The sequence below is a fragment of the Erinaceus europaeus genome, chromosome 4 (genome assembly GCF_950295315.1).
Source record: "Erinaceus europaeus chromosome 4, mEriEur2.1, whole genome shotgun sequence".
In the NCBI taxonomy this organism is placed as follows: domain Eukaryota; kingdom Metazoa; phylum Chordata; class Mammalia; order Eulipotyphla; family Erinaceidae; genus Erinaceus; species Erinaceus europaeus.
In genome coordinates, this window is record NC_080165.1 from 24,536,334 (window position 1) to 24,680,512 (window position 144,179).

The 144,179-nt window shown below is 42.1% G+C and overlaps 2 protein-coding genes across 2 annotated transcripts in view; both read left to right on the top strand.

Moving 5' to 3' along the window:
- Positions 1 to 8,019: 8,019 nt before the first annotated feature.
- EP300 (E1A binding protein p300) lies at positions 8,020 to 116,785 on the top strand. The gene is made up of 31 exons (XM_007523412.3): positions 8,020 to 9,344; positions 30,050 to 30,687; positions 41,475 to 41,651; positions 44,843 to 45,104; positions 45,847 to 45,960; positions 48,787 to 49,032; positions 55,588 to 55,681; positions 56,342 to 56,479; positions 59,818 to 59,935; positions 61,703 to 61,877; positions 68,243 to 68,320; positions 69,507 to 69,616; positions 72,333 to 72,461; positions 73,015 to 73,452; positions 75,858 to 76,037; positions 76,226 to 76,370; positions 79,785 to 79,903; positions 80,766 to 81,005; positions 82,593 to 82,681; positions 84,590 to 84,670; positions 90,567 to 90,623; positions 95,468 to 95,545; positions 98,995 to 99,062; positions 99,736 to 99,886; positions 99,995 to 100,141; positions 101,172 to 101,285; positions 102,328 to 102,493; positions 103,238 to 103,402; positions 106,861 to 107,022; positions 111,781 to 112,062; positions 113,525 to 116,785. The coding sequence occupies exons 1-31, from the start codon at positions 9,251 to 9,253 to the stop codon at positions 115,712 to 115,714; spliced, it is 7,245 nt and encodes a 2,414-aa protein (XP_007523474.1). The 5' UTR covers positions 8,020 to 9,250; the 3' UTR covers positions 115,715 to 116,785.
- Positions 116,786 to 140,893: 24,108 nt separating this feature from the next.
- Positions 140,894 to 144,179, top strand: part of L3MBTL2 (L3MBTL histone methyl-lysine binding protein 2) — a 37,885-nt gene continuing 34,599 nt past the window's right edge. Inside the window, exon 1 of the mRNA XM_007523413.3 lies at positions 140,894 to 141,047. Within this exon, the coding sequence (XP_007523475.2) occupies positions 141,024 to 141,047 (24 nt within the window). The 5' untranslated portion in view covers positions 140,894 to 141,023. The remainder of the gene's footprint in view (positions 141,048 to 144,179) is intronic.

A 144,179-nucleotide genomic window follows, 5' to 3' on the forward strand; every position in this document is an offset into this window, starting at 1 on the left:
GGAGGGTATCTAAGTCTAAGTAGACACTATTTTATTATGAACTTTATACTGACTCACTGCAGACTATTGTGCACTTTTGCTTTCAGGTATATATTTTGCCCTACTTTATGGATACATGTGAACATATGCTCTATCTCATGGGACCTGGTCTATATCTAGGTTTTGGGACTTTGTTAGGAAGTGAACCACCTGGAATGGAATTGGAGAATCCTATGAAAGGAAAGGTCTCACCTGAGTAATGAGGGTGAAGGGTTGACATTCCATGCCTGACGTCTCTGGACACAGCCTGAAGTGAAGCATGCTGAGGTGGTACTCATTGTGTTGATTAGGTTGGGATCGGTAGATGCAATATCATTTGGTATCAGTTGAAAGAATCATGACAGATAGTGAGCTCAACCCTAGAGATTCCAGGACTGGGGGAAATATAGGCTCTACAGAGGAAGTGGGAGGTTCCTGCTGTCTTAGGGTTTAAGAAGGCAATAGATAGTTACTGCTATAGTCACATTATTTGGCAATTGGGTTAACTTGAAATATCCCTTTGTTAGGATTTGCTGTATCATACACAACATCACCATAATTTATGTCCTTTGCCATTATTTGTATATAGCTGTGCCACCGGTTGCTTCTGTTCTCCCTGGTCTAAGCTTTTAAGAGTGTCAGCATATCAAAGACTCAGCCTATGGTCTGTCCATTTGTAGGTCTGATGTGTGGCCACCCCAACGAACCCCGACATCCATTAAAAAGTTTGAGACATTCAATCAATTTTTCCACTTTCATATTAATTAAATAGTGATTTACATGACTGCAAATTAATAAGAGTGTACATAAACACCATTCCCAAAAGACTGTGTCCTGTCCTATCCCATCCCCACCCCATGAAGCCGAACATCCACCCTCACCCCTAGCCCAGGGTTTTTACTTTGGTGTCCTACTCCAATGTTTTTCTTTTATATATATATATGTATATGTATATATATATTCCCTTTTGTTGTCCTTGTTGTTTTATTGTTATAGTTATTATTGATGTTGTTGTTGTTGGATAGGACAGAAAGAAATGGAGAGAGGAGGGGAAGACATAGAGGGGGAGAGAAAGATAGACACCTGCAGACCTGCTTCACTGCCTATGAAGCGACTCCCCTGTAGGTGGGGAGCCAGAGGCTCAAAACGGGATTCTTATTCTGGTCCTTATGCTTTGCGCCACTTGCACTTAACCCGCTGCGCTACCGACCAACTCCCACTTTTCTTTTTTTTAATTATTCACCTACAGAAGGACTTGACTGGTTTCCCTTTTTTCTGGGTGGGTGGGGGGAATAATAGCAATGCTGAAGAAACATTTCCATATTTTCCTATAAGCTTGTTGAATACATCCTCAACATACTGAGGTTTTCAAAGTATATAAACATTTTGTATGAATCTAAGAGCTTGAACCGTGCTCTGTTTCCACACTGGTGTATAAAATCACACATTTTTTTATATCCTTGCTAATACAGCTATTAATATTTTTCAAAAACAGATTTTGGTTAATGTGTGATGTAAATAAAATATGCGCTTGCAAAAGCTAACACCATTTTAGAGGCAAATATTCATCAGTGGTTTCTTGAAATGGATGTGCAGCCACTCCCACAACCCCATTCATGTTCATACCTAAAGGAGTAACTAAAATTGGTAGACAGTTCTTCCCTAAATGATGTGTGATCTAGAAAAACGTAGTTGGGAGTCGGGCTGTAGTGCAGCGGGCTAAGCGCAGGTGGTGCAAAGCACAAGGACCGGCATAAGGATCCCGGTTCGAACCCCGGCTCCCCACTTGCAGGGGAGTCGCTTCACAGGCGGTAAAGCAGGTCTGCAGGTGTCTGTCTTTCTCTCCTCCTCTCTGTCTTCCCCTTCCTCTCTCCATTTCTCTCTGTCCTATCCAACAACGACAACAACAATAATAACTACAACAATAAAACAACAAGGGCAACAAAAGGGAATAAATAAATAAAATAAATATAAAAAAAATTTAAAAAATAAACAAAAACGTAGTTGATGCTGCACTGATAAAAACCTTTTTAGTGGGGGGTCGGACAGTAGCGCAGTGGGTTAAGCGCCCATGGTGGGAAGACAAGGACCGGCTTAAGGATCCCGGTTGGAGCACTGGCTCCCCACCTTCAGGGGAGTCGCTTCATAGGCGGTGAAGCAGGTCTGCAGGTGTCTATCTTTCTCTCCCCTTCTGTCTTCCCCTCCTCTCTCCATTTCTCTCTGTCCTATCCAACAATGACAACATCATCAACAACAACAATTATAACAACAAGGGCAACAAAAGGAAAAATAAATTAAAAAAAAAAACTTTTTAGTGATGTGTGAAGGAAGTGTGAATAGGGAGAGAATAGGGAGAGAGGGGAGAAAAGAAGAGAAGAGAAGAGAAGAGAAGAGAAGAGAAGAGAAGAGAAGAGAAGAGAAGAGAAGAGGGGATGGGAGGGCAGGAGAGGGAAGGATGAGGTAGGTAACCGCACTAAAGGTTCCTTCAGTGTGGTGTGGGATTAATTCAAATCTGCTCAAATGGCAAAGCAGTGCTTTAGCCAAGTGAGCTATTTCAACTGCTCCTCCCCCTTTCTTTTTTAAAGGGAGAGAAGGAGAGAGATCCTTCAATTCTAGTACTCATTACCTAGGGGGTCTCCTTTTTGGTAATCAGTTTACCTTAAGAGCTGGATTTATTTTCAAGTTTCAAAATGAACACAGGATGTCTTAACAAAGTTAAGTTGGATGATCCTTCTGACTGTGGAGAACCCGGTGTGGTAAACCATTTAGGAGTGTTTGTCACTCTCTAGGCACTGCGTAACTTTTTTTTTTCCCACCTGAACAGTACACAGCTCTAGTTTAGGGATTGAACCTGGGACTTCAGGGCTTCAGGCATGAGAATCTTTGGCATAACCATTATGCTACACCCCCACCCCACCCCTGTTTAATGTTTTATTTGCAGTAGTCTCATTCTCATTCTCCTAGCAACTCTTTGAAAGACTTTTTCCTCTAAGAAAGAGTTTTTTCCTGTTACAAGACTAGAAACAGTTAAAATGTGTGGAGTGGGAAGTCTGGCAGTAGCTCAGCAGGTTAAGCGCAGGTTGTATGGATCCTGGTTCAAGCCCCCAGCTCCCCACAAGCGGTGAAGCAGGTCTGCAGATGCTTATCTTTCTCTCCCCCTCTCTGTCTTCTCCTCCTCTCCCCATTTCTCTCTGTCCTATCCAACAAGGACATCAATAACTACAACAATAAAATAACAAGGGCAACAAAAGGGAATAAATAATTTTTTTAAAAAGGGTGTGGGGTGTTTACTATGTGCCAAGCACTATAGTAAGCATTATCCATAAATTATGGAGTTTAATCTTCACAACTATTAAGATCAAGAAATTCATCTTACACGTGATGACCACACACAATTCACACTAACACTAAATGAGAGCAATAACTTTTAAAAAAATATTTGGAAGAGTGAGAACCAGAGTAGCACTCTGGCAATATGATGCTAAGGATTGAAATCAAAATCTTATGTTTGAAGGGCCAGGGGTGGAGCACCTGTTTGAGCATACATGTTACAGTGCGCAAGGACCTGGGTTCAAGCCCCTGGTCCGACCTGCAAGGGGAAATCTTTGTGAGTGGTGAAGCAGGGCTGCAGGTGTCTCTCTCTCTGTCTCTTTCCCTTCCTATCACCCCCTTCCCTCTCAATTTCTGGCTGTCTCTATCCAATAAATAAATAAAGATAATTAAAAAAAAAAACGTATGTTTAAAAGTCTAGCGCTTTAGCTTCTGCACCAAACCTTCAGATTTTAAAACTCATTTTATTTATTTAGGGTAGAAATTGATAGGTGTTGAGAGAGTTGGTGGGAGCGAAAGAGAGGAAGAGAGCACTGTTTCACCACTGGTGAAGCTCCCCCTCTCTGCAGATGGGGACTGAGGGCTTGAACCCATATCCTTGTGCATTGTAACATGTGTTCTCTACCAGGTGCACCACTACTTGGCCCCGATCTCCAGAATGTAAGCTCAGTCCTGGTTGACCTCGATGTGTTTTTTCTTATCTTCTCTGTGTTGCATTGTATGTCTTTCTGCCCTTCCTTCCACCAACCCCCAGCATCTTACAGATAATTTCTTCTTTATGAACAATGTTAATCTATATAGCTCGCTACAATTGATCTTTCTTTCTTTTTTTTTTTTTTGGGGGGGAGGGCAGTGGGGTTACTTACTTATTTTTTTCTTTTGCCTCCAGAGTTATCACTGGGGCTCAGTGCCTGCACTACAAATCCACTGCTCCTGGAGGCCATTTTTCCCACTTTGTTGCCCTTGTTGTAGTTGTTATTGTTGTCATAGCTGTTGTTGTTGTTGTTGTTGGACAAGACAGAGAAGAGGAGAGAAAGATAGACACCATCAGACCTGCTTCACCACTCTTGTGAAGTGACCCCCGGCAGGTGGGGAGCTGGGGGCTCGAACCAGGATCCTTACACTGGCCCTTGTGCTTTGTGCCATGTATGCTTAACCGACTGTGCTATCGCTCAGCCCCTGGGGTTACTTATTATAAATAAGAGAGAGAGAGAGAGAGAGAGAGAGAGAGATGGGGGCCAGGTGGTAGCACAACAGGTTAAGCACACATGACACAAAGCTCAAGAACCAACGTAAGGATCCTGGTTCGAGGCCCCGGCTCCCCACCTGCAGGGGGCATTGCTTCACAAGCAGTGAGGCAAGTCTGCAGGTGTCTATCTTTCTCTCCCCCTCTCTGTCTTCCCCTTCCAATCTTGATTTCTCTCTGTCCTATCTCAAAACAACAACAGCAATAGTAATAACAATAACAATGATAGACAACAAGGGCAACAAAAGGGAAAAAATGGAATCCAGGAGCAGTAGATTCGTAGGTTTATTCGTAGCAATAACCCTAGAGGCACAAAAAAGAGAGAGAGAGAGAGAGAGAGAGATAAGCAGAACATCACTCCAGCACATGTTATGCCAGGGATAGAACTTAGTACTTCACACATCCAAGTCTTGTGTTCTACCACTATACCACCTCTGCAATCATCAATAGATTTTCATTTTATTGGGCTAAATATAACCCAGGTTGATAGAAACATTATATATTATTTATTAATATATGATATTTATATATTATTATAATATATATGCTTTTTTGAATCATCTGACATTTCATGTTGACTCTGTGATCCTTATTTATTGAGCCACTTGCAACGTGATTGTCTTCAGACTAGTTTTTGGTTAAGAGCCAGAGGAGTAAGTCTCAACAAGAATCATAAACATTTCCAGTTTACAGCAAAGTTTTTTTCTTCTGAACAAGTGTTTTTGGACCCTGAATTCTCTCTCTCTCTCTCTTTCCTTTCTTTCTTTCTTTTCCTTCCTCTGTCTCTCCCTTCCTTCTCTTTCTCTTTCCATAAGACAGAGAGAAATAGAGAAGGAGTGGGGGAAAAAGAGGGAGAAAGAAAAAGAAATTTGCAGGACTATGCCACTGCTTCCTGTAGGTGGGGGACCATGGGCTTGAGCTAAGCTCCTCAAACATAGTAATGTGTGCGCTCTACCCAGAGCACCACTACTGGGCTCCCTTAGTTCCTGAATTCACTTTGTAGTTTTCTCAAGAGACATTCTAAAGATCTTCTGTTTTCTACCTTGCCCCACAGTAATTTTTTGGCTAAAGGAGATCAGAATATTAGAGTGCAACATACTCAAGCAAGATATTCTACAAAAGCAAGATACTCATGGGCCACTCTAGGAACTTGTCCTCACTATAAAGTAGCAATGGTAGGGACTGCCCCACTCTCCAAAAGGAGGCTGGTCTTGAAATGAGTGCACCTAGGATGTCCCCCCAGCTGTGACCATGGATTGCCAGTATAGACTGAGCTCAGAGGTTACACAGCTCCTGTGATAAATATGAATACATATGGGCCCTCATTCAGATTGATAGGGTAGACAATTTATTTCATTTATAGCTTTTCAAGGTTGGGAGCTACTCTCTGCCCTAATCCAACTTTCTAGCCCTGTTCTCAGCTGTAACATCATCTTCCCAGACAAAAAACAAGATACTCTACAAAACTCAAAAACAAGTGAATAACATCCAACAAGCAAAATACAGTTTTCAGGAATTATATACACATTTCCCTCTGCATGTATGTATAAATGATTAAAAGTAAGTAACTAAGTCAAAAGTTAACTGAAGACCAGATTGACCTTAGTGCTACATGTTGGATTCATTCTGTAACAAATTTAAAATGAAGAGTTATGTTCTGAGATTGAATTTTTTCTTTTTTCAATTTTTTTTTATTTTTTCTTTCTTTACTAGAGCACTGCTCAACTCTGGTTTATGGTAGTGTGAGGGATTGAACCTAGGACTTTGAAGCTTCAGGCATGACAGTCTCTTTGCATAACCATTATTCTATCTCCCCATCGCCAAGGCTGAAAAATTTCTATTGAGGTTTGAATGAATTCTTAAATATCACACAGCAGAATTAATGTTGGTCCACAACCCAAGTTGTTTCATTAAGATTTTGCCCTCCTAGGTTATTTTTTATTTCAATTTTTTTCTTTTTAATATTTATTTATTCCCTTTTGTTGCCCTTGTTATTTGATTGTTGTCATTACTGATATCGTTGTTTTGTTGTTGGATAGGACAGAGAGAAATGGAGAGAGGAGAGGAAGACAGAGAGGGGGAGAGAAAGACAGACACCTGCAGACTTGTTTCACCGCTTGTGAAGCGACTCCCCTGCAGGTGGGGAGCTGGGGGCTTGAACCAGGATCCATATGCCGGTCCTTGAGCTTTGCGCCACGTGTGTTTAACCCGCTGCACTACCACCCAACTCCCTGCTCTCCTAGGTTCTTATTTATTCTCTTCATCACTCACAAAGCAAACAATACCAAAACTCCAAATAAATTCAACAATGAGAAACATCAACTAAGGAGAATGACATTTGAAAAATGTTTTAAAACTTTTAATTATCTGTGTAGATACTGGGGGGTTTCCTTGCCAGCTCCACAGGCGCCAATTTACCTAAGGGCAAACAGAGGGAATGCCTGCAGTGGCCAGCACCCCCCCCCTTCGCAAAACTATTGTCACACACACATATTGCCCCCGCAGTGGTTTTGATTTCTACCGTCACATTACCATTCCGCATGCTTTTTTTTTACCCATAGTTAAATTATCTTTAATGCATGCCTAAACTTGGTCTTTCATTGAGCTGATATATGGGGTCGGTGTGTGTGTGTGTGCTGTGTGTATGCTGTGTGCATGGTGTGTGTGTATGCATGGTGTGCAAACATACTCTAAAACACCCGCAGGCCCCAGAGCCTCCGCAAGCAACTCGAGGTTCCTGGTTAAGGACAGAGAGGGCTGGTGCTAAAACTTCCCACTGCTCTCGTTTTTGTTTTCTGACAAAATGATTTACGCTGCAGGCTAAAAAAAAAAAAAAGTAGGATTCGGAGAAAATGGAAACAACTCCATATCCGTGCGATCGAGGAATGTGAACCGTTCCCTTTGGGAAAGTGATGGAGGGCAGACGGGCTCGATCTCTGGTCAGGAACACTGAAGGGGGGATACCCAGGCCGGGTGGGCTCGAGAGGGCTTCGGGGACCCGGGATGCAGGGCCATCCCCACCGCGCTCCCACTCGGCCATCTGCGCGGTGACTCGACGCCCCTCCCAGTAGCTCCCAGGCTCCCTCAGCCGCGGTTCCCACCGGCTCCCTGCGCAGAGACTCAGCCCAGGCACCTTCCTCGCTAAGTGTCGACCGACTGAAAAGTGATGCTAGTACCGCCCCCCACCCTTAAATCCTCCCCTTTAAAAGGGAGCCACCGGGGGACGCCGGGGGAGTTTGCGGAAGCGCCAACCGCGTTGGGGCCTTGGGCGGATCCCGTGATTGGAGCTGGCCACGCCCCCGGCTCCTCTTCCCCCATTGTGCGAGCGGCTCGGCCCCAGGCCCCGCCCCCTGGCCGCCTCCCTCCCGAGGCCCAGCCCCTCCCCTTTTTTCCACCCCCCCCTTGGCTCATTTCCGGCCGCCGCTGCTACCGCTAGCCTGTAAGGAGGATTCGGCGGAGGGAAGAAACAACAGCCGCCATCTTGTTTGTGTGCTAGGCTCGGGGGGAGACAGGGCGAGAGGGAGCAGGCGAGAGTGGGCTTGCGGGACGCTGGGCTGAGTGCGAGCTGCGGAAGCGAGAGCGCGAAGGGGAGACAGGCCGGAGAGAGGCAGCAGGAGCCGAGACAGTGGCAGGGGGCCGGGGGCGCACCGGCTGAGGCGACCCCCAGCCCCCCTTTCGCCCGCACACACCCCCACCGCGGCTCGGCACTGGGGTCGGCGTCGACGCCCAGGGGGCCCATTACATAACCCCGCGCCCCGCGGCGCTTTCGCCTGCCGTCGAGGGCGGCCCCGAGCGAGGGGAGCCCCGGGGGGCGGGCGCTCCCGGCACCCGGCCGCCGGGGGTAGGGGCTCGAGCGGCGGCGGCTGTATTTATTTATTTTCCGCGGGAGAGGAAGGAAGGTGACGGAGGAGGCCGCCCGCGCTGCCCGTCGGAGCGGGGCCTCGGTGGGCACGGCGTCGGCGCGGGTGGCGCTGCTCCGCCCGGCCCCCTCGGCCCCCCGGGCCGGCGAGCTCCGCAGCCGGCGTTCTCGCCGCGCCTCCGCCGCCCGCCGCGCGATGTGAGGCGGCGGCGCCAGCCTGGCTCTCGGCTCAGGCGAGCTCCCCGCGGCCATTAGGGGCCGGTGCGGCGGCAGGAGGAGGGCTGCGAGGGTGGGGGCGCAGGTCCGGGAGGGGGCACCGGGAGGAGGTGAGTGTATCTCGTCGCCTCCTCCTCTCCCCCCTCTTCGCCCCCGCCTCCTTGTGGCGATGAGAAGGAGGAGGACAGCGCCGAGGAGGAAGAGGCTGATGGCGGCGGCGGAGCTCCGAGAGACCTCGGCTGGGCAGGGGCCGGCCGTGGCGGGCCGGGGACTGCGCCTCTAGAGCCGCGAGATCTCGGGGATTCTCCGCAGCGGACGCGCTCGCTCGGCGGATCAGTGCTTCCCTCCGCGGGCCTCGGCCAGGCCCGGCCCCTCGCACTCGCCCCTACCTTTCCGACCGAGTCCGCATCCCTCTCGGAGCCGCCGCGACCCGGCCGAGAGAGAAAGGAACTTCCCCCACCCCTCTCGGGGCCCGGCGGACCCCCACCCCCACCGAGCCCACTGCGGGCGACGGGGCGGGGACCCCGGGCCGAAGAAGACGATTCGCCTTTTCCTCGCCTGTATCTCCGAAAGAATTAAAAATGGCCGAGAATGTGGTGGAACCCGGGCCGCCTTCAGCCAAGCGGCCTAAACTCTCGTCTCCGGCCCTCTCGGCGTCGGCCAGCGATGGCACAGGTTAGTCTCGGCAGCCCTGGCCTTGCACATCCCCTTTACTCTTTTCCGCTCCCAACACCTTTATTCTTCCATGTTTCCTCGCTTTCTCTTGCCACTTGTCTACGTCTTGGCTAATTTTAAAGGGGTTTTGAATGAGCTGGCCGAAGACGTCCTGTGGCCCAACCATTTTTTCTTTGCTACCTAATACATCTCGTTGCAACACTGTCATTTCGAGAGGTGCGTGTGTGTATGTATGTGTGTGTGTGTGTGTGTGTGTGTGTTTGTGTCTGTGTTCTGGAATTAGAGCTCTCAAGCGAGTGCTGTAGAAATGGTCTTTATTGTTGCTTCCAAGCTGTTTAATTTTGGAAATGGCAGTGCATTTGTACGTAAGGACTTTCTTTACATGCAATTTAAACTTTATGATTTTTAGTTAATTGAGGAATCGCGAATCTTTCTCTTGGATTGCATTTACCGTTTACTACTTTCCGGTCTTCTTTTTCAGTTTCCAACATTTGTCTCCATTGATAGTGTATATATATATATATATATATATATATATATATATATATATATATGTGTGTGTGTGTGTGTGTGTGTACATACATACATACTAGTGTGACAATTTTAATTTTGTGTTTGTGTGTGTGCATGGGAGATACAGGATTTTAAGTTTAATGTCAAACCTGGCATTTGGTTTGAATTATTTTACCTGCCATTCCTAATTTTTCTTTACTTTTTTTAATTAATTTTTTTATTTGCTTTAAAAATCAATATGGAGCGCAGTTCATTTTACATCTCCCATTTCTTTTGGTGCGAAACCAAAATGTCTGAAACCCTAGGGTTTTAAGTTGGGAGAGAGCAGGGACTTTTATTTTCCCTCTCGACTGGTAGTCATTTCTCTTGGGGGGTGGGGATTATAAAACAATCTTTGTGGAGTTATGTATCTAGAAGTCAGAGTCAGAAAACAGTCATGAACTGCAAACATAAACTGATTATCCAAAAGTTTAAAATGTGCGCATGTGTTTTGTCTTTTTTACACCTTAAAATAAACATTTTTGGAGCTCAACATTTTATAAAAGCTCTACAAATTCTTTACTGCACTCAGTTGTGGATAATCTTTATGTCAAGAGGAATTTAAGAATATTTTCTTCATTCCACCATCCCATTCTTAATGTAGTTTAATGGTGCTATCCTGGTATGGTCAGGTTTTTTTTTGTTTTTGTGTGTGTGTGTGTGTGTGTGTGTGTGTGTGTGTGTGTGTGTGTGTGTGTATACACACACACTATGGTAGTTATTTGAGATGCCAGGATAATAAAGAGGAAGAATGGCTGGCTATCTGACAGTCCACGCGATGTTCCCCCTTACTGCTATGGAGCATCTCTTTAACTCCAGAGAGCAGACTCAGCGTCATCACTCCATCTGCCAGTGAGAGTGCACAGGGAGTTAAATGTTCCCTTTGATTTTATAGGGAACTTCTTCAGCGTATTTCTAAGTAGACTTCATTTCAAAAGGTGAAATGTAAGAATATGACAAATGCTTTGGGTTCCTTGCTTTTCTCGAGCTTAATGATAGTCTGCAAATATCACAAAGTGGGAACTTTGAAGAGTTTCTCTGCTCCAGGCTTGTGAGAATGTTTATGCATGAACCGTGATAAGTTATTTTTTTTCTCTCAGTTCATAATAGTTGTATTCCTTTGCAGTTAGTAAAATGGCATTGAAATAATCTTTATACCTGTAGATTTTTGTTTAGTGTGGTAGTTTTTTTTTTTTTCTTTAGTTTGTGTGTACTGTAGCAGTGGATTTTTATATTGAATTATCTACTGATTTGGTATTTTGTAGAGAATATATATGTATATCCTGATTTTAGCAGCTTAGTAATGAAAACCTGAAAGATGAACTATACTCAGTTCAAACACTTCTGCTCAGGTGCACTACCACATTGTCCATCTGAGTGCTAGGGGCTTTCATCCATTTTGGTAGTGTCTCACCAGTCTGGTACACAAACATTTTTTGCTATTTGAAGTATCTTTTGAATAAAAGTTAAAATTTTGAAGTGGGTTTTCATAGTAAAGCAAACCTTGAACAGTTCCCCCAATTTAATATTAGCACTAAGAATTTCTTAGTTACCTCCCCCCCTCCATTTTGTAGTGAGGCTTGTTTTTTGTTTTGTTCTTGTTTTTGTTCCCCCTCCCCTCATCACAGTTGTACTTCAGAAACTTTTAAATGACTGAGGCTTGCAATTTTAATAGTACATATGTACCTATTAAAAATATTTGTATGTACCATTATAGGAATGAAAACTAGACTTACTTTTGAGTTGACACAGTAAAATGATAACAAAGCAAATTATCTCTAAATCCCAGAGTTTTTTTTTCTTTTTTAAAAATATTTTGATGACAGAAATACAGAAAGATACACAAGAGATCAGAGCACTGATCCTCTCTAGTATGTGTTAGTCTGGGGAATATTGAACCTGGGACCTCAGAACCTTAGGCATGAAAATGATTTTTTTTGCCTCCAGGGTTGTATCTGGGGCTTGGTGCCTACACCATGAATCCACTGTTCCTGGAGGCCATTTTTTTCCCATTTTTTGTTGTCCTTGTTGCCTTTGTTGTTATAGTTATTGTTGCCATTGATGATATTGTTGGATAGGACAGAGAGAAATTTAAAGAGGAGGGGTGGCCGAGGGGGAAGAGAAAGACAGACACCTGCCGACCTGCTTCACTGCTTGTGAGGTGACCCCCTTGCAGATGGGGAGCCAGGGGCTCAAGCCAGGATCCTTGCACCTGTCCTTGGGTTTCATGCCATGCCCACCCCCCCCAAAACCTTTATGACTGTCTCCCCAACCCTAATCCTAGTTTGAGATTTCTTTCTTTTTTTTTTTTTTTTTTTTTTTTTAGAATTTATTTATTTATTCATGAGAGAGATAGGAGGAGAGAAAGAACCAGACATCACTCTGGTATATGTGCTACCAGGGATGGAACTCGGGACTTCATGGTTGAAAATCCAATGCCCCATCCACTGAGTCACCTCCCGGACCACTCACATTTCTAAAGTTAGATACTAGTGCAAAATAAAAACTACTTAGTTGGCATTCAGAGATGTTTCTAAGTCATTGAAGATTTTATTTAGCATGATTAGTTCAAAATTATTTGATAAATTACTTTCTTACCCATTTGACTTCAAAAAAGATTTTTGTAAAAAAGAAATTTATGGGGGCTGGGTGTTGGTGAACCTGGTTGAGTGCACATGTTACAGTACGCGAAGACACAGGTTTGAGCCCCTGGTCCCCACCACCTTCAGGGGGAAAGCTTCACAAGTGGTGAAGCAGGGCTGCAGGTGTCTCTGTCTCTTTCCCTCTCTATAACCCCCTTCCCTCAATTTCTGGCTGTGTCTATCCAATAAGTAAATAAACATAATAAAATTTTTTTAAAAAGGAAGTCTGATATAAAAAAAAGAAAGAAATTTATGCAAACATATTGCCCAGAAAAGCTAGTATGTAATTCTGGGTGAATGGAATAATATTGATGACATATTACCTTCATTGCACAGGGAATATGCTCTGTTATTTCTTTATAAAGAATTAATGCTATCTGCACTGTAAGAACAGACTGGAAAGATGTTAACAAATTGTTAAATTCTGGCGTATTAAATACATGATAGAGCAATCTGCTCATGGCATAGTTTGTGGCCCTACTGTGCTCTTTGTAGGTGTGTGGGGGAGAAAATTGGCTTGGGTTTTGCAAAGGGCACTTGGTATAAAAAAACACCTACATCTTGACCTCCAGACTAATGTACGTAGTAGAGAAAAGTAGCAAGGACTTGTTTTAATGTCTGTTAAATTGTCAAGACTGTTGTAAGGGGTGGGAATAGCATAATGGTTATGCAAAGAGATTCATGCCTGAGGCTCCCAGGTTCAGTCCCCCCACACCAACCATAAGCCTGGGCTAAGCAGTGCTCTGGTAAAAAAAAAAAAGACTGTTGTATGTTAGTGGTTTATCTTAATTAGAATATTTGCTGTTTAACTAGTAATACTGTGTTTTAATATTACTATTTAGGCATGCGTGTGTAGAATTCTGTTTCTGGAATATTGCAGATAATGCATCCATGAGTGAGATATTACTGATCTCACTACTAAATTACAAAAATCTCTTGCCATGTGCTTTGAAGTCTGGCAATTGCTTTTTCTCAGGGCTTTGTAAATTCATTTGTAGGCTTGTTTGTGGTTGTGGTTGATAATGAGGCTAAATTGTAAATATTGCATGTTTTGTAATCTGGGTACACTTTTTCAACAGAAATTCTCTTGGAAAGAGGTAAGGAATGTATTGATGTGTACAGTGAGTGGATGGAAAGGATTTCTGTTTTAGTTGTTGCCTCATGTCGTTGCATTCTATTTTACTCTACATTTTCTTCTATTAAAAGTGAAGATATTTAAACAAGATGTTGAAAATTAGCACAGTGGCTCTTGTAGTTAAGTAAGTAGGAGAGGAAAGAAGTAGGAGGAATGTTGCATATACAGTGGGAGTGTAAAATATTTCCTGATATATTTACAAAAATCAGGAGTTGTTTTGCCAATTCATACGCCCAAGAATTAATGGGAAAGTAAGATATGTTTCATTTGTATTTTTATTACAGTTTAGGAATTTTTTCTTTGAGGATTTCTGAAGTCAAGTATTTTAAAGACTCACTTATTTTGTGAGAGACAAAGCAGAACATTGCTCATGTATATGTAGTACTAAGGATCATAGTGCCACATGTCAGTCTAAATAGGCATAAACACACGTCTGTGGGCCTCACATGTAAGTGCTAGGGACTAGCTGCCTCCCCAGCTACTGAAGTTTAGGTGTTTGCTTGTTTTAACTGGAGCACTGTTCAGCTCTTCCTTACTGTGGTGTCAGGAATTGAACTTGGGACGTATCTTACCTCAGATATAAAAGTCTGTTTTGCTAATACTGGTGTTATCTCCCCCAGCCTTGAAGTAGTAATTTTTTGAGTATGGCAAACAGAGAAGTTGATGAGCAAGTTGAAACTTAAAGTACCATTGTAAGTTAAAAACTTCTAATTTTGCCGGTGATGTGCATGTATGTCTGTGCTGGGGACTGAATCCAGACAGACAGACACGCACACAAAGCTTGTACTTTCTGCCATTGAGCTCCACTCCCCAGGTTGACACATGATTTATTTTTCACATGGTGGATAGTAGTTTTGTTCTGAAACTATAATGGGAAATTTATTATTTGATTCTCAACAAATTCTTGAGTATAAATATAATTGAGCTGTTAGGTAAGCATCCTCTCACTTATGTTGGTCCCAGGAATTGAACCTGGGACCTCTGAGGCCTTGGGCATGAAAGTTTGGTGCACATACAACTAATCTACCAGCCCAGTATAGATCATTCTTTTTATTATTTATTTTCCCTTTTGTTGCCCTTGTTTTATTATTGTTGTAGTTATTAATGTTGTTGTTAGATAGGACAGAGAGAAATGGAGAGAGGAGGGGGAGACAGAGGGGGAGAAAAAGATAAGACACCTGCAGACCTGCTTCACTACCTGTGAAGCGACTCCCCTGCAGGTGGGGAGCCGGGGGCTCCAACAGGATACTTAAGCTGGTCCTTTGCTTCGCTCCACGTGCGCCTGACTCCCTGGTATAGATATTTTTTAAATGTTTTCCAAAAGGCTAATAGTATTTTAGTGGAGAGAAAGTAAAATTAAAGCTTCTGGGGAGAAAAACAGTGAATAACTATGAAGATGAGCTTTAGGAGTTAGATTGCCAAGAACTTAGGTCCTAGACCTGCATTTATTAACCAGTTATTTAACTTTGTCTTAGCTTGCTCACCTATGTGTATGGTAGTGCCCGCCTTACCGGGTTGTAGTGAAGAATAAGTGAGTTATCTTTATCATTGCTTAGAATAGTTTTTGTTACATCATAGTATGTTATGTGATCTTTAAACGTTAACAGTTTTTGACCTTATTGCTAAATATCCCCCAAAAGGACGAAAGCATTAGTAGACTTTACTACTACTGCTATTACTACTACTACTACTACTACTACTACTACTACTACTACTACTACTACTACTGGATAGAGACAGAGAAATTAAGAGGGAAGGGTGAGATAGTGAAAGAGACAGAGAGACAGCTGCAGTCTTGCTTCACCACTTAGGAAGCTTTCCCCTGCAAGTGGGGGCCAGGGGCTTGAACCCAGGTCCTTGCACACTGTATGTGTATGCTTAACCAGGTGCACTACTGACTAGCCCTACAGTAGTAGACATTTTACTTAATATGTAGGTAGAATGGGTAAAGAAAAAGCCATGAGTATCAAGTCAGAGATTGGATTTAGAACTGTGACGTAGTTATTCTATGTATCATCCACTCAAAAATCAGTGTTTTTTTTTTTTGTTTGTTTTTGATAGTATAAGAATTTGGCAGCAGTACAAGCAAAATGGCTCACCTGGACAGTGTGCTTGCTTTGACATGGGAGCAACCCAACTTCAAGCCTGGCTCCTATACCCCACTGTATTGAAAGAAGCTTAGATGTCATGGTATCTATCTATCTATATTTAGTTATTGGATAGAGACAGCTAGAAATCAAGAGGAAGAGGGATCTAGAGAGGGAGAGAAACCTGTAGCACTGCTTTACTATTTGTGAAGCTTTCCTTCTGCAGCAGGTGAGGACTGGGGGCTTGAATGTGAGCCCTTGTACATTATAGCTCTCAACCTGGTGCGTCACCACCCAGTCCCAGATGTCATCGTCTCTTTACCCCCTCCCACCTCCCAAATCAACCTGAAGCAGTGAAACCCAGAAGACAACAAAAAATGACATGGCACCAGTAGCCCAGGAAGTGGCACAGTGAATAATGTTTGGTCTTAGGCATGAGGTCCTGAATTTGTTCCCTAAAATCATATGTGCTGGAGTGATTCTCTGGTTCTGTCACATAAGGAGACTTGAATATGTATTTAAAATGCAATAAAATATTAGAGGCATGATCAGAAATAGAAAACATTGTTTTGTTAGAAATTGAGTTAAGTATGATTTTTTTGGAGACCAGGAGATAACTCACTGGTTAGGGATGTACTTTGCTATGTATGTTAGATTTGAGCCACAGCATATGGGAAACTACAGTACTGTGATATATTTCCCTCTCTATCTAAATAGAAAGGTCAGCCTGGGAGCAACGAAATCACATGTGTGCAGGGGTAGTTTTGTTTACTTGAGTACTGTTCCTTTTTAAAAATTTATTTTATGAAAATACAGATCAGGACTAATTAGCATCACTATACAGCATGTGTGTTACCAGGGATCTAACCCAGAGCTTTATGCATGCAAGATATGTACTCCATAACTGAGCTAAATCCTTAGACCTTGACATTTTTTTAAATAAAAAATAAAATAAAAGGCCAATTGGTGTTATGCTTTGCATGTGTGAGATGCTGGGATTGATCCCTGCCACCATATAAAATGGCACAACAATGTTCCAGTCTCATTCTCTCAGTTAAGATTTTTTTTCTTTTCCTTTTTTCTTTCTTCTTCTTTTTTTTTTTAATATTTATTCCCTTTTGTTGCCCTTGTTGTTTTATTATTGTAGTTATTGTTGTTGTTATTGATGTCGTTGTTGGATAAGACAGAGAGAAATGGAGAGAGGAGGGGAAGAGAGAGAGGAGAGACAGATAGACACCTGCAGACCTGCTTCACCACTTGTGAATCGACTCCCCTGCAGGTGGGGAGCTGGGGGCTTGAACCGGGATCTTTATACCAGTCCTTGAGCTTTACGCCGCATGCGTTTAATCTGCTGTGCTACCGCCCGGCTCCCCTTTTTCTTTCTTTCTTCTCTAACTTTCTTTCTTGCTTCCTTTTTTCTTTTCTTTTCTTTTTTTTTTTTTTTTTGCTTCCAGGGTTATCGTTGGGCTCCATGAATGCACTGCTGCTGCTGGCCATCTGTGTGTGTGTGTGTGGTGGTGGTGGTGGTGTATAGGATAGAGAGAAATTGAGAGTGGAGTGAAAGACAGAGGGGGGAGAGAAAGAAAGACACCTGCAGACCTGCTTCACCAATGGTAAAGTGACCCCCCTCCCACAGGTGGGGAGCCAGAGGCTCAAACTGGTTTCCTTTTGCTCTGTATCATGTACACTTAACCCAGTGCGCCACAAATTATCTGAATTTTTTCAAAGTTGATAAAGTGGAAGATGAAAGTAGAAGGGACTGTGCTTTAAATTTCTTTTTGCCTGTGCCCAAATAACATACAGAGCCAGAAACTGTCTCGGCTGGTAAATAGGCAACACTTTCAGTGCAACTGTTTCTTTGGTCTTTTAAAGTTGTTTTATGGGAAAGAGGAAGAGAGCAAGACCAGGACTCCGGTTGTGTGTGGTGCTGGAGAACTTGGAAACTTGAGAAACTTAACACATGCAAAACGTGCTATGTACCTACTGAGCCATTTTGGTTTTGTCTTTTAAGTGACGTTTGTGGCCTCTTATGTTCGTTTCATAATGTTCTATTAGCTTGTCATCCTCAAATTGAAAAAGTCAGGCTTAGGAGGGTTGACAAGTTGGCGGTTTTTCTGTATTGGACCAACATTTTCTGTATGCTAGACATTTGTCCACAGTACAGTGAATACTCTGGTAATCAAGATAGACGTAGTCACTTCCTTCCTGGGACTTAACAAGTAGGAAAGGAGAATGACATTCAAGTGTTTGATGTGACCAGTGGTGTATTTGAGATGTACACTGTACAGCGGGACAAGCAAGAACACCTAACTTGTAAACTACTGTTACTTTAGTGGTTGTCTTGAGGAATTGGTGCTTGATTTGGAGATCTGAAGGATGTAGTCGCAAGAAGTGAGCCCAGACTTGGAATAAGAAAGTATGATCTTGTTAAGTGAGATAAGTCAGAAACAAAAGGATGAATATGGGATAATCTCACTCATAGGCAGAAGTTGAAAAACAAGATTAGAAGGGGAGGTGGGCAGTAGCACAGTGGGTTAAGCGCACATAGCACAAAGTGCAAGGACCAACTCAAGGATCCCCACCTGCAGGGGGTTCACTTCACAAGCAGTGAAGTAGGTCTTCAGGTGTCTTTCTCTCCCCCCCTTCCCCTCCTCTCCATTTCTCTGCCCTATCCAACAGCAACAACAACAATAAAAATAAAACAACAAGGGCAACAAAAGGGGGAAAAAGAATTAAAAAAAAAAAAGATTAGAAGGGAAAACACTAAGCAGAACTTGGACTGGAGTTGGTGTACTGCACCAAAGCAAAAAACTCTGCGAGGTGGGGTGAGGGTTCAGGTCCTGGAACATGTTGCCAGAGGAGGACCTAGTGGGGGTTTTATTGTTATGTAGAAATTTTATACATATACAAACTTACTGTTGACTGTAAACCATTAATCCTCCAATAAAGAAATTTTTTTTAAAAAGGTATAATCTAGGGAGTCGGGCAGTAGAGCAACGGGTTAAGCGTATGTGGCGCAAAGCTCAAGGACCGGAGTAAGGATCTGGGTTCGAGCCCCTGGCTTCCCACCTGCAGAGGAGTCTCTTCACAGGCGATGGAGCAGATCTGCAGGTGTCTCTTTCTCTCCCCCTCTGTCTTCCCCTCCTCTCTCCATTTCTCTCTGTCCTATCCAACAATGAACAACATCAACAATAACAACAATAATAACTACAACAACAATGAAAATCAAGGGCAACAAAAGGGAAAATAAATAAATATTTTTTAAAAATTAAAAAAAAAAGTAATCTATTCTGGGGACCTGTAAGTTTTGTCTGTCTGGAGTAAAAAAAAACCAGCAGGAAATGAGACATTGACAATCACACAAAGCTTATAATCCTTATTCAAGTTTGGATTTCCCATTTTAGCTCTTAAATGGATGGTGCAGAATTTTGACGGAGTGAGGAATGATTTGGAAAGGAACTGGAGTGGGGGGGGGTAAAGTAGGGAGATGGCCAGTTTTAGGAGGGCAGATGCAAATAAGTGAAAAGATTTGAACAGGGAGAGTCCATCAGAGATTATGATGAGAGTTTCAAGTTTGGGTAACTGGATTGATGAAGATACCATTTACTATGATAGTAGAATTAGGAAGAGGAAATATTTACATATATTAGTGTGATGGAGGAGGGTTTGTGATTGACTCTGCTGAATTGAGTAGTTATTGTTTTCGTTTAGTATGACTTTCTTTTTTTTTTTTAATTTTTTATTTAAGAAAGGATTAATGAACAAAAACATAAGGTAGGAGGGGTACAACTCCACACAATTCCCACCACCCAATCCCCATAACCCACCCCCTCCCACGATAGCTTTCCCATTCTCTAGCCCTCTGGGAGCATGGACCCAGGGTCATTGAGGGTTGCAGAAGGTAGAAGGTCTGGCTTCTGTAATTGCTTCCCCACTGAACATGGGCGTTGACTGGTCGGTCCATACTCCCAGTCTGCCTCTCTCTTTCCCTAGTAAGGTGTGTCTCTGGGGAAGCTGAGTTAGTATGACTTTCATTTTAGCCAACAAACATTGAAAACCCACTAAGATTTAGGCATTGGACTTTAAAGATGCATCATGGTACAGTTCTGCTCTCAAAACTTTTAGGGATCTGTTATGGTTGCTATACTTCTACACATAACTTTTCCATAAGTTATATACTCTGATAAGTTTTTTAAAATTATTTATTCATGAGAAAGATAGGGGAGAGAGAGAGAGAGAAAGAGAACGAACCAGACATCACTCTGGTACATGTGTTGCCAGGGATAGAACTCAGGACCTCATAGTTCAGAATCCAATGCTTTACCCACTGTGCCACCTCCCGAACCACTTTTTGTTTTTTTTAGATGATTTCATGAGAGAGACTAAGAAGAGGCCAGAGCATACTTGGACCAATGGTGCTGTGGGCTGAAACTGCAGGCTCACATATACAAGTCCTATGTTTGACCACTAAGCCAAAGTTCCTAGCTATATTCTGTTAACCTTTTTATATTATATTTATTTATCTCTATCTAGTAAGAGTGAGCTGTATATATAGAGCACAGCACTGATCCATCATCCAAGGGGGTGTATTCATTTTTTGTCTTCATTGTCTTCTGGGGATTAAATCCAGATTCTCTTCTATGCAAAACCAGTAATCTACCACTGAACCACCTCTCACACCCATTATAATCTTTTTTAAATGTTATGAATAAAGGCAGAGGATAGGAAAGATTCCTGACAGTGGTGGACTTGGTGTTAGGGGGGAAATTCATATAGAAAAGTTGTGTTTGAGTGGAGTGCAAGAGCTGAAGGTAGTCTATCATTTCTCAGAAAATGGGACATTCAGAACAATATTTTGGGTACAAAAAATGTAGGTGAATTTGATGTGACTAGAACACAGAAACCATATGGTATAGTGTTTCTATGGGAGATAGGTAGGAAGGGATGTTGGGATCTTGTTTTGAAAAGACAGAAACATGCTAAGGAATTCAATGTTTATCCTTTTTAAAAAGATTTTTAATATATTTATTTTTTAATTTTATTATCCCTTTTGTTGCCCTTGTTGTTGTTATTGCTGTCGTTGTTGATAGGACAGAAATAGAGAGGGGGGAAAGAAAATTAGACACCTGCAGACCTGTTTCACTGCCTATGAAGCGAACCCCCTGCAGATGGGGAGCTGGGGCTCAAAACCGGGATTCTTATGCCAATCATTGTGCTTCGCTGCGCCACCACCCGGTGGTTTATCTTAATGATAAAAATTTTATGATCCAAGAGAGCGACATGGCCAGGGATAGGAGGTGGCACTGTGCAGGACCAGAAGTAGGGAGAGAACCTAATGGCAGAAAGGTGGACATTGAAAGAATCCTATTTGCCTAGAAGATTTTTCATTTATTGTAATTACTGGTAAAAAAATTTTTTTTTTTGTACAGCTAGTTTTTAAAAGGACTAGATAGTAATTTCTTAGCCTAGGGTCCCCTGTAGGCATTATTTTTGGAGAAAATTCCAGTCAAGCAATTATCTTTGCCCCATCTCAACCTCTCACAAGATGTTATCACTACTCAAAATCAAGAAATAATGGTCAGTAGTAATTAAGTCACCATACAGTTTAGGGTTTTTTGTTTGTTTAATATTTATTTATTCCTTTTTGTTGCCCTTGTTTTATTGTTGTAGTTATTGTTATTGGTGTCGTCATTGTTGAATAGGACAGAGAAATGGAGAGGGGGGAGAGAAAGACAGACACCTGCAGACCTGCTTCACCGCCTGTGAAGCAACTCCCCTGCAGGTGGGGAGCACAGTTTAGGTTTAATATGTGTCATTGAATTGATTCTGAAGGTGGAACTTTAATCAATATTAGCATCCTTATCTTTTAGTTAACTTCACACTAAAAATTAGCACTATACTAATAAATAGATAGAGCAGCGCAGATTGTTAATATGAACCATGAATATTTATTTTTCCTTTTGTTGCCCTTTTTGTTATTACTGTTGTTACTGATGTCATCGTCATTAGGACAGAGAGAAATGGAGAGTAGGGGAAGACAGGGGGGGGAAGACCACCTGTGAAGCGACTCCCCTGCAGGTGGGGAGCTGGGGGTTCAAACTGGGATCCTTACTCTGGTCCTTGTGCTTTGCACCATGTGCGCTTAACCCACTGTGCTACCGCCCGACTCCTGCTTATTTATTTTTTGAGAGACAGCTACAGCACTGCTCCACTTGTGAAACTTCTCTGGGCTTGAACTTGAATCTGTTGCATTTTTTTTTCTTAAGATTTATTTCATAAGAGAGAAAGAAAAACAGCATTAATCCGGCACATGCAGTGCTTGTAATCAGAATTATACCACTGTGCCACCTTCTAGACAGCCAATAAGTACCCAGCTCACATTCTTGATCAGCTGTACTTGCACCCCACCTCTGTTTTAAATTTCAAAGCTAACTTGAATATATTGGCATTAAGAACTGATTTTAAGTCAATTTCTTCCCAAAAATAATTTATTGTCATTTTGCCCTTTGACTACTGTTTCAAAATTCAAGTTGCCAACATGCATAGCTTTGTGATCCTATATAAATTTAATAGCTTATCATCTTTGATTTAAATTTATATATTGTTGTTTTCCTGGGAAGCCCTTGCAGAAAGAACTAATGTGTATGGAATCCTTAAACTAGGTTTTATAACTTCAGTACTCTTAACCCTACCAGTATAAAACTATTTATAGCTTGAGTCAGTTCTTAATCTGGATATCACTTTAGTTTTGTCAAGAGAATTTTTTTTCCAGTTTAAAAATGTTCAGGAAATTGTGGTTCTGCAGGTGTCTATATCCACCACCCCATCTTCTTCTCCTCTTTCCATTTCTCTCTATCCTATCCAACAACCAGGGCAACAAAATGGGGAATATGGCCTTCAGGAGCAGTGGATTTGTCGTAGTGCAGGCACCAAGTCTCAGCAATAACCCTGGAGGCAAAAAAAAAAGATTTCTGAACATCCTTTGCTTACAGAATATATGGCTTTTTCTCCAAAAGTATTTAACACATACATGACAAAGAGAGAGAGAAAAACTTCACCAGTGAAGCGACCCCCTGTAGATGGGGAGCTGGGGGTTCGTGCCATGTGCACTTAACCTTCCATGCTACCACCCAGGCCCCAATCTTCAGAAACCTTAAAGTACAGTGCTTGCCTAAAAGAAACTGAAGAACTCAGGTCTTTAACTAGGGCTGGGGAGACAGTACAGTGGTTATGCTCTGAACTCCCAGGTTCAATCCCCAACACCACCATATGCCAGAACTGGTCAGTTGGTGTCTCTCTCGGCAAAAACAAAATAAAACAAACAAATAAAACCCTGGCTCTTCCAGAGAAGACCTAAGTTTGAAATCTTCCAATTCTTTCATTTTGTAGATGTAGTAACTGATAAATTCATTTTTAGTAGTTTTAAATCAATGAACATTGAAGAACCACAATTTCCTGAACATTTTTAAACTGGAAAAAAAATTCTCTTGACAAAACTAAAGTGATATCCAGATTAAGAACTGACTCCTGCGCTTTGCGCCACGTGCGCTTAACCCACTGCGCCACCGCCCGACCCCCAAGTTTTTTTTAAAGAACGTGTGTGTGTTAAGCTTATTTATGTTTTACTTAAGTATACTGTTTTATTTTCATCTATATACATATATGTACGTGTGTGTGTGTGTATATATATATATATGTATATATATATATAGAGAGAGTGTTGTTGATGAAGAAGGTACACACAGAGAGATAAAGAACCAAATATCATTCTGGTACATGTATTGCCAGGGATTGAACTAGGGACCTCATGTTTAAGAGTCCAGTGCTTTATCCACTGCATTACCTCCGGAACCACACATCATTAGTTCTTAAGACACCTCCATGAAGGAGCAAAATCTTTTACAGGATTAGGGGTTGTCAGAAAACTCATGGCATCTTTTTCTATGCAAAATGCATCATGACTTTCCAGTAATCCAGTAGATTTAAACACAGGTATTTAGCTTCCTTAAAGTATTGTTGTTAGATGCCATTTATCACCCTTAGGAATAAGATATTGAAAGGTACTACCAAAATAACTTGGGGAATAAAATAATCAGTGAAATAACAAGATCTATTTGATCAGAAATCAAGTATAACTTTTTTACATGATTTTCCAAATTTAATTGATACAGTAATTGATAGCAAAAGGTCTATATTAACACAAGATAATTTTTAAAAATTACTTTTTGGCTAGAGTCAGAAATTGTGAGGGAAGGGGAGATGGGGAGAGGACAAGACAGACCTGCAGCACTGTTTTACTGCTTGTGAAGATCCCTCCCCACAGGTAGGGACTGGGGGCTTGAACCTGAGTCCTTGTGCACTGTAATGTTAAACTCTACCAGGTATGTATGCCACCATCCAACCCCGAGAATTTATATAAAATTATGAAGCGACCAAGGAGGTGATATAATGAATGAAGTATGAGGTCTAAGTTGGATCCCTGACATCGCATATGCCAGAGTGATTCTCATTTCTCCTTCTCTCTTCCTCTCCCTCTCTCTCCCTCTCTCTCTCTCCACTGTGAATAAAATAATAGAAATAGCAGTCATATAATTTGGTAAATAAAGAAGATACAATATTTAGCTGTAACAGAAGATAAGAATTGAGATTTTAACAAAGTGAGCCATCCTGGGAAGTAGGAATATTAGGAAATTCAGCGGCTCTCTTATGATAATGACTACAATTAAGTCTGTAATTAAAGTACAGGATTACCACTGGTGGGGGAACCCCTCTAATCATTATTTTCAGGGTCTATCAGTGTAAGCCCTCCTATCAACTTTACAATGTAGCTGGACTCTGTACTGTGATATTAAATGTTTTGCATAAACATGGAACAGCAACCAAGTGTAGCAGATTTGGCTTTAGTACAGGTTACATTTAAATGCTACACTGTAGGGCCTAAAGTAAGGCTTTGTGTTTCTGAAGTTGATTATCTTCAGTGAACTATATTTGTGGACTTTCATTTTTTTCTCAGATTGTTGAGAGGATAAGCAAGAATAATAGAATTATTGAGATGTCAAGGACAGTACATGATACATTGAGAGTTTGATTAAATTTTACTCTCATTGTAAGCCAGTTTCCCTACAGAGTGATGATATAGTTGAATGATAATAATGTGTTCATAATATTTAGTATGTGCCAGTCACTGTTCTAAAAACATTACATATATTAACTCCTTACAACATGTCAATATTTTCCTAATACATAAAGGTACATACTTCAGAATATCTATTTTTCTGAAAAGCTGTCGGGCTTTTGATTAGCATTACACTAAATCTATGAATCAATATTGAATAAGAACTGATGTATGAGGATTTGTGCACATTTGGGATATTTTCTTACTAAAGACTAGTGGTACATTTTATATTTATTAGGTTGTCAGAAAAGTTATGATGTGTTTTTGCATAGGAAAATACACCATGATTTTTCCAACAACCCAATATAATTTATCTGTACTTCATAATAACCTTGTCTTATTTTCCTCCAAGTCTTCTCCTGTGTTCCACACATTGTATTTTAGTTATTTCTGTGCCTAGGAGGAAACTTACAATAGTAAGTTTTAAGTGTGCATGAGGCCCTGGTTTCAAGCTCAGGTACCGCGGTGGTACTATGAAAGTTACTGGAGAACCAACTTGGCAGGTGGAGTGGTGTTATGGTATTTCTTCTCTGACTGTTCCCACCCTGACCCCCAGATAGAAAGATTGAGACTGGCATGAAAGCATAGTGATACTGCACAGAACTCGCATGCGAGAGGCCCTGGGTTCACTCACTGACCTCTCTAAAAGATTATTCTTGTTATTATTGTTTATTGCCACCAGGGTTCTTTGGGGCTCACACGACAAGTTCACTGTTCCTGGTGTCCATCCCCCCCCTTTTTTTCTTTTCCTCCAGGGCTATTGCTGGGACTTGGTGCCTGCACAATGAATCCACTGCTCTTGGTGGCCATCTTTTTTCCATTGTTGTTGCTATTATTGTTGTTGGATAGGATAGAGAGAAATTGAGGGGTGGGTAAGAGAAAGATAGACACCTGCAGACATGCTTCACCGCCTGTGAAGTGGGGAGCCAGGTACTCAAACCAGGATCCATACTTGGGTCCTTGTGCTTTAAGTGCCCTTTTTTTTTTAAATTGCCACCAGGGTTATTGTTAGTGAAGTGCCTACATAATGAATCTACTGCTCCTGGTGGCATTTGTTGTTGTTGTTGTTGTTTGGTTTTGTTTTGTTTTCTAAATAGAGTCAGAGAAGTTGGGAAGGGCAAGGGAAAGGATGAGAAGAGGGAAGATAAAAAGAAAGAGACCTGCAGAACTGCTTCACCATTCCTGAAGCATGTCCTCTGATCAAGACGGGCATTGAGAGGGGAAGAAGAGATGGGGAGAGAGGAGAGAAACCTGCAGCACTGCTTCACCACTTGTGAAGCTTCCCCTCTGCAGGTGCAGGTGGGGACAGGGACAAGTCTGGTCCTTGCAGGTGATAATGTGTGTCCTCCTCCAGGTGCGACTCCAACTATTCCCGCTTTGAGTTTTTAGTATTGCCAGTTTGCAGTTGTATTTTTTTCATTTCCAGTCTTCTTTCTTAAAATTTCTTTTTTTTTTTTTTTTTGCCTCCAGGGTTATTGCTGGGGCTCAGTGCCTGCACCATGAATCCACTGCTCCTGGAAGCCACCCCCCCTTTTGTTGCCCTTGTTGTTGTAGCCTTGTTGTGATTATTATTGTTGTTGATGTCATTCGTTGTTGGCTAGGACAGAGAGAAATGGAGGAGGAGGAGGGAGAGACACCTGCAGACCTGCTTTCCGCCTGTGAAGCGACTCCCCCACAGGTGGGAAGCTGGGGGCTCGAACCGGGATCCTTATGCCGGTCCTTGCACTTTGTGCCACGTGCACTTAGCCCACTGCACTACCACCCGACCCCCTTAAAATTTCTTTATAGTTTTGTTTGACTAAAAAATTGAACGGCAACAGTTGTTGTTGGGAGGTGATGCACGAATACTGTGTTAGATTTCCATGCATGAGCTCCCTAGTTCAAGCCCCAGTGTTGCATATGCCAGAGTGATGCTTTGGTGCTCTTTCGTCTCTCAAATGCGTCTTTAAAAAAATGTGGAGGACTGGGGAGACAGCATAATGGTTATGCAAAAGACTTTCATACCTTAGGCTCCAAAGTCCCAGGTTCAATCCTCAGGTTCAATCATAAGCTCTGGTAGCTCTCTGTGTGTATCTTTCTGTATCTTCTGTCATTAAAAATAAATAAGTGAGAGATTGGGAAACAACATAGTTGTCATGCAGAATTAATCTCATGCCTGAGGCCTCAAAGGTTCCAAATTCAATCCCCACCACCACCATAAACCAGAGCTAAACAGTGCTATGGTTTTTCTCTCTGTATCTCTCTCATTAAAATAAATAAAATATTAAGTTAAAAGTTGGGGCCAGGTTGAATGCACATGATACAATGCACAAGGACCTGTGTTCAAGCCCTTGGTTCCCACCTGCAGGGAGAAAGCTTTGCAGGTGGTGAAGCAGTGCTGCAGGTGTCTCTGTCATTCCCCCCCCCCCTCTCTCCCCTCTCAATTTCTGGCTGTCTCTGTCCAGTAAATATAAATAATAAAAAAAAAATTTAAGAAAAGTCACAGGTATTGTTATACTGATACTAAAGAGATACCTTTTATTGTTGCCTCATCATTTGCTGTCTTTCTTGGGTTTTGGAAGAGATGGGTTTTGCTTTTTAGCACCCCAGGAAAGGTTTTATGAGAAAAACTATTACAAGAGGGGAAAAGTGTCTCCAAAGCAAAGCATAATATTTTTTGTTTTATTTTTTAAATATTTATTTATTTCCTTTTTGTTGCCCTTGTTTTTTTGTTTGTTTGTTTTATTGTTGTTGATGATGATGTCACCTTTGTTTGATAGGACAGAGAGAAATGGAGAGAGGAGAGGAAGACAGAGAGGAGGAGAGAAAGAGAGACACCTGCAGACCTGCTTCACCGCCTGTGAGGCGACTCCCCTGCAGGTGGGGAGCTGGAGGCTCGAACCAGGATCCTTACTCCCGTCATTGCGCTTTGTGCCATGTGCACTACAACTCCTTGTTTTTTTTTGTTTGTTTTTTAACAGGTTAGCTCTGGTTTATTGTGGTGCAGGAGATTGAACCTGGAGCCTCAGGCATGAGTCTCTTTGCATAACCATTATGCTATCTACCCCTGCCCCAGAGCATAAATTCTGTGGAAATAAAGCAGTAATGGCACATTTAAGAAAACATAAGATAAAGTGTAACAGGTACACACACATACAATTGGCCAGAGTGGGGTGGAGAGGAAGAAATAGTTTCTTGATTGCTATTTTTTAATTGATTGGGTACTGATTTTTATTTATAATTTATTAGTGATTTAATAGTGGTTTGCAAAATAATATCACAGAGGTATAACTAACTTTGCACTGCATCTACTACCAGAGTTCTGTGTAAACATTCCACCACCTACACAAGTTCATGTCATTCAGTTGTCTACATATTAATGTAACCATCATAGTTTTTCATCTTAATTGGGTAGTGAATTTTTGTTTAATGCACTGGGTCCTCACACTTGCAAAACTCAACAACTTCCAAGATGGCTTTGTTTTTCCCTTTTTAAAAAATATCTATATGGAGAGGCATCATGGCATGGCACTGCTCCACCATTGGGTAGCCTCCCTTGGTGGTGTGGTGCTAACAGTACTCTGAGAGTGGTAAGCTGATACCCATGTGCCCTATCAGCTGAACTATCATCCAACCCAAGTATCTCCTGACTCTTGGTTATTTCATTCAGTGCTTGTAAGATGCCGTGTTTTCTTTTTCTTTTTTCTCCAGACTTTTTTTTTTTTTTTTAACCAGAGCACCTCTCAGCTCTAGCTTATGGTGGCAGGAGATTGAACCTGGGACTTTGGAGCCTCAGGCACAAGAATCTCTCTCTCTTTTTTTATGATTTTATTTATTGGGAGTCGGATGACAGTACCACAATATCCAGGGAAGTTCTACTGCTGTGAGCTCTAGTGCACTCCCTCTCTCTGTCTATCTCAATGAAAAAGTTGGCCTAAGATCACAGAAATAGTACATGCACAAGTCGGATGGTAGTGCAGCAGGTTAAGCACATGTGGAGCAAAGTGCAAGGACCTGCATAAGGATCCCAGTTCAATCCCCCAGCTCCCCACCTGCAGGAGAGTCGCTTCACAGGCAGTGAAGCAGGTCTACAGGTGTCTTTCTCTCCCCCTGTCCTCTCCTCCTCTCTTCATTTCTATCCAAGAATGATGACATCAAGAACAACAACAATAACTACTACAATAAAACAAGGGCAACAAAAGGGAATAAATAAATATTTGAAAAATATTTTTTTTTATTTATGAGAAAGCGGGAGAGAGAGAACCATCATTCTAGTACATGTGCTACCGGGGATTGAATTCAAGACCTCATGCTTGAGAGTCCCATGCTTTATCCATTGCACCACCTCCCAGACCACCCATGTTTTCCTTTTCCTTTGTTAATTTGGTGAGCAGTTTTTATAATTTTTTAGTACAAACTCTTTCCTGTTGTAGTGGTACTGCAGTGGCCCTTGATAGATCAGGGATCCACCAGGTAGCACAGTAGCCCTCTCGTCTTTCTCAACAAAGAAGTATCTAACACAAAGTGATTAACAGGACCAAGACTGAGAAACTCTAGACTATATAAACTCTAGACTATATATAATTTTCACCCTCCTAAAGGGAGGCTGTTTGTATATTGTTGAATGTGCTAGAAGTATGGTTTTTTACCCTATTCTGACTAAATTTAGTTAAGAATCTGGAGGCTGCAGGTCATATGAAAGCAATTTCACTCAGCAGATCAAGGACCTACTTTAGCAGGCACCATAATATCAAATTTACACTGATGATTCTACTGAACATTATCTTAAAGCAGTTAAAATAGTATACATCTCACTTGTATATCATTTATGACTATCAACGCAGATTTTCAGCTAGTATTGTGCTAAGATTTAATCCATTTTTCCTTTCATTTTATTTTAGACACACTTCCTAAGTGTTTAGTTTTATATGTAAAACAATCTCTAATACATGGGTGTGGGCAATTTTAGTGTATATGTATTTAGCACAACAAAAATGCAATACAAATAGCATTTTACTAGGTTAAGTTTAGAAATGCTATTTCACTATTTGATGCTAAACAAGTACAAGATACAGTTATTTACTATTTTAATTTTATCAGAACTAACCTTTATCTTTCTCCTCTTCACTTTTTAGATTTTGGCTCTCTCTTTGACTTGGAGCATGACTTACCAGACGAATTAATTAACTCTACAGAATTGGGACTAACCAATGGTGGCGATATTAGTCAGCTTCAGACAAGTCTTGGCATAGTGCAAGATGCAGCCTCTAAACATAAACAGCTATCAGAACTCCTTCGGTCTGGTAGTTCCCCTAATCTCAACATGGGTGTTGGGGGCCCAGGTCAAGGCATGGCCAGCCAGGCCCAACAGAACAGTCCTGGATTAGGTTTGATCAATAGCATGGTCAAAAGCCCAATGACACAGGCAGGCTTGACTTCTCCTAACATGGGGATGGGTACTAGTGGACCAAACCAGGGTCCCACACCATCTGCAACAGGTATGATGAATAGTCCTGTAAATCAGCCTGCCATGGGAATGAACACGGGGATGAATGCTGGCATGAATCCTGGAATATTGACTGCAGGCAATGGACAGGGAATGATGCCTAATCAAGTCATCAACGGTTCACTTGGAGCAGGTCGGGGTCGACCAAATATGCAGTACCCAAATCCAGGCATGGGAAATGCTGGCAACTTAATGTCTGAGCCACTGCAGCAAGGCTCTCCCCAGATGGGCGGACAAACAGGATTGAGAGGCCCTCAGCCTCTTAAGGTACGTGCACTTTGGGTTTGTATGTACTACGAATTTATCTTTTGAGTATTCCAGTAGAGGGAGGGCTTGAGGTTTAGCTATTGTTTTATTCTGTACATTCATGTAACCTCATGCTTCAGCATTGCCCACATATTATATTCTAAGGATGTACTCCTGTGTTGCCATAAATTTTATAAAACTCTTATGTTAAAACATTTTATAATTAACTGGAGTTGTATACTCTCACAGTTTATTCCAAATGATTCCTGTTTGGAATGTCCCTGCTTTCTGAGAAGGAGAACTTTTGATTCATCAAAACTAAAGTACAGGGGTCCAAGTGGTGGTTTACCCAGTAGAGTGCACACATTATCATGTGCAAGAACCCAGGTTTGAGTCCCAAGCTACCACCTAGGAGTACCTGTGGGAAGGAATGTTGTGGTATCACTCCTTCTCTCTCTGTCTCATACCCTCTATCAAAAAGGGGAGCAGGGGTGGCTTCTGGAAGAAGTGGAGTAGTGCAGGTAGGCATCAAGCCCCAGACATACCTCTGGTGACTTCCCCTCCCCCCCCATAAACATTAAAGTACATTATTTTACTATGAAGAGTCAACTAACATACCAGATGTTCTAGTTAACCTGATTTGGACCATTCTTCGAAGACTTCCTGATGCTGGGTCTTTACCAATCTGGACTGACTTCTGGGTTGGCGGGCAGGAGGAAGGGAGATGTACCACAGCACCAGATCTTAGTATTCCCATGTCATGTACTAGGAGTGCAAAGCTGCTTCGTGGCAAACCAGATATCCTTCTCAATAAGCTCTCTTTGGTCTGAATCACTTTTTAAAACCAACTTTATTATCTTTCTAAGTAGAGGATGCTTCACATCTATGAATATACATTTTTAGTTTATGAATGTGCTTCCAGAGAAGTGACTCCAAATTTGAATGGGTGCGGTCCTGTGTTTGAATTATACTGTGGGATATATAAGTGATCTTATTTTTCTCTCCCCATTAATAAGTCCTTTTAAAGTCAAACTGTAAAATTTTTACTCTTATCTATATAATTGAGGCATGATAAACACATATTTGATGCTTGTTCTTCCATAGTTTATTTTTCTTGACCTATACCTATCATATATTAAGTAAATATTAACAAATAAGAGAGTTGGCGTTGCGTGAAAGGTGATATTGGAGTTTTGTTTAGTTTATGAGAGCACTGATAGCTCTAGCCTACCATGGGGAATTCAGAACCTCAGGCAAGAATGTCTTTTGCATAACTAGTATGTTATCTTCCTGCCCAAAGATGTGATTTTTCTATAAGCCATCAAGAGCAGGTCTTTTCTTTAAGAAAGAGTAATTTGATCAAACATTAGGACTTCTCTGTTAAAAATTATGAATGTAAGAGAGTTCAAGGGTGAAATCTGATAGATGTATGAAAGCCCTATAAAATGTTTTTGCTGAACAATATAGAATATTGACTTCTTAGAAAAGGATTCTGCTTGACGCCCTACCTGCTTTGCCTTCCTGATACTTTATGTTGTAAATTAAAGTATTTAGAGAATGGTCCAGGAAGTGACACAACAGATAAAGTGTTAGACTCTCAAGAATGAGGTCCTGAGTTCAGTCTTTCTGGCAATGCATGTACCAGAGTGATGTCTGATTTTCTTTCTCCCTTTCCTACCTCATTAGTACATAAATAAAGTCTTTAAAAGAAATAAAGTATTTGGAGTAAGAGCCAGAAACAGGATCAAATATTTGGTACCTTTTATTTTTTTAAATATTCCCTTTTGTTGCCTTTGTTGCTTTATTATTGTAGTTATTATTCTTTTTATTAATGTCATCATTGTTAGATAGAACAGAGAGAAATGGAGAGAGGAGGGGAAGACAGAGAGGGGGAGAGAAAGACAGACACCTGCAGACCTGCTTCACCGCCTGTGAAGCGATTCTCCTGCAGGTGGGGAGCCGGGGGCTTGAACTGGGATTCTCATACTGGTCCTTGTGCTTTGTGCCACGTGCGTTTAACCCACAATGCTACCGCCCGACTCCCTATTTTTTTGTTTTATTTCTTTATTGGGGAATTAATGTTTTACAGTCAACAGTAAATAGGATAGTTTGTACATGCATAACATGTCTCAGTTTTCCACAGAACAGTACAACCCCCACTAGGTCCTCTGTCATCCTTTTCCCTTTTTCACCCATATTTATATTTAAATGGAAGAGCAAGGATGACAGACAGGAAACTTTCACCAATGGATCAAATATTTACTGAGTCTAGCTTTGATTCTAGAATAAGAACTGTGAATGAATTTCATAAAACTTAATAGTTGCATAAGACATACATTCACAGTATTTCAGGTAAATACTATGAAAAAAGTAAAGAAAATTTCATTGGAAGATAACTTAGGTTTTGGGTGAGATTTACATTTTATTTATATTCTTTTTTTTTAATTTACTTTCCCTTTTGTTGCCTTTGTTGTTTTTTATTGATTTTGTTAGATAGGACAGAGAGAAATAGAGGAGGGGAAGACAGACAGACGGGGAGAGAAAGATAAGACACCTGCAGACCTGCTTCACCACCTGTGAGGTAAACCCCCTGCAGGTGGGGAGCTGGAGGCTCAAGCCAGGATCCTTACACTGGTCCTTGCACTTTGTGCCATGTGCACTTAACTTTATTTATATTCTATATAGTCATTGCTGAGATTCATAGGGCCAGCATAGTCCCAGCAATAACCCTGGTGGCAATAAAAAAAAAAAGAAGACAAAAACATTCAAAATTATTTCTGAATGATTAGGAGAAGACAATAAGGCAGAGTGGTTTGCAGATTTTTGAACTAGAAAGTGACAGCACATACTGTAATGCACAAGGATCCAGTTTCAAGTTCCCCAGTCCCTATCTCTAGGCAGAAAACTTCACAAGTAGTGTAGATATCTCTCTACTTCCCTCTCTTTACTTCTCTATCTCTACTCAAAATAAAAGTAAGTAAAAAAATTTTTTTAACAAGACTTTTTAAAAAAAATGAGAGAAACAGAGAAAGGGAAAGACACTATAGCACTATAACTTTCTCCAATACAGTGGGGATTGGTCTTGAACCTAAGCACAGAGCATCACTGTTGAAGAGTCTGGGTATGTAGCAGTGGCCAAAGCAGACACAGATCTCTGCTCTAGGGGGCCATTTATAGGAAGGGAAAATAAAAAGTTTGAACTTTTTGTTTAATGTGGCGTCTGAATTTAAATACAGGGCTTCACACATGTGAAGCATGTGTCCTGTTAAGCTGCCTCCACAGCCCAGGTTTTTTTTTAAGGTTTGTTTATGTGGGTGTGGGTGTGGGGTAACCAGAGGAACCCTCTGACACATTGATGCCAGAATCAAACTCCTAGCCATATACTTGAGAATCCAACACTTTATCCATTGTACCGTCTCCTAAACTTCTTAAGATTTATTCTGAGATAAAGTTGCACATGAGATAAAGAGACTGGAGTCTTATTCTGGTACATGTGGCTCTGGGGAGCAGCCCTGGAAGCACAGGCATGCAAATTCTGTGCTGTACCAACTGAGCTCTTTCCTGAGCCCAGAGCCTTTTTATTTTACTTACTTATTTATTTTGAGACCAAATCGTTGCTCCTTCAGTCATGGAGTCCTACTTGTGTTTTGTTTTTGTTGCTACCTTATACGGTAACTGGAAATCAAACCCAGAACTGCATGTAAATCTCATACTCTATCATTGAACCACCTCCCACCCCCAAATTTTATTACTGAAATACTTCCTTCTTTTAAATGTAATACACCTATATTTTACACTTAGACTTGTATATTTATAAAGCACTTACAGCAGTACCAGATACATAATTGCTATAAATGTTTATAGATAAGCTGTTTAAGGTTAAGAGTGTTTCAGGTGAATATTTATATAAGACAACCAGTTTCCTCTTTAGGGGTGAAAAAATGTTCTATATTTTCCTTTTAAAGAATAAATGAGGTATTTAAATTGTTGCCTAAGTTAACTTTCAGTACCAGATCCTAAAATTACCTCAGATAGTTGACTACACTGATTAAATTTCTCTCAAAACTCCTCTAAGAGCATCAGGAGTTTTTCTGTGAGGCATGTTGATTTGAACCCTGTTGACAAATGGCAAAGGCCTTTTACACAGTTCACTTCACAGATGGATCTATGATTCAAGATAAGCACATAGCTTACTACAGAGTTAACCATAAGATAATCACAGGCAAAATGTTGTCAGTTTTGTTTTTCTCAATATAGAGCTAGGGATTGAACCTAGTGTCTCATTCTTGCAAGGCAAGATTTCTATTTCCCTGCCCCTAGATAAAACATTCAAAGTTACAGGGTCTGGGTGGGCAGTGGCACAATAGTGAAGCAGGTCTTCAGGTGTTTATCTTCCTATCTTCTCTCCCCTCTCAATTTCTCTCTGTCCTATCAAGTATTTTTGAAAGGGGGGAAATGGCCTCCAGGAGCTGTGGATTCATAGGGCCAGCACAATCCCAGCAATAACCCTGGTGGCAATAATAAAAAAGACAAAAACATTCAAAATTATTTCTGAATGATTAGGAGAAGACAATAAGGCAGAATGGTTCGCAGATTTTTGAACTATGCCACTTGAATTCTAGAATGTAGGCCATGCCATAATCCCCCTCCTAAAATGCATATTATGAATCTTCAGTCTCCTTTATGGGAATCTACAGTACTACTCTTCGGGAATGCTGGTGACAGGGACCAAGGTGGTGGCTCACCCTCTGGAGTGCACAATTTCATTTGTAAGAACCCAGCAGGGGGTGGGCAGTGTTAAGCACACAAAGCACAAAGACCTTCCAAGGATCCCCTGCAGGGTGAAGTGAAGCAGGTCTGCAGATGTCTCTCTCTCCCTATCTTCCCCTCCCCTGTCAATTTCTCTGTCTTATCTAATAAAAAATGAAAAATGGCTTCCAGGAGTGATGAATTCATAGTGCCGAGACTGAGCCCCAGCAATAACCTTGGAGGCAAAAAAAAAAAAAATCATCTTCAGACCCCCTGTCCCCTACCTGCAAGTTAGATGCTCCATGACCAGTGAAGTGTAGTACTGCAGTTGTCTCTGCTCACTGTCCCTGACCCTCTAAGAAAATAAAATTTAAAAAGAATACTGGTGTCAAAAATTTGTCTTTAATTCTTCCCCTAATGTCTATTCTCTTTCCTTTTTTTTTTTTTTTTTTTTTTTTTGCCTCTAGTCACTGGGGCTCAGTGCCAGCACTACAAATCCAGCACTTCTGGAGCCCCCTCCCCAAAATAGGACAGAGAAATTGAGAGGGAGGGTAGATAGAGGGAGAAAAGGATAGACAACTGCAAATCTGCTTCACCGCTTGTGAAGTAATCCCCTTGAAAGTGGGGAGCTGGGGGCTCGAACCAGGATCATAGCATAGGTCCTTGCACTTTGTACAGTGAGCGTTTAACCCTGTGAACCACCATGTGATCCACAAACCTCCCTCCACCGATGACTACTGATACAGTTTAGGTGGTATTTGTGTTTTTGTGGTCCAGGTAGAGGTTAGGTAGTTGGATATCTGAATTACATTAGCTGTAGAGAAGGTTTAACAGGATCTATAGCTGAAATATAGTATAGTTCTTCCTGTTATATTTGATTGTGGTATAGAGATTGAGAAGATCATGAGTGTGTGTGTGTGTATATATATAGATATATATAGTGGAGGTTACATTTCTTAATTCTGAAAGCAGAACTATGAAATACACCTAAAGGATCTGAGACTAGGGGCAAGGTGGTTGAGTGCACATGTTGCAGTGTGCACTGACCTGGGTGCAGGCCCTCGGTCCTCACCTACAAGTGGAAAGCAGAGCTGCAGGTATCTCTCTGTCTCACTCCCTCTCTACCTCTACATTCCTCTCAATTTCTGGATGCCTCTATCCAATAAATAAATAAAGATATAGTAATAAAAAGAATCTGAGACTTCTTTGTTGGTCATAGTGACCATAAATGTATGAGTAATGATTATTATAACCAGCTGACCAGCAGTCAGTATATTTGATGCTGTAGTCAGGTTGGCACATCCTGCCCATGACCTTGTTGTCTTTCTAACTTCTCTCTCACGTGTTATGGCCATTTTGAATATAACTAAGGAAATCTCAGAATACAGTGAGGTTAAAGACTGTCAGGCACTGAATACGCAGGAAAGAGCATTTGACTAGGGATCAGATCAGCCCCCACTTTCTCTGTTAAGGCTGTCCTAAGGGAAATCAATCATTCAATCTCTCTGTCTCTCTGTCTCTGTCTCTCTCTCTCTCCCCCCTTCCTTCCCCTCCCTCCCTCCTTCCTCTCCCCTCTTGCCCCAGAGTTATTGCTGAGGCTCAGTGTCTGCACTGCAAATACACTGCTCCTGGAGGCCATTTTTTCCATTTTGTTGCCCTTGTTATTACTGCTGTTGTTGGATAGGACAGAGAAATTGAGAGAGGAGGGGAAGAGAAAGATAGACACTTGCAGACATGTTTTACCAATTGTGAAGTGACAACTCCCCCCCCCCCCCCGCAGGTGGGGAGCCAGGGGCTTGAACCCAGATCCTGTGCTGGTCATTGTGCTTTGAACCAACCGTGTGTGCTTAACCCAGTGTGCTACCGCCCAGCTCCCCAGTCTCTTTCGTACTTTCCCTTGCTCACTTACAAAAAAAAAAAAGTTATAGATAATGATGCATTGTGGTTTTAAGAAAAAAATGTCAGGAATATGGTGATTATTACAGATGTGGGAGGTTACAAAACTTGAGTGGTGGATGTGGCATGGAACTTTACTTGTTATCTTACAATCTATTAAAACATGGGTGGTTTTTTTTATTTTTTTAATTTTTATTTTGGATAGAGACAGAAATTGAGAGGGAAAGGGAGATAGCATAATGGTTATGCTAGCATCTGGTGTACTAAAGGTCCTAGGTTTAATTCTTGCCCAAACACCCACACCACACTCACAACCCACACACACACCACACCACACCACATCACACCTTAAGCCAGAGCTGAGCAATGTTGGTTGATATAAACAGGGCATGTTGATATAAATAATCATGGAGAATCAGACTGTTCTGGGATGTGTTTGATTAAAGACATGGCTGGGAGTCTGGTGGTAGGACAGCAAGTTAAGCGCACCAGCACAAAGTGCAAGGATACCGTTCACACCCCCCTGCAGGGGAGTCGCTTCACAAGCGGTGAAGCAGGTCTGCAGGTGTCTTTCTCTCCCCCTCTCTGTCTTCCCCTCCTCTTTCCATTTCTCTCTGTCCTATCCAACAACAACGACATCAAGAACTACAACAGGGGAGTCTGGCGGTAGCGCAGCTTGTTAAGCGCACGTGGCACAAAGTGCAAGGACCGGCGTAAGGTTCCCGGTTCGAGCTCCTGGCTCCTCACCTGTAGGGGAGTTGATTCACAGTTGGTGAAGCAGGTCTGCAGGTGTCTTATCTTTCTCTCTGTCTTCTCTCTCCATTTCTCTCTGGCCTATCCAACAACAGCGACATCAATAACAACAATAAAGCAACAAGGGCAGCAAAAGGGAATAAATATTTTTTTTAAAGGCAGCAAAAAAGTAAATAAATAAATTTTTAAAAATGGAGTTGGGTGGTATCGCAGCGGGTTAAGTGCAGGTGGCACAAAGTGCAAGGACCGGCCTAAGGATCCAGCTACCCACCTACAGGGAAGTCGCTTCACAGGCAGTGAAGCAGGTCTGCAAGTGTCTTTCTCTCCTCCTCTTTGTCTTCCCCTCCTCTCTCCGTTTCTCTCTGTCTATTCAACAACAGCGACATCAGTAATAACTACAATAATAAAACAACAAGGGCAACAAAAGGGAATAATTTTTTTTTTTTAAAGAGAGAACTTTGATAAAAAAAAAAAAAAGTCACAAACAGACTTGATGGGCCTTGAACTCAAATAAATCCCTCTCTCCATTGTTACCAGTCATTTCTATCAGGAACAACAAAATAGACCCCTTTGTGGGCCCCCATAGGATCTTGCCCTCAACTTGGATCAACAATGGTAGAGAATGTACCATCCTCCAAAGGGAGAATGGACAACATACTCTATGCTACACCTGAGGAAGATGGGTCCTGAAATTGGGGCAGCTGGGAACGTTCCTACTCATGACCACAGAATGTGAGCTCAGATCTACAGGGATGCAGAGGTCACACAGGCTCCTAAGCTAACTATGGGCCCCAGATCACATCAAATCGATGGGGTTTATAGTCAACAATATTTATACCCCTTTCCCATATTTTGGGAGCTACCCTCATCCCTGATCCAGCTTTCTGGTCCTTTTTCTAGCCATGACATCATCTCCCCAGACAATAATTAGGATCCACCTGCATATTAGATTTCAGGTTCAGGCAAAAAAAAAACACTAGTATAGCTACAGGCCCTTTGAAATATAACTAAAATATGCCTACTAGCTATCTACAAAATGGAGGACCCCCCCCCCCCCAACACTTCATCTGCACTATTCCAGCCTTTAGGTCCATGATTGGTCAACAGTTTGTTTGGCTTTTTATGTTAACTCTCTTTTCAGCCACCAGGTTCCAGATGCTAGCAGGATGCGACCAGACTTCCCTGGACAGACAACCCCGCCAATGTGCCTCGGAGCCTCATCCTACTAGGGAAAGAGAGTCAGGCTGGGAGTATGGATCCCTGTCAACACCCATATTTAGCAGGAAAGCAATTACAGAAGCCAGACCTTGTTAGATAGGACAGAGAAATGGAGAGCGGACGGGAAGACAGGGGGAGAGAAAGACACCTGCAGCCCTGCTTCACCACTTGTGAAGCGACTACCCTGCAGGTGGGTAGCCGGGGGCTTGAACGGGGATCCTTAAGCCGGTCCTTGTGCTAGGCACCACCTGCGCTTAACTTGCTACATAACCGTCCAACTCCCCTTTTTTCTTTTTATGTTACCTATCTACTGTAGACAAACCTTTAATAGCTGAGGGGGGTCAGGCAGTAGCGCAGTGGGTTGAGTGCACATGGCGCAAAGAGAAAGGACCAGCTCAAGGATCCCAGTTCAAGCTCCCGGCTCCCCACCTGCAGGGGAGTCACTTCAGAGGCGGTGAAGCAGGTGTCTGTCTCTCTCTCTCCCACTCTGTCTTTCCCTTCTCCATTTCTCTCTGTCCTACCCAACAACAATGACAGCAATAATAACAACAATAATAATAACCACAACAACAAGGGCAACAAAAGGGAAAACAACTAATAACTGAATTATATTTACAGAAGTTCATACATTTTATGACATTTAATTTTTTGTTTTTCTGCAACAATGTCAATCAAGTTTAGGGTGATGCGACTACAAAAGTAAATGAACTGTGGTTCTTTCCCTTTTGTGTTTATGTTGGGATAGGAGATGCATACATTTTCTTTAAAAGATTTGTCTTTATTTCACAAGAAAGAGAATCAGAGTATCACTTTGACAAATGCAGTTCCAAGTATTATACTCAGGACCTGAGGCTTGTAAGTCCAGAAATTTACCACTAGTCCACCTTCCAGACCACAAGAGGCATGCATTTAAACAGATTATTTTATTGCCTACAAAAGGCATGAACATTTGTGACACGCCAAAAAGCAGCTTTATCTAGGACAGTATGTAGATGGCTTCATGGAAGTAGTAACTTTTGAAGTATATCTTAAAAGGATGAATAAAATATGCGACTGCTTATCCTTCTACAAGCTAAGTAAGCAACAACAAAAATAGGACTCAGGAGTCAAATAGAGTGTGCTAAAGTTTGTACTATTATATTCAAGATGCACGCTGTTCAGATTTGTAAGTTAATAAATACAAGCAATAGTACCATGAGTATGTTAAACTCAGGAAGATCATGCTTTTTCCCTTTTATGAATGGAAAGAAATAAGAACAGAAAGCAAGATAGCCTGCTGGACAGTCTCTGCAAGATATGATGAAAAAAAGTCTTCATTGTGTATTGAATACATTGGAAGGACTACAGAGGTGTGAGGCAATTAATGTAGAGTTTGAGAGGACTTTTGATGGAATTGGAGCTGGCTATGGAAGAGAGAGATCTAGTGTGATTCTTTTTAATTAAGCAAGAGCTGTAGTAGCCTCAGCTTCTGAGTATTTCCTACATGTTTCTAGTGTGTGATAATTGCTATCAGTAAAACATTTGGTTTCTGAATAATTACTATTCTGTTCTTTCAATTAATCACTATTCAGTAGTGTGCTATTTCCAGGTAGACATAGAAATCCTTTTAAAAGGATTAGAGCTTGTAAAGAAACTCAAATTACACTAAGACTCAAGTAGCTACTTTAATGAATAAAGCAGTTAGTTTTAAAACAGCAAGGAATACTTGTGGACTTTGGAGACTGCATATTCTGCCAGAAGGATTCTCAATTTAATATCACCATACTTCTAAATAATAAAAAAAGAAAAAACACATCTCCCAGATCACATTTTCTACACTTTATATAAACAAAATGCTGGGGTAAGCATTCAGATATTTAACGTAATCAAATTTTAATTTATTTAGTTACATTTTGTGTATTAAAGTGTATATAAGACATCAACAGTGGAGACAAATTGCAACTCTTGCTCAGTGGGCATGTCTAAAGAGTAAAGGGTTTTTATTTTGTGTGTGTGTATATTTTATAAAAAGTCACTATAAGTTTTCTTTTCCAGAGGCCCCCTACATCTATAATCTTAAAATTGTATTCCTATGAGCATACTATTCTGTATATATGCTCAGGATTTTGTTTAAAGTTGTCTTTGTAATTTAGGAAATGGAAAAGGAATGGTTATGTTTGTGAAGAGAATAAAATCTTTTCTGTTTCTTTTAGATGGGAATGATAAACAACCCTAATCCTTACGGCTCACCATATACTCAAAATTCTGCACAGCAAATTGGAGCCAGTGGCCTTGGTCTCCAGATTCAGACAAAGTCTGTACTACCAAATAGCTTGTCTTCATTTGCAATGGATAAAAAGACAGTTCCTGGTGGAGGAATGCCGAACATGGTGAGTAGTGATCTATTCTGTTATTGAATTGGTATTTTACTGAAAAACAAAATGTGTTAAATGTCTGTCTCCCTTTAAAAATATATATTCATTGGGGGCTGAGCGGTAATGCAGTGGATTAAAGAACACATGGCACGAAGCACAAGGACCAGCATGAGGATCCCGGTTCGAGCCCCTGGCACCCCTCCTGCGGGGGGGGGGGGTCGCTTCACAAGTGGTGAAGTAGGTCTGCCGGTGTCTATCTTTCTCTCCCCCTTTGTCTTCTCCTCTGTTGATTTCTCTTGTCCTATCCAACAATAGTGACAGCAATAACAACAACAACAATAAACAGTAAGGGCAACAAAAGGGAAAAAATAGTCTCTAGGAGCAATGGATTCCTAGAACAGACACTGAGCCCCAGCAATAACCCTGGAGGAATAAAAAATTGGATAAAGGTAAGAGAGAGAGAGAGAACCAGAGCCTCATTCTGGCACATACAGTGCCAGGAATAGAACTCAGGTCCCCATGCTTTAAAGTTCTAATGTTTCATCTCCTGCACCATCTCTTGGGTTGCATACTTTTATGCCTTCTGCTATGCATACAAGGATTGCTACACACCAGAAATGTAGTGAATTGATTTCTAGTAGTGTGGAGGCTTTTGACTTCCTTCCATTTCATGTGATACTCCTCTTCTTGTGGTATTAGTAAAGGTGCTCATCCAAACAGGAGCAAGTGGGACTGCTATAATTAAATTACTGGAGCCTGACAATACTGTGCAGCTTCAGCTTGTGAGTATTTTTATAAAAGAGAGTGAACTCTTTTCTCTTATTGGGGAGAACTCACTGGCAGAGGATCCTATTTTCATTGACCTTATCTCTTGATTTGTAGTCAGTCTGGGGAGATAGCATAATGGTTCTTCAAAAATACTTCATACTAGGGGGTCGGGCGGTGGCGCAGTGGGTTAAGCGCATGTGGCGCAAAGCGCAGGAACCGGAGTAAGGATCCCGGTTCGAGCCCCCGGCTACCCACCTGCAGGGGTGTCGCTTCACAGGCGGTGAAGCAGGTCTGCAGGTGTCTATCTTTCTCTCCTCCTCTCTTTCTTCCCCTCCTCTCTCCATTTCTCTCTGTCCTATCCAACAACGAATTTCATCAACAAGGGCAATAATAGTAACCACAGCGAAGCTACAACAAGGGCAACAAAAGGGGGGAAAAATGGCCTCCAGGAGCGGTGGATTCATGGTGCAGGCACCGAGCCCAGCAATAACCCTGGAGGAAAAAAAAAAAAAAAAAAAAACTTCATACTTGAGGCATAAGGATCCAGGTTCACATTGGAAAAAATGTCCTGTGAGGATTTTATTTCTCTCTTAGAAGTTTTTTGTTTTGTTTGTGTTTTTTGCCCATATTTCAAATGCTCTGCTAATAGAGATAAAAGATTTAAATATGGCATTCCAGAAGTGTTTGCTTTTTAAAATTGGAAAAATCAAATTTCTTTCAAAGTTTATGAAGACTTAATTTTTTTTCCTTCCTTAAAGATTTCTGCTAAGTCTCAAGCTCATTACTCTTCAGAACCTATAGACTAGTACTTAGCTTTTCTTTAAATTTTATGTATTTTCTTACAGTAGCACTGCTCAGCTCTGGCTTGTAGTGGTCCTGGGGATTGAACCAGGGACCTCAAGAGTCTCAGATATGAAAATCTTTTGGATAGCCATTATGCTGTCTCCTCAACCCCAGCATGGGAGTCTTTTTTGCATGACAATTATGCTCTCTTCCACAGCCCACATAGACTGGTACTTTCTTTTCCCCTGCCATTAGAGTTTACCATGTCTTTTTTTTTTTTTATTGAAACTTGTACATTTTTATATTTCATTTATTTTTGGATACAGATGAAGAAATTGAGTGGGAAGATGAAAACAGAGAGGGCTGGGGAGATAGCATAATGGTTATGAAAAAGACTTTCATGCCCGAGGCTCCAGAGTCCCAGGTTCATTCCTCAGCATACCATAAGCCAGAGCTGAGCAGTGCTCTGGTTGCTCTCTTTGTGTTTCTCTCTGTCATTAAAAATAAGTGAATGAAGGGGGCCAGGCAGTAGTGGAGCAGATTGAGCACACATAGTCCGAAGTGCAAGGTTGGCATAAGGATCCCGATTTGAGCTGAACCCCCAGCTCCCCACTTGCAGGGGGGTTGCTTCAGAAGCAGTGAAGCAGGTCTGCAGTTGTCTATCTTTCTCTTCCCTTCTCTGTCTTCCCCTCCTCTCTTCATTTCTCTGTTCTATCCAGCAACAATAACAATAGTAACAACAGCAGGGGCAACAAAAATGGGAAGAAAAGCCTCCAGAGCAGTGGATTCATAGTGCAGGCATCCCAGCCCCAGCAATAACCCTGGAGGCAAAAAAAAAAAAAGTAAATGAAATATTAAAGAAAGAAGACCTGGGGGAGTCAGGCGGCAGCACAGCAGGTTAAACACACGTGGCGCAAATCCCAAGGACCAGTGTAAGGTTCCTGGTTTGAGCCTCCGGCTCCCCACCTGCACGGGAGTCACTTCACAAGCAGTGAAGCAGGTCTGCAGGTGTCTTTGTCTCCCCGTCTGTCTTCCCCTCCTCTCTCCATTTCTCTCTGTCCTATCCAACAACAACAGCAGTGACAACAACAATAATAACTGCAACAATAAAACAACAATGGAACTAAAGCAACTAAAGGGAATAAATAAATATTTAAAAAAAAATTTTTTTAATAGAGGACCTGGAGCACTGCTTCGCCAGCCGTGAAGTTTGCCCCGTACAGGTGGGGACAAGGGGCTTAACCTTCAATTCTCGCACACTGTAATATGCACACTCTCCTGGATTCTCTTTTGGTTTTGGGTTATTATTTATTTGAGAAACAGATAGGACAGGGGAAGAGAACCCAACTCTAGTACATATGCTGCTGGGAATCAAACTCATGGCCTCCTCCTTGAAGGTCCAGCATTTTATCCACTGTACCACATCCCAGAAAGCTACCATGTCTTTAACTCTTTGTATATCAGTAACATAGTCATTGTTTTCTTACTAAATTAAGCTTTGTTTATGTTAGCAGCATTGTCTTGAAATCTGTGTTTAAAAAAATGGAGTCTGGAATATTGTAAACTATTCATAAAGTTTTGAATTGAAAATGTTCAGGTTTAAATTTATTAGAGAGTACATATGACACCTAACATTAAGTGGTTTTATCCCCTAGGGCCAACAGCAGGGCTCTCAGGTCCAGCAACAAGGCCTTGTGACTCCAGTAGCCCAGGGGATGGGTTCTGGAGCACACACAGCTGACCCAGAGAAGCGCAAGCTCATCCAGCAGCAGCTGGTTCTCCTTTTACATGCGCACAAGTGTCAGCGCCGAGAGCAGGCTAATGGGGAAGTGAGACAATGCAACCTTCCCCACTGTCGCACCATGAAGAACGTCCTAAACCACATGACACATTGCCAGTCAGGCAAGTCCTGCCAAGGTGAGTAGACTGAAAAGTCTTGTGTGCCCTGCAGTTAAATAATTTGAATTAGAGAAGAAAGAGAAAGTGTGTCAGTTCTGGACATGGTATACTGATAATGGTTCACTCAGTGTTAAGATTTGATAAAATTCAGTATCACTTTTGAGAGTAATTATCTAGAGATGTGGTAGAGGAGGAAGTTTTAAAGGATTCCCCTGATTTGAGTTACCCCAGTGAGGTTTTGTTGCCTAGCACAAGGCAAATACTAACTAACATTACCTAACCTAATGTAGATTTTCGGAGACATTAGAGATCTGTTTTAGAATAAAGTAGATTGCACAACTTGGTGGTAAATAAATGAATATATTATAGTACTAAAACTGATTTGAACCCCATTTTGGATGCTTTGTGACTTTGTCATTTGGATAGAGACAGAGCAATTGAGTGAAAGGAAGAAAGAGAGAGGGAGAGAGACACCTGCAGCCCTGTGTCACCACTCGTGAAGCTTTCCCCTGCAGGTGGGGACCAGGGGCTTGAACCTGAGTCCTTGTGTACTATAAGGTGCACTCAGCCAGGTGTGCTACCACCTGGCCCCTTTCGTTTCCTTTTGCTTTTTTAAAGCTAACTCTGAACAGCTATCCTGAAGGATTATTATTGAAGGGAGACAAGTTAACATTGTAGTACTTGTTAAGCTGATAATAAGTTAGCTGATACTGATTTTAAAAATATAACCTTTATTAAAAAGAGCTCATTATTATTTCAGTGGCACACTGTGCATCTTCTCGACAAATCATTTCACACTGGAAGAATTGTACCAGGCATGATTGTCCTGTATGTCTTCCACTTAAAAATGCTGGGGATAAGAGAAATCAACAGTGTAAGTAATTAAATCTTTTAAAAGTTTTTTTTCCTTTTATTTATTTGATAGGACAGAGAAATTGAAATGGGAATGGAGAGCAGTGGGAGAGAGAATGAGAGGCACCTGGACCACAGCTTCCACTGCTATTCCTTCAATAGCAGGTGGCTGTTTTCATGAGAAACCAGATCACTGCTCATCTTTGGCATTTGATGATGTTGGGATTTAATAATGTTGAGTATTCAGTCTGAGACCTCAAGATTACAAGTTCAGTGTTCTACACTGACTATCACCCTGGCCCTTTTTAGGCCCCTTATGCCAGAAGTATCAGACTCTTACTAGTGCAATTTGACAAAATTTTAGAGTGTTTCTTTATTATGAAGATGTTCTGTTGACCAGTGCTGTTGTATTAAATCATTGCTACCTTCCATAGTTTCATTATAATGTTGTTAAAATTTCACTGCTGACAAGTAAAATCCAGAAACTTTTTGTTGATAACTCTTTTTGAGAAAAGTGAAATTTATGCTCTAATTTAAAATTCATGAAAATGTAGGCAATAACTTTCTCATTTTACTAGTTACTCTTTTGTCCATGTTATGTAAATATTTAGATAAGTTGAAATTTAAAAATGAGATTATTGACTGTTTTTAAAAATTAAGAGTTATTATCCTGATTCGAGCCCCCGGCTCCCCACCTGCAGGGGAGTCGCTTCACAGGCGGTGAAACAAGTCTGCAGGTGTCTTTCTCTCCCCCTCTCTGTCTTCTCCTCCTCTCTCCATTTCTCTCTGTCCTATCCAACAATAACGACATCAGTAACAATGATAATAATAACCACAACAATGGTAAAACCACCAGGGTAACAAAAGGGAAAAAATGGCCTCCAGGAGCAGTGGCTTTGTGGTGCAGGCACCGAACCCCGGCAATAACCCTGGAGGCAAAAAAAATTAAGAGTTATTAATAGAGTTGGCAAAATAGCTCACTTGTATTGTACTGTTGTGCCATGTGTGTGAACCAGGTTTGAGCCTGGCCCCAACTGCACTGGAAAAAGCATCTTGGCTTTTTGTATCTGTCTCTCTCTAAATACCTGAAAATGTCATCCTGGAGCAGTGAAGCCTCAGTGCTGACCAAAAAAAAAAAAAGTTAATGTATTTATTTATTAACTTGAGAAAGAAGCAGAAATTCACCTCTGGCACATGAAATGCTGGGGAGGCCAATGCATTATCCACTGTGCCACCTCCCAGGCCATAAGCAAAAAAAAAAAATTTAAGAGCAGCTACCACAATTACTTAGTGGAAACAAAATATTAACAAAATAAAAGGATTGAAAGACAAACTTAGAAGTGTGTGAGTAACATGTGAGAAAAGAATTCTATTTCACAGGTTTGGGGGGAAAAAAATCATGAATAGCCCAGTAAAACACAGAACAGACAACTTGCTGCAGGGAAGAAATGTTAAGATTTACACTACTAAAAAAGCAAATAAATAAATTACCTTTTCTGTCACATTTACAGAAATGATGCTATTTAGTGTTGATATTTGCGCATCTCTTAGAGATTCATAAATTATAGGTGGAGGCACAATGTCACAACCTGTTGAAAAGCATTTGTGTAGTGACTTCAAAGCCTTTCATTCCAGGATATAGCTCACCTGGTAGGGTGTACACCTTACCACAATTGGAACCTTGGTTTGAGTCTTGGTACTACATTTCAGTACCATGGAAGCCACCAAGGAGCTCCATGGGTGGTGAAATGGAACTATTATCTGTTATGGTCTCTTCCTCACAGATATCTCCCCCCACCCACCCCACTTCTCTTTTGTCACTAAAACATGAAAATTTTTGGCCTTAAAAGGGGGGGCCGGGTGGTATTGCAATGGGTTAAGTGCACATGGCACGAAGCACAAGCACCGTCCTAAAGATGCCAGTTCAAGCCCCCAGCCCCCAACCTGCAGGGGGTTCACTTCACAAGCAGTGAAGCAAGTCTGCAAGTATATATCTTTCTCTTCCCCTCTCTATCTTCCCCTCCTCAGTATCTTTCTGTCATATCCAACAACAACAAGGATAAACAACAAGGGCAACAAAAGGGAAAAAGTGGCCTCCAGGAGCAGTGGATTCAAAGTGCAGGCACCAGCGATAACCCTAGAGGCAAAAGAAAAAAAAAGACTCTTAAGAGTAATGGTTTTCACTTGTGTATGATACCCCATAACACATTTTATTTATCTATTTTTTGTTATCTTTATTATTTATTGAATAGAGATAGCCAGAATAGAGGAAAGTGGTTACAGAGAGGGAGAGAGAGACAGTTGCAGCCCTGCTTCACTTGGGAAGCTTCCCCCCTGCAGGTGGGGACTGGTGGCTTTAAATTGGGTCCTTGAGCATTATAGCATGTGCACTCAACCAGATGCCCCACAACCCAGCCCCCTTATTTATTTTTAAGTCCATCATAAACACCCAATTCCCACATTCAGGGGTAAGCTTCACAAGCAGTGCAGCAGAGCTACAGGTGTCACTCACTCACTCTGTTCCCCCCCTCCCTTCTCCATCTCTCTCTCTCCATCTTCCCTTTTTATTTCTCTCTTAACAGAGAAAATAGGGGTAAAGTGGGGTGACTTTCAGGAGCTGAGAAGTATAGTCTTTGAGCCATAGCTATAAACCTTATTGACAGAAAAAGTGGGGAAGGGTAAGCCTTTTAAGGAAATAATTGAAAGCAAGATGTACGTGCTGAGATGTTTCATAATCACATTTACAGTTTTTTAAAAGTCATTGAAACATGCTAATCTTTACAGCTAAAAAAAAAGATGTCTTTTTTTCATTATGTTTAATGTGTTATCATTTCTTTTTGTTTCCTAGCAATTCTAACAGGAGCACCAGTTGGACTTGGAAATACTAGCTCTCTAGGAGTGGGTCAGCAGTCTACCCCCAGCTTAAGCACTGTTAGTCAGATTGATCCCAGCTCTATAGAAAGAGCCTATGCAGCTCTTGGGCTTCCCTATCAAGTCAACCAGATGCCGACACAGCCCCAGGTACAAGCAAAGAACCAACAGAATCAGCAGTCTGGGCAGTCTCCCCAAGGCATGAGGCCCATGAGCAACCTGAGTAAGTTTGTGTTCTCTAGTGATAGATGTGATGCTGATTCTCTGTGAGTGCTATAATATGCAGGGTTTGTTTATTATTGTCTTGTTGTGTGCATCTTTCTGTATGTTTTGTTTTGTTTTTGTTTTACTTCTTTAAGAAGACCAAGGAGGTAACTTGGCCTATTAGAGCACCATCTTGGATGCCCAACATACTGGAAACCAGAAGTCCAGTCCCATCCCTACCTTATGCCAAAACTGAGCAGTTGTCATTGTAATAAAGATTTCCAAGTATAGTTTATTGAATAAACTATTTGCCAAACCTCTTCCTATGATATAGCTGAGAGGGGAATGAGTGAGCATTTAATAAGGCTTTTGTAATTCTTCACTCTAGGTTCATCTGATTTTTAAAAGGTAGATTTGACCAACAATTGATCCTTTTGTTGTTAAGCAGTTAGACAGCATAATATTTATGCAGACGACTTTTATGCCTGGTACTCCAAGGTCCCAGATTCAATCCCCAGCACCACCATAAGCTAGAACTGAGCAGTACTCTGGTGTGTATGTTTGTGTGTGTGTCATTAAAATAATTAGATACTTAGTCCAGGACTTACTGTATTGCCTTTTTTTTTTTTTTTTCCTCCAGAGTTATTGCTGGGGCTTGGTGCCTACACTACAAAGCCACTGCTCCTGGAGGCTATTTTTCCCTTTTGTTACCCTTGTTTACTGTTGTTGATACTGTTGTCATTGTTCTTACTGCTGTCATTGTTGGATAGGACAGAGAGAAATGGAGAGAGAAGGGTAATTCGGGGAGAGAAAGATAGATACCTGCAGACCTGCTTCACCGCTTGTGAAGCGACCCCCCTGCAGGTGGGGAGCTAGGGCTTGAACTGGGATCCTTACACTAGTCCTTGCACTTTGCGCCATATGCAACTGTATTACCTTTTATTATAATGTTCGATGACATCAAGAACAACAGTAATAACTACAACAATAGAACAAGGGCAACAAAAAGGGAATGAGTAAATAAAATTTTTTTAAAAATATTTAAATATGAGAAAGAAATGAGCTCTGTCAAGTAGAGTGCCTACACTCCCATATATATGACCTATGTTCAAGCATCCACATCCCTTATGGCAAGGGAGGAAGCTGGAGTATTCTGAAAAATAAATAAATGTGGGGCCGGGCAGTAGCACACCTGGTTAAGCACACATGTTACAGCACACAAGGACCCGGGTTCAAGTCCCTGGTCCCCAACTGTAGGGGGAAACCTTCATGAGCAGTGAAGCAGAGTTGCAGGTGTCCATCTGTCTCTCTCCCTCTCTGTCACCCCATTCCCTCTCGATTTTTGGCTGTCTGTATTCAATAAATAAATACAGATAATTTTTAAAAATAAATAAATATAAACTAAAAATGTTTTAAGATATACATACATAAGTTGTACATAGTTGTCGGTTTTACCAACAACAAAGAAATGGAGAAGAGAGAGCTGAGGATTTCATCCCCCCCTTTTTTCCCTGTTTTTTTTTTTTCCTTCTTTGATTTAAGATTACCTTTTCTCTCCCTCACCCCACTCTCTTTTCCCTCATGTTATGCAGCTTGCATCTTTCTTGAATTTTCGTGTCTTTGTCTAGTTTGTTTGTCTGCCTCTGGCTTGCACTCATTTTTATTATTGGCTATTTTCTATTTGAAGATTTAGTTCTTTCTTTTTTCCTTTGAGCCAGGGCTTCACACATGCATGATTTTACCACTCTGGACTGTATTGTCATGCAGGTAGGGAAGAGATACCACATGGTTGGAGGTTCCCCCCTCCCCCGACATTTCCTGTGTGTTGTTGAGTCTTGAATATGGGCAACTCACAGTGGAGCAAGTCTCACACCTTACCAAGTAAACGTTCTTTCTAACCTTTGTCTCCTCTTACTTGTACGTTTTCATTTCTTATATACCTGCAGTTACTTGAAAGTTCCCTTCTGAGGATTTCTTCATTTCCCTTTTCTAGTGTTTCGTTACCAAAGGATTAGAGTTAAAATTAAATTTTTATTGCCTTGTTCAGCCAGTACTTTTTTAAAATTGGGATTAATGGTTTATAGTAAACAGTTATTAGTATATGTGTAAACTTTCTGTTTTCTTCAAGACACAATCATCCCCCAGGCCGGGTCTTCCTCCACTGTCATATACCAGGACCTAAAAGCCCTCACCCCAAAATTATTTTTTTAATATTTTACTTACTTACTTTTTTTATTTTTTACCTCCAGGGTTATCACTGGGGCTCTGGTACCTGCACTTCGAACCCACTGCTCCTGGGGGGCATTTTTTCCCATTTTTGTTGCCCTTGTTGTTGTTATTGTTATTGTCATTGTTGGATAGGACAGAGAGAAATCGAGAGAGGAGCAGAAGACAGAGAGGGAGAGCAAAAGATAGACACCTGCTTCACACTGCTTGTGAAGCGATCCCCTACAGGTGGAGAGCCAGAGGCTTGAACTGGGATCTTTACACTGGTCCTTGCACTTCATGCTATATGCACTTAACCCCCTGCACTACTGCCTAGCCTCCTATTTATTTATTTTTAAAGACTTTATTTATTAATGAGAAAGATAGGAGGAGAGAGAAAGAATCAAACATCACTCTGGCACATGTGCTGCTGGGGATCAAACTCAGGACCTCATGCTAGAGAGTCCAAAGCTTTATCACTGCGCCACCTCCCGGACCACTGTTTATTTTTTTAATGAATGAGAGATAGAGAAAGAAACTGAAAGACAAGAGACTATAGCACTGCTCAGCTCTGGCTGATGGTGATGCTATGGATTGAACCTCGGACCTCAAAACCTCAGGTATTAAAATCCTTTGCATAACCATTATGCTGTCTCTCCAGCCCCTACTGCTTCCTTTTTAGGAATAATTATTGTAAGCTCAAACTTCTGGAATACCTCAAATATTTCTTTTGTAATTCTACCTAGAAAAATAGTATAAGAAAATATATTCTCAGCATATAAAAAACATCTTTTGTTCAGGCACAAACCAAATAGGCAAAGGCCTACTTTTGGAGATGTTTTGCCTTAAAATTGATTTTTATTTATTTATAAATACAAACTAGGGCCATAGCATCACTCTGGTGCATTTGGCTTCATGCTTATAAGTTCAGCGCCCTAGCCATTGCACCACCTCTCACGCTGCTATTTTTCCTTATATACCCAAACCTAGTAAAAGATAATATGCTTGGGGTCGGGCGGTGGCGCAGTGGGTTAAGCACATGTGGCGCAAAGCGCAAGTACCGGCTTAAGGATCCCGGTTCGAGCCCCTGGCTCCCCACCTGCAGGGGAATCGCTTCACAGGCGGTGAAGCAGGTCTGCAGGTGTCTGTCTTTCTCTCCTCCTCTCTGTCTTCCCCTCCTCTCTTCATTTCTCTCTGTCCTATCCAACAACGAACATCAACAATGGTAATAATAATAACCACAACGAGGCTACAACAGCAAGGGCAACAAAAGGGGGAAAAATGGCCTCCAGGAGTGGTGGATTCATGGTGCAGGCACAGAGCCCAGTAATAACCCTGGAGGGGAAAAAAATAATAATAATATGCTTGATATGTGCTTTTGTCATATGAAAGTTGCTCTTCCCCTCCCTTCTTTAGGGGAGGTGGTGTGTGGAAAGAGGTTGTTATCACTAGGGCTTTACTACACCAGGCCAGCTTTGTCCCACAGAAAGAGACTGGGAAATATAAATAAAACTGGTGAAATAGATTCGGTTCTCTCTGTGTGTGTCTCTCTCCCCCCTCCCCATTCTCCTCTAAGAAAAAAAAAGAGAGAGAGAGACTAAGAGAGGGAGATATCAGAGCACTTTCTCTATAGTTATAGGGGACTGGGCTCCCACCTGGGCTATGTATGTACAAAACAGCAAACTATCCAAGTAAGCTATCTGTCAGCCTTTATTTCCTTTTTATTGCTCCCTAAATCCTAGATAATAAATAAAGGAAATGAATAGCAGAGTCGAATCACCATGACTGGGTCATATAATTTTCTCAGCACTACGCGAGGAGATTTTAAGAAAGTATCTCTTGGAAAACCTACTTCCTGCCTGTCCTTCCTTTCTATAAGTTGTGTACTCTTTAAAAAATTTTTTACTCTCATGTGTACAGTTTTTCTCATTCTGAGACAAGCTGTATACTCTTATGTTTTTCCTTTAAATTATATGCTTCTCCTGGAACTGGGAGCTAGACTTTTTCTTAATTCAAAAGACTAAACACAAACTCTGCCTCTGTTTTTCCTAGATATTTCTGTTTTCTTTGCCCCCCCCAAGTTATTCTTGTATTTTATGATGTTGTTTTTACTTCACGCCAAAAGATTTGTTTTAAGAGAGAAAAAGGAGTAGATACTGCTCTACCATCGTTGGTACTTTCCAGGGCTGTGGTAATCTCACATGGTATTAGACCTCAAACCTAGAGCCTCTAACATAGTAAGGAGAAAGTTCTCCCAGGTTGATTTCTCAACCCCCACACCTGTAGCCCCCCCTCCCAGATTTATTATTCATGAAAGAGTGGGCAGGAGAGTGGGTAGAACATCACTCTGGCACAGTATGTGCTAGAGATGAAACTTGAGCCTTCATATTGGAGAATCCAATGCTTATCCACTGTGCCACCTCTCAGGTTGCCAGACATCAAAACTGTTAAAGCAACTTATCAGTCATGACCAAACAATTTACACTTTGGGGTGATGTTTGAACCCAGTGGGATTTAACTATAACTGTTTTCTTTGGGTGTTTTAACTGATTCTTTAATGCTTCTACAGTTACAGTTTGTAGGGGGTTTTACTAGGAATTTTATAATTTTAATGATAACAAAGAATATTACTAGAGTTGCAGTCTAACCAAAGCCTACTGTATACAGTTATTATATACTCATTGTAGTTATAACTACTTTTCTTACTCTTAACATCTGTTACCGCGGGAAAGGGGTACTTCTAACAACTGCATTTCACAGTGGTCCTGATGCAGAAGCAAAGTTTAGCCTATTTAGGAAGCACGATGAAAGAAACAACAGCATGTTTCTTCAGTAAACATTGTTTTATAGAGCCAGGAGAATGGCTCAGCAGGTAGAGTGTAGGACTATCCTATAAATATATAAATATTTACAAATCTGACTGGCTATCTGCATTTTATTGGGACGTTTCCTTTGTTTTTAACTAAGCTACCTTAATGGTTACATTAATAGAATTGCATATAAATTGGGTTTTTTTTAAATAAATGAGAATAAAATACCAGAGCACCAATTAAAATTATTAATTGAAGAATCAGTCTGTGCATATACAGCTATTCAAGCCACTCTGAAGAAGTCATTAAGAACAGTGTTCATCCTAAACTCTGTGTCTCCTTTCCCTTCACTTAGTCTCTTCTTACTGGAGTCTTGTTACTTAGATTCCCTGTGTCCTTGTGACAGCCGCCTGCCTGTGAAACCTATGCATATTGTCCATTTCCCGCTTGTTCCTGATTTTTTTCTTTGTTTACCATTAATTTATGTCTACCATGTTTATATATATTTACTCATAAGACAAAATCTGAGAAACCCGTTATCACTAAATACTAATTCCCAAATAGTATCTCCCCTCTCCTATGTGTATGTGTCTGTGCCTGTGAATTTTGGTTAGAAAAGCTTCCCCAATACATGGTAATCTGAAACTTTTAAGTCTTGATAATTTCATACATAAATTCCTTTTTAAATTTTTACATAAAGTAATATTTCTTTTTTTTTTTTTTATTTGACACTGGGAAATGAACTCAGGAGCTCTCTTATGCACAATATATCTGAGCAAACTCTGGGCTCATTTTTTTTTTCTTTCTTTTTTTTTTTTTTTTAAATTTAAGAAAGGATTAATTAACAAAACCATAGGGTAGGAGGGGTACAACTCCACACAATTCCCACCACCCAATCTCCATATCCCACCCCCTCCCCAGTAGCTTTCCCATTCTCTATCCCTCTGGGAGCATGGACCCAGGGTCATTGAGGGTTGCAGAAGGTAGAAGGTCTGGCTTCTGTAATTGCTTCCCCGCTGAACATGGGCGTTGACTGGTCGGTCCATACTCCCAGTCTGCCTCTCTCTTTCCCTAGTAGGGTGGGTCTCTGGGGAAGCTGAGCTCCAGGACACATTGGTGGGGTCTTCAGTCCAGGGAAGCCTGGCTGGCATCCTGATGACACCTGGAACCTGGTGACTGAAAAGAGAGTTAACATACAAAGCCAAACAAACTGTTGAGCAATCATGGACCCAAAACTTGGAATAGTGGAGAGGAAGTGTTAGGGAGGTACTCACTGCAAACTCTAGTGTACTTCTGCTTTCTTACTTTGGTGCCACCAATGATGAATGAAATAGTGGGGGTTGTATTGTTAAATGGGAATCTGGGGAATGTTATGCATGTAAAAAAAAAAAAAAAGAAGTAGAAACGCAAAGCAGAAATTGACTGAGTTTGGAGTATGGCACTAAAGTAGTATTTCTGGTCATATTTTTTTCTGAGTTTTCATCCCATGGCATTGTTTATGGTGGTTATTTATCACTTTGAATATTGATTTCCTTATGATTTACTCTGTTTTGACCTAGATGCTAGTCCTATGGGAGTAAATGGAGGTGTTGGTGTTCAAACATCAAATCTTCTTTCTGATTCAATGCTCCATTCAACTATAAATTCTCAAAAGTAAGTATTCCTTTTGTTTGTGCCCTGTGTCTCATTTGCAGTACTTATTGGAATTACTGTTATTAGTAGTTTAATGAGAAAGATGCAGAGAGAGACCAGAGCACTGCTTTAACTCTCTGGCCTACACTGGTGTGGGGGGTTGAACCTGGGGCTACAGAGCCACAGACATGAAATCCTTTTGCATAATCATTATGTTATCTCGCCTGCCCTAGAATTTAAGTTCTTTACATCCATGATTTGAAGGTGTGATTGATTAATTTGATGACAGATAGTGTATTTGAGTCTGTACTCCACACTTTTGTGGACTTCTTTGAAAGAAACTCTTAAGATAAGCTGCTCTTTTCCCAAATACAGTAGGAACTTGAAAATTGCAACTTGCAAGCCCATTGCCCAGTGGATCCACTAAAATAAACTATCTAGAAAGTTACAGCTTAGTCTTACAACATAGTGCTTTTTCTTCTAAACACAAAATTTCATCTTCCCCTCCACACAGAGATAATGTGAATTAACTTTCCTTCACATAAGGAGTAACATCTTTTTACTACCTCCAGACTTATGTATGTTAAGTGATTTATCATTGTATATTAGACTCATTTCTGTCAACACTGACTTCTGTCCTGCTCCCACTTTTACTAAAATTATTTCATGGCTCCTTTTAAGCCCAATGTTGAATGAAAATGCCAGTGTGGCCTCCTTGGGTCCTATGCCAACAGCGGCTCAGCCATCCAGTACTGGAGTTCGGAAACAGTGGCATGAAGATATTACTCAGGATCTTCGAAATCATCTTGTTCACAAACTGTAAGATTGTAGGCCTGCCTTATTCATAAAGAGTTTTCATGTCAACATACTTCCAATCTGCCAGGCACGTAACCAACAAGAGGAACAGTACTGATTTTTTTTTTTTTTTTTTTTTTTTGTAAAGCCTGGCTGGCTGTTGGTACTATCGTACACTTCGGCTTATGTAATTGCCTTACAATTCTAACAGTTTTCCAACTTTAAAAATATGCAAACTATTCATTATGTTAGTTAAAAATCATTCTTTTTAGAGTTCTTGCCTTTGGAAAAAATGTATTTTAAAAGAAAAACTTGGATTATTCCCATTAGTTTGTGACAGTGAAATTTTATTTTCTATTCTTTCTGGTAAATCTTTTACTGTGTTTACTAGTTGAATGTGGTAGGGTGATGTAATCCTTCAAAAGTGCACATATCAATAGTTTGTGAAATATTTCTGCACTGTTTGTACAAAGTTGACATGTCAGGCTCTTTGCCTCGTGTTATCTCATTTAAAGAGTTCTTGTCTCATGCAAGAGGCAGAGAAAGTATTAAGAGTGGTAAACTGTAATGTGCACTGATTACAAAGCTTATACTTGCACATGCAATAGGGTTTGGAAGAGATAATTTTGTTTGAAGTCAGAATGGAGTAATAGTAGCATCTGCAACTTGGTGGCCAACAGGCAATGAAAGGGGGCCAAGCAGTAGTGCAGCGGGTTAAGCACACATGGTATGAAGCACAAGGACCAAGAATCCCAGTTAGAGCCCCGGCTCCCCACCTGCAGGGGAGTCGCTTCACAAGCAGTGAAGCAGGTCTGCAGGTGTCTGTCTTTCTCTTCCCCTCTGTCTTCCCCTCATCTCTCCATTTCTCTCTGTCCTATCCAACAACAGCAATGGTAATAATAACAACAAGAGCAACAAAATGGGGAAAATGGCCTCCAGGAGCAGTGGGTTCGAAGTGCAGGCACCAGAGCCCCAGCCATAAACCTGGAGGGGAAAAAAGAAAGGCAGTGATAGATATAAAGCATGACGAAATGTTTAATAAAAAGAAACCAAACAGCAGGAACAGAGTAAGTAAGAATAGTGATCTTAGGGTTCTAAGAAACTAGGAAATAGGGGCCAGGCAGTGGCACACTTGGCTAAGTGCACATGTTACAGTGCACAAGGACCCAGGTTCAAGCTCCTGTTCCCCACCTGCAGGGGGGAAGCTTCAAAAAGTGGTGAAGCAGGGCTGCAGGTGTCTGTCTCTCTCCCTCTTGATCTCCTCCCTTCCCTCTCAATTTCTGCCTGTCTCTATCCAATAAATAAATAAAGATAATTTATTTTAAAAAGTTAAAAAAAAAAGAAAAGAAAAGAAACTAGGAAATCGTGTGGTCCGGGAGGTGGTGCAGTGATAAAGCTTTGGACTCTCAAGCAGGAGGTCCTGAATTCGATCTCCGGCAGCACATGTGCCAGAGTGATATCTGGTTCTTTCTCACTCCTCCTACCTTTCTCATTAATAAATAAAATCTTTTAAAAAGAAAAGAGGGAGTCGGGCGGTAGCGCAGCGGGCTAAGCGCAGGTGGCGCAAAGCACAAGGACCGGCATAAGGATCCCTGTTCCAACCCCGGCTCCCCACCTGCAGGGGAGTCGCTTCACAGGCGGTGAAGCAGGTCTGCAGGTGTCTGTCTTTCTCTCCTCCTCTCTGTCTTCCCCTCCCTCTCTCCATTTCTCTCTGTCCTATCCAACAACGACAACAACAATAACTACAACAATAAAACAACAAGGGCAACAAAAGGGAATAAATAAATAAAATAAATATTAAAAAATCTTAAAAGAAAAGAAAGAAACTAGGAAATCAGGAGCTATGTGATGGCGCAGCAGGTTAAGTGCACATGGCACAAAGTACACGGACCGGCATCAGGATCCCGGTTTGAGCCTCTGGCTCCCAACCTGCAAGGGGTTCGCTTCACCAGCAGTGAAGCGGGTCTGGAGGTGTCTGTCTTTTCTCCCTCCTCTCTCTCTTCCCCTCCTCTCTCTGTTTCTCTCTGTCCTATCCAACAGGGACAGCAATAACAACAACAGTAACAGCAATGGTAAACAACAAAGGCAACAAAAGGGAAAAATTAAAAAATAAATAAAAAAAAATAAAATAAACTTAAAAAAAAAAAAGAAGGTAGGAAGTCTATTTAGGTATGTTTCTAGGAGCCCATAACTCCAGTAATTTTTGCTTTAGTTTCGTAGCTAAGATGGAGATAGACTAAAAATATTGTCTGGGAAGATGTAATCAGAGTTGAGAATAAAAACAGAAAGTTAGATTAGAGCAGAAAGTAGCTCACAAACTTGAAGAGAGTATATATATATACAATTAACTGTTTACCACCTCAATCTGACCCAGGACCTGTGTATATTTTTTTTAGCACAGGAGCCTGTATAACCTCTGAGTCCCTGTCAGTCTGAGCCCTACAGTCCATGGTCACAGTTGGGAACATTCTAGGCTGCACTCACTTTTAGGACCAGTGATTCTTGAGTGGCAGAGTAGACTGACCCAGCCTCCCTTCAGAAAGTAAGCAGTCCGAACCATTGCTACTTTATAGTGAGGGCATGGTCCTAGAGAGGCCTTCGAAAGGGCTTATGATTATGCTATGATGGAAGTAACCAGTTTTGGAAGAGAGAAGGGTTTTATTAGAGGTCTAAGCCTTTATGGATTCATGCATACCCTTTTCAGGAAAATCCTTTTTACTACAAGAAAACAAATATCTTTTGGCCAGTATATTAGATACATCCCACTTTCTTTCTTTCCTTCTTTTTTTTTTTATATTCCCTTTTTGTTGCCCTTGCTGTTTATTGTAGTTATTGTTGTCTGTCTTCATTGTTAAATAGGACAGAGAGAAAAGGAGAGAGGAGGGGAAGACAGAGAGGGGGAGAGAAAGAAAGACTACTGCTTGTGAAGTGACTCCTCTGCAGGTGGGCAGCTGAGGGCTCGAACCGGGATCCTTACATTAGTCCTTGTGCTTTGCGCCACATGCACTTACCCCGCTGCGCTACCACCCAACTCCCAACATCCCACTTTCCCCTGCCTCTTGGCTTTACCACTCTGGTCCAACTTTTTCAATCAGAAAATGAGAGCAGCATCACAATACCAGTGCTGCTTCTAGCATTGTAATACTCCCAGGAGTCCCATGTGATATTACTAGAGGCTCAAAACTAGGTCATGTGCATGGCAGTTACCCTCCCAAGTGAACTGCCTAACTAGGCTGCCACTTCACTAAATGTATTTGTTTCCTAAAAATGAGTAAATACTGATCAGGAAAAGGTTTAAAGTATTATATGTTGCTTTAATTAACTGAACATGTTATAGTAGTGATGGATTTTCTATTCACTAGTGTTCAAGCCATATTTCCTACTCCGGATCCTGCTGCTTTAAAAGACAGGCGGATGGAAAACCTAGTTGCATATGCCCGGAAAGTGGAAGGGGATATGTATGAGTCTGCAAATAATAGGGTGAGTGTCTGTTTTTCTATATAAAAATTTCCTGTAGGGGCCAGGCAGTGGTGCACGTAGCTAAGAACACACACTAGAGAAAACCTGACCAATCAGGGCTTTGGTCTTGCATGGGCCACCAGGTTCCAGATGCTACCAATGTGTCCTGGAGTCCCGCTTCCTCAGAGCACTGCCCCACTAGGAAAAGAGAGAGACAGGCTGGGAGTATGGATTGATCTGCCAACACCCATCTTCAGCAGGGAAGCAATTATAGAAGCCAGACCTTCCACCTTCTGCACCCCATAATGGTCATGGGTCCATACTCCCACAGTTAAAGATAGGAAAGCTATCAAGAGAGGGGATGGGATACGGAGCTCTGGTGATGGGAATTGTACCCCTCTTTTCCTATGGTCTTGTCAGTGTTTCCATTTTATAAATAAATATATTAAAAATAATACTAAATGAACAATATAGTATGTTAACGTGTATAATAAAAACTTGTTAAAGTAAAAAGAACAAAAGCACACACGAAAATGTGCAAAGATCTGGGTTCAATCCCCTGAGTCTCACCTACAGGAGGAAATCTTCACAAGTGGTGAAATATGAGTTGCAGGTGTCTTATCTCTGTCACTCTCTTATCTTCCCCTCCCCTCTCAATTTCTCTCTGTTTCTACCTAATAATAAATTTAAGAAATTTTTTTTAATTCCTATACAGAATCTAAAATATGTACTTGTTCTGGTTATTTTTCCCTTCTTTGTAATATATACAAATAATTCCATACTTTAAAAAAATAACCCTTTAGTAATCCTTCCTTGTTCTCATTGAACATAGTCAAGATTATAGAACAGTCTTCCTTTCTATGGCCATACCACCCTGAACACGCCTGATCTCATCTGATCTCAGAAACTAAGCAGGGTCAGGCTTGGTTAGTACTTGAATGGGAGAACAGTCTTCCTGAAGTGTATTCTTGTGGCACTTTATCAAGGTTTTCCTCTGTCAATATACAAAGTGGTTAATAGTGCTGTGCTATTTTCACTAAGATGTGGTGAATCAGTTTATTATTTTCATCTCTGAGCATTTTGGTTTCTGAACTAGTTGAACTTTTTTTTTACCAGACCACTGCGCAGCTCTACCTTATTCAACCTGAGACCTCAAAGCCTCAAGCATGAGTCTGTTTGCATAACCATTATGCTATCTCCCCCACCAAAGTTGAACTTGCTGAACGTGTGTGTGTGTGTGTGTGTGTGTGTTAACAACTTATTTTAAGAGGTCATGCTTTTCTATCTTTGTAGGTACATGATAAAACTGCTTTTCAGATTACTTCAGATATGAGCTTATATTTAGAATGATCTAAGAGAATAGAACAGATTCTAGGGAGTCAGGCAGTGGTGCAGCGGGTTAAGCGCACGTGGCGCAAAGCGCAAGGACCGGCGTAAGGATCCCGGTTCAAGACCCTGTCTCCCCACCTGTAGGGGAGTCGCTTCACAGGCAGTGAAGCAGGTCTGCAGGTGTCTATTTTCCTCTCCCCCTGTCTGTCTTCATTTCTCTCTGTCCTATCAAACAACGACAACGATATCATCAACAACAACAACAATAATAACTACAACAATAAAAAAAACAAGGACAAAAAAAGGCGTATTTTAAAAAAAAACATATTCTATTACCTTCTTTTGGTTTCTGCCTCTACCTGTTTAAATGAAGCTAATAATTCTTCTTAGTTGATTTTTGTTGTTTTATGGTGGTTTCTCTATTTCTTCATCTCTGTTTTACTTCCATAATTCACAAAGGCGGAATACTACCATCTACTAGCTGAGAAGATCTATAAGATCCAGAAAGAACTAGAAGAAAAACGAAGAACAAGATTGCAAAAACAGAACATGCTACCAAATACTGCAGGCATGGTGCCAGTTTCCATGAACCCAGGGCCTAACATGGGGCAGCCACAACCAGGAATGAATTCTAGTAAGTTCTTTCAATATAGTTTGAGGAGAATTTGGTAACAAAATAGTTTGTTTCTTACCAAAGTCCTAAATTTCCATTAATTATTTATTCAGAGGATTTTCTAATGAATGTTATGTTACCTCGCAAGGAAAATAATCACATCCTATTAAAAACGTTATTATCTTTAAAGATTTCTGGACATGGTACATAATACATCTTAATAATCCATTATTTTTAGAGCCTGTGATGATTTTTCTCTCATAGTGACACCTAGAAAAGGATAATCCGAAGGGACTGAGAGAGATCTTCTGATAGAGTACACACTTTGCCTTCTGTGAGGACCCAGATTTGAGCTTCTCATTACTACCTGGGAAGACATGCATAGAGGAAGCCACACAAATGATGGAGCATTGCTGTGGTGTCTCCCTGCCCCTCTCTCTGTCACTTACCCTCTGTCTCTTACCCTTTGTCTAAAAATAGTCTGCCAAGACTAGTGAAATCATCAAGCAAGAAGCCCTAGCAAAAAAGAAAGAAAAGCAGCAGCCTGCATTTTCAGAGCCACATGGCATTATAAAAACTAAACATGAGCAGACAGGTGGCTCACTCAGTATATAAGTACATTACCTTGGGAGTCGGGCAGTAGCGCAGCGGGTTAAGCACAGATGGCGCCAAGCACAAGGACCGGAGTAAGAAACCCAGTTTAGGGAGTCGGGCGGTGGCGCAGTGGGTTAAGCACATGTGGCGCAAAGCGCAGGGACCGGCGTAAGGATCCCGGTTCGAGCCCCCGGCTCCCCACCTGCAGGGGAGTCGCTTCACAGGCGGTGAAGCAGGTCTGCAGGTGTCTGTCTTTCTCTTCCCTTCTCTGTCTTCCCCTCCTCTCTCCATTTCTCTCTGTCCTATCCAACAACAAATTGTGTCAACAAGGGCAATAATAATAACCACAACGAAGCTACAACAAGGGCAACAAAAGGGGGGAAAAATGGTCTCCAGGAGCAGTGGATTCATGGTGCAGGCACCGAGCCCAGCAATAACCCTGGAGGAGGAAAGAAAATAATAAAAAATAAAAGAAACCCAGTTTGATCCCCTGGATCCCCACCTGCAGGGGGTCGCTTCACAAACAGTAAAGCAGGTCTGCAGGTGTCTGTCTTCTCCCCCCCCTTCTCAGTTACTCTGTCCTATCTATCAACAGCAATAATAATTAATAATAACAACAATGGGAAAAAATAGCCTCCAGAAGCAATGGATTTGTAGTACAGGCACTGAGCCCCAGTAATAACACTGGAGTCAAAAAAAAAAGAACAAAAAATATATATACTTTTTTTGCCTCCGGGGTTATTGCTGAGGCTGCACCACAAATCCTCTACTCCTGGAGACCATTTTTTTCCCCTTTTGTTGCCCTTGTTTTTTTTTGTTTGTTTGTTTTTCATTATTGTGGTTATTGTTATTTTTGTTGTTGCTATCATTGGATAGGACAGAGAGAAATCGAGAGAGGAGGGGAAGGCAGAGGGGGAGAGAAAGATAGACACCTGCAGACCTGCTTCACTGCTTGTGACGTGACCCCCCTGCAAGTGGGGAACCAGGGGCTCGAACCGGGATCCTTAGGCCAGTCCTTGCGCTTCGTGCCACGTGCACTTAACCCACTGTGCTATCACCTGACTCCCAGTAATTTTTTAAATTTGATGTTACTTGTCACAGTTTCTTATTGATGCAGTGTATCCAACAGATAAAAATTATGCGTCTGGAAATAACTCAGCAGGTATAGTGTAGACCTTGTATTCAAACTCCAGCACACTGTAGGAGCAGGATAGACAGCTTCAAAGGGAATCCCATGGGTGATGATGCTTTGGTGTTTCTAACCTCTCTTTCTATAAAGTGTATATAGTAAAGATTACTGGAAAAGGGAGCTGCACTTTCTATAAAGTGTATATAGTAAAAATTACTGGAAAAGAGAGCTGCTAGTCAGTGTTACACACACATATGAGGCCCAGTTCATTCCCAATTGCCACATTAAAAAATAATATCAACCACGGGACTAGATCACACACATTACCATGTGCACTGAGACTAGATCACACACATTACCATGTGCAAAGACCCAGGTCCAAACCCTAGTACCTATCTGCAGGGAGAATCTTCACAAGCAGTGAAACTTAGTTGTCTCTTAGTCTCTTTCCCTCTACCTCACCCTGTCTTCCAAATTTATTTTCTATTAAAGGGAGGGGGCACTGGGAGTGGTGGGTTCATTGTACAAGCACTAAGCCCCAACAATAACCCTGGTGGCGATTAGAAATAATAACAAGGAGTCGGGCAGTAGCACAGTGGTGCAAAGCACAAGGACCACCGGCATAAGGATCCTGGTTCAAGCCCCCGGCTTCCCACCTGCAGGGGAGTCGTTTCACAGGTTGTGAAGCAGATCTGCAGGTGTATGTCTTACTAGCCCCCTCTCTGTCTTCCCCTCCTCTATTTCTCTCTTCTTTCTCCTATCCAATGACATCAATAACAACAACGACTACAATAAAAACGAGCAACAAAAGGAAATAAATATTTTTTTTAATGTTTATTTTATTCCCTTCTGTTGCCCTTGTTGTTTTATTGTTGTAGTTATCGTTGTTGTTGGTGGTGTTGGATAGGACAGAGAGAAATGGAGAGAGGCGGAGAGAGAGAAAGACACCTACAGACCTGCTTCACTGCCTGTGAAGCGACTCCCCTGCAGGTGGGGAGTCAAGGGCTCGAACCGAGATCCTTAGACCAGTCCTTGCACCAGTCCTTGTGCGTTGTGCCACGTGCGTTTAACCCACTGCACTACAGCCCGACTCCTGGAAATAAATATTTAAAAGAAAAAGAAATTTAAGGGGGTCGGGTGGTAGCGCAGTGGGTTAAGCATACGTGGCACAAAGTACAAGGACCCGCATAAGGATCCTGGTTCAAGCCCCCGGCTCCCCACTTGCAGGGAGGTCACCTCACAATCGGTGAAGCAGGTCTGCAGGTGTCTATCTTTCTCTCCCCCTCTCTGTCTTCCCCCTCCTCTCTTCATTTCTCTCTGCCCTATCCAACAACAAGGGCAACAAAAAAGGGGGAAAAAAACAGTCTCCAGGAGCAGGGGATTTGTGGTGCAGGCACCGAGCCCCAGCAATAACCCTGGAAGCAAAAAATTAATTAAATAAATAAATTTAAATCAAGTCTAAAGTCTTCACAGATTTTAAGTTTTAATCTTTGATTGAAAGCAACATGGTACTAATAAAGACAGGAGCATTTATTTTTTTATTTTACTAGAGCATTGATCAGCTCTGGCTTATGGTGGCTTATGGATTGAACCTGGGACTTTGGAGCCTCGGGCATGAGAGTCTGTTTGCATAAATATTATGCTATCTACCCCTGCCCCATATTTTAATTTAAAAGGTACTGATTTGCTTAACATGTAACAGTGAGGAAGGCTGAAAATCACTAGACACACTTTGAAATATCTAAGGCTTTTGGGGGTAGAGAAGATAACATAATGCTTATGCAAACACTCATGTCTGAAGCTACAAAATCCCAAGTTCAATCCCTCACACCACCATAAGCCACAGCTGAGTAGTGGCTCTGGTAAATAAATAAAGTAAATCTTATGGGCTAAAATGTGTGTAGTAACTTGACTGAAATAATATTGTTGGTGAGAATGTAAATGTTCATTTCCTTAAACCTAACCATTTCATTTATAAGAACTTAATTCCAAGCAGTATCGGTACAATTCCATAAAAATATCCACAGATGGCATAATTTACAGTATTAAAACTATAAGGACCTAGAACTTTAGTGGGTGTGATGTGGAACTACACCCTGTAATCTTACAATCTTGTAAACCACTATTAATCAAAATTATAAAGTTCCCCCCCACACTGGATATGACTGAAAAACTACAGTGCACAAAGACCCAGGTTCAAACCCCTGATTCACACCTGTGGTGGGAATGCTTCACCAATGGTGAAGCAGTACTGTAGGTGTCTCTTTTTCTCCACCCCCTCAGACTCCCCTTTCTTTCTCAGCTTCTGTGTATAAAAGAAAGTCCACTGGGAACAATAGATTTGTCATGCAGGCGCCAACCTCCAGCAATAGCCCTGGTGGCAAAAAATAATATAAAAACATATTAAAATTGCTCCAGTATTATCCTACTAAAGTAATCATACACTAGAATGTTCTGATGCATCTCTAGAGCCCATTACAAAATGTACCTTTTACCTTTCAGAACTAGAACTATTAGTAACCCTCTGCTTAAAAGTAGGGATGGGGACTAGTAAAATAGTTTACTTGGGAGGGTGTCTGCTTTGCTCTGTGTGCATCCCAGCTTCAGGCCTAACTCCCCAACACATTAGGGGAAGCTTTTGTTGCGGTGTCTTTCTCTCCTCCTGTGTGTATCTGGAAAAGTAAATTAAAAAACAGTAAAGGTCATGATATGACTGAGGTAGTTATAGCTTTAAGCTAATATGTGTTCACTATTCTCTCAGTAGACAGCACACCCTGAGTGGTGGTGTCCCCTATGAAATGATAAGTAACAATTAGGATCATACTTGGGGCCCTCTTGTAGATATGATTAAATTGCAAAGAAATAAGTCATATAACTAGAAAAAAAATAGGCATATCTGAAGAATCTTTAAAGAGCAAAGGAAATTTCAGAAGAAAAAATTGGCTACATGTAAGAAATGGAAACTTTAATAATGGAGTGAAATAGAAGCTGGGGTCAATATCCATGTTTAATGACCATATTAGTGATAACAAAATACAGATGACTGACAAGACAGTAGTTTTAAAAGGTAATTTGAACAAATCAGAATAATAGAAAAGTGTTCGCTATAGAAAGAAGATCTAAGAGATTCAACAACCTAGTAATTTGGGTGTTGTTACCCTCATTTTATAGATGAGGAACTGAGACTTAGCTTACTGAACTTATCATGGTCATAGAGTTAGTGAATCAAGGGGCTAGGTGGTAGCACACCTGGTTCAGCGCACATGTTACAGTGCACAAGGACCCAGGTTCAAGCCCCTGGCCCCTACCTGCAAGGGGAAAGCTTCACAAGTGGTGAAGCAGTGCTGTAGGTGTCTCTCTGTCTCTCTTCCTCTCTATCACCCCCTTCCCTCTGAATTTCTGTCTCTATCCAGCAAATAAATAAAAATTTAAAAAAAAAACTAAGAATCAAATATTCATTTTCTCTCTTCAGAGCCTTTTCTAAACTTTTTTTTTTTTAATTTCTTTATTGGGGAATTAATGTTTTACATTCAACAGTAAATACAATAGTTTGTACATGCATAACATTCCCCAGTTTCCCATTTGCCTTTTCTAAACTATTAAGCAGTATTTTAAGATTTTACATTGTTTTCCTACCAACACCAAAAACTATAGTTCATAAAGGTATGTATTAAAACCACTTGGAGACATTTTTTATTATTCATTTAATAGTGATTTACAAAATTATAAGATAACAGGGGTATAATTCCACACCTTTTCCACCACCAGAGTTCTGTGTCCCCATTTCCTCCATTGAAAACTGCAGTAGTTTTCCCAAGATCACAAATAAGGGTTGACTGTTATTTCTATAGCTATCTTTTTTTTTTTTAAAAAAAAAAAAAAGATTTTACTTACTTATTAATGAGAAAGACAGGAGGAGAGAGAAAGAACCAGACATCACTCTGGCACATGTGCTGCTGGGGATTAAACTCAGGACCCCATGCTTGAGAGTCCAAAGCTTTATCACTGCGCCTCCTCCCAGACCACATGTTCTTCTATAACTGTCTTTTTATTTTTTATTTTATTATTGGATAGAGACAGAGAAATGATGAGAGGTGAGGGAAAAGAGGCAGAGACACCGGAATCCCTGCTTACCACTCATGAAGCTTCCCACACACACACCCACAGGTGGGGATCAAGGGATTGAACACAGGTCCTTGTGCACTGTAATGTGTGCATCTAACCAGGTGCACCACCATCAGGCCCACTCTATAACTGTCTCTCTGTATATATTGCCCATTTATTTCTATAGTTTTGCCTTCTCTTCCAAGTCACACCTACTACTGAGTATCCTTCCTTTTTTTCCTCCTGATGGAATTGGTCATCTTCCCCTGTTCTTTATCCCTCTGGAAGTATGGACCAAAATTCTTCATGGAGTGCAGAGGTGGAATGTCTGGCTTCTGTAATTTCTTCTCAGCTGGACATGCGCTCCAAAACCCCAGCCTGTTTCTGTCTTTCCCTAGTGATTTGGAAACATTTTGTTATATTCTTGAAGTATATCTTCAGGTATCTTCTTCAGGTATGCCTAGTGCATGGCCTAATTCTTTTGAGATTAAGAAGAGATACAGTTCAAAGCCACTAGCTGAAAGATACTTTTCTACTCATTCCTCTTATTTCCCTCTAGATGGTCCTCTACCTGATCCATCTATGATTCGTGGCAGTGTGCCAAACCAGATGATGCCTCGGATAACTTCACAACCTGGTAAGTTATGAGAGAAACCCATATTCTTTTTTTTTTTTTAATTTTTTTAAAAAATATTTATTTATTACCTTTTGTTGCCCTTGTTGTTTTATTGTTGTAGTTATTATTGTTGTTGTCGTTGTTGGATAGGACAGAGAGAAATGGAAAGAGGAGGGGAAGACAGAGAGGAGGAGAGAAAGATAGACACCTGCAGACCTGCCTCACCGCCTGTGAAGCGACTCCCCTGCAGGTGGGGAGCCGGGGTTTGAACCAGGATCCTTATGCCGTTCCTTGTGCTTTGCGCCACCTGCGCTTAACCCGCTGCGCTACAGCCCAACTCCCCAGAAACCCATATTCTTAAACATAGTTTTAAGGGGCTAGGAGGTAATGCATCTGGTTGAGCGCAAATATTACCATTGGCAAGGGCCCAGATTCAAGCTGCGGTCCCTACCTGCAGGTGGAAAGCCTCACAAACAGTGGAGCAATGCTACAGGTGTCTCTTTTTCTCTCCCTCCCCTCTCAATTTCTGTCTCTAAAAACTACTTTTTAAAACAAGTTAATAGCACATAGTACAAAGCACAGGGATCCTGGTTTGATAGATATATTCGCTATTTGGGGCCAGGTGATGATGCATTTGGGTTCAAGCCTCTGATCCCCACCTATGGGGGGGGGGGTCATGAGTGGTAAATTTTTTTTTTTTTTACCAGAGCACTGCTCAGCTCTGATATATGGTGGTGCAGGGGATTGAACCTGGAACTTATAGCCTCTGGCTGGAGTGTTGTTAAAATTAACAACACTGGAGAGTCTCTTTGCATAACCATTATGCTATCTACCCCTGCGTAAAATATCTTTCTATCTCTCCCTCTCCCCCCATTTCCTCTTCCCCTCTCAATTTCTTTGTTCTATCAAATTAAATATACATATTTTTTTATTAGTGATTTAATAATTATTGACAAGATTGTAGAATAAGAGAGGTACAATTCCATACAGTTTCCACCACCAGAGTTCCGTTTCCCATCCCCTACATTGGAAGGTTCCCTGTTCTTTATCCCTCTGGGAGTATGCACCAAAGATCTTTCTAGTGTGCAGAAGGTGGGATAAATTTTAAGTTAATAGATAAAATAAAAGTGTACAATCAGAAATAATTTTTAATTCTTCAGTTCAACAGAGATGTGTTCAAATCTAATAAATCACACATATTTTATAGGTTTGAATCAATTTGGTCAGATGAGTATGCCCCAGCAGCCTATGGGACCCCGACAGACCTCTCCTCTTCAGCATCATGGGCAATTAGCTCAGCCTGCAGCTCTCAACCCAGTAAGTTTGACTTCAAGGAAATCTATTGGACCTGCATCAGACATTTCTAGAAATTATTTTCTGGGCTCTAAGAGAGTTCACCTGATAGAGCACATGCCATACCATGTCCAAGGAGGGATTTCTGTGGTATGAACTCACTGTGTTTCCCTCTCTTCCAACTTAAAGTAATGGGGAAAGGGCCTAGAAGGTCACATGTGATAGCAGACATGCGCAGTCTCATCAGTTTCATTCCATGGCACTGCATTTAAAAAAAAAAAAAAACTTTATCAACAAACTTCTCACAGTTGTTTGTACACCTGACTGATAAATTCTTAATCTTGATCCTTTTTGTAATTGTTTTACTTGGCCCTTTACACAGACTCAATTATATTATGGGATAAAATTCATGTTAAGGATGTTATGTACTGTTTTTGGGAAAAAGCCATATTATGAGTATACATTGGGAAATTTGTTGTGGTTAAATTGTGGTACATCTACAGATTGGAATGTAAACCAGAGGTTTAGAATTTGCATAGTATGAAAACTTTTTTTATATTTATTTTCCCTTTTGTTGCCCTTGTTTTTCATAGTTGTTGTTGTTATTGATGTTGTCGTTATATAGGACAGAGAAAAATGGAGAGAGGGGGAGAGAAAGATAGACACCTGCAGACCTGCTTCACCGCCTGTGAAGCAACTCCGCTCCAGGTGGGGAGCCAGGGGCTCGAACCAGGATCCTTAGGCCGGTCCTTGCGGTTTGTGGCACGTGTGCTTAACCTGCGCTACCGCCCGACTCCTTCATGAAAACTTTTAAATGGAAAAACAAGTTTCTAAAGTACATATATTACAAGATTCAGTAGGATTTAGAAATCTTGATTATAATAGAGAATAAACACTGAATGATAGGTTTCCACAGACTGTTTATAATAAACACTAGAAAGCTGATGAAGATAGTTCTTCCCCTCTCCACTGGAGCCTGGCATACTTTGACCATGGTCTCTTTTCTTCTCTAGTACCTCTTCGCCCTCCCCCCACAAAAAAAAAAAAAAAAAAACTTGCCCAGGAAGGGAATTTGCATTTCCAAGGGAGATGTTTCAGAGGCCTCAGGTTCAGTCCTTGCCACATTCATGTGCCAGAGCTGAGCTGATAGGACAACAGTTATCTGAGGACTAGCTGAACCAGCCCCTCGTCCTAATGTAATCTTGGCCCACTATCCACCCTCCACCTTGGCCACAACTCTTAGCTTGGCTGTCAACATTAGATGGACTGTCCAGTTCTTTTATTTCCCTCTCTTTATTGGGAGGATTAATAGCTTACAGTCGACAGTAAAAATACAGTAATGGTACATGTATAACACTTCTCAGTTTTCCACATAACTCTCTAACCCTCCTCCACTGTCAAGATCTAGGACCTGAACACTGCCACCCCTCATCCTGGTCCTTTACTATGGTACAGTATACCAAATCCAGACTGTCCAATTCTTGACTGTCCAGACTGTCCAATTCTTGGCTCTCTTTGGAGTTGTCTACCATAACATCTTGGCACCAGTATTCTATGTTTAATGAGGTGTCTTTGTTTTCATTTTAATATATAAGACAAATTACTTTCCAAGTTCGTGGAGGGTTTTTTTTCTTTGATATTTTATGATTCCTTTATTAAAATTTGGTCTACATTTGGTTGGTACAATTTTAGAAATAGCATATGATATTTATAGAGCATTTATGGACCATGTATTCAACTTGTTCACCATAATTTGTAAGATTCACCATAATTTGTAAGATTTTGTTTGAACTTATTCTGGAGTTTGACAGATTATGCCATTATAACACTCCTTGATATAAACAGAGACCTCATGCAATTGTGATTCACATTTTTCGCGTAACAAGCATTGTGCTAAGAAGTATTTATTTCTCCATGTCACATTTGTAGATGTTTGTGTAGAAAGAGTCTGAGAGTAGGCGGTGATAAACCCTGTTGAGGGCACACATTACCATGTGTAAGGAAGTAGTGTAGCAGTGCTGCAGGTGTCTTTCTCCCTGTCTCCACTCTCCCTCTCAATTTCTCTTGTTCTATACAAATAAATAAATACTTTTATGCTGGAAGTAGCATAGTAACTAGAACTTTAGACTAAAAGTATGTTCCATCCCCAGCATCACATGTGCTAGAGTGGTTCTCTAGCTCTCTCTGTTTTGTTATGTTAATAAACAAACTAGTCCCCTTTTTTTTTTTTAACCAGAGCACTGCTCAGTTCTGGCTTATGGTGGTGCAGGGGATTGAACTTGGGACTTTGGAGCCTCAGGCATGAGAGTCTCTTTGCATAACCATTATGCTATCTACCCCTGCCCTAGCCCTTTTTTTTTTTTTAACTCATTTTATAAAGAAAGTATTTAGTGGTCCAGGAGGTAGCTCAGTAAATAAAGCATTAGACTCTCAAGCATTAGGTTCCAAGTTCAATCCCCAGCAGCACATGTACCAGTTATGTCTGATTCTTTCTCTGTTTCTCATTAATAAATAAATCTTTTTTTTTAAGGAGTGTCTGTCCAACCTCTTGTTTATAATAGCTAAGATAGATGGCAAAGCTGTTCTTCATTTCCTTGGCATGGGAGTCAACTTCAGCTGTTGGATTACTTTTCTAGCCTGTGTTCCTCATAGCAAGGTTGGATAAAATGATAATTCCAGCTGTAGTGGAACATCCATAATAAAGTAATTTGTTCTTTTTTTTTTTTTTTTTTTTGTGCAGCCTATGGGCTATGGACCTCGCATGCAGCAGCCATCCAGCCAGGGCCAGTTCCTTCCCCAACCTCAGTTCTCTACACAAGGAATGAATATGCCTTTGGCTCCATCTGGCGGTCAAGTACCAGTGTCTCAAGTATGTTTCACTACTGGACTTTTTTTTACTAAGTTTTATAGCAAAGATGTCAGCAAATTGTGGACCGAAAAAATATCCTGTAAGAAGAGCATATGAGCTATTCCAAATGAATTGATTATTCTGTAAAATAGCATTGGTGGTAATTATTACAGATGAGGTATTAGGTGAAATTTTGAAACCTTTTCTTTTTCAATGTATTTAAACATGAAATCTTAGAACTACCTTAGAGTAATAAACTCTGGTTAAAAAAAGGATAGAATAATCAGAAAAACACTACGCTTTCATTTGTTCTGTGCTCCCGTGTGACAGATCATTTTGCTGAATAGGTTGAAGACTAATAAATTATGTGTGTATGCTGGATTGTTGAAAGATAAGCTTTTCAGTAGTAGAATTTGGATACATTCTGAAATGAAGGCATTCATTGCCAGTTACTTTTTAATCAGTTTGTTTATATGTATATACACACACATATATATTTATATGTATATAACTTGCTCATATAAGTATTTTATTTTATTCTGAATTGCCATCTTGCTGTTTTTCATCTTAACAGGCACAAATGTCCAATCCTTCCTGTCCTGTGAATTCTCCCTTATTGCCTCCAGGATCTCAAGGAAGCCACATTCACTGTCCCCCTCTCCCTCAATCAGCTCTACATCAGAACTCGCCCTCTCCTGTACCCAGTCGTACTCCAACCCCTCACCACACGCCTCCAAGCATTGGTGCTCAGCAGCCACCAGCAACAGCAATTCCAGCCCCTGTTCCAACACCTCCAGCCTTGCCACCCGGGCCACAGCCCCAGGCACTACACCCACCTCCAAGACAGACACCTACACCACCATCAGCTCAACTTCCTCCCCAAGTGCAACCTTCACTTCCTGCTGCTGCTCCTACTGACCAATCCCAGCAGCAACCTCTCTCACAACAGAGTACAACTGCCTCTGTTCCTACCCCAACAGCACCACTTCTGCCTCCGCAACCTGCTACTCCAGTAAGTAAAGACCTGAATTATAAAATGATTGTTTGAAAAACACTAAATGGTTTTTGTAGCTTTAGTTCTCTGTTGTTTGATTTCTTTGTGTATCTACAGTTAAACTAGGATCTCTTTGTAGTTAAGAGATGTACTTTACGGTTCTCCACCCACCCCCACCTTCTATCCCCATTGTATTTAACTTAGAAGTTCAAAAGATTTTTTTCAATGTGACTTTGACCATGTATGTTTTGTATTGATTTCTGAGGCGTGAAAACATATAAGGATTACTATACTGCATAAATTTTACATGTATTTAAGAGTCTTTTCAGTCTTGAGTCATAGTGCTGAATAATATGAGTTGATGAGTTTCTGTAATCTTACCCAAGATTGGAAAATCAGGTTCTAAGTGGGGGGGGATGGAGTATGAATTGGGGGCTGGGTAGTGGCACACCTGGTTGAGTGCATATGTTACAGTACTCAAGGATCCAGGCTCAAGCTGCCCATCCCTACCTGTAAGGGGAAAGCTTTGTAAGTAATGAAGCAGTGCTGCAGGTCTCTCTCACTCTATCTCCCCCTTCCTCTCGAAAGTATGAACCTACAGCTGAATACAGATTTCCAGTTCAATCCATGGCACATTTACCACAGTAGTGATCTGGCTTCTATGTCTTTCCGACATAGAAGCGCAAAGCGCAGGGACCGGCATAAGGATCCCAGTTCGAGCCCCCGGCTCCCCACCTGCAGGGGAGTCGCTTCACGAGCAGTGAAGCAGGTCTGCAGGTGTCTATCTTTCTCTCCCCTCTCTCTCTGTCTACCACTCCTCTCTCCATTTCTCTGTCCTATCCAACAACAAAGCAACGTCAACAATGGCAATAATAACCGCAACAAGGCTGCAACAACTAGGGCAACAAAAAGGGGAAAAAATGGCCTCCAGGAGCGGTGGATTCATGGTGCAGGCACCGAGCCCAGCAATAACCCTGGAGGAAAAAAAAAAAAAAAGCTTTCCACTTGCAGGTGGGGACTGGGTGCTTGAGCATTGTAACATGTGCGCTCAACCAGGTATGCCACCACCCAGCCCCTGGACCTTAACTTTCTTGTGAGACACTCACTGCATTTGTCACATTCTAATAAATAATTGCATCCTTGCTGATAGAACTGTATTGAGGCTTAGAACTTTTTCATCACTGATATTAATTGTATTGTTGAACTGGGAATTTTTTTAAATTTGTTATTTGATAGAAAAAGAAATTGAGGGGACGGGAGGATAGAGAGGGGAAGAAACAGAGACATCTGCAGCCCTGCTTCACCACTCATGAGGCTTTTCCCTCCTGCAGGTGGGGACCAAGGGCTTGAACCTGGGTCTTTGCACACTGTTGTACGCGCTTAACCAGATGTGCCACCATGTGGCCCCCTGAACTAAGAAATCTTGTTGGTCACAACTACCTCATAAAGCATTGTTTAGGGAGTCAGGCAGTGGAGCAGCAGGTTAAGCGCACGTGGCGCAAAGCTCAAGGACTGGCTAAAGGATGCCGGTTCGAGCCCCCGGCTCCCCACCTGTAGGGTAGTCGCTTCACAAACGGTGAAGCAGGTCTTTCTCTCCCCCTCTCTGTCTTCCCCTCTCTTCATTTCTCTCTGTCCTATCCAACAACAACCACATCAATAGCCACAATGTTAAACAAGGGCAACAAAAGGGAAAATAAATAAATAAAATGTTTTTAAAAATAAATAAAAATAAAAAATAAAGCATTGTTTACCAGTAACTACTTCATCATTCTGATGGACAAGGAAAGCCAAGCATAAGAAGAGAGACTTTAATGTTATTCTGCGTAGGATAGTCATTGGAAATAATAACTTCCTACTATGAAGTGTCTTGCAGTAGTAAGGAAAAAGAGCTAACTGTCCCTTTAGAATGTGTTTATTCAAGGGGTTAGGAAGTTAGCTCAGCCGCATGTCTTGCATACATGAACCTCTAGGGCTTAAGTGTTGGCACCACATAAAAAACAGTAGTATAGTGCTCAGGTCTTGTTCATCTCCCATGAATTAAAGAAATGTCATGTTTCAATACACCCACCCAATATAGAAAATAGTATCCCGTGTACTTTTCAAACTTCTCCTTGTGAGACATATTTTAAGATAGTCATTCTTTTCATTTCTCTATAAATGTGAGCTCTGGGGGGGGAAAAAAAGTGATCTCTGAGGCAATCTTCCTTGAAGTCCCCATCCCTGACACAGTACTGCCACTGAATGATAGCTATCAATTAAGTCATTTGTGGATCTTTTTTCTATAACCAGCCTAATTTAATAGAGTAAATGAAAAACTTCAAAGAGATATAAGACACTAGCCTAGAGAGAGGTGGTTAATCATGTCATCTTATTATTTAGCTCAGATTTTCGCTATAAGTGACAAAATCTTTTTTTTCCCCTAGCTTTCCCAGCCAGCTGTAAGTATTGAAGGGCAGATCTCAAACCCACCATCTACTAGTAGCACAGAAGTGAATTCTCAGACCATTCCTGAAAAGCAGCCCTCACAGGAAATGAAAATAGAGGTGAAAATGGAAGTGGATCAACCAGAACCAGCAGATTCTCAGCCAGAGGATATTCCTGAGGTAAGGATAGGAGTAGTATTTTGGTTAGGACCTCAACCTAGGAGTCTGCTTTAAACATGTTTCGGGAAACTGTTTTGATAAACAGGTCTAATCTCATTGATACCATGTGAGAAATGGTCTATAAGTTGAATGATTGTATTTGCTTCTCAGTTGCATATGTTTGGAATACTGAGATTCCTACCTTTTAGACTAAAGCAGAAGATTGTAAAGTGGAACCTGCAGAAACAGAAGAAAGAAGCACTGAATTAAAAACTGAAATAAAAGAGGAGGAAGATCAGCCAAGTACTTCAGCTACCCAGTCCTCTCCAGCCCCAGGACAGTCGAAGAAGAAGAGTAAGTCTTAAGATGTGTTCTGGAAATATGGAGAAACCAAGAGTAGCATGGGCTCAGCCTCTTCATTCTCTCTTGCTCGAATATCTCTTATAAAATATGTAAGAAAGTCTTTTTTTAAATGTTCTTCATAAGATTTTTAAATGACATTAAAAGGATATTTTCATTTTAGAATAACAAAGCCAGAATGATACTCTGGTTCCTCCCTCCCTCTCTCATTAATAAATAAAATAGCTTTAAAAAACTAAAAATAAAAGGGGGACCGGGCGGTAATGCAGTGAGATAAGCACACGTGGCACAAAGCACAAGGACCAGCGTAAGGATCCTGGTTCGAGCCCCCACTCCCAACCTCTAGGGGATCGCTTCACAAGTGGTGAAGCAGGTCTGCAGGTGTCTATCTTTCTCTCCCATTCTGTCTCCCCCTCCTCTCTCCATTTCTCTCTGTCCTATCCACCAACAACGTCCTATCCAACAACAACAGATATAACAACAATAACAACCACAACAAGGGCAAAAAAAAAATGGGAAAAATGGCCTCCAGGAGCAGTGGATTCATAGTGCTGGCACCAAGTCCCAGCAATAACTCTAGTGGCAAAAATAATAATAATAATAATAGTCCCAGTTAAAGCCCCCAGTTCCCCACCTGCGGGGGAGGGGGGAGTGTCAAGCGGTGAAGCAGGTCTGCAGATGTCTTTCTTTCTCTCCTCTCTCTGTCTTCCCATCCTCTGGATTTCTCAGCCCAATCCAATGACAGCAATAACCACAATAATAATAATAAAACAAGGGCAACAAAGGGGAAAACTGGCCTCCCCAGCAGTGGATTCATGGTACAGGCACCCTGGAGGCAAAAAAAAAAAAAAAAAAGATTTATGGGGCTGCAAGACAACCCCACCCAGTAGACTACACACTTATTTGTACCTGAGGAACGGGTTCATTCCCCTGGCCCCATATGGAAGCAAAATGCATGACAAGTGCTATAATGTCTCTCTTTTTTTAATATATTTATTTTCCCTTTTGTTACCCTTTTTTTTTATTATTGTTATTGATGTCATTGTTAGTTAGGACAAAGAGAAATGGAGAGAGCAGGGGAAGACAGAGAGGGAGAGAGAAAGAGAGAAATCTGCAGACCTGCTTCACCGCCTATGAAGCGACTCCCCTGCAGGTGGGGAGCTGGGGGCTTGAACCGGGATCCTTAATGCCGGTCCTTGCACTTTGCACCACATGCACTTAACCCACTGTGCTACCACCTGACTCCTAGTATCTCTCTTTATCTTAAACTTACAAGGGGAAAAAGCAGGGGCTACTAGAAATCATAGAAACACACAGCACAGAGCTCTGGCATGGAAAAAATAAAAAAACAGTTGTGTATTTGAGATGTTATTTGTACTATGAAGAATCTTTGTTTTTCTTGAGAAACTTTGGTATTGTAATATTTCTTATTTCTCTGTTGATGAAGCAAGCACCAAATAAAAATTCAAAATAAATAAATAAAAATTCAAACCTGAATGACTTAATATAGCTTCATGAATAATAGTTTTAACATTCCATTTGGGATACATATGAAGATCTTGTTCTGCCTTTTGAGAAACATGGGAACAGCCCTTTTTTTTATTAGCATGTTTTTTATTAATATTCCCTTTTCTTATCCTTTTTTATTGCTGTAATTATTATTGTGGTTGTTACTGATGTTGTTGTTGCATAGGACAGAGATAAAGTGGAGAGAGATGGGGGAGAGAAAGATAGACACCTGCAGACCTGCTTTCACCGTCTGTTAAGCAACTCCCCTGCAGGTGGGGGTCAGGGGCTCGAACCGAGATCCTTATGCCGGTCCTTGCGCTTCGTGCCATGTGCACTTAACCCACTGCACTACCGCCTGAGGCACGGGAACAGCCGTTTAAGCATAATTTGGTCATATGAGACCATTATTCTGGACCTAGATAGCATGCTGCTTCATCATGTGTGTGGTTCATGTTTTAGCCCAAAGTCCACAACATTGAAGGAAGCGTCAGTGCTGTGTTGTCTTTTTTTTTTTTTTCCCTCCTCCAGAGTTATTGCTGGGCTCGGTGCCTGCACCATGAATCCACTGCTCCTGGAGGCCATTTTTTTCCCCTCTTTTGTTGCCCTTGTTGTAGCTTCGTTGTGGTTATTATTATTGCCCTTGTTGATGCAATTCGTTGTTGGATAGGACAGAGAGAAATGGAGAGAGGAGGGGAAGACAGAGAAGGGGAGAGAAAGATAGACACCTGCAGACCTGCTTCACCACCTGTGAAGTGACTCCCCTGCAGGTGGGGAGCCGGGGGCTCGAACTGGGATCCTTACGCCGGTTCCTGCACTTTGCGCCACATGTGCTTAACCCACTGCGCCACCGCCCAACCCCCAGTGCTGTGTTGTCTTTCTCATTTCTCTGTCTCTTTGCTTTTTCTGTCTCTAAGAAAAAATAATAATCTTAGTATTTACCATTATTTTTTTTTTATTTATTCCCTTTTGTTGCCCTTGTTGTTTTATTGTTGTAGTTACTGTTTTTATATAGGACAGAGAGAAATGGAGGCGGGGGGGGGGAGACAGAGAGGGGGAGAGAAAGATAGACACCTGTAGACCTGCTTCACTGCTTGTGAAGCAACTCCCCTGCAGGTGGGGAGCGGATGCTCAAACCGAATATTTACCATTATTATAGTGAATTATCTTTTTTTTTTCTGACCTCAAGAAACAGCAGACATTGAGGGTCTCTTCCCTATTGCAGGTTCTGATTCCTTTAGTGTTAGGACTGCACTGAGTGGGGCAGGTGTGGTGTACCTGGTTCAATGCACATGTTACCAGGTGCAAAGAACCTGATTCAGGCCCCACCCCCCAATTGCAGAGGGGCAGGCTTCACAAGAAGTGAAGCAATTACTACAAGTTTCTTTCTGCCTCTCTCCCTACCTTCCTCCTCTCCTTTCAAATTATCTTTGTCCTATCAAATAAAGGGAAACAGCCACCAGTTGTGCTGGAATCTCTGGGCAGGCACTAAGCCCCAGCAATAACCCTGGTGGATTTAATAAATAAATACTGCACTGAGTCATATTTCTAACTTAATAAATGCTGGCTGGCATCACAAATGGGGACTTCTATTCCAACTCACAGCGTCCCTTACTATAGCCATTATCTTTTGGAATTTTATTTGGACAAGGTCTCATAGCTTTTTGGAAGATTTGAGATTCTATTTCCACTTTCTTAAGACTAAATTTGACTGAAAAATTAACTCATGAATCAAAAAGGTAATTAGACATAATGTTTGCCCTAAGCAAATCAGGAATTAGAAGCAAGACATGCTTCCTTAATTTCCATGAGGACAGTGTAGCTAATTTTGTGATAATTTGTATAGCATATTTTTTGCTTTGTTTTCCGATTGATAACTTATTTTAAGTGTGTTCTTGCTAGTTTTCAAACCAGAAGAGTTACGACAGGCACTGATGCCAACATTGGAGGCACTTTACCGACAGGATCCAGAATCCATTCCTTTTCGTCAACCTGTGGACCCTGAATTTCTGGAAATCCCTGTAAGTACACTCCTGTTTTGTTTTAATTATTCATTTTATAAGCCACCTACTTCAAGAGTATCTACAATGCACTGGTTTTGTGTAGCCCTAAAATTGTGCATAGCCATCAACACACTTGGTACTGGATCATTTTTATCACCTAACCCTCCTCTACTCCCCACCCCCCAAAAAGCCATATGTATATAGGTAATTACCCCCACATATCTCTAAGCCTTAAGTAAACTCTAGCCTTCTGCTTTCTGCCTCCATGAATTTGTTAGCTCTGGGCATTTCATTAAATACAATGTATAGCTCTTTGTGAATAACTTTTATCACTTATCAGGCTTGTCCACAATGTGGTATGGACTCATGCTTCATTCCCTTTTATGGCCCAGTAATATTCTACTAAATGAATCATATGCCATATTTTCTTTAATCATTCAAACTAATAGACAGTGGTTATTTCACATTATCTATGGTGTTTATGGCTATTGAAGATGAATATTTGTATGGTGGGCCCATGTATTTCTCTTGGGTCATGTGGTTTTAATGTTTTATCATTTGAGTAATAGTATATCCTGACATAAAATATGGACTCAAATTAGCTTTATCTACTCTTAATATTACCTTTACACACTAGGTGGGGGTGGGGAGCAGAAATCATTTAGGAATTATTTTCTCCCTTTTATTTTACTCTGGTCCCTTAAATGTATCACTAAGTTCATCTATAGACCTCTGTTAGTACTGAAATGTTACAAGTAGTGAAATTCATGCCATAGTAAAGTATCAGTTGACCGTAGCCTGATGTCTGGAAAATTTGTAGTAACTTATCTTAAATAAACTGGGTCCTTTGTAAAATGTTTGATATCACTGGTCCTTCTAGGATTACTTTGATATTGTGAAAAGCCCTATGGATCTTTCTACCATCAAGAGGAAGTTAGACACTGGACAGTATCAGGAGCCTTGGCAATATGTGGATGACATTTGGCTTATGTTTAACAATGCCTGGTTATATAATCGGAAAGCCTCACGGGTATATAAATACTGCTCCAAGTTGTCTGAGGTCTTTGAACAAGAAATAGACCCAGTCATGCAAAGCCTTGGATATTGTTGTGGCAGAAAGGTAAGAGTTTTTTTTTTCACAGATAAATGCTTTAAAATAAATTACGGGAGTTGGGCGGTAGCACAGCGGCGCAAAGCAGAAGGACCGGCCTAAGGATCCCACTTCAAGTCCCCGGCTCCCCACCTGCAGGGGAAGTCGCTTCACAGGCAATGAAGCAGGTCTGCAGGTGTCTGTCTTTTTCTCTGTCTTCCCCTCCTCTCTCGATTTCTCTCTGTCCTATCCAACAACGATGATGTCAACAACAACAATAACTACAACAAAATAAGGGCAACAAAGGGGAAAACAAATAATAATAAAAAGTAAATAAATAAATGACAACAACTCAGTGGATAGCTTGCAAGACTTGTATGTGTCTGATGACACTCTAACCCTACCAGTTTGACCATTTATGACACCACATATGTGGGTGTGTTTCCATCTCTTCGCTTCTCCCTCATGTGAAACTGACTCACATAAAGTCAATATTTTAAAATTAAATGAACTAGAATTGTGAATTAATGATTGATAAGTAATAGATTGTAAGCTCATCTGGAGCAGGGGCTTGATTGTATTTGTCTGACGGTGCAAATAACATATTGCCTGGCATATACTACTTTAGCTATGCATTCCAATTCAGTTTGAGCTCACTTGATAACTAGTGCAGGATGTGACTACTATATCATACTATATACTACACTGAGAGTTGAGAACATGCACTGATAATTGATAATTTTTTTTTATTTTTGTACTGGACCTCACACAAGCCCCATAGCAAGATAAGTTTCTCACTTTAAAAATAAAAAGGTGGGAAGAAATAAAACATCACTCTACCCAACCAACCCCTTAATGACACCCTGTGGTGTTGGGTCCTTGCACATAGTATCTTACTACTATGCTTTATTGTCCCCAGGGTTATCTCTGGGGCTCATTGCCTACACTACAAATCCACTGCTCCTGAAGGTCACATTTTTTCCCATTTTTGTTGCCCTTGTTGTTATTGCTGTTTCTGGATAGGGCAGAGAGAAATTGAGAGAGGAGTGGAAGACAAAGGGGGAAAGAAAGACACCTGCAAACCTGCTTCACCACCTGTGAAGCGACCCACCTGCAGGTATGGAGCCAGGGGCTCTAAGATCCTTAATGCCAGTCCTTACACATCATGCTATGTACACTTAATATACTGCACTACCATCCATTCCCCTACTACTATGCTTCTAAAAGTTCTGTAAGGATCCGGATTCAAGCCCCCTCTCCCCACCTGTAGGGGGGGTCACTTCACAAGCGGTGAAGCAGGTCTGTGGGTCTATCTTTCTCTCCCACTCTCTTCCCTTCCTCTCTCTCAGTATCTCTCCTATCCAACAACAGTGAGAGCAACAACAACATGGGCAACAAAATGGAAAAAATAGCCTTCGGGAGCAGTAGGCACTAAGCCCCAGTGGTAACCCTGGAAAGAGGGGAAAAATTCTTTGTGAACTATCTTGGAAACTGAAATAGCTCATCATGAGTAACATAAATGTGAACTTGCTTCAATGACTTTTGTTTTTTATTTGCCAATGTAAGTACCGTAGTTTGTCCTTCAGACTTCTGTATAATAGATGGTTTATTTTGCAGTTGGAGTTCTCTCCACAGACACTCTGTTGCTATGGCAAACAGTTATGCACGATCCCTCGTGATGCCACTTACTACAGTTACCAGAACAGGTAAGCTTGACCTTGTGTGGACCATGGTCTGTGTGTCCGCGTGTCTAGGGTGTGCATGCGGATGGACCAACACACATACAATCATGGTTCTTGTGTAATATGCTTGAAAACAGCTGTATGGCACAAGTTCTGGTCTTCACACTGCTCTCTTCTTACAGAATGGTAACATTTTCCAGGAGACTAGCCTTGCATCATTTGTCTTTGTTCCCCTCCCTTTTTTTTTTTTTTTGAGAAGTTAAGTAACTCATGAGCTCATGGCAGGCTCCCACTATTTCTTATAGCTTGCCATAACCCAGGCAAAGCCAAAATTTTCAAACGAGTCTTTGTTGCCCATGAAATTTCCACTGTCTTGTGCAGAAATGGCCTAGAAAACTTTTTGCTTTTAAAGATTTATTTATGTGAGAGAGGAAAGAGAACCAGAGCATTACTCTTATATGTGCTATACCAGGGATTGAGCTCAAGACCTTTTGCTTGAGAATTCAGCACTTAATTCACTGTCACCCCCAGCCTGCAGCCAAATAAACTGTTTAGCTGAAAGATAAGCAGCTGTATCTTTTTTTTTAATGATTCCCTTTTGTAGTCTCTACTGTTGTCTTTGGAATTTATGAAAACAAAAATAAAAATAGAATATTTGCTTTAACTCTACTAAGCAAATTAAAAGGATCCTCTTGAAAAATAGCTTTTTAGGTAACAAACTGCTGGCTATAAAACATTGCATGTGACAGCAATGGGTTATTTCTATCATTGTTCATTTGTTCCTGTGTAAACATTAACTGTAATCATTAGTGAATGCAGTCTTACCCATGATTTATTTTCTATTTTCAGTAATCAGATTATAATACAGCTTCCTTGGGACGTTTATTTGGGGTTTGAGGCAGTAAAGGCAAGACTGTACAACAATATTCTTAGAAAAATCAACCCCAGGTGGTTGTTTTTTTTGTTTCTTTTTCACCTGAACTTGTGCACTACAGGTGGATTTCTAGCTTTGAAAGTCACAAACTTTTTGTTTTTATTTACAAAAAGTTAGGTGTTTTCTCTTTATGCTTTGTAATCATTAGAACCTAATTGTTTTGTTTTGTTTTTTGTTTTCTTATTGAAATCTAGGGAAAGAGATTCTAAAGTCATTTTAAGTTATAACCTCTGTTACTAAAATAAAAGTATAGCTAGAAAGAGATGTCTCATGCTACTGTTTTGACATACCTTTTATATCAGCTGATGACTACGATCATTATTTAGGTGTTTGTGCAGATTTTTCAATAAAAATCATTTTTTACTTATGATTTCCTTGGAACAAAAAAAAATCTTGCTTTTCAGTTTAAATTGTAGACAATTATTGTCTACTATAGCCATGTTGTGAGTTTTTGTTCTGGAAGAGGGAAGATGTATGTAACTGCTGTTTAAATAAAAACAGCAAAACTGTCCCTAGTATTTTTATCAGTGTTGTTCCTCATTTTGACTATTTACATTAAGAATACTAATTGCTAGGAAGAAAGGATATAGATATGTGTATGGAAAGCATCTTTGTTTTATTTGATGTAATCGTTGCTACTTGTGATCCCATTTGAGATACAATGCTAATCTGTGCTTTGCCTTGGCTTTCTGCTTTGTGTTGTCTTGTCTTGCTTTGTTTTTTGTTGTCCTGCAATCCCTCATTTCTTCGTTTGTTTTGTGTTTTTTTTTTCTCCCTCATGCTTGTCGTTGTCTGCACTTGGCTTTGATTGCAAAAACAAAAACCCAAACTGTGGGGCCCATAAATCTGCACCATTGAATGTCCTTGTCGCCGTTGATGACCTGCTCTCTGCTCCCGTCCCCCTCCTTGGCCTGCTGTGATTGGTGGCTTCGTTGCTTGGCTTGGGCTATGTTGTGTGAACGGAACAGTTCACCCCAGTATGGCCTTCTTGCCGACAGGTATCATTTCTGTGAGAAGTGTTTCAATGAAATCCAAGGGGAGAGCGTTTCTTTGGGGGATGACCCTTCCCAGCCACAAACGTAAGTAACTGCATTATTTTGGGGCACCCTATTTTTATTTCTCAGTTTATTAAGTGATTCTAAGTGGTCTTATTTAGATTATTTAGTTGATTTAAATTCTATAAAATATGCTAGCCACAGATAGCTATGTAATACAAACTTCTTATAACTAAATAAAACTTAAAAGTTTTCAAGTTGTATTAGCCATATTCCAGGTTTTCAGTAGATATTTGTGACTATTTCCCACCATATAAGAACATTTCCATCATGACGAGAGTTTTCTGTTAATGTTGATCAATATGTCAGCATTAGTAGTCATCTTAGATATACTTCTTTTGTTAGGAAATAATTGATGTCTCTCCTGAAAATGATAGAAGAACCTCATGTAGCTTTTTCACGAAAGTTAGTAATAGTGAAATTAAAATATCTGTTAATATAACAACATTAGAGCTTTAAGAGTTTGTTGGCATGGCTTGTTGGAAATTTGCATAGACATCTTCAGTCTCACAAGTTCTTGCTTGATAGGTATCAAGGAAAGTTTTTGAAAATTGAAAATTTTTCTTGATAATACTTCATTGCCAAATTTCAGATTTTGACACTTTTAGGAACAATGTAGTTTTATACTTTAATATTCATCAAATTTATATTTTTATATAACCTCTAATGAATGGAAGCAAGCTGTTACAGAACAGTAAGAAAATTGTGGGAGTCTGGTGGTAGGTAGTGCAGTGGGTTAAGCACACATGGCACAAAGCACAAGGACTGGCGTAAGGATCCTAGTTCGAGCCCCCGGCTCCCCACCTGCAGGGGAGTCGCTTCAGAGGCGGTGAAGCAGGTCTGCAGGTGTCTATCTTTCTCTCCCCCTCTGTCTTCCTGTCCTCTCTCCATTTCTCTCTGTCCTATCCAACAACGACATCAGTAACAACAATAATAACCACAACAACAAGGGCAACAAAAGGGAAAATAAATAAATTTTTTAAAGATTTTTTTAAAAATTGTTACTAGTAAAATTCAGACTTCTGAGAAAAAAGTTAATTTTTACAAATTGGATTTTTAAGTTTCTTTTCCATCACCACCGAAATGCACCAGTGGGATCAGGTGCTGGCACACTCAGCACACACATTACCATATTTAAGGCCTGAGTTCGTGTCCCTGGCCCACAGCTGCAGGAAGAAAGCTTCATGAGCAGTGGAGCCAGTGCTACAGATGCCTCACTTTCTCTCTTCTCTGTCTATCTAAAAAGGAAAAAAAGACCACCAAAAACTATAGGTTCATGATGCAAACCAAACCCTAGCAAAAACCTTGGTTGCAATTTAAAAGGGGGTTGGGGAAATGGCACTATGAATAAGGCTTTGCTTCCTCAAGCATGAGGTCCCATGATTAGTTCCTGGCATCAGTTGTGTCAGAGTGGTACTCTGATTCTCTGTATCTCTTTCATAAATAAATCTTAAGGTGGGGGGGAGCTGACAGAAAAGAGAAAAATACAATAGAATGGGGTCTGATGCCTGTCTGGAAAGTAGTCCTTCCCATCTCCCACCACCATCCTCATTAAATGTAAGAGGGAGATATCTCTCTCTCTCTCTCTCTCCCTCTCCCTCCCTCTCTCTCTCTCTCTCTCTCTCTCTCGTGTGTGTGTGTGAGATTTAATAATGATCAACAAGATTGTGGGATAAGAGGAATACAGTTCCCACCACCAAGAGTTCTGTATGCCATCCCCTCCACTGGAAGGTTTTCCTATTCTTTATCCCTCTGGGAGTATGGACAAAAGATTTCTATGGGGCACAGAGGTTGGGAGTTCTGGCTGCTGTAGTTGCTTCTCCACTGGACATGAGTGTTGACACGTCAGTCCATACCCCCAGCCTGTTTCTATCTTTTCCTAGTAGGGTAGGGGTCTGGGGAGGTGGGGCTCCAGGACATATTGGTAAGGTTGTCTGTCCCAGGAAGTCAGGTTGGCATCATGGTAGTAGCATCTGCAACTTGATGGCTGAAAAGCATTAATATGTAAAGCAAATAAATTGTTTAATAATCAGGAACCTAAAGGTAAGAGTATAGCAGATGAGATTTGGGGTCTTCATGTTGGGAGAAGCTAGGAAGTCTATTTTAGGTATATTCCAAAGGGCCCGTGACTTTACTAATTTTTTTACCTGGGCCCGAGAGCTAACATGCAGATGTGCTGAAAGTATTTTCTGGGGAGATGGTGTCAGAGTTGGGAGTAGAACTAGAAAGCTGGATCATGGCAGAGAGTAGCTCCCAAATATGGGAAAAGTCAGGGAAATTTTCTGATCCTTGCCTAAATTAGAGAAGTCCCCAATAGTTGTATTTCTGGATTCATGAAAGGAAGAGAGCCTTATAATTACTATTGTTGAGTGAATTAGCATACATTCTAAACCTTTGGACATTTATTTCTTTGACTTTATAGAATACAGAGAATGTTTAAATCTATTTCTTTTTTTTAATTTTATTTATTTTCCCTTTTGTTGCCCTTGTTGCTGTTGTTATTATTGTTGTAGTTATTATTGTTGTTGTTATTGATGTCGTCGTTGTTAGATAGGACAGAGAGAAATGGAGAGAGGAGGGGAAGACGGGGAGAGAAAGATAGACACCTACAGACCTGCTTCACCATCTGTGAAGTGATTCCCCTGCAGGTGGGGAGCCGGGGGCTCAAACCGGGATTCTTATGCTGGTCCCTTAAATCTATTTCTATAACAGGCTCCCAGATTCTGCCACAAGACTCGTGTTCAGAACTCACTTTAAGTAGCAAAGGTTTTTTTTTTTTTTTTTTTTGCACATGGATCCCTAGGCTATGGCTAGTAAAAACAGTTAAAATGTAGGTGTTCCCTCATTTTTGTGAAGAGGAATCACAGTTGGGCACCCTCAGGTGGTATTTGTGGGTATGAGCAGTGTTAACCAGTATTGTAGATTTCAAGATGAGAGACAATAAGTTTTTTAAAACAAATACTAGTTTACACTCTTTTGAATAACTTGAAATATATATCCTTAATATTGAATTTTGTACTTACATAAGAAACTAATTAGACTCCTTAAAAAATTGGTTTTACCAGTGTTTTCTTTTTATAAATAAAAAAAAATTTTAATGAGATTTACTTTAAATAGTCGTCTAACTCCCTCTATACAGAACAGCTTTAGAGCTAAACATAGAACCATTAAATTACAGCAGCCTGGAAGAAAGTGGCAGTGGATGGACCTTCAAATAGGAATTGGGTCCCTGACATCTAATGTGCTAAAGTGATACTTGCATGTCTCTCATTAATAAATCTCATAAGTTTGAGCCCAGCCCATACTACATTAAAAGAAGCTTCAGAGCTGTGGTTTCTTTCCTTTCTGTCTCTGAGAAAGTCAGCTCAGAGCAATGAAGCCCTATAACCAATAAATAGATCTTTTTTTTTTTTTTAAGAAAGATTAGGCCTCCAGCTCCCCACCTGCAGGGTGGTTGCTTCAAAAGTGTTGCAGCAGATAATCTACCTTTCTCTTCTCCTCTCTTATCTTCTCCTTTACTTTCAATTTCTCTCTGTCCTATCCAATAAAAAATGGGGAAAAAGGTAGCCAGGCGGTAGCACAGTGGGTTAAGCTCAGGTGGCACAAAGCGCAAGGACTAGTGTAAGATCCTGGTTTGAGCCCCCGGCTCCCCACCTGCAGGGGAGTCACTTTACAAGCAGTGAAGCAGGTCTGCAGGTGTCTGTCTTTCTCTCCCCCTCTCTGTCTTCCCCTCCTCTCTCCATTTTTCTCTGTCCTATCCAACAACAATGACATCAATAATAACTACAAGGGCAACAAAAGGGAATAAATAAATAAACATTTTAATTTAAAAAAAGGGGAGGGGAAATGGCTGCCAGGAGCAGTGGATTTGTAGTGCAGGCACCAAGCCCCAGCGATAACCTTGGAGGCAAAAAAAAAAAGCATTAGGGAGCTGGGCAGTGGTGCGCCCAGTGAGTATACATGTTACCAGGTTCAAGCCCCCAATTGCAACCTACAGTATGGGTAGCTTCACAAGCAATGAAGCAGTGCTGCTGAAGTTTTTTTTTAAAAAGCCTCTATCCCTTCTCTCTCAATTTCCATCTCTATGTTACTATTGTTGTCAGTACTATTATTGGATAGAAACAAGAGAAATTGAGAGGGGAGGAGGAGATAGGAAAAGGGACAGAGAGACACCTGCAGTCCTGCTTCACCACTCATGAAGCTTCCCCCCCGCATGTGGGGCCTGGGGGTTCAAACATGCGTCCTTGCGCCCTATAATGTGTGTGCTTAACCAGGTGTTTCACCATCTGGCCCCTCAATTTCCATATCTATCCCGAAATGAAACATTAAACTATAAACGTTTATCTAGGGGGCCAGGTGGTAGCACAGTGGATTAAGTGCACGTGGCGCAAAGTGCAAGGACCAGTGCAAGGATCCCGGTTGGAGACCCCCCCCCCATCTGCAGGGGGGTCGATTCACAGGCGGGGACGCAGGTCTACAGGTGTCTGTCTTTCTCTCCAACTCTCTGTCTTCCCCTCTTCTCTTGATTTCTCTATCCAATAACAACAATAAAAATTTTTTTTAAAAAAGCAACGGTAAACAATAATAAAAAAGAATAAGTGGCCTCCAGTAGCAGAGGATTCATAGTGCAGCCACTGAGCCCCAGCACTAACCCTGGAGGCAAAATAAAAAAAAGTATATCTAACATGAGAAATGGTTGGCAGTGATGGAAAAAAGATACAGAATGAACTCATGTCTCTAGTTCTTCCTGGGTTCATGTGATTTCCATGTCCTATAGGGAGAAATAGATAAATAGATTTGTTGTAAGGTTCTTTTAAAAAATGAAAGATTCCTTTATGGTAATGTGCATTTTGCATAAGCCAAGGCTATATTTGTTTCATATGTTCTCAGTATGTTATTAAAAGATGTAACTGGGGAGGTCAAGCGGGTTAAGTGCATGTGGCGTGAAGCACAAGGACTGGCTCAAGGATCCCTGTTCGAGCCCCCAACTCCCCACCTACATAGGTGGGGGTCACTTCACAAGAGGTGAAGCAGGTCTGCAGGTATCTTTCTCTCCCTTCTCCCTGCCTTCCTTCCTCTCTCAATTTCTCTCTGTCCTATCCAACAACATCAATGGCAACAAGGGCAACAAAATGGAATGTGCAAGGACCCAGGTTCAAGCCCCTAGTCCCCACCTGCAGAGGGAAAGCTTTGCGAATGGTAAAGCAAGATTGCAGGTGTGTCTTTCTGTCTCTTTCCCTCTCTGTCTCTCCCTTCTGCTTGATTTATGACTGTCTCTATCCAATAAGTAAATAAAGATAGTAAAAAAAAAAAAAGAAAAATATATTTTAAAAAAAGATGTAACTGGGAGTCAGGCGGTAGCACAGCGGGTTAAGCTCACAAGGACTAACAAAAGCACGCAAAGCACAAGGACCAGCGTAAGGATCCCAGTTTGAGCCCCTGGCTCCCCACCTGCAAGGGGGGGTCGATTCGCAAGCAGTGAAGCAGGTCTGCAGGTGTCTTACATTTCTCTTCCCGTCTGTCTTCCCCACCTCTCTCCATTTCTTTCTGTCCTATCCAACAACAATGGCATCAATAACAATAATAATAATAACCACAACATGATTTTAAAAAAGGGGGGCAACAAAAGGGGGGAATAGCCTCCAGGAGCAGTGGATTCGCGGTGCAGGCACCGAGCCGCAGAGATAACCCTGGAAGCAAAAAAAAAAAAAAGGGAAAGCTTCCAATAGAAGGGTGGCATGGAAAACTCTGGTGGTGGGAATTGTACCTATTTGTCATTCATAATTAAATCAGTAAAAAAGGTAAAAATAAAAGATGTAGCTATAGAATGAGACTTGCTGTATTGGCATTAGAGCTGGGTCAGATTGCTTATCTTTATATATTCGCGCGTTTCTTACTGTTGTCCCTCTTTTCTCCTTAGTACAATAAATAAAGAACAGTTTTCCAAGAGAAAAAATGACACACTGGATCCTGAACTGTAAGTAGTTCCCCTTTTTAAATAATTCGTTCACTTTGATCTTCCTCCTCCTTTCATTTTCTTGGCTTGCACAGTCTAAATAAATCTATATAACATAGATGGTATATTTGAAAGCAAGTCTACCCTACAGTTAATTTTTATTTACGTTTCACAACTCAGCCTGGCATTTTGTTTAATAGACCCACCAAGGCTACCTCTGCTTGGTGCCATGTAATCCATCCATCCATGTTGCATTTTTCTTTAAATTTTCTTTTCAGTGATTTAATAGTAGTTTACAAGACCGTAAGATGATAGATGTTTTACACAGCACCCGCCACCACAGTTCTGTGCTCTCCCCTCCACCTCTCCCCAGCTCTCCCTCACTCCCAAAGATGAACATTTTAGTTTTCACAAAGTCTTAGCAAGAGTTTGACTACTTTTTTTTTCTTTTTAACAAGCTTGTGCTTCAGTTCTTTATACTGTGCATATGAATAAAACCATCTGGTAGTTGTCTTTCAAAGAAACATAAGTCATGTGATAACAGATATAAACTATAGCAGCAAGAATCCTAGAACACAAATATCAAATTAAAGAACCTCAAGGTATTATATATGATAGCATGAGGGAAAAAATTATTAAAAAGTAGTAGACAGAAAATGGCATCACGTAAAAAAGAAGACTGTATACATGTAAATGTGTTAAAAGTACTGTACATATGTGTATATATATATACATATATATATATACACACAGAATGATCTTTTCTTAATATTTATTTATTTTCCTTTTTGTTGCCCTTGTTTTTTGCTGTTGTAGTTATTATTATTATTGATGTCATCATTGTTAGGACGGAGAGAAATGGAGAGAGGAGGGGAAGACAGAGAGGGGGAGAGAAAGACACCTGCAGACCTGTTTCACCACCTGTGAAGCGACTCCCCACCCTGGGGCTTGAATGGGAATACTTAAGTATGCCCTTGTGCTTTTGCCTCCAGGGTTATTGCTGGAGCTCAGTGCCTGCAGCATGAATTCACTGTTCCTAGAGGCCATTCCCCGCCCCTTTTGTTGCCCTTGTTGTAGCCTTGTTGTGGTTATTATTGCTGTTGATGTTGTCGTTGTTGGATAGAACAGAGAGAAATGATGAGAGGAGGGGAAGACATGGGGAGAGAAAGATAAGACACCTGCAGACCTGCTTCACCCATCTGTGAAGCGACTCCCCTGCATGTGGGGAGCCGGGGTCTCGAACCGGGGTCCTTACACTGGTCCTTGGGCTTTGCGCCATGTGCGCTTAACCTGCTGCGCTACTTCCTGGATCCCTTTTAAAACTATTCTTGTCTCACTATTCTTTGCTTAAGCATCCTCTGTCCATATCTTCTTCCCTTTTCATGCTTTAAAGTCATCTCATGATTCTTTGGCTTGTCTTTCTAGGTCTGTTTTGTTGTGTATCTTGTTGAGAGTTGAATGTTCCTTCTTGTTTCCTTTTCTGTGGCTTGCCTCTCAGTAACTCTTGCAAGGCAGGCCTGGTAATGGCAAACTAGTTTTTGTTTGTTCTGGTACTGTTTTTGATTGCTCCTTCATATTTGAATAGTAGTCAGTCTTGGAGGGTAAAGTATGCATGTCTGGTAGTTGTTTTTTTTTTAATATTTTATTTATTAATGAGAAAGGAGGAGAGATATATAAAGGCATCATTCTGGTACATGTGCTGCTGGGGATTGAACTCAGGACCTCATGCTTGAGAGTCCAATGCATTATCCACTGCACCACCTCCCACACGGTAGTTGTTTTTTAAAACCTAAATATATCACTTCATTCTCTTCTATCCTTCATTGTTCCTACCCAAAAATATGACTCAAGTCTGACTATGCTGTCTTTATAAATCACATTCTTCTTTTCCATAGCAGCTTGTAAAAGTTTTTCTTTGTTCTTGACTTTTGATAGTTTCAAATGATGTGTCTTGGTGTAGGGGTGTATTTCCACTTTGAATTGGGGTTTCTTTCTGCTTCTAGAAGATTCACATCCTGACTTTATGCCAAGTTAGTTTTCTGGATTATAGTCTCAGAAAGTTTTCTGTTACTTCTTTGAATATAATTTCTGTTTCCTTTTTCTCTCCTGAGACCCCTATAATTCTGATTTGCTTTTCTAATGGAGTCTTCAATCTCTTGAAGAGTTGCCTCATTTTTCCTAAGCCTTTTTTTCTCCTCCTGCTTTGAAGTCTAAGGGTGTGGCCAGCTTGTCTTCTGTTTCTGATGTTCTCTCTTCTCCATGGGTTAAGTCCACTTCCTTGACTTGCTACTTGAAACTGGAATGCATTCAAAGTGTCCTTCATACCCTATAACTCTTGATTTCAAGTTTTAAATTTTCCTATCAAGTGAATATTTTAGATTATTGACTTCTTTCTTAATCCATTTCTCTATAATTAATTGAGAACTTTGTATTTCATCTAGTTCCCTGACAATATATGTCCTAAATTCTTTGTCTAGTAAATCTTCTGGATATGCATCATTCAGTTTCTAGTCCTCGTCTTAGTTCTGCAGAGCCATCATTTTCCTACTTTGGCCACAGGTGGTACTGGAATCTGCTTTGTATGAGTTGCAGAGGGAAGGGAGGAGCTTTGAAGAAGTGACATAATATGGTGCCTGATGTCCTTTAAACAGAGCCCTAGGGAGTCGGGCGGTAGCACAGTGGGTTAAGCACATGTGGCGCAAAGCACAAGGACCGGCCTAAGAATCCCAGTTCGAGCCCCCAGCTCCCTACCTGCAGGGGAGTCGCTTCACAAGCGGTGAAGCAGGTCTGCAGGTGTCTATCTTTCCCCCTCTTTATCTTCCCCTCCTCTCTCCATTTTTCTCTGTCCTATCCAACAATGATGACATCAATAACAATAATAACTGCAACAAAACAAGGGCAACAAAAGGAAATAAATAAATAAATATTTAAAAATAAATAAATAGTTTTTTAAAAGAGCCCTAGTCTGGCGTTACGTGGGGAGAAATGCCAGGCCTTCTCTTCCAGAACTAGTTCCTAAAAGTAGGAATCTGCTGTGAGTCAACGACTTTTCTTGCCTGCAGGGTAGTTTGACCCTGATCACTAGGGTCAGTGGCTGCTGGGACACCTTAAGAGTTTGATGCCATAAGGATACATTGTTCAGTTCCAGGGTTTCTCTGATTCTCTGGGGTTTTCTCAGAAGCTTGTGGCTTCTATAGCTCTAAACAAGTACCTAGCTCCTTTATTTAGGCCATGTGGTCCCTTCCATGTGCTTCCATGCAGACCCTTGAAATCTGCCCATAGATTTGACACACATCTGCCACCTTTCTCCTTGAGTCCTTTTCTCCCTCACCTATTCCCACTGTCCATACACAATCACCACCCTTCAGATAGTGATACTTTTCTCTTGACCAGAAATCCCAGCTCTTCTCTGATGAAATTTGGTGATTAATTTTGTTGTAATAATTGTTTCTGGTGGAAGAGCCAACTTTTATTGACTAAATATAGCTCCACTCTGGAAGTCCTCATCCTCTGCATTGAAAGTGTAGTGTGTGTGTGTGTGGGGGGGGGGGGGGTGACCCCATGCTCTAGGCATTTCTAGAGTTAACAGGATGTTATCAGACTCATTTCGAGGTTAAAATAATTCTCTCACTTGTTATTTGTTCACCAGTTATGTATCAGTTTTTAAGTCTTTGGTATGAACTTCATTGCTTTTGAAATTTGATCCACCACTAAAAATGTTTTTAAAACTAAAAGGAGGTGGTCTGAGAGGTGGCACAGTGATAAAGCTTTTGGACTCTCAAGCATGAGGTCCTGAGTTCGATCCCCGGCAGCACATGTGCCAGAGTGATGTCTGGTTCTTTCTCCTACTTTCTCATTAATAAATAAAATCTTAAAAAAAAAAAAAACTAAAAGGAGGGAGTCAGGCGGTAGCGCAGCGGGTTAAGCACACGTTGCACAAAGTGCAAGGACCGGCGTAAGGATCCCAGTCCAAGCCCCCAGCTCCCCACCTGCAAGGGAGCCGCTTTACAAGTGGTGAAGCAGGTCTGCAGGTGTCTATCTTTCTCTCCCCATCTCTGTCTTCCCCTCCTCTCTCCATGTCTCCCTGTCCTGTCCAACAACAAGGATATCAATAATAACTACAACAATAAAACAAGGGCAACAAAAGGGAATAAATATTTAAAAAACTAAAAGAACAAAAATGGGACAGGAAGATATCACAGAGGGTAGAGTACAGGAGTTTCATACAAAAGGTCCTAGGTTCTGGTTAAAAACTGCGTGTGGGGTGGAGGATGAGGGAGATAGCAGAATGGTTATGAAAAGAGAGACACTCATGCCTGAGGCTTCGAGGTCCCAGGATTAATCCCCTCAGTGTCATCATAAGCTAGAGGTGAGCAGTGCTCTGGTTTAAAAAAAAAAATGTGTGGGGGTCTGACGGTAGCATAGCGGGTTATGCACATGTAGCACAAAGCACAAGGACCACCTTAAGGATCTGGGTTCAAGCCCCTGCTTCCCACCTGCAGGGAGGAGGGTTGCTTCACAGGTGGTGAAGCAGGTCTGCAGGTGTCTTATCTTCTCTCCCCCTCTGTCCTCCCCTCTCAATTTCTCTCTGTCCTATCTAACAACAATATTAACAACAACAATAATAATAACTACAATGATAAAACAAGGGCAACAAAAGGGGAAAAGTAGCCTCCAGGAGCAGTGTACTCGTCGTGCAGGCACCAATCCCCAGCAATAACCCTAGAGACAGAAAAATTATGTGTGTGTTAAGTTTAGATATGATCATGGCCTTCTTTAGAATTGTCTGAAACTGGAAACTATTGGCAAGTTCTACTGGTTAAAGGTTTGAATTTAATCTTGAATTTCTGACTTTGTGTTTTTAGGTTTGTTGAATGTACAGAGTGTGGAAGGAAGATGCATCAGATATGTGTTCTTCATCATGAAATCATCTGGCCGACTGGGTGAGTGTAAATCACTATATATTCTACCTACCCCCACACAGTTTTCATAATCTTCATAGTCAGAAATGCTAGAACTAAAGAGATAGTTCACCTGGCAGTGGAATGCATTGTCATATGAACAGTCCAATTTTTAGCTCCAGCACTACATAGGAGGTGATATGGTGTCTCTCCTCTCTCTTTTTCTCTACTTGAATGATTGAAAGAGCCACTCAAAAAGGTGAAATTAGACATGCTTGAGTTGAGGCCCCAGCTCTACACACACAACAAAAAAGTAAGAAAATTTAAATATTGGAATGAGAGATCTACAAAGAGAAAAGAGCACTGCTCAGCTCTGGCTTATAGTGGTGTTAGGGATTGAACCTGGGACCTTAGAGCCTCAGGCATGCAAGTCTTCTGCAGTTCCATTATGCTGTCTACCCAACCCCAAAAGTAAACACTTTTTTAAAAATTCCTCAGTAGCAATAAAATCTTTAGCAGTTGGGAACTGGCACAGAGGTTGTATAGATGCAGTTAAAATGCTTCTTTTTGTTAAATAGTGCACTAGAGAGGCTGGGTGGTAGCACACCTGCTTGAATGTAAGTTACAGTGTGCAAGGGACTCAGTTGAAGCCTCCTAGTCCTCACCCGCAGAGGGAAAGCTTTGCAAGTGGTGAAGCGTTGTTGCAGGTGTCTGTCTCTCTCCCTATCACACCCTTTCCTCTCAATTTCTGGCTGGCTATCTCCCATAAATAAAGATAACTAAATACTGCACTAGAAAAATTAGTCAAACTGTAACAGCCTGATAGGTGGCACAGAGGATAAAATGATGGACTCTCAAGCATGAGCTCTCAAATTCACATATACTAGATTGAAGTTCTAGTCCCGTTCCCCACCCCCACCCCTTGCATTTATAAATAAATGAATCTTTAAAAGGAAGGAAGTAGCGGAAAGCAAGGTGTATGCTTCTTCTACATCTGAGAAAGTGTCATAACTGTGAATGTTACACTGCTTGGGATCTTATCTAAGCAAGGAGGGTAGCAATAAATTACATGGCTATGATAGTAAGCTACATGGCCATTAGCTCACAAATGACAGATTTTAATAAGACTGATTATTCTCCACATCTTTATCAAAGCTGTAAATTATCAATGACTGATAATGTGTCACTTTTTAAATTTTTTTTCATGAGAGTGGGAGGGAAAGAGAGACCAAAGGATTAAGCTCTGGCATAGGGGGGTGCTGGGGATTGAATTTGGTGTTTCTGGAGGTCTGGTATGCTATTTCCCTGACCCTTCTTATACTGATGGTTGATGTTGGTTTGGACATCACAGGAAAGATGAGGCTAGTCACCTGTTTCCATTAGGGTCAAGAACATAGGTCAGTGATGGCATCCTTCCCATGTACAGGGGCTTGAGTTCAGGCCTTAGCACCAAATCTTTAGAAATTTGAACTAATTGATCTTTATATGTATCTTTTTAGTGCATTCCTTAAATACTTAGTGGTTATGAACACATTAGGAGGGTAGGGGTAGATAGCATAATAATATGCAAAGAGACTCGTGCCTGAGGCTCAGAAATCCCAGGTTAAATCCCCTTGCACCACCATAAGCCAGAGCTGAGCAGTGTTCTGTTGGGGGGGGGGGTGGCTTTCAGGTTTTGGTAGTTTTGAATAAAGCCGTTAAAAAGCAAACAACAGCAAGGAAAAATAAAACAGGGAGACTGAGTGACTCTTGCAACTTGAGATTAGTGACCTAGTTGATGAGTACTAATGTAAATTCACTTTTAAGTCTGTAGGTACTCATTTGGATTATTTTTGTTTTTTTAATATTTTATTTTAATGAAAGACCAGAACACTGTTCACCTCTGGGTTGAGCATAGGACCTTGGAGCCTTGGGGCATGATTTATTTATTTTATTTTTATTATTATTATTTTTAATAACCATTATGCTATCTCCCATCAGCACAGTTTAACATTCCTGCAATATTATACAGCTTTTCATGTGGTTTAAAAACAAACAAGAAAACTACCCACTTTTAATCTGTACTTTTGTGTTGCATCTAGTTGAACACACATGTTCAAGGACCCTGGTTCGAGCCCCCAATTCCCACCTCCAGGGGGAAAACTTTGCAAGTGGTGAAGCAGTGCTTGCTGCATGTGTATCTCTGTCTCTCTCCCTTTCTTTCACCCCCTTCCCTCTCAGTTTTTGACTAACTATCCAATAAGTATCACAATCTGTACTTTTTTCATTATTTTTACCAGAGCACTACTCAGTTATGGGGTATGGCTATGCAGGCAGTTGGGCCTGGAATCCAGGAGCATATAACCAGTATGCTATCTCACTGACCTGTTACCTTTATTTCTTCATTTCTACATTTTTGCCTTTCAGTTAGGTTACTTTCTTCAGTTTTTAATTATTTCAAGTCTTTGTGTGTTGGTTATAGTTTTTGATATTTAGAAATATTTCTTTTTTTAATATGTATTTATTTCCTTTTGTTGCCCCTGTAGTTTTTTTATTTTTCATTATTATTTATTTTCCCTTTTGTTGCCCTTGTTGTTGTTATTATTGCTGTTGTTATTGATGTCATTGTTGTTGGATAATAGGACAGAGAGAAATGGAGAGAGGAAGGGAAGACAAAGATGGGCAGAGAAAGACAAGACACCTGCAGACCTGTTTCACCGCCTGTGAAGCGGCTCCCCTGCAGGTGGGGAGCCGGGGGCTCAAACATGGATCCTTAAACTGGTCCTTGCACTTTGTGCCACCTGAGCTTAATCCGCTGCGCTACCGCCTGACTCCCAGAAATATTTCTAGGCCTGGGAGATAGTATAGCACACCAGCTTGCATAGCTGAGGCCCCAGAGATCCCAGGTTTAACCCTTGACAAAAATGAGTAATGTGATGGACTCTCATTAAAATAAGTGAATATTGGTTTGAAAAGATAGGTCATACTGTGATACCCACTAACTAGGTTTTAAGCACAGCACTACTACAGCACTTATAGACGGAACTATAGTGGTTTCCTCTCTCTTTTTTCTCTTCTAGTTTCACCTATCTAAAAGTTAGATGGAGCATTGAAATTGCATGGGTGAGACCTTGCTCTGCATCCCACAGTGACCTTAGGTCCGGCTCCCAGAGGGACAAAGAATAGGAAAGCTATCAGAAGGGGGTGGGATACGGAGTTCTGCTGGTGGGAATTGTGTGGAATTATACCCTTCTATGGTTTTGTCAAGTGTTTCCTTTTTATAAATTAAAATTTAAATAAATAAAAAGTTAATGGGAGTGAATTTTTAAAATGTTTTCTCTGGTTACTCTTCAATTTTAACTTCATACATAAGAGATCTTATGTGTTACTCAGGCTGGGAAGATAATTCAGTGTCACTGCTATATACCAGAACTAATAAGCAGTGCTCTTGTTTTTGGCTCCCTCCCTCCAAAAAATAAGTTATATAAACAACATCCTGATTTACATTTTAGATTTGTCTGTGATGGCTGTTTAAAGAAAACTGCACGAACTAATAAAGAAAACAAGTTTTCTGCTAAAAGTAAGTTTCATTCTTTTACATTTTTCATTCTTTTACAGGTAAATCTTGACAAAACACTGCTAAAGTATAGTTAGGAATAAACCATCAAGGACCCAGGTTCAGGCCGCCTGCGGAGGGAAAGCTTCATGGGTGGTGAAGCAGGGCTGCAGGTGTCTTTCTCTCTCCTTCTCTACCTCCCCATCCCCTCTCAATTTCTCTCTTGTCTCTCTATCCAATAGTAAATAAAAATAAAAAAGGAATAAAAAAAGAATAAACTATTCAGAATGAATTATTATGTTTCAGCCTCATTTAAAATATTTATGGCTAGGTAGCACCTCAGTATTGACATATTAGGGGGCACCACAGAAGCACTAGAGAGGTGCTCTGAGTTAGATTCCTGGTACCAAACTTAATTCATTTAAAGTTGAACTATAATGTACTTTATGGTGTGAAATTCATTAGAACTAAAGAAAGGTTTTCCAGGAATCAGGAATTGTGCACTGCAGGTTATTTTTCCATATCTGAGACATTTGTTAATGGGACCTCCAAAAAATTTTTTTTTGGTTTTAAATAACTACTTCACTAACTTTTAATAAAATCCAGGAAGTTATATATTCTAATTGATAAACTGGACATTAGGCTTGATATTGAACCTTAAGACTGGCGGTGATACATTTGTACCTTGTTTGCCTAGGGTTGCCTCCTACCAGACTTGGCACTTTTTTGGAAAATCGTGTAAATGAATTTTTGAGGCGACAAAATCACCCAGAATCAGGAGAGGTCACTGTTCGAGTAGTTCATGCTTCTGACAAAACTGTAGAAGTCAAACCAGGCATGAAAGCAAGGTATCTAGTAATTGTTTCTTCTCTCTGTAGAGCCAATTATTCACACACTGTTGCTGAATCTAATCTGAATGAGACATTGTGGTTTTCCCTCCAATCTGAATTGTGTAGGTTTGTAGATAGTGGAGAGATGGCAGAATCATTTCCTTATCGAACCAAAGCCCTCTTTGCCTTTGAAGAGATTGACGGTGTTGATTTGTGCTTCTTTGGAATGCATGTTCAAGAGTATGGCTCTGACTGTCCTCCACCCAACCAAAGGTACAACTTAATATGAGGCTACCTCCAATTTGCATTGGAGTCTGTTGTTATAATGCAGAGAGAGAGAGAGAGAATATGATTTTCTTGGTTTAGAAATTCAAACTCTCACTTATAATATTGAAGTTAAAATACTCTTCTGTAATCATAATTATTATAAGGAAAGTGGTAGCAATGAGTAGCCTGCAGTTGAGAATGGGAAACAAACTCACTACTTTTCAGGTAATGGCTTTAAGTCTAAATTGTGTTGATAAATATTTTGCTGAAAGGTATGTGAAGGAATATCATGCAAATGGGGTTGGGTGTAATTGGGATTTTATGTCTAAAATAATGTGAAGAGCAGAGTAAGATGTTGGCAGAATATATTTGATTCACATGTTTCAAGCACTACTAGATACTTAGAGACTAATATAGAGTTATAGGCTCATTAAAAATTTCATGGGGGGGCCACCTTATCATGCACAAGGACCTAGGTGGAGTCCCTGCTCCCCACCTGCAGAGGGTCACTTCACAAGTGGTGAAGTAGGTATGTCTGTCTTTTCTCTTTCCATCTATTTTTACTGTTTTATCGTGTCTGATAGATAAAAAAGGGTTGGGGGTGGAAGGGGAAAACGGCCACCAGAAGCAGTGGATGAAAAGTAAGGAGGGGAGGGGCTAGTCAGTAGTGCACCTGGTGAAGCACAAAGGATCCACATAAGGACCCAGGTTTGAGCCCCTGCTCTCCACCTGCAGCAGGGACACTTTGCAAGTGGTGAAAAGGGTCTACAGGTATCTATCTTTCTCCCTGTCTCTCCTTTCCTTTCAAATTTTCTCTGTTCTATCAAATAAAATAGAAAAAAAAAAAAAGATGAAAAAGGGAAAAATAACCACTGGGAGCAGAGATTCATAGTGCCAGCACAAAGCCTCAAGTGATAAACCTGGTGGCAAAAGAAAAGGAAAAAAAAGTAGTAAGCAAAGAATACAGATAATATGTGTCTAGTCACATAAATAAAACCTGTGATTTGACTGTTGTTTTTCTCCCTGTTTTATGTAGGAGAGTATACATATCATACCTCGATAGTGTTCATTTCTTCCGCCCTAAATGCTTAAGGACTGCCGTCTATCATGAGATTCTTATTGGATATTTAGAATATGTCAAGAAATTAGGGTAAGAATACTGATAATAAATGCTGTGTTTAATAACAGTGACTTTGGTGTTATGGTGAGATACATCTTGAAATATGCAAAATTTTCTCAGTTTTGTTGTGGACTTAATGCAAAATGTTTTCAGTAGGAAAGTGGGTATATCTATATCTATCTATCTTAGTTGCATATATTCCTGTCTAGTTTTTTTTTTTTAACAGAGCACTGCTCAACTCTGGCTTATGGTGGTGCAGGGGATTGAACCTGGGGACTTTGGAGCTTCAGGCATGAGAGTCTGTTTGCATTACCATTTAAATATTTATATATATTAATGAGAAAGATAGGAGTAGAGAGAGAAAAGAAACAGACATCACTTGGTACATATATTGCTGGGGATCAAATTCAGGACTTCATGCTTAAGAGTTCAAAGCTTTATCCACTGGTTAACCACCTCCTGGACCACTGGTTTTATATCTGAGTATCAAAATCAAAAGCAAGGTAATATTGACAAGGCTGGATACCTTCAAGGTATACATATATATGCTTGCGTGCTAATCATCTCACCTTACAGGTTCTTACTTTTAATCTGCTTTTCATTTGGGCCAGGTGGTGGCACATGTCGTTGAGCACACGTTACCATATTCCAGGAGCTGGGTCATGTTCCCAGTCCCCTCTGCAAGCAGTGAAGCAGTGCTTCAGGTCTCTCTTTCTCTATTTCTCATCTGTTTTTCATTCACCACCTTGAAATATATTTTTCTTTATACTGCAGTTTTCACTGGACCATTAGGTGCACATGTGGATGTTTTGTTCTGGGGTTTTTTGTTCCTAACTAGACATTCCCCTCTGTGTTTGAAATTTACAGCATTTCTCCATGACCTCCAAGACCTGTGAGATGCGCCATGGTGCTGTGCATTATGCCTTACTCTGGCTAAGGAATTTTACATGAGAATGATTATGCATTTGTTAGCTTTGAGGGGTACTGGCTCCACCTTCTGGCTTTAAGTTTTGCATTCTTTTTAAAATGTATGATCTTTTCACTTGAATGTTTCTTCTCTTTGTGTTTTAAGATATACAACAGGTCATATTTGGGCATGTCCCCCAAGTGAGGGAGACGACTATATCTTCCATTGCCATCCTCCTGACCAGAAGATACCCAAACCCAAGAGACTCCAAGAGTGGTACAAAAAGATGCTTGATAAGGCTGCATCTGAGCGAATTGTCCATGACTATAAGGTCAGGAGGAGTAGGTGAAGGGGAGTAATAGAACTTGATCCATTTAAACTTTCATTTTAGTGGGTTTTTTTTTTAAAGTTTATCAAAATAATGAAAATTGGGCTTTCAGATTATGAGATCAGCAAATCTTTATTTTAAAGATGCTACAAATTAAATACATGTATATATTTTTAGATTTATGAGAGAAAGCCAGAGCACCAGTATGGCACATGTAATGCTAAGGATTGACCTCATGATTGAGAGTCTAATGCTTTATCCACTTCCGCTACCTCTGGGCTGCTTTTATTATATTCTTAATAGCCATGAACACAATATACTTCCTAAGATTCTTCCTGTTTTTAGTTGGGAGTAGGAAGGCATCAACTAGTTATTTCCCTAAGCAGATAGTAAGCCACTCAATGGTCATACAGTTTTCAGTTATCTGAATATGGATAGTTTTGTACATAGCATCTCAGACTATAGAATGTTGGGTAGAAGGCAGCCATGCCTCACATCACTCTGGAATGAGTGATGGATGAAGCCTATGACCACTAGCAAGACAATTTGCAGTTTGGTTATATAAAGACAGATAACTATTCTCATAGAAGATAAAACGAGACATAATTTCTTTAGACAAACCTTTATTTATAACAACAAATGTTTCCCACCTTTTTGAAGATACTTTATTCCTCAAGTTCTTTATATTAGTTAACTATGTCTACATGTTTTATAGAAATTCCTATTTATACATGGATATTTTCACAGGATATTTTTAAACAAGCTACTGAAGATCGATTAACAAGTGCAAAGGAATTGCCTTACTTTGAGGGTGACTTCTGGCCCAATGTTCTGGAAGAGAGCATTAAGGAACTAGAACAGGAAGAAGAAGAAAGAAAACGTGAGGAAAACACCAGCAACGAGAGCACAGATGTAAACACTTTTCCTTTTTCCCCCCCCCAACACTTAAAGATGTCAAAACCTGGGGGCCAGGAGGTAGCACACCCTGTTAAGCCCACATATTACTAGTCACAAGGATCCAGGTTTGAGGCACCCTGGCCCCTACCTGCAAAGAGGCAAAGCAGATCTGTATTTGCCCATCTTTCTCCCTACCTCCCCCTCCTCTGTTCCTCTCTGTCCTGTCCAATAAAGGGGGGTGGGGGGTGGCCTCCAGGAGCAGTGGATTCCCATTAACCATGGAGGCCAAAAAAAAAGAATGTCAAAACCTTCATTTTTGAGGAGACAGGTCCTGCATGGTGCACCTAGTTGAATGCACACATTCAAGCCCCAGGGCCCCCACACACATACCTGCTTGGGGCAGGGAAGCTTCATGAGTGGTGAAGGAGGGATGCAGGTGTCTCTCTCCCCCTTCCCTCTCAATTTTTCTGTCTCTATCCAAAATTACTTTTTTATTTTCTTTCTTTCTTTTCTTTTTTTTTTTTTTAATTTAAGAAAGGATTAATTAACAAAACCATAGGGTAGGAGGGGTACAATTCCACACAATTCCCACCACCCAATCTCCATATCCCACCCCCTCCCCAGTAGCTTTCCCATTCTCTATCCCTCTGGGAGCATGGACCCATTCTTTCTTTTTTTTTTTTTTTTTTAATATTTATTGTATTTATTTATTCCCTTTTGTTGCCCTTGTTGTTTTATTGTTGTAGTTATTATTGTTGTTGTCGTTGTTGGATAGGACAGAGAGAAATGGAGAGAGGAGGGGAAGACAGAGAGGAGGAGAGAAAGATAGACACCTGCAGACCTGCTTCACCGCCTGTGAAGCGACTCCCCTGCAGGTGGGGAGCCGGGGTTCGAACCGGGATCCTTAGGCCGGTCCTTGTGCTTTGCGCCACCTGCGCTTAACCCACTGCGCTACAGCCCGACTCCCCACTTTTTATTTTCATAGTTATTTAGGGCCATAGTAAAACAGGCTTTTGTCCAGAAATACCCTTTCTTCCATACAAGATTTGGCGATGGTAACAAATAGTAGAGCACATAAATTACCATGTAAGAGGACCCAGGCATAAACCATCCCCTTCACCTGAAGTGGGGGAAGCTACACAAGCAAGAGAGCACTGATGCTGATGTCTCTCTTTTCTTCTCACCCTCTATTAAACAGGGGAAAGGTGGGGTAGTAAACCTGGTGTGCACACATTACAGTGATTAAGGGCCTAGGTTTGAGCCCCTGCTCCCCACCTGCGGGGATTGGGGGCTTCACAAGTAGTAAAGCATGTCTACAGGTGTCTTGTCTTTCTCTCTCCCTCCCTATCTCCCTTATCAGGAAGGAAGAAAGGGCCACTGGGAGCAGTGTATTCATAGTGTTGGCACCAAGCCACAGCAATAACCCTGGTGGCAAAAATAAAAAAGCCATAGGAACAGTAGAGTCATGCAGGCACTGAGCCCAGGCATAACCCTGGTGATTAAAAAAAAAAGTATAAATAAAAAAAAATTTTTTAAAACCTGCTTTGTAGTTTTTCCTAGTCAGTTATTTCCAACTTACCTAGAATTAACCCACTACCTACCTACTTAAGTCACCTTTACATAGTCTGTTAAACTCTCTAAGAAAGCTGGAGATATATATTATATATATATATATATATTTATTTATTTATTTAATGGGACTGAGGCTATTCAGTATCATTTGTAGTAAGGCTATTTGTTCATATGTTTGAGCAGCACATAAATTCTAGAATGTGAGTAAAAGGAAATAAAGCCAAGGTCTCAGGGCCATGATTATAATGCACAAGGACACAAGTTCAAGTCCCCAATCTCCACCTAAAGGGGGGAAACTTTGCAAGCAGTGTTGCAGATGTCTCTCTTACTTTTTTTAAATTTCTATTTATTCCCTTTTGTTGCCCTTGTTTTATTGTTGTAGTTATTGTTACTGATGTCGTTGTTGGATAGAACAGAGAGAAGGGGGGGAGAAAGATAGACACCTGCAGACCTGTTTCACTACCTGTGAAGCAACACCCCTACAGGTGGGGAGCCGGGGATCCTTAGGCTGATCATTGTGCTTTGCGCCACCTGCACTTAACCTGCTGCTCCCCAGATGTCTATCTCCCTCTCTGTTTTCCCCTTCTCTATTTCTCTGTCTATCAAATAAATAAGACTTTTAAAAATATTTTTTATTTATTTATTATTGGATAGAGACAGAAATTGAGAGGGGGGAGAGATGCTGGCAGCCCTGCTTTACCACTTGTAAAACTTTCCCCCTTACCTTTTTTGTTAACGGCCAAGATCTCTATCTCCCCAATTCCATGATGTAGTCTTTACTACCTAACATAACAGTCGCTCACTTGTTGTTTTGGGGTGACTTGCACTTAGGAGTCGACAGACTGTATGTACTCTTAATGGTTGGTAAGAGAATGCTCACAAGTAGAATGATGACGGTTAATCCCCAGCACCAAAGGGACTCTCCATGGCTGACAGGGTGAAAAAAAAATGGGTGAGGAGGCTGCTCAGCAGTGTCATGTAACCACACATCTATGGGGTCCTGTTTCCCCAATGCCATATTAAAAGGAAAAACAAAATCTAAGGTCCTTTGAATGTTATGAAACGACAATGTAAGAAGTAAATTCATTTATTAATTATCTCATTTATTTATTGGATAGGGACAGCCAGAAGTTGGAAAGAGAAGCAAGAGAAAGAGAGACACCTGCAGCCCTGTTTCACCACTTGTGAAGCTTTCCCCCAAGCTGGAGGGGACCAGAGGTTTGAACCCAGGTCCTTGAGCTCTGTAACATGTGCACTTAACCAGGTGTACCACCACCTGGTCCCAAAAATAGTCTTCATCAGATAAATTAACATAAAACATTAGCAAATGTAGTTTACCATAATTATCAATTTAAAAATGAAAGAAGGGGGGCCCAGAGGTGGTACACCTGGTTAAGTGTACACATTACAGTGTACAAGGACCCCAGGTTCAAGTCCCTGGTCCCCATCTACAATTGGTGAAGCAGGGCTGCAGGTATCTCTCTGTTTCTTTCCCTCTCTCCCCCTCCCCTATCAATTTCTGTCTCTGTTCAATAAAAAATAGTTTTGTTTTTTAATGAAAGAGGGTTGACTGGGAGGGTAGCATAACAAGTTACAGAAAAGAGACTTCCATTCCTAAGGCTCAGGTTCAGTCTCCCATGCCATCATAGGCCAAAACTAGCATTGCTATGGTTAAAATTTAAAATAGATGTACCAGAGTGATGTCTGGTTCTTTCTGTCCTCCTGTCTTTCTCATGAATAAATAAATATGTATATATATATATATATATATATATGAAAGTGAGAGCAGATAAATAGTAAGATTATGATCTTGTTTGAAAGAATATTTACCATTAGGATTTTTCCAAATCCTGTCTTAACGGAAACTTTATGATTTTTGCCTCCTTTATGCCAACCGGAAGGTGACAAAGGGAGACAGCAAAAATGCTAAGAAGAAAAATAATAAGAAAACAAGCAAAAACAAGAGCAGCCTCAGTAGGGGCAAGAAGAAAAAGCCTGGCATGCCCAATGTATCCAATGACCTCTCACAGAAACTATATGCCACTATGGAGAAACATAAAGAGGTAAGACGCAGCACGCAAACAAGGTTTTTTTAAAACAGCCTCCTGAGGGCCCAGTGGTAGCGCACTTGGTTAAGCGCACATAGTACTAAACATAAGCACCTGTACAAGGATCTGGGTTTGAGCATCCCAGCTGTGGAGGGGATGCTTTACAAGCAGCTAAGCAGGTCTACAGGTGTCTCTCTCCTCTATTCCCCCTCCTCTCAATTTCTCTCTGTCCTACCCAAAAAAAATAGAAAAAAATGGCTACCAGGAGCAGTGGCTTCAGCACCAAGCCCCAGTGATAACCCTGGAGGCAAAAAAAATAGGGTAGCGCAGCGGGTTAAGCGCACATAGCACAAAGCACAAAGACCATCCCAGTTCGAGCCCCGGCACCCCACCTGCAAGGGAGTCACTTCACAGGCAGTGAAGCAGGTCTGCAGGTTTCTATCTCTCTCTCCCACTCTTGTCTTCCCTTTCCTCTCTCCATTTCTCTTCTGTCCTATCCAACAACGACAGGACAACAAAAGGGAATAAATAAATATTTTTTTAAAAAATAGAATAAAAATTAAAAACAGCCTGCTATGTCTTGGGGAAATAGAATAGCATATAAGAATATTTGCTTGTGTGCCCAAGGTTCTCATTTCAATCCCTGGTAACACATATATCATCAGTATTACTGCCTTTCTTCCCCTCTCAAACGTTTTCTCATTGGTAATTTTAATTTATTGACACAAGATAGAAAAACAGAGTATCATTCTGGCTGGCACATGAGGTGCCAGGGATCAAACTAGGATCCTCATGCTCTTATGTCCAACATTTTATCTACTGTGCCAACTCTTGGGCCCTCTCATAAATTTTTAAAAATGGCCATTTGAAATTTAGATGGAAAAAAAAATCAAAGATACACATTACAGTCTGCAAGGTTCAGGGTTCAAAGCCCCCCGTCCCCACCTGTAGGGAGAAACTTCATAAGCAGTAAAACAGTGCTGCAGGTATCTCTCTCCCCCTTCCATCTTGATTTCTTTCTATATCCAAAACATTTTTTTTTTTTTATTGGATAAAGACAGCCAGAAATTGAGAGTAAGAGGGGATAGGGACAGAGAAAGAGACACCTGCAGCACTGTTTTATCACTCATGAAGCTTTCCCCCTACAGTTGGGGACTGAGGAGCTCAAACCCTGGTCTTTACGCATTGTAAAGTGTGCGTTCAACCAGGTGAGCCAACACCTGGCTTTTTTGAAAAAGATTTTATTAATGAGAAAGAGAATTAGACATCATTCTGGTACATCTGCTCTTGGTGATTGAACTCAGGTCCTCACATTTGAGAATATAATCCTTTATCCACTGCGCTACCTACCAGACCACATTAAAATCTTTTTTAAAAAAGAATAGAAAGGGGCTGGACGGTAGCACAGTGGGTTAAGCACACATGCACCAAGTGCAAGGACCAGCATAAGGATCCCAGTTGAAGCCCCCAGCTCCCCACCTGTAGGGAATTGCTTCACAGGCAGTGAAGCAGGTCTGCAAGTATCTTACTTAACCTTTCTTTCTCTTCGCCCTTCTCTCTCCTATGTGCACTTGTTAACAAGTCCATTTGTGAATAGTTAAGCTGGGCTGTTGAAATAGCTCACTTGGATCATGTGCTGCTTTGCCATGCATGTGACCCAGGTTTGGCTACTTATTGGGGGGGGGGGGGGAACCAAGACCCACCAACCCACCAGAGTACTACTCAGCTCTGGTTTATAGTGATGCTGGAGACTGAACCTGAGACCTCTGGGGTCTTGGGCATTAACATCTTGTACAGCAACATTATGCTTTATCCCTCGCCCATTCTCTGTGCCTGTCTCTCTTCTCTTTTTAAGTTGAATTTTGAATATTGCTTTATTTTTGTTGTGTAAGTACTTTAAAAATATGGTTGCAGGTGGGGTTGTGGGGGTGACAGGAATAAATCTCAGTCATGCCTGAGGCTCCCAAGTTTCTGGGTTCAGTCCCTGGCGCCACCTAAGCTAGATCTAAGAAGTGCTCTGGTTAAAAATATTGATAAATGGGGGGTCAGGGGTAGATAGCATAATGGTTTTGCAAAGAAACTCTTACCTGAGGCTCCGAAGTCTCAGGATCAATCCCCTGTACTACCATAAACCAGAGCTGATCAGTGCTCTGGTTAAAAAAGGGGGGGGGGGTGTCGGGCAGTAGTGCAGCAGGTTAAGCGCACGTGGCGCCAAGCACAAGGACCAGCGTTAGGATCCCAGTTCGAGCCCCTGGCTTCCTGCCTGCAGGGGAGTCACTTCACAGGCGGTGAAGCAGGTATGTAGATGTCTATCTTTCTCTCTCCGTCTTCCCCTCCTCTCTCCTTTTCTCTCTGTCCTATCTAACAACGACAACATCAGTAACAACAACAATAATAACTACAACAATCAAAAACAATAAGGGCAACAAAAGGGAAAATAAATAAAAAAATTTTTTAAAGGAGTCCGGCGGTAGCGCAGTGGGTTAAGCACACATGGAGCTAAGTGCAAGAACTGGGGTAAGGATCCCGGTTCAAGCCCCCAGCTCCCCACCTGCAGGGGAGTTGCTTCACAAATGCTAAAGCAGGTCTGCATGTGTCAGATATCTTTCTCTTCCCTTCTCTGTCTTCCCCTCCTCTCTCCACTTCTCTCTGTCCTGTCCAACAACTATGACAGCAGCAATAACTACAACAATAAAAAACAAGGACAACAAAAGGGAAAGTAAATATTAAAAAATATTTTTTAAAAAAAGATGCAATCGGGTGTCAGGCAGTAGCACAACGGGTTAAGTGCACGTGGCACAAAGTGCAGGGACCAGCATAAGGATCCCAGTTCGAGCCCCCGGCTCCCCACCTGCAGGGGAGTCGCTTCACAAGCGGTGAAGCAGGTCTGTAGGTGTCTATTTTTAATCTTCCCCTCTCTGTCTTCCCCTCCTCTCTCCATTTCTCTCTCCTGTCTAACAACGACAACAATAACTACAACAACAATAAAAACAATAAGGGCAACAAAAGAGAAAAGAAAATTTTTTTAAAAGGCAATCATTAGTTTAAAAAAAATAAATAAGGGGCCTGGTGGTGACAGACCTGGTTGAACGTATATGTTACAGTGCTCAGGGACCTGGTTCAAGCCCCCAGTTCCCACCCGAAGGGGGAAAGTTTCAGAAGTGGTGAAGCAATACCACAGGTGTCTGTCTCTCTTCCTTTGTTATCTCCTCTTTCCCTCTTGCTTTCAGGCTGTCTCTGTCCAATGAATTTATGATAATTAAAAAGGCTGGGCAGTGGTACATCTAGTAGAATGAACATAGTACAATGCAAAAGACTCTGGTTCCAGAATCGGGTAGTAGCACAGCAGGTTAAGCACAGGTGGCGCAAAGCGCAAGAGCCTGCAGAAGGATCCCGGTTCGAACCCCTGGATCCCCACCTGCAGGGGAGTCGCTTCACAGTCGGTGAAGCAGGTCTATAGGTGTCTGTCTTTATCTCCCCCTCTGTCTTCCCCTCCTCTCTCCATTTCTCTCTGTCCTATCCAGCAGTAACGACAACAATAATAACTACAACAATAAAACAAGGGCAACAAAAGGGAATGAATAAATAAATATTAAAAAAAGAAAGACCCTGGTTCAAGCCCTTAGCACCCACCTGCAGAAGGGAAGCTTCACCAACTAGTGAAGCAGTGCTACAGATGTCTTTCTGACTCCCCTTTCCTTCTTCAGTTTCTCTCTAAAGAAATCTCAGAGGCCAGGCAGTGGCGCACCCAATTGAACACACATGCTGTTATGTGTAAGGCTCCAGATTCAAGCCCCCGGTCCCCACCTACAAGGGGAAGCTTCATAAGCAGTTAATTAGTGTGAATCAGTGCTGCAGATGGCTCCTGATCTCCCCTTTCTGTCCCTCCTTCCCCCCCACCCCCCACCCCCGTTATCACTGGGCACTACAAATCCACTGCTTCTGATAGCCTTTTTTTTTTTTTCCATTTTTATTGCATGGGACAAAAGAAATTGAGGAGATGGAGAGAGAGCTGCAGACCTGTTTCACTGTTTGTAAAGTGACCCCCCTATAGGAGAGGAGCCAAGGGCTCGAGCTGGGATCCTTAAGTTGGTCATTGCACTTCGTGCCATGTGCACTTAACCCACTGCGCTACCACCCAGCTCCCTATTTTATTTTAATGAGAGATTAAAAGAAGAGAGAACAGAGCACTGCTTAGCTCTGTCTTACGGTAGTGCAGCAGATTAAACCTGAGGCTTTGTATCCTCAGTATGAAACTTTTTTTATATAATATTTATTCCCTTTTGTTGCCCTTGTTGTTTTATTGTTGTAGTCATTATTGTTATTAATATCGTTGGATAGAACAGAGAGAAATGGAGAGAGGAGGGGAAGACAGAGGGGAGAGAAAGACAGCTGGAGACCTGCTTCACTGCCTGTGAAGCGACTGCCCTACAGGTGTGGAAAGTCGGGGGCTTGAACCGGGATCCTTACACAGGTCCTTGTGCTTTGCACCCCCTGCATTTAATCCGCTGCACTACCGCCCGACTCCCTGTGTGAAACTTTTTTACATAGTTATCTAGTTCCCCCATCTAATATCATCTCATCCTTATACGCTAATCAAGAATTTTGTTAAATCTGTTTATATATATATATATATATATATATGGATTTGTCTGATTTGTCTTAGGATTTGATTCCATCAAACCTAGGACTTATCTTCAAGTAGATCACTTTCAGGAAAAATGTTCACTGCCACTGATCTAACGCCACTTGCTAATCCTGTCTGTTATGCAGGTCTTCTTTGTAATTCGTCTCATTGCCAGCCCTAATGCCAACTCCCTCCCTCCCATTGTTGATCCTGACCCTCTGATCCCCTGTGACCTGATGGATGGGCGAGATGCCTTTCTCACACTTGCAAGGGACAAGCACCTGGAGTTCTCCTCACTCCGAAGAGCTCAGTGGTCCACTATGTGCATGCTGGTGGAGCTGCACACCCAGAGCCAGGATCGCTTTGTCTACACCTGCAATGAGTGCAAGCACCATGTGGAGACGCGCTGGCACTGCACTGTGTGTGAGGTATGCCCCCCGGGTAATGTTGAGGGTGGGAGAAAGGGTTCTACTTTCTGGGGTCCAGCACCTGTGGTAAGTAACAGAAGGGGGGGCAGCCTGGCAGTGGTGTAGCGGGTTAAGCACACATGACGCAAAGCGCAAGGACCGTCGTAGGGATGCCGGTTCAAGCCCCCGGCTCCCCACCTGCAGGGGCTTCACCTCACAAGTGGTTGAGGAGGTCTGCAGGTGTTTCTCTTTCTCTCCCCCTCTCTGTCTTCCCCACCTCTCTCCATTTCTCTCTGTCCTATCCAACAAGGACAACAATAATAACCACAACGATAAACGACAAGGGCAACAAAAGGAGAAAAAAGTAAAAAGGAAAAAAAGGCCATAAGGGAGTCATATCCAACACGAAGACATCAGTAAAAACAACGATAATAACTACAACAATAAAAAACAAGGGCAACAAAAGGAAAAATAAATCCCAGTTCGAGCCCCCGGATCCCCACCTGCAGGGAAGTCGCTTCACAGGCAGTGAAGCAAGTCTGCAGGTGTCTTATCTATCTCTCCCCCTCTCTGTCTTCCCCTCCTCTCCATTTCTCTCTGTCCTATCCAACAAGGGCAACAAAAGGGAATAATTAAAAAAAAAAAAAAGTAGACTCTGGGTCCCATTTTAAATAGCAGAAATGAAACCACTCTCTGCCTCTTCCTCCTCCACCCCCACAACCTACCCCTTTTCTTTTTTGTTTATGAAAGATACCAGAGCATTGCTCTGCTCCGGTTTACAGTGGTGCTGAGAATTGAACCTAGGACCTCAGTTATAGAAGTCTTTTTTTTTTTCCTTCCCTCCAGGGTTATCACTGGGGTTCAGTGCCCGTACTAAGAATCCATCTGCTCCTAGAGACCATTTTTCCCATTTTGTTGCCCTTGTTGCCATCGCTGTTGCTGCTGTTGGATAGGACAGAAAAACCGAGGGAGGAGGGGAGACAGGGAAAGACACCTACAGACCTGCCTCACCACTTCTGAAGTGACCCCCCCCCTGCAGGTGGAGAGCCAGGGGCTGGAACCATATCCTTGTACTTCATGTCATGTGCGCTAAACCACTGTGCCACTGCCCGACCCCCAGTCATAGAAGTCTTTTTTTTTTTTTTTTTTTTTTTTTTTTATTTATTGGATAGAGACAGTCAGAAAATTGAGAGGAAGATAGAGGAGGGAAAAGAGACAATTCTGCTTCACCACTCACAAAGCTTTCCCCCTGTAAGTGGGGACCAGGGGCTCAAAGCTGGGTCCTTGTACATTGCAACATGTGTGCTCAACCAGGTGCGCCACCACCCAGCCCCGTCATAGAAGTCTTTATTGTAACCATTATGCTCTCTCCCCAGCCCTAGTCTCTATTCCTAAGAGGGTGCTCTTAGCTCAAACAATATATAAGATGTTTTTCAGTGACTTATATATTATAGAGAATTGATCTGCATGTTTCTCCCCCCAGGATTATGATTTGTGTATCACTTGCTATAACACTAAAAACCATGACCACAAAATGGAGAAATTAGGTCTCGGCTTAGATGATGAGAGCAACAACCAGCAGGCTGCAGCTACCCAGAGCCCAGGAGACTCTCGCCGACTAAGCATCCAGCGTTGCATCCAGTCTCTGGTTCATGCCTGCCAGTGCCGAAATGCCAATTGCTCCCTGCCCTCATGTCAGAAAATGAAGCGAGTTGTACAACATACCAAGGGTTGCAAACGGAAAACCAATGGAGGCTGCCCCATCTGTAAGCAACTCATTGCCCTCTGCTGCTACCACGCCAAGCACTGCCAGGAGAATAAGTGCCCCGTGCCATTCTGCCTAAACATCAAACAAAAGCTCCGCCAGCAGCAACTGCAACAACGGCTTCAACAGGCCCAGATGCTTCGCAGGAGGATGGCCAGCATGCAGCGGACTGGTGTGGTAGGGCAACAGCAGGGCCTTCCCTCCCCAACTCCTGCCACTCCAACCACACCAACAGGCCAGCAGCCAACTACCCCACAGACACCCCAACCCCAGCCCCCTTCTCAGCCCCAACCCACCCCTCCCAACAGCATGCCACCCTACATGCCTAGGACTCAACCTGCTGGCCCTGTCTCCCAGGGTAAGGCAGCAGGCCAAGTAACCCCTCCAACACCTCCTCAGACTGCTCAACCACCTCTCCCAGGACCCCCACCAGCAGCAGTAGAAATGGCAATGCAGATTCAGAGAGCAGCTGAGACACAGCGCCAGATGGCCCATGTGCAGATTTTTCAAAGGCCAATCCAACACCAGATGCCCCCAATGACTCCAATGGCCACCATGGGTATGAACCCACCCCCCGTGGCAAGAGGGCCCAGTGGGCATTTGGAGGCAGGAATGGGGCCCACTGGGATGCAGCAACAGCCACCATGGGCCCAAGGTGGATTGCCTCAAACCCAGCCACTACAGTCTGGGATGCCAAGGCCAGCCATGATGTCAGTAGCCCAGCACGGTCAGCCTTTGAACATGCCTCCCCAACCAGGACTGGGCCAGGTAGGCGTGAGCCCCCTCAAACCAGGCACTGTGTCTCAACAAGCCTTACAAAATCTTCTGCGGACTCTCAGGTCTCCCAGCTCTCCCCTACAGCAGCAACAGGTGCTTAGTATCCTTCACGCCAACCCCCAACTGTTGGCTGCATTCATCAAACAGCGGGCTGCCAAGTACGCCAACTCTAATCCACAACCCCTCCCTGGTCAGCCTGGCATGCCCCAGAGCCAGCCAGGGCTGCAGCCACCTACCATGCCAGGGCAACAAGGGGTCCACTCCAATCCAGCCATGCAGAACATGAATCCCATGCAAGCAGGCGTCCAGAGGGCTGGCCTGCCACAGCAGCAACCACAACAGCAACTCCAGCCACCCATGGGGGCAATGAGCCCCCAGGCTCAGCAAATGAACATGAATCACAACGCCATGCCTTCACAATTCCGAGACATCTTGAGACGACAGCAAATGATGCAGCAGCAGCAGCAACAGGGAGCAGGACCAGGAATTGGTCCTGGAATAGCCAACCATAACCAGTTCCAGCAACCTCAAGGCGTTGTCTACTCCCCTCAGCAGCAGCAGCAGCGGATGCAACATCACATGCAACAAATGCAACAAGGGAACATGGGACAGATGGGCCAGCTCCCCCAGGCCTTGGGAGCAGAGGGGGCCAGTCTGCAGGCTTATCAGCAGCGACTCCTTCAACAACAGATGGGGTCCCCTGCTCAGCCCAACCCCATGAGTCCCCAGCAACATATGCTCCCAAATCAAGCTCAGTCCCCACACCTACAAGGCCAGCAGATCCCTCCTTCTCTCTCCAATCAAGTACGTTCTCCTCAGCCAGTCCCTTCTCCAAGGCCGCAGTCCCAACCCCCCCACTCCAGCCCTTCCCCAAGGATGCAGCCTCAACCTTCGCCACACCATGTTTCTCCACAGACCAGTTCCCCACATCCTGGACTGGTAGCTGCCCAGGCCAACCCTATGGAACAAGGGCATTTTGCCAGCCCGGACCAGAATTCGATGCTTTCTCAGCTTGCTAGCAATCCAGGCATGGCAAACCTCCATGGTGCAAGCGCCACAGACCTGGGACTCAGCACCGATAACTCAGACTTGAATTCAAACCTCTCACAAAGTACACTAGACATACACTAGAGACACCTTGTAGTATTTTGGGAGCAAAAAATTATTTTCTCTTAACAAGACTTTTTGTACTGAAAACAATTTTTTTGAATCTTTCTTAGCCTAAAAGACAATTTTCCTTGGAACACATAAGAACTGTGCAGTAGCTGTTTGTGGTTTAAAACAAACATGCAAGATGAACCTGAGGGATGCTAGGATACAGAGAATATATTTTTGTTATGGCTGGTTCCCACCAGCCTTTTTCCCCCTTGTGTGTGTGGTTCGGGTGTGCACTGGGAGGAGGCTGAGGTCTGTGAAGCCAACCACATGCTCCTGCCTTGCACCTCCAATAGGTTTTATTATTTTTTTTAAATTAATGAAAAATGTAATATTAATAGTTATTATTTACTGGTGCAGATGGTTGACATTTTTCCCTATTTTCCTCACTTTGTGGAAGAATTTAAAAAAAAATTTCTAAAACCAGAGGACAAAAAAGGGGTTAATGTTACTTTAAAAATACATTATATATATATATATAAATATATATTAAAGTACCATTTTTTTCTCTGGGTGCAAAGATGTTCATTCTTTTAAAAAGTTTAAAAACAAATAGCCCCTTTCCTCCCCTCAAGTCAACTTTTGTGCTCCAGAAATTTTCTATTCCATAAGTCTGAGCATAAAAACTTCAAGTATTAAAATAATTTGTACATGTAGAGAGAAAAAATGACTTTTTCAAAAAATACAGGGGCAGCTGCCAAATTGATGTATTATATATTGTGGTTCTGTTTCTTGAATTTTTTTTCGTTATTTTTACATCTAACAAAGGAAAAATAAAAAGAGGGTAAGAAATAACTCCAGTGGGATGATTTTACCGTGCAAGCACCCCTGGAGCTTCTTCTTTGTTGCTTTCTTCTTCCTGACTCTGCCCCCTCCCCACACACACACATTTTCTGTAAAACTTGAAAATAAGAAAGCAAAGACCCTCAACTGATGTAAATCATGCAATTAAAGTTGATTACTTATAAATATGAACTTTGGATCACTGTATAGACTGTTAAATTTGATTTCTTATTACCTATTGTTAAATAAACTGTGTGAGACAGACACATGACTTTGTTTCACTTCTTGCTATCACATCTCTGTCTTAGAATGTACCAGTTTAATAAGGGTAAGATGGAAAGGATTTTATTTATTTCCTTTATTAATGAGAAAGGAGAAAGAACCAGATATCACTCCGTCACATGTGCTACCATGGATTGAACTCAAGACCTCATGCTTTATCCACTGCACCGCCACCTGGACCACAATCTCTATATTTAGACTAATAAATTTGTCCAGAGTTCAGGAAAAGCACAGGTGCCAATTAAATGTTAATTTTAAACATCTGAACTTTTTTTTTTTAAACACCTATAGCACTCGGAAAGCTTCCCCTTTACACGTGGGGACTGGGGTTTGAATTGGATCCTCATGTATAGAAACCTATGCATTGGGAGTCGGGTGGTAGCACAGCGGGTTAAGCGCACATGGCACAAAGTGCAAGGACCGGTGGCATAAAGATCATGGTTTCAGCCCCCAGCTCCCCACCTGCAGGAGAATCGTTTCACAGGCGGTGAAGCAGGTCTGCAGGTGTCTTATCTTTCTCTCCCCCTTTCTGTCTTCCCTTCCTCTCTCCATTTCTCTCTGTCCTATCCAGCAACATCAATAACAACAGTAATAACTACAACAATAAAACAAGGGCAAAAAAAGGGAAAATATTTTAAAAAAGAAAAACCTGTGCATCACACCTGGCCCCTATGATTTTTTAAAAAATTGTTCTACTTATTATGTAAGTTGAGAGTGTTTCACATGAGGCAGAGAGGAGATAGAAACAAGCCAGTGCACCACTCTGGTCCATGTATAGGGGACTAAATCAGGACCCACCCCCCCACCTTCTTTTTTCTTGTCAGCAAACAGGATTATCTAGAAAATTGTAAATTTTAGGTGTTTATTAGTGGTAGGAGACAGAACCAGACCCTTCCATATGTAACATAGTGGATGAAACTAAGAACACTTCGTGCTTGCAAGTCAGCACTTCAACCACTGGGTGTGTATATATATTCACTTATCCAAACTAAAATGCCAACCGACAGATCTAAGGAACTAGAGGGGCTAAGCAATTGCAAACCCAGTGAAGTACACTGCTCAGTGCAAGGATCTGGGTTGAGACCCCAGCTCCCCACCTGCAGGGAAAAGCTGCATGAGCAGTGAAGCAGGTGTTTACCTTTCTTCCTTATCTCAATTTTTCTGTCCCATTCAATAAAATGGGGGAAAAAAAAAAACAGCTACCAGGAGCAGTGGATTCATAGTGCTAACACTGAGCCCCTGGAGGCAAAAAAAAAAAAAAAAAAAAAGGAATTAGAGGAAAGGAAACTGAAAATGTTAGATGGCTAAGAGATTATAATGGAAAGGTTATTGGTCTTCCAACTAGCCATGAACAAATCTGAAAATGTTTGGGCATCTTTTGGAAGGAAATTTACACTCAGATTGTATGCCATCCTAAGGGCTAAAAAAAATCCTGAGTAGCATGATTCAAGCACCTATATACTTAATGTTAAGCAAATACACCAGCTTTAGTCAGAGCTCACCCCAAAAATACCTTAAACCTATCTGCCTCAGGTCACTGTTGAAACAGATGTATTCAATACATAGAGCACCTAACTGACCAGACAAGAGCACATAACAAGGCAGCTCTGTCCTCAATTTAGCTAGCTACACAACTCAAAGATAGTATGTTGTTTAAATAAGGTGAAAATAGAAATTAATCTGGGGTACTCGGTTTTCCTCTTTCCAACATAACCCCGTCTCACTTTTGAGGCAGATGGTTCCTTTTTTACTATCTGCCTGTCTTGATGACTTCCTAATTTGTTCCAATAAATTTTATTATCTTGGGGGTCGGGCGGTAGCACAGCGGGTTAAGCGCATGTGGCGCAAAGCACAAGGACCTGCGTAAAGATCCCGATTCGAGCCCCCGGCTCCCCACCTGCAGTGGAGTCGCTTCACAGGCAATGAAGTGGAGTACAGGTGTCTTTCTCTCCCCCCGTCTTCCCCTCCTCTCTCAATTTCTCTCTTTCCTATCCAACAATGACAACATCAATAACAGCAATAATAACTACAACAATAAAACAACAAGGGCAACAAAAGGGCATAAATAAATGAAAATTTAAAAAGGAAGTTGGGTGGTAGTGCAGTGGGTTAAGGGCACGTGGCATAAAGCACAAGGACTGGCCTAAGGATCTGGGTTCAAGCCCCCCGCTCCCTGCCTGCAGGGGAGTCGCTTCACAGGGTTGAAGCAGGTCTGCAGGTGTCTATCTTTCTCTCCCCCTCTGTCTTCCCCTCCTCTCTCCATTTTTCTCTGTCCTATCCAACAACGACGACATCAATAACTACAAGCAATAAAACAACAAGGGCAACAAAAGGGAACAAATATTTTTTTTAAATAGTAACTATAATAAAACAAGGGCAGCAAACAAAAAGGAAATAAATATTAAATCTTAAAAAAAAAAGTGAAGCAGTTATGCAGGTGTCTCTCCACCTCTCTCCTTCCCTGTCTTCCCCTCTTCTCTCAACTTTTCTCTGAAATATCCTATTTAAAAAAAAAAAATGGCCTCCAAGAGCAGTGGATTTGTAGTGCAGGCACCAAGCCAGAGCAATAACCCCGAAGACAAAAAAATATATATATAATAATAATAATATTACTCCCCACCTGCAGAGGAGTTTTGCAAACAATCAAGCAGTTGCTGCTTCCCCACCCTCTTGATTTCTTTTTTTAATTTTAATTATATTTATATTTATTTAATATTGATAAAGACAGAAATTGAGAAGGGTGGAGGAAGTAGAGATGGGAAAGAGACAAAAAGACACCTGCAGCCCTGCTTCACCATTTGTGAAGCTTTCCCCCTGCAGGTGGGGACCAGGGACTTGAGCCTGGGTCCTTGTGCACTGTAATGTGTGCTCAGCCACGAGCCATAGTGCCTAGCCCCCCTCTATTTCTCTATCAAATAAAAATTTTTTTTAATATTTATTTTCTCTTTTGTTGCCCTTGGTTTTTCTTGTTGTAGTTATTGTTATTGTTGTCGTTGTTGGATAGGGAGAAATGGAGAGAGGAAGGGAAGACAGAGAGGGGGAGAGATAGACACCTGCAGTCCTCTTCAATGCCTGTGAATCGACTCCCCTGCAGGTGGTGAGCCGGAGGCTTGAACCAGGATCCTTGCTCTGGTCCTTGAGCTGTGTGCCACATGCGCTTAACCCACTGCACTACTGCCTAACTCCCATAAATAAAATGTCTTTTAAAAATAAATATTACAGGGGGCCGACTGGTAGCGCAGTGGGTTAAGCGCACATGGCACCAAGCACATGGACCAGCCTAAGGATCCCAGTTCTAGCCCAAAGCTACCCACCTACAGAGGAGTTGCTTCACAGGCTATGAAGCAGGTCTCCCCATCTTCCCCTCCTCTCTCAGTTTCTCTCTGTCCTACAACAATAACAGCAGCAGCAACAATAGCAAAAATGGCCTCAGGCAGGAGTAGATAGCTCCGTAGTCCCAGGTTCAATCCCCACCCCACCCCCCCACACACACACACCACCAGAGCTGAGCAGTACTCTGTTAAGAGAAAAAGTAAAAAGAAAAAATGGCCTCCAGAAGCAGTGGCTTTGTATTACAGGAACGGAGCCCCAGTGATAACTCTGGAGGCCAAAAAAAAATTATACTAGAGGCTGGAGGTCAACTGGTAGAACAGGGCTTGTAGCCTGATGTTCCTGGTTCACTTCCCCACACCACATGTACTGGAGTACATGAAGTGCTCTGGCTTCTTTCATTTGTCTCCTGTAAAACACTCACCTTGAAGGATGAACAGGAACCAGGCAAAACTGAGATTTAAGAGTACAAATTGGGGCTAGGCAGTAGCACAGTGAAGTGCAAGGATCTGTTGGAGCCCCCATCCCCCACCTGAGGGGGTTGGCTTCACTAGCAGCGAAACAGGTCTGCAGGTGTCTTTCTCTCCCCTCTCTGTCTTCTCCTGCTCTCTCCATTTCTCTCTGTCCTATTCAACAACAATGACATCATCAACAACTACAACAATAGAACAAGGGCAACAAAAAAAAGGGAATTAAAAAAAAAAAAGATTTTCGTGTTTATATATTTCCTTTATAGAGCCTATATATCCCCCAATCCTGGAACCTCTGGGAGGGGAGGGCTCACTTTCCTGCATGCCTCTCTCAATTCATACCAAATGGTATTACATGTGCTTATCCCAGCCTAATCAATGCAACGAGTACCACTTCAGGATGATTCACTTCAGACTGTGTCCAGAGATGTAAGGCATGGAATGTCAACCCTTCAGCCTCATTACTCAGGTGAGACCTTTCCTTTCATAGGATTCTCTAATTCCATTTCAAGTGGTTCACTTCCTAACAAAGTCCCAAAACCCAGATATAGACCAGGTCCCATGAGATAGAGCATATGCTCACATGTGTCCATAAATTATGGCAAAATATATACCTGAAAGCAAAAGTGCACAATAGTCTGCAGTCTGTCAGTATATGCAGCAAGCAAGTAGAAAGACCTAAAAAGACACCATAAAGTTTCTAATGAAATAGTGCCTACTTAGACTTAGATACCCTCCTCACCTACTTCCTATTATACTTCCTTCACTCACTCCAAAGCTAACCTTATCTAAGTAAGGACTATAAAAGCTGAATAAGGGCAAGAGACTAGCATACTTTAACGATGACTCTTTAGTCACTATCAGGCCACCCCATCAGCTGGGGCTCAAGTGGGGGAGTCCTGAGATTCCCAAACAGACATGGTGAGCCTAGACCACGAATAGATCCCTCTCTCCATTGTTACAGGTCATCTCTATCAAGAACACAATAGACCCACCCTTTTGTGGGCCCCCATAGGACCTTGCCCTCAACTTGGATCAACAATGGTAGAGAATGTTCCATCCTCTGAAGGGAGGCTGGACAGCATACTCTATGCTACACCTGAAGAAAATGGGTCCTGATATTGAGGCAGCTTGAAACATTCCTACTCATGACCACAGAATGTGAGCTCAGATCTACAGGGATACAGAGGTCACATAGGCTCCTAAGCTGAATATGGGCCGCAGATCACATCAAATCGATGGGGTTTAGAGTCAACAATATTTATACACCTTTCCCATATTTGGGAGATACTCTCTTCCCTGATCCAGCTTTCTGGTCCTTTTTCCAGCCATGACATCATCTTCCCCAGACAATAACTTAAATCCACCTGCATATCAGATGCCAGGCTCAGGGAAAAAAGGAAAAGAAAAAAAAAAAAAACAACTATTATAGTCATGGGCTCTTTGGAATACAATTAAAATAGGCCTACTATCTATAAAAAGGAGGACACCCCCCCCCCAACTCTTCATCTGCACTATTCCAGCCTTTAGGTTTCATGATTAGTCAACAATTTGGCTCTACATGTTAACTTTTTTTCAGCCACCAGGTTCCAGATGCTAACATGATGCCAACCGGACTTCCCTGGCAGACAACCCCACCAATGTACCCTGGAGCCCTGATTCCTCAGAACCCCGCACACTAGGGAAAGAGAGAGGCAGGCTGGGAGTATGGATCAACCTGCCAAGGCCCATATTCAGCGGGGAAGCAATTACAGAAGCCAGACCTTCCACCTTCCGCATCCTATAATGACCCTGGGTCCATACTCCCAGAGGGATAAAGAGTAGGAAAGCTATTAGGGGAGGGGATGGGATACAGAGTTCTGGTGCTGGGAACTGTGTGGAGTTGTACCCCTCTTATCCCATGGTTTTTGTCAGTGTTTCCTTTTTATAAATAAAAATTTTAAAAATAAATAAAAAATAAACAAAAAATTAAAAAAAAAAACTTTCATGTCTGAGGCACCAAAGGTCCCAGGTTCAATCACCAAACCATCATAAGCCAGAGCTGAGCAGTGCTCTGGTAAGAAAGAATGGAAGGAAGGAAAAGAAAAAAGAAAAATACAATCCAATAGGACTGGGTTGCACTGTACTGAAGACATGAGGTCCTGAGTTCAACAGCAAGCATCACATGTGCCAGCACGATCCTGTATCTCTTTCTCTCCTGTTAATAAGTCTTTTTTAAAATACTTATTTATATTTAATGACAGAGATAAAGATAGAGGGCCGGGTGGTGGTACACCTGGCTCAGCGCACGTTATTATGCGCAAGCAACCAGGTTCGAGACCCCAGTCCCCACCTGGAGGGGGAAAGCTTCACAAGTGGTGAAGCAGGGCTACAGGTGTCTCTCTGTCTCTCACCCTCTCTACCAACTCTCCCCTCTCAGTTTTTGGCTGTTTCTATCCAATAAATAAATAAAGATAATTTAATTTTTTTTCAAGAAAATTTATAAAAAGAAAGAAAATGAGAGAGAGAGAGACCAAACAGAGCACTTCTCAACTGTAGCTTATGGTGGTGCTAGGAAATGAATTTAGGACCTCAGAGCTTCAGTTATAAGAGACTTTTTGCATAACCACTATGCTCTCTCCCCATTGTTTAATAAATAAATCTTTATAAAAATAAAAGTTTAGGGTGGGGGAGATAGCATAATGGTTATGCAAACAGACTCTTGTGCCTGAGGCTCCAAAGTCCCAGGTTCAATCCCCTATACCACCATAAGCCAGAGCTGAGCATTGCTCTAGTGTTTCTCTCTCTCTGCATCTCTCTCAAAAAAATAAATTTAAAATAAATAAATAAATAAATAAATATAAGTTTACAATGTGGGAGCCAGGCAGTAGCACAGTGGATTAAGTGCACATGGCATGAAACATAAGGACCAGCGTAAGGATCCCGGTTCAAGTCCCCGGCTCCCCAACTGCAGGGAAGGTGCTTCACGGGCTGTGAAGCAGGTCTGTAGGTGTCTATCTTTCTCTCCCCCTCTCTGTCTTCCCGTCCTCTCTATGTCCTATCCAACAACAAGGACAGCAATGACAATAGTAACAATGATAAACAACAAGGGCAACAACACAAAAAAAAGTAGCCTCCAGGAGCAGTGGATTCAAAGTGCAGGCACCAAAACCCAGCAACAACCCTGAAGGCAAAAAGAAAAAACTTTACAATGCATGGTCCGGGAGGTGGCGCAGTGATAAGGCTTTGGACTAAGCATGAGGTCCTGAGTTCGATCCCTGGCAGCACATGTGCCAGTGTGATGTCTGGTTCTTTCTCTCTCCTCCTATCTTTCTCATTAATAAATAAATAAATAATCTTAAAAAAAAAAAGTTTACAATGCACAAAGACCCAGGTTCAAGCCCTGTCTCCATCTGCCAGGGGCAAGCTTTGCAAGTGGTGAAGCAGGGATATAGGTGTCTCTCTGCCTCTTCTCTCTATCTCCCCAATGCTCTTGATTTATGGCTGTCTCCATCCAATAAATAGAGATAATAATTAATTAAAAATAAAATAACAAAGAGTTTAGGGCCAGGTGGTGGTATACCCAGTTAAGTGCACATATTGCCATGTGCACGAAAGTGGGTTCAAGCCTTATTTCCCCCTTGTGGAGGGAACCTCACAAGCAGTGCTACATGTGTCTCTTTCTGTCTCCCCCTACCCTATTTATTTCTTCTTTTTTTTTTTCCAGAGTACTGCTCACCTCTGGCTTATGGTGGTATAAGAATCTGTTCACATAACCATTATGCTATCTACCACTGCCCGGGTTTATTTCTCTGTATCTCTATCCAATAAATAAATTCTAACAGAAAAATTTGGGGGCCCCTCTCAAGTTCTGCTGGGAAATTGTGCCGATGCAGTCACATCTGCCATGTTGTCCCCTCAGGCTACTGCTAGTTCCCGCAAGAGTTGGGACATTCTCAGAGTGCCTGTTTCGCCATGTTGTGCCCTCAGGGCACTGTCTATTTCCCCGTGATATTTGGAGTGCTTTGGTTACTCCTCCCCCCTCCCATTCTCACGAGAGTTATTATCCTATCCTGGAGTGCTATGGTTACTCCTCCCCCTTCCCATTCTCACGAAAGCTACTCCTATAAAAGCACTTCTTCTTCTGCACCTCTCTCTTGCCAGCTCTTCACTTCAGTGTTCAGACGCAGAAAAGGTTACTGCCTGAGGCGGCCATTTTCGCTACCTCCACGTGGCCCAACCTGCTTCTCTAGCACCCAACTCTGAGGTGCCAGCGCAAATAAAGATTTGTGTTCCCTCTTCGCTCCGGACCTCCTCTCTCTCTTCTCCGCAGCCCACACAACAACATCTGGCGCCCGACATGTCCCGCACTCACACCTGGCCTGAGGTCCAGAAAAGCTGCCCAGACAAAGGTAAGTGGCAGCCACCTGACTCTGTGGCCCTGCGTTTCCCCTCACCATGGGATTTTTTTCATTTTATGAGGAGGTGTCCCAGACATTATCTCTTTCTCTCCTGGGACAGGTTCTCGCTCTCAGAGACACTTTAATTTTCGCTACACCGTGGGTTCTCATGGCTATAATCGCTACTTACAAGATATGTACAACGTGGTCTGCCATGAGGATAAGCGACCTTGAGGCTAAAATACGAGAGTTAAGGCATATGTGCTTAAGATTTAGACGCCCTAACCGATCAGCAGCTAGTCCCAAGACTTCCATCCCCACAGACACGTACATGTGTTCGGACACTCCTCCTCTGACCCCGCCCCCAGCTGCCACGGTTTCGGCTTCCCCTGAGGCTTCTGGTTCTCTAAACCCCACCCCCTGCTGATACCTCACCATTAAGAGACCCTGAGGTTTCCGCTTCAACCTCTCCCCCTGCTGATATCTCATCATTAAGAGACCTTGTGATGGAGATACAGCAGTTAAAGGATATGTTTTCAGCGTTTAGAGACCTTAAACCTTTTGCAGTCTGTCCCAAGAGCTCCATCCCCATCGATACGCGCTCAGTTTCCCCTGTAGCCACTACAGCAGCTTCCACTTCTGTAACTCTTTCCCCCGCGTCATCAGACCAAGTCCACACCTTCCCGGTAAAGGTGGCCCCCAAAAGACAAACCCTCAGGTGTGGCACCCATACTCCTCCAAAAAGCTCAGGGAACTCAGACAAGCCGTGAAGGAGGACGGAATTCACACTCCATGGACCAAGTCCATTTTAAGGAGTTTTTACCAGCATCTAAATACACCCCAGGACTAGAAAGACCTGGTTTGTGCTGCATTGCCAGACCCCCTTTATCTACAATGGAAGGCATGCTTCTGCGACGAATGCTTTAGACAATCGCAGGAAAATAGTCACAAACAGCTAGCATGGAATTTTGATGCATTGTTTGGAGCAGGAGAGTTTGAAACTGGAACTCAGCAGGCAGAAGCTAAGTTTCCATCTGGCTATTTTGAACAGGTATGCATCTGTGCAACACAAGCTTGGGAGAGGGTAACCCCAACCACAATAGAGTCATCAGTCCCTATTAACTTTCTTCGCCAAGGCACTGATGAAACCTTAGCAAATTTCATCTCAAGGGTGAGGCAAACCTTAAAGAGAAAGGTTTATAATCCTGAAATCCTCTCTTTCCTCATGCATTCTATTGTCTGGGATGGCATGATACCACAATTCCGTCAGGCATGCCTTAATCTTACACACCTACACCCAGATAATTGGATTTTAGTGACACAGGAACTTACATCAGGCAATTATGGGGCACCTGCTATGACACAGGTTTATGCAGTTACCCCACGTAATCAAAATGGGGCCTGCTTTCAGTGCAGTCGCCAAGGTCACTGGTGTAACCAATGTCCAGATAAGCTGCAACCCCACCTTCAGTCAGGGAGCCAAAAACCTTGGACAATTTGTCCCAGATGTCGTAGAGGGTTTCATTTGAAGAGAGATTGTTGGTCCAAATTTCATAAAGATGGCACGCCCCTGAATGGTACAAATTCGGGGACTGAGATTTTGTGGACCACTCCTGTTTTAGAACGTGGTCACCCTACTATGACAGTAAGGATTGGCAATATTCCTTTTAAATTTTTGATTGACACGGGGGCAGAAAAGACGATTTTAAGGCAAGCAGAGGTTCCCCAAAATTGGGAACTCCTCCCGGGACCCCATATACACGGGGTTGGAGGGGTGACCCAATCATTTCTCACATGAGATTCTCTCATGTGGGAAGACCCGGAAGGTTCTACCGGACACTTCCGCCCTCTGGTAGCTGATATTAGCACCAACCTACTGGGCAGAAATCTTCTAGAATGTCTTGATGTTAGGATATCCACAGGTGCCTCTGCAGAGCGTAACACCCGCTCCTGCGAGACCAGATCTAATCAACACCCCCAATACTAACTGCCACTGTTTGTATGCAAACTCCCCATTTAGCCTGGCTTTCTAATGAGCCTGTCTGGGTGGAACAGTGGCCTTTGCCTAGGGATAAGCTAGAAATTTTAAAGGAGCTCGTCTAAGAGCAGTTGTCCTTGGGACACATTCGTCATTCTCGAAGCCCATGGAATACTCCTATCTTTGTGATTAAAAAGTGCTCAGGAAAATGGCTACCCTTAGTTGTGGGACCCTAGCTTGTTTTACTTCTTCTGCTCACAATAGGTCCTATAATTCTTTTTTTTTTTTAACATTTTAATTTATTTATTAATGAGAAAGAGAGGAGGAGAAAGAACCAGATATCTTTTTGGTACATGTGCTGCCAGGGATCGAACTTGGGACCTCACGCTTGAGAGTCTAACGCCTTATCCACTGCGACACCTCCCAGACCACGGTCCTATAATTTTTAATAAGCTCATGGCCTTTTTGCAACAACAGATTGATGCCATAAAGATGCAACCTATACAAACTCACTATCATAGGCTGGACATGGCAGAATATTGAGTTGCTGTGGAGGATTTGCCTCCCTCCATCAGAACGTCCACCATGTAGAGGGCTGGCTAGCCAATGATGGGTAAAAGGGAAACTAGCGCTATCCAATCAACCTAAGACAGGGCACCTGGTACTACTGGGCAAAAATGACCATGTGTTCCAATGACGGGTAAGACGGAAGGCTGATCCCCAACCTAAGACAGGCACAGTCCGCCCTGCCACAAAACAAAGTCCGCCAAACATCAAAACATGATATAAAAAAGGGGGACATGTGGGGAGCCACATGTGCCCTCAAAGTTGCTATTTGCATGGCCATAGAGTTTATGTTAAAAGATAGTTCCTGGAATTGGTATATTGCCCCCAAGTAAAAGACTATGGGGTGGGTGGGTGGGGAGAATACAAGTCCATGAAGGACAATAAATGACACAGAGGGGGTTGTATAGTTAAATGGGAAACTGGGGAATGTTATGCATGTACAAACTATTGTATTTACTGTTGAATGTAAAACATTAATTCCCCAATAAAGAAATAAATTTAAAAAAAAAAAAGATAGTTCCTGGGAATCAGGCGGTGGTGCAGGGGGTTTAGCGCAGGTGGCGCTAAGTGCAAGAACCGGCTTAAGGATCCCAGTTTGAGCCACTGGCTCCTCACCTGCAGGGGAATCGCTTCACAGGTGGTGAAGCAAGTCTGCAGGTGTCTCTTTCTCTCCTCTTCTCTGTCTTCCCCTCCTCTCTCCATTTCTCTCTGTTCTATCCAACAACCACAATATCAGTAAATAACAACAATATAATTACAACAATAAAACAACTAGGGCAACAAAAGGCAAAATACCAAAAAAAAAAAAAAAGAGAGAGAGATAAGTTCCTGCTTCCCTACACCTTAGAGTCCTTGTTGAAAGATAAGTTCTTTTTCCCCATGAATCACCCAGGACCTTCCAGATAATGGCTGACTACCATGACAAATAATATAAAATAATAATAATAAATGAATAGGAAAGATACATCCCCCAATACTCAGTTGGCTAAGGCACCAAACCTCTTTTTCTATAAAGCATTCAAATCAGATGCCCTGCTAACCACGAGAAGCAGATTGTTTGTGTTTCTTCCACAGGAATCCCGGAAAAAAACATCTGGACCCCTGCACACCCTGACATCACCCACTAGATGGCACGACTACAGTGGCACACACCCCCAAACCCTAGATGTCACCTGACGTGATCTGAAGAACCTGATTCACAGACTCCAAGGACAGAACTTTTTTACTGCCTGTAGCACTGCTCTACCACTCATGAAGCTTTGTAGTAATAATGAAAAAAAGGGGCCAGGCAGTAGCGCACCAGGTTAAGCGCACATAGCACAAAGACTGGCGTAAAGATTCCGGTTCAAGCTCCCAGCTCCCAAGAGGTAAAGCAGGTCTGCAAGTGTCTTTCTCTCCCCCTCTGTCTTCCCATCCTCTCTCGATTTCTCTCTGTCCTATCCAACAACAATAGCAATAGCAACAATAATAATAACAAGGGCAACAAAATGGAGAAAATGGCATACAGGAGCAGTGGATTCTTAATGCAGGCACCACACCCCAGTGATAACCCTGGAGGCAAAAAAAAAAATAGTGCTAGGGATTAAACCCTGGACCTTATACAGGTGAAGCATGGGATCTAACACTAGGTTATATCTCTAAACCCTGAGATGACTTTCCTGAATTATTAACATATAAAATAGCAAGCAAAGGGGAAAGAATTAACAATGAACAGATATTTAAACAAACAGCAAGATGAAAAATTTAAACTCAACAAAAGCAGTAGTAGCAGCAAATGTAAAAACTTCTAAAACTACAACTAAATGGTAGACATGGTCAAATCAGATTTTAAAAGAGAAAAGGTGCTGCTGGACTCTCAAGCCTGAGACTCTGAATTCAATCCCCAGCATCACGTGACCCAGAGTATCACTCTGATTCTCTCTTCCTTCCCCCCTACAATTAATGAATAATAAATATTTTAAAATAAATACATCTTTAAAACAAGGTAACAAAGAAAAATCATAGGGACTAGACTGACAACTCACCTGATAGGGCACCTGCCTTGCCATACGCACAGCCCATATTCAAGGCCCTGACACGCCACATGTAAGTACTATGGCATTAGGGGAAACATTAGTTCTGTAGCGTCTCTTGTACTCTGTCTCTGCCTCTCATATATGTATACATACACACACAGCTAAAAAATTAGGCCCACAGCAGTGAAACCATGCACAAGGCAAAAAAATACTTCCTAGTACTTAAGTTTGTTTACCTGGAAATCAGATTCTAAATTCCTGATATTACAATCAGTAGTATTCATGATCCAATCTTGCTTCTTTCCCATTATCACCTCCTTCTTTCAATACCATCCTGCAACAATTCCAACCAACAAAATGTCATAAATTATCTTCCTAAAACATGCTTTGGGTGTTTTCCAAATGGTGTGTCATTTCCCAGGACTCACAATGTTGCGTCTGTCTGGAATACCCTTGACTACCATTATTTCCTGGTGAGCAATTCCCACAAATCTTCCAGGATCTACCTCCATGTTCCTACTCTGTGACATACCATGGCCTACCTCTTCATGCTCCTAGAGCATTTGATATCCACCTATAGATAACCTAGCACTAAGCACATGTCCCACTAAAGTATAATATTCTGCATGTGGAATAGTCTTCCCACTAGACTATGAATTCCTAGACTCTGTTTTTGCCTCCAGGGTTATCGCTGAGGCTTGATGCCTACACTACAAATCCACTGCTCCTATGGCCATTTTTTCATTATTTTTTTCTTAAATAGGACAGAGAGAAATTGAGAGAGGAGGGGAAGATAGAGTAGGAGACACACTTATGAAGTGACTCTCCCTTGTTAAGTGGGTAGCTGGGGACTCAAACCGGGATCCTTGAGCAGGTCCTTATGCTTCGTACTATGTGCGCTTAACCCAGTGCGCCAGCACCAGGCCCCCATTCCTAGTCTTTATTTATTTGGCCTCCAGGATTATTGCTGGGGCTCAGTGAATGCACTACAAATCCATTGCTCCTGGCGGCTATTTTTTCCCTTTTGTTGCCCTTGTTTATTGCTGCTTATTATTATTGTTATTGCTGTCATTGTTGGATAGGACAGAGAGAAATCGAGAGAGGAGGGGAAGACAGAGGGGGAGAGAAAGACACCTGCAGACCTGCTTCACCGCTTGTGAAGCACACCCCCTACAGGTGAGGCACCAGAGTTAGAACCAGGATCCTTACTCTGGTCCTTGCGCTTTGTACTACCTGTGTTTAACCCACTGCACCACCACCCAGAGCCTGAGAGTAAAGATTATTTTCATTGTTTATTAATATTTATACCATACCAAATAAGTCACAGTCGAACATGGAGATGTTTGCAATAGAAATCAAAGAAAACAGTCATATGAATAAAATACCCATAACAGACACTGTAACTTAGTGACAGGGAAGCTTTTTCACATCCCAGGTCCTCCACTTAACTAGCATTATCAACCTCAATTTTATTTTTCTTTTTTTTGCTTGTTTTATTTATTACTGAATAGAAACAGAGAGAAATTGAGATAGGAGGGGAGGCGAAGACAGGGAAGGAAAGAGACAGAGATACCTGCGACCCTGTCTCACTACTCATTTAGCTCTCCCCCTGCAGGTGGGGACCAAGGGCCGGAACCTGTGTCCTTGCACACTGCCATGTGTGCATTTATTTTTTTTATTTTTTATTTTTTGGATGCTTTTTTTTTTTTTAATTTTATTTATTTATTCCCTTTTGTTGCCCTTGTTGTTTTATTGTTGTAGTTATTATTGTTGTTGTTGGATAGGACAGAGAGAAATGGAGAGAGGAGGGGAAGACAGAGAGGAGGAGAGAAAGATAGACACCTGCAGACCTGCTTCACCCCCTGTGAAGAGACTCTCCTGCAGGTGGGGAGCCGGGGTTCGAACCGGGATCCTTATGCCGGTCCTTGTGCTTTGCGCCACCTGCGCTTAACCCGCTGCACTACAGCCCGACTCCCCCATGTGTGCATTTAATCAGGTGTGCCACCACCTGGCCCCTCAAGCTCAACTTCCTAATCCAAAAATTATGAGTCCCATTATGTTCCTTAAAGGATTCCATGAGTATTTGTTGGGAAATTGTGAGGAGCCTCACAAAGCATTAAGCCAGCTCCTCTGCTCCACCATGCATTCCAGATTCTATGGCCTATCTACATAGTCACTGTTTTGCCTGGAAGATCCCCACCCATTCCACTCCTTTGATCTATCTTCTTTCTATCCTTGAGACCCTCCCTGCCTGCAGGGTAATATTAATCCTTCTAGTTAAAACAGTTTAACCTTCCCAGCCCCCTTTTGCCTTTCTCCGACTTGCCACTTTTAAAAAGCCTTTTAAAAAGCCTCTGATCAATAAATACATTGTATTGCCTCACCACAAGCTTGGTTCATGAGTAATCTCCTTTGTGTCGCAGAGTGAGTAGCAGCCCAGGCTGGCTCTGGTCTCATTCTCTCGAACCCAGAGTCCAGCCCGAACCTAGAGAGTCCACCCCGGGGAAGAGGCACCCCCATGCTAGCCCGGCAAATATTAAAGTTTACATGTGAATTTTTTTTTCTAGATCACTGCTAGGCTCTGGCTTATGATGGCTCATGGAACAGAAACTGGGATGTTGGAGTCTTAGAATTTCTCTGCATAACTATTATGCTATCTAACCCCACCCCATGAGTATCTAAGCACAATTATCATCACAAGTACTCCATGAATATGAAAATCTGCACAAAGTTTGACTTGTGACCTGTTTCAAAGTAATGCATAAATAATAATAAGAAAGCGCTTAGCATTATTTAATAACATATGTTGGTAGTGGTGATAAGAAATGGTACAAATTGGGGATCAGGTTAAGCGCACATGGCGGGAAGCACACAAGGACAGTCCAGAGAATCCCGGTTTGAACTCCCAGCTCCCCACCTGCAGAGGAGTCGCTTCACAGGTAGTGAAGCAGGTCTGCATGTATCTATCTTTCTCTCCCCATCTTCCCCTCCTCTCTCCATTTCTCTCTGTCCTATCCAACAACGACATCAACAACAAAAAACAAGGGCAACGACATCAACAACAAAAAACAAAAAAAAAACATCAACAACAAAAAACAAGGAAAAATTAATAATAAAAATAATAAAATAGTGGTCCAGGAGGTGGCGCAGTGATAAAGCTGTGGACTCTCAAGCATGAGGTCCTGAGTTCGATCCCCGGCAGCACATGTACCAGAGTGATGTCTGGTTCTTTCTCTCTCCTCCTATCTTTCTCAATAAATAAATAAATAAAAATCTTTTAAAAAATAATAAAAATGGGGGGGAGTCGGGCGGTGACGCAGTGGGTTAAGCGCACGTGGCGCAAAGCGCAGGGACCTGGGTAAGGATCCCAGTTCGAGCCCCCGGCTCCCCACCTGCAGGGGAGTCGCTTCACAGGCGGTGAAGCAGGTCTGCAGGTGTCTATCTTTCTCTCCCCCTCTCTCTCTGTCTTCCCCTCCTCTCTCCATTTCTCTCTGTCCTATCCAACAACAAAGCAACGTCAACAATGGCAATAATAACCACAACGAGGCTGCAACAACAGGGGAAAAATGGCCTCCAGGAGCGGTGGATTCATGGTGCAGGCACCGAGCCCAGCAATAACCCTGCAGGAGAAAAATAATAATAATAATAATAATGGTACAAATTAGGGGCGGGGCGATAGTGCAGCGGGTAAAGCGCACAGTACCAAGCGCAAAGCCCGGTTTAAGGATCCCAGTTCCAGCCCGGCTCCCCACCTGCAGGGGGGTCGCTTCACAAGCGATGAAGCAGGTCTGCAGGTGTCTATCTTTCTCTCCCCCCTCTGTCTTCCCCTTCTCTCTCCATTTCTCTGTGTCCTATCTAACAACGACAGCAATAACAACAACAACGATAAACAAGGGCAACAAGAGGGAATAAATAGCCTCCAGGAGCAGTGGATTCATAGTGCAAGCACCGAGCCCCAGCAATAACCCTGGAGGCAAAAAAAAAAAAATGGTACAAATTAATTCAGATGCTTCTATCATAATTGTATATATGCAAGAATATATGGTGAAGGTGAAATAATTGGTGACAAATTTCTACATTATGGTCAGAATATTGATGTTTTTTATTTTTTATATATTTTAACTATCTAAACTAATTTAGTTTTACATAGGTAATGCACATGAAGTTAATAAGTGTAAAATGATAAAAACTTATTGCCATTTTTACCCAACCCTCCTACTTCTCATTTACTTTCTCTGAGGCAACCATTGGCCACACAATGTGTGATCATTGATTATTTTATAAATTTGAGAGAATATCTGATAAACTTCTGCAAATACAATTGTTATATCTGAGTATATGTGCATTTAGAATTGGTTCATAGGTGCTGCCAAATTGGTTTCTCTTAATGTTGTATCAATTTACAAATACAACAGTGTATGAAACTGCCTTTAAAAGAACTTTAAAAACAACTGACTTTAAAAAAAATAAATAATAGGGTGGAGGATAGCAAAATGGTTATGTAAAAAGACTCCCATGCCTGAGGCTCCAAAGTCCCAGGTTCAATCCCCTGCACCACCATATGCCAGAGCTGAGCAGTGCTCTGGTAAAAAAAATACTAATTTTTAAAAATATTTGTTAATGAGATCTGAAATTTAAAATATGAAAAAGTTGTCCTATCTAATAAAACAGAAAAAAATGGCCACCAGGAGCAGTGTATTCGCAGTGTTGGAACAGAGCCCCAGTGATAACCCTGAAGACAAGGAAGAAAGGGGTGGGCCTGGTTAAGCGTGCACATTACAGTACACAAGGACCCAAGTTCAAGTCCCTGGTCCCCACCTACAGGAGGAAAGCTTCATGAATAGTGAAGCAGGGCTGCAGGTGTCTTTGTCTCTTTCCCCCCTCTGTTTGCCTCTCAATTTCTGTTTCTATCCAGTAATAATTTTTTTTAATTAAAAAAAAAAAAAGTCAGCCTGGAAGCAGTGGAATCGCAAAATTAAAAAAGGCATTTGATAAGCACCAGTCAATTAACCTTATAATATCCAGAAATAGCATCATCAGATTAACTGTCATTGTTCTTAAATCAACAACTTTGGCTCCTTCACTGGTACTTCAAAAATCTCTACTTACATTTACCATGTTCCTTCCAAAAATTTGCTAGGAGGTAGACCTGTCAATAGGAAGGACATACTTTTTATTACCAACAGTAATAACAATAAAAAAATTGTTATTCAGAAAACCTCAAACCCTCAGTTAGAATTCTCAGAATTCCATCCAACCACCTTCCAGTGTTGACTTTGCCTAAAGGACTCCTGGCAGTTGTTCCAACCTAAACCAGATTGCTGTGTCATGGTTACCTGGGCTGTTGGGATTTAGCTGTTGGTAGTTGGGGAGGGACAAGCAGATCCAGCAACAGTATTGTTTTAAACTAGCTACCTGCTGGGGAGACAGCTCAGAGTTAGAGCCCAGAACTTGCATTTTTTAGAGGCACCCAGGATTTTTTTATAAGATTTGTGAGCAGTACCCTGGCATATGTGATGCCAGGGATAAATCTCTGGACCTTATGCCTGAGAATATCAATATTAACCATTAGGTTACCTCGTGGGCAGGGAGGTCCCAAGTTTAATTACCAACATCACTGCTGTCAAGGGACTCTGGTGTCTGCCATATATGTTGAGGTCACAGGATGTTTGAGTCTTGGTGTTACTTAAGTCCATCGGAGAATCAGTTATCCTGAAAAATCTGATTTATTCAATAATAGTGCTGCCCCTGCTGTTCCCCTATATAATCAACCTCGTGGCAGCAGTTGAGAGGGAGAGTAGGTAGCACAATGGTTATGCAGACTCTAAGGCCTGAGGCTCCAAAGTCTCAGGTCCAATCCCCAGCACCACCGTAAACCAGAGCTGAGCAGTGCTCCGGTAACAAAGAAAAAAATAAAATAAAATACTATGATCAATCTTCTCCAGACACAACGAAGGAGGCTAGTAAGCAATGCTTAATTGGAGGATTAATTGGGAAGACACTAACAGCACAGTGGATGGCGCTTTCTACCTCGAAAAGCACGACTCACACCCTGGCTATTATTATATAATATCATCTGTTATTGTTTCCCCAAGTAGGCCAGTTATTTAGCGAGGAAAGCGTGGTAAATGCTGGCTCAGTATCTCCCTCCCTGCTGGCCAATCCCCGGTCTTGCACAAGGCAGAGCAGCGCACTACCCAAGTGAGCTACTTCACCAGCCTTGTGTTTTTTCGGTTTTTTCTTTTAAACCAGAGCGCTGCTCAGCGGTGGTTTGGGGAGGGGGGCCGAAACCGCTCACGTCATTTCTCCCGGCAAGCCTGCGCCCCTCCTTTACTCCCCCCAAACCCGCTCCCTACACATTTGCCTCAGGCTAACGGCGTGGGCGCAGAGCTCAGGGCCCAGGTTCGCGGCCCGCGCCTGCCCGGTGGCAGTTACCCCGAGGCCCCGGGACGCCCTGCTCTCCTGCTGCCTCCGCGCAGCGGCTGCAACCCGGCGGGTACAGAGGGCGGGCGGCCCGGCTCATCCCCTCACCTCAGCGCTAACACCCAGGAGCGTCGCCGACCCTCCACCCAGGCGCAACCCGCCGCGGCCGTCGCTCCTGCCACCCCCGGCTCAGAGCGGCTCAGTCTCGCCGGCCACCACGGCCGACACCGACTTCCCCACACGGGACCCCAGACGCCCCCGGAGAGCCCGCGCTGCGGCCCCCCAGAACCCACGGGGCTCGTTCCCTCAGGCTCCCTCAGCCTTCCAGCCGGGGGGCGGGGCGGGGCCAGCAGGCCAGCTCGGGGGAAGGGGCGGGGCCTGGGGGCCGCCGGCAGTTGGCGCTTGAAACTGGCGCGCGTGTCTCGGTCACGTGACCTCAGGCCCCGCCCTCTCCTCGTGGAGGCGGGTGAGGTGAACGGCCCCGCCCCCGCCGCGACTCAGCCCCGCCCCCCACCCCACTGGCTCACTTCCACACCCAGCCCAGCACGTGCTGCTGTTGCGGGCTGAACCTGCGCCACCTGACAAGGTGTCAGATCGACCAGTACAGTACCAAGCCATTGCAAAAGCCAGAAATTGTTGGTCTCCTTCCTTTTGGCTTATATTAAAATCAAAGCTTTTTTTTAATTAATTAATTAAAAATATTATCTTTATTTATTTTATTGGATAGAGACAGCCAGAAATGGAGAGGGACAGGGGTGGTAAGAGGGAGGGACGGACAGAGACATCTGCAACACTGCTTCACCACTCGCAAAGCTTTTCCCCCTGTAGGTGGGGACGTGGGGACGGGGCTAGAACCTGCCTCCTTGCTCTTTGTAACATGTGCGCTCAACCAGGTGCGCCACCAACCAGGGCCCTTCCCCCCCCACTCACCCACCCACACACACACTTTCTTTCTTTCTTTCTTTTTCTCTTTCTTTTTTTAAATTATCTTTATCTACAGGATAGAGACAGCCAGGGATTGAGAGAGAAGGGGGTGATAGAGAGGAAAACAGACAGACCACTCGTGAAGCTTTCCCCCTGCAGATGGGGACGGGGGCTTGAACCTGGGTCCTTGCGCATTGTAACACGTGCATTCAACCAGGTGCGCCACCACCCGGCCTCCACACACACACTTTTCTTTCTTTCCTTTTTTAATAGGTTGGAAGAGAAACTGAGAGAGAAGGGGGCCAGGCGGTAGTGCACTGGGTTAAGCAGCCACAGCCCGAAGCACAAGTGTCCTGCTTCGAGCCCCAAGCTCCCCACCTACAGGGGAATCTCTTCACAAGCGATGAACAGGTCTGCAGGTGTCTAGCTTTTTCTCTCCCTATCTAACCCCTCCCCTCTCAGTTTCTCTCTGCCCTATGCAAAAAACCGAAAGAAAAAAAAAATGCCCAGAGGAGCTGTGGATTCATAGTGCAAGCACAAAGCCTCAGCGATAACCCTGCAGGTAAAATTAAATTAAATTCATATATAGCATAATAAAGGGGCCAGGCAGTGGTGCACCTGGTTAAGCACTCACATTAGAAAATGCAAGGAACTAGGTTCAAGCTCCTGGTCCCCACCTGCAGGAGGAAAGCTTCACAAGTGGTGAAGTAGTGCTGCAGGTGTCTCTCTATTTCCCGCTCCCCTCTCAATTTCTCTCTGTCCTATCTAATAAAATGGAAAAATGGAAAAAAATGGATTAGTAGTGCCAGCACTTAGCCTTAGTGATAACCCTGGAGGTAAAATAATAATAATAGTAATAACAGTAATAATAATAATAATAATAATGAGATAGCTTAATGGTCAACCAAAAAGACTTTAATGCCTGAGGCTCTGAGGTCTCAGATTCAATTCCTGGCACCACCATAAGGCAGAACTGAGCAGTACTTGGCTCAAAATAAAGATGAGTCTTTAAAAAATAGTGGTGCAGCCAGTAGAACACACACTTTACTTTGATTCTTTACCAGTGCACTGCTCATCTCTGGCTTATTGTTATTATTATGTTATTGTTATTATTGTTATTGTTATTGATGTCACTGTTGTTGGATAGGACAGAGAAATCAAGAGAGGAGGGGAAGACACAGAGGGAAAGAGAAAGACACCTGCAGACCTGCTTCACCACTTGTGAAGTGACCCCCCTACAAGTGGGGAGTTGGGGGCTCGAACCAGGTTTCTCACGCCGGTCCTTGAGCTTGACGCTATGTGCGCTTAACCTGCTGTGCTACCACCCGGCCCCAGCAGTCTATTTTTCAAGTGAATTATCTAGGACAATACTTTTAAGATGAGGAACTGTCTCCTCTCATCTGTGTTTCTTCCAGTCACCTTACACACTGAGTTCTAGGTGTTGTTTGTGGTAGAGCTTTGCAAGCCACAGATAGCTAGGTCTGTTTGTTTAATTTATTCATTTTATTGCCACTGGGGTTATCACTGGAGCTGGGTAACTGCATGACAAATCCATTATTCACAGTGGCAATTCCCCCCCCCCAATTTTTGGGTAGAGAGAGAGAAATTGAGAGGGAAGGTGGCAGGGCTGGGGAGCTGCAGCACAACAGTTATGCAAAAGGATCTGATTCCCCACGTTCAATCCCCAGCACCACTATATGCTAGAGTTGAATAGTGCTCTGATTGATTACTCTCTTTCTCTCTCATTAAAATAAGATATATATATATATATATATATATATATATATATATATATATAAAAACCCATAAAATTAAATTAAATACTAAAAGAGAGAGGGTTAGGGGGACAGAGAAAGAGAGACACCAGCAGCAGCACTGCTTCATCATTTGTGAAGCTTTCCCCTGTAGATGAGAACTGGGGACATGAACCTTAGTCCTTGCACAAAGTAAAGTGTGGGGCTGGGGTAGATAGCATAATGGTTATGCAAAGAGATTCTCATGCCTGAGGTTTTAAAGTTCCAGTTGCAACCTTCTTCCTTCTTTCTTCAAGCTTTCAAAGGCTAACTTCTGGGTTTTGAAGAAGCAATTTTTAAAAATAGATTTTATTGGGAGTCAGGCAGTAGCACGGCGGGTTAAGCGCAGGTGGTGTAAAGCGCAGGGACCGGTGTAAGGATCCAGGTTTGAGCCCCGGCTCCCCACCTGCAAGGGAGTTGCTTCACAGGCGGTGAAGCAGGTCTGCAGGTGTCTGTCTTTCTCTCCTCTCTTGTTGGTATGCATGAGACCCTTTCTGTTTCATTTGGTTTAAATCCCCCCTGCTTAACACTATTCTATTTACATAACCACTTCATTCTATTTATATAACCGCTGTTAACAAGTACCTTCCTCCAGGGCATTGGTTCAATCCCCACTGTTTCATGATATGTTTTTGCTCCACCCCCCCTCCTTGTCACACCCTGATCCTCTCCTTGTCACACTCTGATTGTCACCAGTCACTTTTCTCTCCACCCTCTCTATGTCACACCCTGTTTCCACCCTACTTGGCAAGTATATATAAAGACAGCATTGTGAGTTTTAGAGTACTTTACCTTTAGTTTAGCTCAGCTCGGCTTAGATTGTGCTGCGTCCTGCATGAATAAAGAGATACTGCCTACAGCTCAACTATGAGTCCCTGGTCGTCTGTTACCTGCCCGTGAAGCCAGCCTGGCGGAAACAACCTAACCCGTCAAAAACGACACTCTCTGTCTTCCCCTCCTCTCTCCATTTCTCTCTGTCCTGTCCAACAACGATGACATCAATAACAACAACAGTAACTACAACAATAAAACAAGGGCTACAAAAGGGAATAAATAAATATTAAAAAATAGATTTTATTTATTCATGAAGAAGATAGGAAGAGAGAAAAAAAGAAGTAGACATCACTCTGGTACAGGTGCTGCTGTGGATTGAACTCAGGATCTCATGCTTGAGAGTCCAATGCTTTATGCACTGCTCCACCTCCGCGACCACAGTAATTTTTCACCTGAACAAGAGAATTTGAGAGGGAAGAGGAGACAGAGAAGAGAGAGTGCGACACCTGAAGCACTGCTTCAACACTCTTGAAGCCTCCCGCTTGCGGTTGGGGACGGAGGGCTTGAACACAAGTCCTTGCACATGGTAACGTGTGCACTCAACCAGATGTGCTATCACCCGCCCCTCCCCCCTATTCACTCCTTCCATTCTCTCTCTCCTCAGCTCTGGCTTATGTGGTGCTGGGGGTTGAATATAGGACCTTTGTTGCTTCAGCCATGAAAGTATTTTTGCATTACCATTATATTATTTTCCTAGCCCGCCTGTCTCTATCTTAGAACAAAACAAAACTTCTACTCAAGAAGAAAGCCAAGTTTTAGCTGGGACCTGGAACAGTACCTATCCTACATACTCAGTAACTGTTTAATGAAGAACGGTGTCTTGAGGGGGCAGGTGGTGGTGCGCCCGGTTGAGAGCAAATGTTACAGTGCACAAGGACCTGGTCCAAGCCCCCCGCCCGACCCCCACCTGTAGGGGGAAAGCTTTGCGAGTGGTGAAGCAGTCCTGTAGGTCCGTCTCTCTCTTACCAGAGCACTGATCAGCTCTGGTTTATGGTGATGCAGGCAATTGAATCTAGGACTTTGGAGCCTCAGGCATGAGAATCACTTTGCAAAACCATCATGCTACCTAACCCTGCCCTCTCCCTTCCCTCTTAATTTCTGGCTGTCTCTATCCAATAAAGAAAGATAAAAAATTAAAAAATAGCAATTAAAAAAAAAGAATGGCGTCTTGGCGAGGGAGTGAAAGCTGAAGGATAGAGGGGAAAAAAAGAACAGTTGTTGGAGCGAGCTGAGTCAGAGCTTCGGAAACCTTCTCTATATTATGTACTACAGCAACACCCCTCCCCAAGCGCACGCAGAACTACAAGTCCCACAATTGTGCAGACCCCGGGCTTCCCCGCTTTGGCGGAAGAGGTCGCGGGCCCGCTCCCAGCCGGCCTTTCCGCTTTCCTGCGGCGTGATTGGCCCGAGTCTCTAGGAGGCGGCCAATGGGCGCAGCCGCGGAGCGCGGCGAGGCCAACATGGCTCCCAGCGCTTGGTGACGGTGTAGGAACCCGAGTTAAGTCCCATGGAGAAGTCACGGCGTATTGAGGTGAGAGAAAAACTTTGATTGTGACTGAAGACAACCGCTAGAGCCTCCCTTTGCGGACGCTTCTGTAGATCTTTTAGTGACGCCTGGAGGGTGGAGGGATGGATAAATGGAAGCTATTGGGCTGAACCAGGGCCAGAGGCTTTGGCTTTCGCCCCCACCCGGGGGGGGCGGCCTCCCTGTCCTGGGGCGGGGTGTTTTAGGGTCTGAGAGCTCCTAAATCTGCTTTATCCATCCCGCTTGCCGGTGGTGTTCTTTGGGGATCGGGAAACCTGTCATATCGGGGGGGGGGGGGCACGTGAAGGGAGATAAAAGTTTAATAAAAGTTTCGCTACGGTCCTGTGCTACAGTTGCACTTTCTGTGGTCAGAGTAGCCGAGATTTAGAAAGGTGTACGTGCAGCTCCACAGGAAAGTCACCCAGCTCTAAAGTGAAGGAGGAGAGCACTAAAGTATGACTGTCTCCTAAATACAACCCATTGGGCTTTTCCCATTCCCCTACAGTATGTAGCCCACCCTTTAGTCATTTGACTTCTGGGCACTTTATATTTGATTTTGGTTCCCTTGTTAACAAATATTTGCATGTGTAGTTACACATAAAATGCAGTAGCTCAGAAACCTCTGCAAGAGAAAAAGTGAAGAAAAAGAATAATCAATAGCTCACGCATTTAGAGCTGTCACTAACTGCTGAAAACAGAATTAGTTTTGCAGAGCTTAATTTTCATCACGTCCTTCTATAAAGAAGGATTGTTATTGGGGGCCCAGTGGTGGCTCACCTGGTCAAGCGCGCACATTACAATGTGCAAGGACCCGGGTTCAAGCCTCTGGTCCCCATCTGCAGGGGGAAAGTTTTCACAAGTGGTGAAGCAGGGCTGCAGGTGTCTCTCTCTCTCTCCTCTTTCCCTCTCAATTTTTGGCTGTCTCTATCCAATAAATAAAGATTAAAGTATTATTATTTATTTTTTTATTATTGTGTAGAGAGAGAGAAATTGAGAGGGGAAGGGGAGATTGAGATGAAGAAGACAGAGAGAAACCTGCAGCCCTGTTTCACCACTCATGAAGCTTTCCCCCCTGAAGGTGGGGACCAGGGGCTTGAACCCGGGTCTTTGTGCACTGTAATGTGTGTGCTTAACCAGGTGTGCCACCACCTGGCCCCTAAATAAAGATTAAAAAAAAAAAGATTGTTACTGTATGACGAAGAAGCTAGGAGAAGGTTAAATACCTTGCAAAGTTTGTTTGTTTTTCCAGAGCACTACTCAGCTCTGATTTATGATAGTGTCAGTGACTGAATTTGGGAAATCAGAGCCCTCGACATGAAATTCTTTTGCATAGCCATGTGTATCTTCCTTAGCTAGTCTCATACTGTTAATACACGGTAGAGCCAGGATTTAAACTCAAACAAATATGGTTTGAGAGCCAATGCTTTTTTTTTTTTAAAGATTTTATTTATTTATTAATGAGAAAGATAGGCAGAGAGATAGATAGAGAGAAAGAAAGAACCAGACATCACTCTGGTACATGTGCTGTCAGGGATTGAACTCAGGACCTCATGCTTGAGAATCCAATGCATTATCCATTGTGCCACCTCCCAGACCATAAGAGCCAATGCTTTTAACCAGTAGTGGTTGTCAACATTAACTGAATACTTAATATATGCTGGTTATGGGGCTGGCGGTGGTGCACCTCGTTGAGCACACATGGTGTCTCTCTGTCTCTCTTCCTCTCTATTACCCCTTCCCTCTTGATTTCTTGCTGTCTCTATCCAATAAATAAATAAAGATATATATTTTTTTAAAAAGCAGCTTTAAAAAAATATGTGCTGGTTAGTGTTAGTGTTTCACTGCTTTGCTTTATTTCTCCCCCAAAACCTATGAAATAGATGATACCTTTTTCATTTAAGGATGCAGTGACTGAGGCACCTAGACACTGACTTGCTGCAGGTCATACAAATATTTGATAGCCCGAGAAATAGTATTTGAGGCCTGGCCTAGAACCCAGTATCTTCATAGCTTTTCTTGTACATGGCAGGCAAACTGAGCCATATAGATAATGAATCCACGGCTCCCACTGGCCATATTTCCCTTTATTTTATAAATTTTATTTTATTCTTGTATTTTTTTTTTACAGACTTTCTGGTAGTTGTTACAGGTTAGTGTTTTTTATTTTATTGTTGTTATTAATGTCATCGTTGTTGGATAGGACAGAGAGAAATGGAGAGGGAAGGGGAAGACGGGGAGAGAAAGATAGACACCTGCAGACCTGCTTCACCGCCTGTGAAGCGACTCCCCTGCAGGTGGGGAGCCAAGGGCTCAAACCGGGATCCTTATGCTGATCCTTGCACTTTGCGCCACATGTGCTTAACCCACTGCACTACCGCCCGACTCCCTTATTTTTGTATTTTTTAAAATACTGAATTTATTCCCTTTGTTGCCCTTGTTGTTTTTTATTGTTGTAGTTATTATTGTTATTGATGTCGTCATTGTTCTTGGGTAGGACACCTGGTTAAGCGCACATGTTACAATACGCAAGGACCCAGGTTCGAGTCCCCAGTCCCCACCTGCAGGGGTGTCTCTCTGTCTCTCTTTCTCTCTATGAAGCCGTTCCCTCTCAATTTCTGGCTGTCTCTATCCAATAAATAAATAAAGATAATTAAAATAAAATGAAAAATTAGAAAAAAAAAGACAACTGCAGACCTGTTTCACAGCTTTTGAAGCATCCCCCCTGCAAGTGGAGATTGGGGGCTCAAACTCAGGCCTTTGTGCATTGTAATGTGTGTTCTCAACTGGCTGCACCACCTTCTGGCCCCCTATTTTCCTTTTTTTATAAATGAGCACTTTGAGGCCATGAGAAGTTAAATGACTTATCTAATACTCACAGTTGGAATCAGCTAACTACAGAGATATCCTTTTGAGTCATCTGCTTCCCGAAGCTTTAGAACAGTCAGAATACCAAATTAACTTTTCCGCAACTTGGTTTTTGGTTGTCTTTGATCTGTGCTGAAGGCTGGGGGAAGAATTTCTTTCTTTCTTTTTTTTCTTTCTTTCTTTTTTTCCTTTTGTTGCCCTTGTTTATTGTCATCGTTGTTGTTATTGCTATCGTTGTTGTTGGATAGGACAGAGAGAAATGGAGAGAGGAGA

What these genes read in the sequence shown, in the direction of transcription:
- EP300 (XM_007523412.3), top strand. Translation starts at nt 9,251, where the DNA reads ATGGCCGAGAATGTGGTGGAACCCGGGCCGCCTTCAGCCAAGCGGCCT. An exon ending in GAGGCCCTCAGCCTCTTAAG is followed by an intron (nt 30,688 to 41,474) that starts GTACGTGCACTT and finishes TGTTTCTTTTAG; the next exon opens with ATGGGAATGATAAACAACCC. An exon ending in AAACCAGGCATGAAAGCAAG is followed by an intron (nt 99,887 to 99,994) that starts GTATCTAGTAAT and finishes TGAATTGTGTAG; the next exon opens with GTTTGTAGATAGTGGAGAGA.